The 136950-nt window shown below is 33.4% G+C and overlaps 11 protein-coding genes, 1 long non-coding RNA gene and 1 pseudogene across 17 annotated transcripts; 4 read left to right on the forward strand and 9 right to left on the reverse strand.

Annotated features, from left to right (window-relative positions):
* Window positions 1-12469: 12469 nt before the first annotated feature.
* LOC7456276 (uncharacterized) lies at window positions 12470-13267 on the reverse strand. The gene has a single exon (XM_002310006.1). The coding sequence runs from the start codon at window positions 13265-13267 to the stop codon at window positions 12470-12472; it is 798 nt and encodes a 265-aa protein (XP_002310042.1).
* Window positions 13268-15113: 1846 nt separating this feature from the next.
* Window positions 15114-18481, reverse strand: LOC18100990 (lipoyl synthase, mitochondrial-like). Its single transcript, XM_006380417.3, has 4 exons — window positions 17895-18481; window positions 17597-17808; window positions 17127-17506; window positions 15114-15504 (listed from the first exon to the last, which is right to left on the reverse strand). Exons 1-4 carry the CDS (start codon window positions 18338-18340, stop codon window positions 15385-15387), a joined length of 1158 nt encoding a protein of 385 aa, XP_006380479.1. The 5' UTR covers window positions 18341-18481; the 3' UTR covers window positions 15114-15384.
* Window positions 18482-22244: 3763 nt separating this feature from the next.
* LOC7456275 (zinc finger A20 and AN1 domain-containing stress-associated protein 9) lies at window positions 22245-23250 on the forward strand. Its single transcript, XM_002310582.4, has one exon. The coding sequence runs from the start codon at window positions 22580-22582 to the stop codon at window positions 23048-23050; it is 471 nt and encodes a 156-aa protein (XP_002310618.2). The 5' UTR covers window positions 22245-22579; the 3' UTR covers window positions 23051-23250.
* An 8831-nt stretch (window positions 23251-32081) lies between these two features.
* On the forward strand, window positions 32082-65439 carry LOC7457143 (uncharacterized). Of its 5 annotated transcripts, XM_052454784.1 has the most exons (27): window positions 32082-32270; window positions 32525-32699; window positions 32809-35007; window positions 38000-38075; window positions 39579-39701; window positions 40695-40950; window positions 41033-41506; window positions 41584-41769; window positions 41871-42167; window positions 43044-43679; window positions 46115-46514; window positions 46642-46769; window positions 47002-47172; window positions 48359-48559; window positions 50178-50744; window positions 50905-50964; window positions 51066-51394; window positions 51601-52009; window positions 52816-53283; window positions 54450-54566; window positions 54659-54780; window positions 54859-55591; window positions 55805-56059; window positions 56399-56581; window positions 56819-57160; window positions 63919-63968; window positions 64335-64481. In XM_052454784.1, exons 2-26 carry the CDS (start codon window positions 32525-32527, stop codon window positions 63943-63945), a joined length of 8934 nt encoding a protein of 2977 aa, XP_052310744.1. In that variant the 5' UTR covers window positions 32082-32270; the 3' UTR covers window positions 63946-63968; window positions 64335-64481. The 5 variants fall into 5 exon arrangements, with proteins under 5 accessions (XP_052310744.1, XP_024461221.1, XP_024461220.1 ...); XM_024605453.2 differs by lacking the exon at window positions 63919-63968 and having other exon boundaries at window positions 32084-32276; window positions 64335-65439; XM_024605452.2 differs by lacking the exon at window positions 63919-63968 and having other exon boundaries at window positions 32084-32270; window positions 64335-65439.
* Window positions 61021-62408, reverse strand: LOC127905597 (uncharacterized). The gene is made up of 2 exons (XM_052454785.1): window positions 61590-62408; window positions 61021-61308 (listed from the first exon to the last, which is right to left on the reverse strand). The coding sequence occupies exon 1, from the start codon at window positions 62362-62364 to the stop codon at window positions 61630-61632; it is 735 nt and encodes a 244-aa protein (XP_052310745.1). The 5' UTR covers window positions 62365-62408; the 3' UTR covers window positions 61021-61308; window positions 61590-61629.
* Window positions 65440-67384: 1945 nt separating the features above from the next.
* LOC7456274 (glucan endo-1,3-beta-glucosidase 8) lies at window positions 67385-69202 on the forward strand. The gene is made up of 2 exons (XM_002310576.3): window positions 67385-67910; window positions 68024-69202. The coding sequence occupies exons 1-2, from the start codon at window positions 67552-67554 to the stop codon at window positions 69120-69122; spliced, it is 1458 nt and encodes a 485-aa protein (XP_002310612.1). The 5' UTR covers window positions 67385-67551; the 3' UTR covers window positions 69123-69202.
* A 141-nt stretch (window positions 69203-69343) lies between these two features.
* LOC18100989 (uncharacterized) lies at window positions 69344-70731 on the reverse strand (annotated as a pseudogene).
* Window positions 70732-74736: 4005 nt separating this feature from the next.
* On the reverse strand, window positions 74737-79129 carry LOC7457140 (protein SLOW GREEN 1, chloroplastic). Of its 2 annotated transcripts, XM_024604962.2 has the most exons (4): window positions 78350-79127; window positions 76632-76778; window positions 76317-76397; window positions 74797-75223 (listed from the first exon to the last, which is right to left on the reverse strand). In XM_024604962.2, exons 1-4 carry the CDS (start codon window positions 79004-79006, stop codon window positions 75038-75040), a joined length of 1071 nt encoding a protein of 356 aa, XP_024460730.1. In that variant the 5' UTR covers window positions 79007-79127; the 3' UTR covers window positions 74797-75037. The 2 variants fall into 2 exon arrangements, with proteins under 2 accessions (XP_024460731.1, XP_024460730.1); XM_024604963.2 differs by lacking the exon at window positions 76632-76778 and having other exon boundaries at window positions 74737-75223; window positions 78350-79129.
* Window positions 79130-79778: 649 nt separating this feature from the next.
* LOC7456272 (RNA cytidine acetyltransferase 1) lies at window positions 79779-90355 on the forward strand. The gene is made up of 26 exons (XM_024605420.2): window positions 79779-80087; window positions 80170-80261; window positions 80360-80531; window positions 80625-80747; window positions 81041-81214; window positions 81471-81581; window positions 81684-81817; window positions 81925-82018; window positions 82686-82784; window positions 82920-83056; window positions 83254-83351; window positions 83843-83966; window positions 84061-84148; window positions 84230-84329; window positions 84422-84474; window positions 85166-85342; window positions 85435-85472; window positions 86645-86738; window positions 87094-87273; window positions 87389-87497; window positions 87587-87659; window positions 87729-87882; window positions 88779-88907; window positions 89170-89295; window positions 89667-89732; window positions 89822-90355. The coding sequence occupies exons 1-26, from the start codon at window positions 79983-79985 to the stop codon at window positions 90074-90076; spliced, it is 3105 nt and encodes a 1034-aa protein (XP_024461188.1). The 5' UTR covers window positions 79779-79982; the 3' UTR covers window positions 90077-90355.
* Window positions 90356-90580: 225 nt separating this feature from the next.
* Window positions 90581-93337, reverse strand: LOC7456271 (putative pentatricopeptide repeat-containing protein At1g02420). The gene has a single exon (XM_002310003.4). The coding sequence runs from the start codon at window positions 93320-93322 to the stop codon at window positions 91646-91648; it is 1677 nt and encodes a 558-aa protein (XP_002310039.3). The 5' UTR covers window positions 93323-93337; the 3' UTR covers window positions 90581-91645.
* A 4900-nt stretch (window positions 93338-98237) lies between these two features.
* LOC7456270 (probable ATP synthase 24 kDa subunit, mitochondrial) lies at window positions 98238-102975 on the reverse strand. Its single transcript, XM_002310002.3, has 7 exons — window positions 102799-102975; window positions 102256-102349; window positions 101419-101563; window positions 101091-101201; window positions 100637-100783; window positions 99924-100046; window positions 98238-98727 (listed from the first exon to the last, which is right to left on the reverse strand). The coding sequence occupies exons 1-7, from the start codon at window positions 102835-102837 to the stop codon at window positions 98664-98666; spliced, it is 723 nt and encodes a 240-aa protein (XP_002310038.1). The 5' UTR covers window positions 102838-102975; the 3' UTR covers window positions 98238-98663.
* Window positions 102976-109234: 6259 nt separating this feature from the next.
* LOC18100985 (iron-sulfur assembly protein IscA, chloroplastic) lies at window positions 109235-113257 on the reverse strand. The gene is made up of 3 exons (XM_024604946.2): window positions 112974-113257; window positions 112667-112885; window positions 109235-109561 (listed from the first exon to the last, which is right to left on the reverse strand). The coding sequence occupies exons 1-3, from the start codon at window positions 113155-113157 to the stop codon at window positions 109425-109427; spliced, it is 540 nt and encodes a 179-aa protein (XP_024460714.1). The 5' UTR covers window positions 113158-113257; the 3' UTR covers window positions 109235-109424.
* A 7078-nt stretch (window positions 113258-120335) lies between these two features.
* On the reverse strand, window positions 120336-122883 carry LOC7457139 (uncharacterized). The gene is made up of 4 exons (XR_002982788.2): window positions 122621-122883; window positions 122040-122474; window positions 121792-121938; window positions 120336-121102 (listed from the first exon to the last, which is right to left on the reverse strand). It is a non-coding gene; the product is annotated as an uncharacterized LOC7457139 (long non-coding RNA).
* Between the last annotated feature and the right edge of the window lie 14067 nt (window positions 122884-136950).

Below are 136950 nucleotides of genomic sequence, written 5' to 3' on the forward strand. Positions count from 1 at the left end.
ATTTTAGACTTGGAAATACTACATTGCACTTTAATAAAATAAATAAATGCCTGATGCTTAGGGGTGTAATGGGATTTTTAAAGTTTTTTGCAATGTAATTACTCAATTAACCTTGGACTTAAATATTTTAAACCTTTTCTTTAGGAGCTTTTTTGTATTTGCAAACATTTTTTTTTGTTATTATCATATTTTCATGGTGCTATTTTGGCTTTTCACATGTTTTTTTTTTTTTGTTAATATGGGGCTTGGGAGGGGTTATTTTAGTATTTCAATCGATTAGAAAAAAAAAGAAAGTTGCATGCGTTTGCGCGTGAGGCGCTCCATCCCCTTCTAGCAACGTGCGATATAGACGCGGGCGGCACCTCATGGATTCCTAAAGATGGGTTTCAAGGTGTTTTTTGATTCCTCACGGCGGATCCAACCACGCTGGGTGGTACATGTGAGTCTATTCACGCCAGTTTAGTCCCGATTTGGTTGTTTCTTTCTCTTTCTTTTCCTTCTTTTTCTTCCTTAGATTACATGTTGGTTATGCAAAAAATTATACATGCCCTTCAATTTCTTTTTTTCTTTTATTCAATCCCTCTGCTCTTAATTGCAATTGTTTTATTTACATTTATGATTTCTAATTGTATTTTATTTTTGGTTTGATCCCTAGTAATTTGATTTTTTTCTTATTTTTTTTATTAAATTTGATCATCATTCTTTGAATTGCTCTTTATTTTGTTTTGAAGCATTTTGTTGATTGATTGTTTTTCAATTCAATCCCTAAGAATTTGTTTTCATTTAATTTTTATGTCAAATTTGGTTCTAATTCTTTTAATTGCTATTTTTTTAATCATTTTTTTAATTAATTTGTTTTTTTTTCAATTCCATCCCTAAACATTTAATTTCTTTTAAGTTTTCCTTAAACATTTAATTTTTATGTCTAATTTAGTCCTTATTCTTTTAATTGCTATTTGTTTTGTTTTAAATCATTTTCTTGATTGATTTTCTTTTTTCAATTCATCCCTAAATATTTAATTTTTATGTCGAATTTAGTCCTAATTCTTTTAATTGTTATTCTTTGTTTAGCATTTTTTTTATTGATTTTTTTTTCACAAGTTCATCCCTCAATATTTGTTTCATTAAGCTTCTTTATTTTTTTAGGGTTTCCTTTAATTGGGTCACCTCGATCTCAGAACCTGGTTTATAGATCTGAAAAATTAGTCTGAGTCATCCCAATTTCAAGTTCTAGGTCATGTGTTTGATTTGTTGTCCTGTGTTGGTTATTGGGTTCACTCGAGGCTTTTTTTTTGTTTTCTTTTTATATATATATTTTTTTATCATATCAGTAGATGTTCATTCCTTACATTCTAAGTTCAGTTCAAGTTATTTGAAATTGTTCAACCTAATCGACTCAATGACATAAGTCTCAAATTTTCTTTGAGTCTTTTAAAAACTCTAGCGTCATATGAATTTTTTGTAACTTAAGTTTTGAAGATTCGCTTGGTTTTTTTATCCTTTATTTTTTTAGGGATTATGATCTATTATTTTTTTACTAATTTTAAAAATAACCAAGGCTATCTCAAATTTTAAATTAATCATTTTTTCTTAAATATATCATATAATATGTCATCATCTTCATATTTGTTCTAAACATTTTTTTAAAGTTTAGAAACAAATAAGCTCACGTGCACCGCACTTCAAATCATTTTTTTGTAACTTAAAGAAAAATATTGAGATGTTAGGAAGTCTAAAATTTGATGCAAACTAGACAAAAACACTTTTTAAATACTAAAATTAAAACATATTGGATTACATATTAAGAAGGAGGCACATTTAATTGACCCGGACAAGCTATGGTTAATCTATAAAACCCGAGATGTTAATTAAATTAATTGATATGAAGTGGGCATAGGATTTTAAATTCGTTGTATTTTGAACATGGTTGCGAGGCATAATTTCATCTTTCATGATTATTATTTTTATGTTTTATATAAATTATCTTTATTTTTATGGATAAAAAAATTATTTTGCGGTAAAAGATAAGCTTTGTGACTAAGAAAAATACATTTGCACTAGACAAAAAATTTGGCTTTGTGAAGAAATTATTTATTAAAATTCATATGGAGGATTGACCGTCATTTAGACTTCCAATAACTTTCATTGGACAGAGAAATAATTCAAGAGAAACCGGAAGTTTTTGTGAGCAGATATCTGTGTTTGAATATTTCTTTCTGTCTTCAGAAGGAGGTTTTTGTGAATTAATGCGTTTTGAGTATTTATTTATTTGTGAAGTGAATGGACTAAGGAAATAGTTTAAGTGAAATGGACTGGGTCTGAGTTCTTATGTTGGGTTCCAGTGGCTCATGATTTATTCTTTTCTTTTCTTTAGCCTTTGGAGCAGTTTTCTATTGGATCAAAATATATGAATTAATTCATTAATTCCACACGAAAAGATCTAATGATATGTGGATTCGTTCAACTTTTAGGATATTTATTACTTGTGTTTATTCATGTGCAATTCATTAAAAATTATACATGTTACGAAGCATTATAAAAAAAAAAATAGTATCAGAATTTTATTGTATGCACAGATTCAATACCATTGGGCTAGCTAATTTTATTGTAGATTGGAAAAATAAAATGATGATCTTACCTTTTTGAAACAAAACCATTGGGCTAGCTAATTGAGGGTAATATTGTCTTTTTATATTAGATTTATTAAGAACAACTCAATATTTTTATATTTTTAAAACATAGAAAATGACTAAATTACTTTTAAAAATAAAATTTATATAATTGGGTCTATAGGTTTCTTTGAATTTTCACTTTTTAAATCACAGTGAAATGATAAATTAATCTTAAAAGTAAAATCTTTTTAAAATGATAAAATTGAAATCTATAGGTTTCTTTGTATTTTCATCCTAGTACTTTAGTTATAATCAAGTTAACTGGGAAGAAATTTGATATTTTAATAAATATAAAATATTATTTAAAAATCAAATTGGGTAGCAGCGCGTGCATTGCATACGACAATACACCTGTTGCTCTGCTATATTCAGGCAATGCATACAGCTGATTACGACGGCCAAAGACAACCTTCCTTGACATCGTTGTAATCATCTCAGTGGCCTTTCCCTCCCTAGATAACGAGTGTAACTTACTAACTTTTGGTTTGACATCGATGATCTTTTCTTTTTTTTCCACCTTTTCTCTCTCCTCCTCGCGACTGACCCTCTAAATTTTCAAAACAACCTTTCAATTTATTTTTCCTTTAAATTTGATCTATGTTCTTTTGATTACTATTTATTTATTTGAAATAATTTATAAAATTTAATTTTTTTTATCTATCGATTTTAGCCTCATTCTTTTGATTGTTATTTGTTTTATTTGAAATAATTTTTAAGATTAAACTCTCTTTTTTACGATTTCATCCTTTTTTGGTTTTTTTTTTCCTATTAGATTTTTTTTTTCGATTGTATCCTTTAACATTATATTGGTTGGCAATTGAGCTTTTTGATTGAGCCTCGGTAAAGAAATTCACAGGTTACGAGTTTGGGAGGTTAGCTCAGGCTTAAGATATTTTTCTAGGTTTGCTTGGTTTTTTCTCCTTTTTTTAAACTCATATTTTTTAAGTTTCATCCTTTATCATTTATTTAGTTGGAGATTAGGCCCTGTTATTTTTTTGTCTTTCTATAGGATTTTTCACTAACTTTAAAAATGACTAGGGTTATCTCGAGTTTTTTTTTTTATTTCTTGTTCTTTGTTACATTTAGATTTTTTTAATATAAGTTTTTTTAATTAAACTATAATAATTTATTGAGTGGTTGAGGATCTCATCATGATATTCACCTTTCTCATTTAGACTACACCACATAGGGAATATCAGTTGTATGGGATTTGATGGAGTTAAGGTAATACACCTGGTGTTTAGAAGATATTGGTGAACATTTTCTAATGGTAAAAGTATATCAGTTTTTTGACAAATGTGTGAAAGCAGTTGGTGATGTAAAAATAGACAAATATCCGAGATGGATGAATGGGATGTTAAGGTATGAAATGATTTTGATATGTATTTTCCAAATGGAATCCTCCTTTTGGTTCATCCTCTATCATAACATTGAAACTTATTACCAGACTCCTGATCCTTTCCACTTTCAAACCTTACTCAACTCTTTTAAAATGTAATGAAAGTGATAATGAGTACTTTTTATTTTCCACAAATAAGTGAATTTGCTATTTTGCACGGCCTTGGAGCATATTCCCTAACCAACTCATCCATATTCTTTAAAGGTTAGATCTGGTTGGAGCCTCTTTCAACCATGCTCAAATTGTTTTAAGAAGCTGGCGATCATATTTCAAAGTCAATCAATCTTTCATACCAATGACAAATCAAAAAGCTCGAATTATTCTTGTCATTTTCTTCTTGGATGATATTCATGCTAAAACAAAAATGGGGATGTTTGATGTATCTGGTTTGCGGCAAATTACAGTGAATTTTGAGGCAAGACATCATGAATCTTTTGATGAGCATGGGGCATTGAATACAATAATTTGCAAACTTTGATAAACTAGATAAGTATCGAAAACAATCTTTTGATGAAGGTGTGAAAATAAAATAAAAAAGGCATATTCATAATGATCTTTTTAGTATTGGTTTCCATATGTGGGGGCTTCCTTTTAGAGTGAATGGTTTGTCTTATCATATTAGTTAATTGAGTCATCTCTTTTCTCAAGAAATTATCTAGCTTTTGTTTAGGCTGGACTCTCATATTTGCTTCTTATAAATCTTGCTAAGGGTTGGCATCTAGGGGTGGGCCTATATTTCTTCTGCAAATGAAAGACATGCAATGTTGCCAAGCTAATAAATATGATATTCATGCGAAGAAAAAAAAAGGTAAATTAAAAACGAGTTCGCCCTTCAAGGGTGGCAATGGTCATTACCTAGTGTTTTATTACACCAACAAGGGAATTCATATTCATCTCAATCAATTTGTAACAATCATACTCTTGTATAATCTAAGTGACGACTATTTGCCACCTAAAAAGTCCTGGAATTCAGGATGGTACAAGTTATTCCTTTACGCAATTTACTTTTAACACATACAACATAGGGATAAGTTCTAATTTTTAAGTGAACATGGGTAGGTTTTCTACCTGGTTTCAAAACGAGTCTCAAAACTGCCTAGTGATGGTCTTTGTAAGAACAGTATGGGGGTGTTGCGAGGAATGACTAAAGCATGTATATCCACCATTACCAAGTAGGCACTCAGATATGAATTGGGTGTTTCATGCATTTGAACCCTAACCAATATTCATAGGGCAAACTGTTAATCCCCCACCTAACCTAGAAGTTTATGTGTGCTTTTAAAAATTAAAGCAGGTGATGTATGAAGGATTAATTGTACAATAAACAAATGCATGTGCAAGATAAAAATAAAGCATAAAAGAATGCAATCTGAAAATAAAAATGACAGGCAAAAGCAGTAAAAATTTAAAGCATAAAAGGATGCATGTGAATAAAAAAAAAAGTACAGACTAACAAATACAAAACGCAACAATCAGAGAGACAAACAAACAAAACTTAGTCCACTCTTCCCTAATGGAGTCGCCATTATATCGAACGTGTGCGGCGTCGCGATGATCATCCTTCCAGGTTGGGATCTCTTTGGTGATGGGGGAAAGAACAAGAAATTCTTATTTCTTATTAGTAAAGCCTACTCATTCTAGAGTCAACATATTTTTTTTATTTTTTTTTTAATATCGGAAATACGTCTTGCGTAGAATTTCATAATCCTTGATATTGGGAGAAACAAAATAATTTTTTTGATATTTTTAAAATGGAGGCCAGGTTCTTGTGGCTTCAATAAACTGGTTACTAAATTCAAAAATGCATGTAAAAATAAAAGGACTATTTTTATGATAAATTTTTGGTTTTAATATGCTAAAATATCCAAATATCATTTACTTTTGAGAGTTGGCCATAAGCAATTTAAAATAAAGTTGTATTTTTTAAAGAAAGATTTTTTTGTTGTTGTTTTTGTGGAAGGGAAGCAATTTGTTTAATATTGAAAAGGCACATCACGTGTAGGTCATAATTCCAAAAATTAAATATATGAGGGCAAAAAAGGTAGGGAATTCAAATTAATTACAAAAATGACATTTCAAAAATAAAAATTTATTAAAAAATAGACAAAGACCATGTTAGACAAGATGCAAATAAAATGTTTTCATCAATGCTATTTTAACCACGATATCAATTAAAGGCAAATTATCACTCATCAACTCAAACTCAAACAATGCTAAACATCCACACAAATCTTATTAATTTCATGAACTTATAAATATTTAATTTACGATCACAATCCTAAAAATAAACTCATAATTCAATGCAAATTATCAAACCAAAAACACATATGAATTCAAATCAAATAATGTCCAAACAGTCCAAAAATATACACAATAATAAACAATATGTCTCAAATCTCACAATATCATAGCAATTTTTCCAAAATAGTTTAAGTTTATAGATTGACCTTTTGAGGTATTTGAAATGTCCATGATATACTGATATCGTCATTGGAAGACTGCTAAAATAGTGGCAGTGTGCGTACCACGCACCACCAACACTTCTAAAACATAGGTTCACGTGTCGCCGCTGCTGGAAGGGAACAGGCTGGTGGATCTGATGCTCTTTCATCTCTTCTTTGCTCTTATATCGGTGGTGCTCCTTCATGCTCTTTGAGGAAAGAGATCTATCCTTCCAAAGTTTTGGTCCTCTTTTCCTTTCTTTTTTCTCTCGCGATTGTTTCTCCTCCCTGGTTCTCCCTCACCATGATTGTTTCTAACAATGTCTCTTACTGTTGCTAGGTCATCGATGAAGGGTGGTTGTCGTCAAGAGACATGAAAAAGTAAGGGTCGAAGTAGGTTTTGTTATTGTTAATAGTAGTTACGAGGACACAATAGAGATGGAAAGAAAGGGAGACTGTGAGGGGGCTTTTTTCAGTGTTGGATGACTTTATGGTTAAGAGGGAGACCGAGATGGTGGTTAGCGATGGTGTTGTCGGGTTAAAGAAAAACATTTGAGATTATTGGTGATGGAGTTTGATTGTAGTGGCTTAGAAGAGGACAGGGAAGGAGTCTTGATGGCTCATCCTTAAAAGGTTTGGTGATGGTGGAAAGTGTAAAGTGGAGATAGAGAGATAGAGGGTGGCATTAAAGGTAATGGGCAATGCTACTAGCAAGAGAGAGAGGTGGTTATCAATGATGGTTTGTTTGGTTATAGAGGCTGGTGGTGAGGATAAAGGTATGGACTATTTTTATGAAGGAAGGCTGGTAGATGAAGGAAGGCTGGTAGATGAAGGCAGTCAATCATGCTACAGGTGAGGATGATAAGGGTGGTAAGGAGGATGATTGAGGTTATTATAGATGATGTTAGTTGTGGTCGCTGGCGAGGACCTGGTCTGATGGGTTTGGTGAGAAGGGGAAGAGGGTCATGCTTGTAATGCTAGTGGAAAGGCAACAGGTGGTTTGGATTGGTTTAAAAGGGAAGGAGAATTAGTTATTCGGGTGTTTTATTTTATTTTTTAAAATTTCTCTTCACAAAGGATCATAGCTTCTTTGTTTTCTTTTCATAAAGAAGGATAAATCTTTAGTGTGTTGTTGAATGTATGCGAGGGGAATAAGTACAATTGTTTGTTTTATGGTTGAGTGACGGTTGGATTGTTCTTTTTGTGGGAAAAGGGAGGCTAGGTTTTTTTTTTTTTTTGTGAGTGTTGGAAGTGTGTGACTTGGTAGGTGGGACGGTGTTTTAGTGTAGGTAATTTTTGTTCTAACTAATTATTTCCTAAAAGTCTTCCCTTGTTTCTTGTGTGGTACAACTACCTATTTATAGAAAAAAAAAACATACTTGTCCTTTTCCTTCTAATTACTTGGACCCCAAGCAACTAAGATAACTTTGATCCCTCATTTTTCTTTTTTTTGCACTTTCGGTCCCCTTGTCCAAATATTTTATTTTATTTTTTCTTATATTTTTTTGTATTTTGATATTATTGAAAAAACAACGTCAACTTAATAAAATTGATCAATGATTTTGAAATTAGCGCGTTCAAAAACCAAATGCGTCGAAAGTAATTTTTTGAATTTTTAATTCTTTTGAAAGACATTGAAAATGCCAAAAATGACACAATTACATCAAAACATATTTTGGAATTTTTTATTATTGTTTGCTATTTTTTGGATTTTTCCAAAAAGCAAGGAAAAGGCGTTCAGAAATCAGGTTATGATACGCTTTTTCAAAACTGTTGTATATATATGGTGGCCGAAACTAAAAAAAGACAATGACAAAAAACATACTAATTTTTTTTATGATTTCAAGATAACCCAATCAATTAAATCTAAAATATCCTAAATCAATATTTATCTCCAAAAATCCCTAAGAATGAAGATATATTTTAGATTTAAAGCAAGTGGGTGAACTCAATATTTCTTTGAATCAATATTTGCAACAAACCTTAAAAATTTCTTTTCTTGTGATTTTTTGTTCTTTTTTATATGAATTTATTTAATCATGATCACAAATAATTTATTTTAAAAAACATTGATGTCGCAACTAGTGTTCAGAGAAGATAAAAAAAAACCTCGACAATAATGGAATATAAGTTAAGTTAGAGCCTTACTCTAATACTAGCTGATGTGAAACCCGTGAATATAAAGATCAAAAAACCAATAGACAAATCTACTCTTCCCAAGAAAGCTAAGATCATATTTGTAATTGAGTTTGACACAACGATAATTTTTACTAAACCACCAAGACTATATGTATGAGCAAAACCTCACACACAATAATAATTGTTGAAATCAAAGTCTATCCCCCCAAAAAGCTTAAATGCAACTTAAATAATTATATTTATAATAGGTAAAACTTTCTAAATATTGATGGAAAAATAATAAAAGAGTTCTAAATAAAATAAAATAATCCTCAATCAACTAGGAAATTAATACAATTCTCGCACACTAGCTTTTGGACCTTATTTCAAAGCCTTTATGATGTTTGGTTGCCATGATATTTTAAATTAATATATAATAAGACCTCTAGAAATGTCTGGTAAAATTTCATCCTGATCCAGTAGTCGAATAAAAAACTATGCTTATTAGAGTAAAATTTTGCATTAAAAAAAAGCCTCTAATTGCCAAAAATAATTAGCTCATGAAGTAGTAGATGTATCAGGCCTCTCTTATGCATGAATTAAATTGAATAAGTTATGTCTTATTACATCATTGTCAACCCACCACTGCTCAGGATTTTGTATCAGGTTGATTTAAAATGCAACATCGGACATGTTCATTTATGAAACTTCATTAGCAAGGTTATCAACCTTGTTAATATTGGCTTCAGTGATCATTCTCTTTCTTGGATTACTTTGTGGAGCCATAAATTTGCAACCATTGGCTTGGTGCCTTCTCTTGTTGCATCATTTACTATTAAACATGTTTAGTGATATTTTTCTCTTTCACAACAAATTTTACCTTAGACCCTAGACTAGAAGAGTTAGCTCCTCTTTTGAATAACTTATTTTTCTTTAGTAATCTTAGTCTCAAGATGAGGTCTTCAACCCCCATTTCTTTGCTTTTATACATATGGTACTTCTTGAATTCTTTCAAAGATAGTGGCAATTCTTCAATAGTTGCAGCCACTTGGAATGTTCACTTTTAACCATATATTTACCATAACTATCATGCTAGGTGAGTTGAAACTCTGAAACTTGACTCAAAACGATCTTTAAGTCAACCATCTTGAATCTAAAAATTTTCCATTTATAAACTTTTTCATAACAGCAATTCCAACATTAAATGTTTTGTCCAAAACTTTCCAAAGTGCCTTTACACTTTTGATTGAATTATACGCATCATATTATGTACTAGCTATGTAACACGCGCTTCACCATGGGTTATAATTTTTTTAAAAAAAATATCGAGTATACAGGCTACTTCAATGTGTTTTCTTACAATAAAAAAAATTAAAGTGTAAATTGAAAAGTTTATGCAAGCATCTAATTAAATAAATTGATAGCCATTTTTTAAATAAACAAAAAAAAAGTCATTAACAATAAAAAAAAAATTAAAAAAATTAAGAGATAAATGTAGATCAAGATATTCAATCATATAAAATGAAACACTCACAAGATTGTGTTTGCTAAACTTGTTTATTTAAATCAATGAAAAATAAATCTACACACTAAGAAACCAACGACTTAAGATAAATATAAATGAAACTGACTGAATAAACCCACGCCAAAAAAATATTACGCAGGGTCGAATACATCAGCAATATTATTTTAAAATGAATATTTTTTATTTTCAAAAATAAATTTAATTTGTATAAAACTAAAAAATATATATAAATGAAAAAAGGCATGGAAAATGCGTGACTTGAGTCACAAGATTGAGATAAACCCATAGAAAAAAAAATTGAAGATAATCACAAAACCAATACTAAAAAAAAAACTAATGTAGAACAATAAGATCATACAAAGTTGAATCCCCAACAATCAAATGTCGAAAGATGAAACCAGGAAAAAACAATCAATTACACAAAAGGATTTAAAACCATTAGGGTGAAAAAAAAAACATTAATTAGAGGAATAAAATTTTCAATTGAAGGGTTAAATTGAATTGAAAAATAGCTATAATAAAAGGATAAACAAATCAAAAAAATGATGGTCAAACTAAAAAAAAAACAAAAAAATTGATTGAATGATGAAATTGAAAGATAAAAAAATTTCAACAACAACGCCAAAAAAAAAAAATAAGTATCGAAATGAAAAACAAAACATATGAGAATTAGGGATAGTAATTTAATCTGAACCCAAAGGATAATGGATAGAGTATGAATATTATCAAACCCAACCTGAAACTCGCCCCAGCCTAACCCGAAACCCACCCGAACCTAACCTGAAATATATATTTATATTATATAAATATACTTATAGAACATTCAGATTTGTTTTTAATACAATATAATATATACATACCTTAATATTGATATAAATACACATATGAACAATATTTAGAATTTTATCATTTAATATAAATAAAATAGTTAATATATATATATATATATATATATATATTAACTATTTTATTTTTTATTACATAATAAATGATAGTAGATAATAGATACTCATTGGATACCCGAAACTCGATGGATAGTTTATGGATATCTAAATTTCTTACCCGATGGATAATGGATAGGGTATAGATATCAAGAATCCAACCCGCGGATACCTATTGCTATCTAAATTGAAGAAAAAAAACTTATGTAAAAGGAATTAGAACTAAATAAGAAATTAAAAGAGTGAAGACTAAAATTAAAAAAAAAAAACATATGGGAAATTGTGATTAAAGGATTAAAATGAAAAGAAAAAAACTTCTACAAATAGACTAAAAAGGAAATAAGAAATAAAAAGAATAAGGACTAAAATCAAAAAGTAGAAAACAAAAAGGACAACTATATACATTACCTATCAGGAGAGAGAAAATAAAGGGGGGAAATCAAACGACTACTAGCAACAATCCGACCACCTTTAGACACCATGTGCCACTCCAAATTGAAGAGGACATGGTGGCGCGTCCAGAGAGACAGTGGAAGGCTATTTTTGGCCACTAGGTGGCGTTACACGTGTTGTCTTAATGGCGTGGGTGTCACCACTCTCTAGCGCATTTTAAGCAAGCGTCAATAGCTTTTCTCTTTAAATAATAGGACTCAATTATCCATTTATAAGGATTGAACCTAAGCTCCAGATAATAAGAAAATTTAGAATTTAAATCATGTGATTTTTGAGCTAGAAATCTATCAAGGTATTGTTTAAAGAATATTATTTTCCAATAAACTTTAACTCAAGCTCGATCCTCAAGAACTGACACACGCGTGTATGTGGATTTAAGTTTAAAACCTACTTTACTTAGAATTTATTCCCTCTTAAAGCTTTGTTGTCTTTTAAACTCAAATTTAACTTATCAGCTTTCTATTTTATAAAAACCAAAAAAAAAAAAATCTATGTGGAATAAAGTTCTTTTAAGGAGTTTTAGGTTTCACTAAAAACATGTAAATCAAGAATTCTTTAAGATTAATTTTTTATTCACTCATAATTTATTTAAAACATATTGATGTTCCATATTAAAAATTAAATTCTAACAAAATTTGTATAATAAAAATAAATGAACCTCATTTTTAATTTAATCTCAAATATACTCTTTAAGCATGCCCTTATACAAAATTTCCAACATTTCTAAATTCAATTGAAAGTAAGAAAGACAACATCAATGTAATGTTGAAATTGTTTTACATATATAATAAATAAATAAAAACAAAGAAAGAAATGGAGCTGATCAGAATGAATAACCAGTTGTTTGCATAAGAGAAATGTTAAATATGCATCCATCTCGCATACAAAATACAAAAAGAGTAAATAGATAAACAATATATCTAAAGAAAGATAAAGCCTTCTAAGGAAACAAGAGGGTTCTCAAGAGACTCATTCCCCTCCTGCTGCTGCTGCATCAGAACAGTGCCGTTTACCGTCTCCTCCTTCTTCCTCTCCACTGACCTCCCACCGGCTTCTCCAGTCACCTTTCCAGGACTCGAGCCGACACGACCCCTCCCAACTCCACCTGCCGTCCTAGTCCCCGGTGACCTTCCAAAATCCCTCCTGACACCACTGGACCCCACATTACGCTGCCCAGCTGCAGTCCTGATCATCACCTGACCGGTCGTCTTCGCCGGAGGTTTCGGCACCCTTTCTCTGTCTCCGGTGTGCGGACGCTTTTTTGGTACTTTGGCAGGAGATTTGTTGACCTTTTTCTTGCTTGTAACCTCATCTTCTCTTATGTCTGTTATTGTAGTGGTGGTGGCGGCAGTGGTCGTGGTTGCTGTTGAGAGAGTGTCAGTGATATTGCTGCATATTTCTGATGCTTGAGAGATTTCCTGGTCCTCTTGATGTTTCTTATTGTTTTTTTGTGTTAGGATTTTTGGTTCTTGGGTTTGTGTTGTTGTTGTTGCTGCTGCTGTTGTTGATACTGGAGTAGTTTTCTGTGGTTTGACGATAATGGGGGTTTCTGAGAGGACTTCTTTGACTGTTTCTTCTTCAAGTGGTGGTGGGGTTCTTGTGGCGGTGACATTGGGTTTGTGGGGTTGTGGCGGTGAATGGTGATGGTGGCGGCTTGGTGGTTTTGGGTGACTTGGTCCTCTTTTGGTGGTGTTGGTGTGGCTAAAACAGCAACCCATTAGGCGGAGAGAGAGAGAATGAGATAATGTCGGAATTTGCAGTTTGTGTAGTTTTGAAAATCTTAAGTCTTAACGGCTATTAAATGTACACTTTCTAATTACTGGTGGTTAAGCTAGAAATGACAATTGAGAAGGCCTGGCAAACAATTAAAATGGGGTATGATAATAGATACGTACTAGATGGATAAAAGGGACTTTTTCTTCACTATAATAAATTAAAAAATTTGATAGAATATCATTTGAAATAAAATTAGTAAAATAATATAGTTTTATCTTATAGTATTTTTAAAACGCGATATTTACTATATATTATTATTTTTAAACACAACAAGATAGTTATCGCACTTCAGAATAACAATATTTAAATATGTTGTGTTTTTAAAGTGTAACAATTGTCAATCAATCAGCTAATTGGATAACTGGTCGATTATTTTACATAAAATAATTATATTTGTATGAATTTTTCTTTCAAATATGTTTTATAAGTTTAGACTTAAGAGAAGATCTGGTCGCGTCAAACCAAAATATTAGCTCAAAAGGACCCTAACTTTTTATTTAACTATTTGATTGCGCTCAAATTTGTATAAGATTTTTTGAAGGCTATTTTTCTTACAATAGCATGAAATTACTACTCCGACCATCGGATTTTTAGCTCCAGGGTTGGTTTTGGTAGTATTTTTATTTTCCTTACAAATTAGTCAATTGATTAGTCCTAAATTTAAATAAATATCTCTTATGAACTGTGATATAAATTAAAAAAAAATTATGAAATTAAAAAATATGATATTTTACTAAATAGTTTTTCTTATGTGTTATTTCACTATATATTTACATTTTAAATGCTAAATGTACAATTTATGGAGATAAAAGGAAGGCAAAAGAGGAAGACAGACAAAAGTGAGCTAATGAAGTTGCTGTGGATTTTAATTGAAGCTCCAGGGAGTGTGGGGGTTGGGAGCCTGGTGGGTATTATGAGAGATTGATGGGACAGATCGGATGTAATTATGTGAAGACTATTAAAGAGATTTTATTAGACTGTTGGCACATTACATCTCAAAGAAAACGGAAGCTTTGATGCTTTCACCGAGTGAAGTTGACATTTGCAATTAAAAAATATTTACTGTTGTTATTTAAAATAATAATTATAAAAAAAATATAAATCATAGTTTTTTTTAACTATAATCTATTTGGAATTAGAACCTAAAGAAGAGATTATCGAAATTTAATTTTTTTAAATTAATTTAATATACTAATATCAAAAATAATTTTTTAAAAAATAAAATAAATATTATTTTAATATATTTTAAACAAAAAAATCTTTAAAAACAACAATTATTACTACTCTCAAACACTCTCAAAGCCTAAGACCTAAAACTGGGTATAAGAAAAGGATGATAAAAGTTAAGACTTGAAAGTCCTATTACTGCCCCAAACTACAGAATTGTCTGTTATCTTGATGCTCTCTCCTTTTGAGGATTCATGGATCCACACATCAAACTTTGCTTCCACTTTGAAGGGCTAAGATCTTGGATTAGACAATTGAGAGTAAAGAGGGGACATTTGTGTACCATAAAATTTTCATTAGACTTGTAGTTTGAGACCTTTTGCATTGCATGCAAGGTAAATTACCTAAACAAAGAAACTGTATCCAAAAATCAAAGTTTTCTTCTTGTCGGCCTTGAAAACTGCAATTACAAACCAATTTCCAAAACTAAAAACAAACCCACTTTCCAACGATGAGGAAACAAGGTGCACAAAACTAATGGACCACCAGAGGATGGAATAGACCAGCTGTTACTTGGAGGTGCCAAACGCTCATGGCATGTATACTCCGAGCCAGTGCCAATGGATGAAAAAAGAGAGATTTTATTAGGAAAAATAATGAGAACAAAGGATAAGTGGTTAAGCACAACAGACTGAATTTACAACAGCAGCAGAATAGAAAGACCTCGAGCTCATGCAACCTTGAGGATGATCTACGAGGTTGGCCTCTTACAATTTGGTAACAAATTGCTTTAGACATCTGCCAAAGCTCATCGAGTTTCGGGTCCCTATAAATGATAACCAAATGCACAAGCCAATCCATTTGCAGTGAAAGATAATAAAAAGAGCATCCATCAGGAGATAGGAAGCTGCGAGGAGGCAGACCGATCGGATTCTATCATGGATTTGATGTAGAATTCACCTGCCTTGTATGATGACCTAACCATGGGACCAGATGCCACATATCGAAATCCCTGATTCATCCAAAGATAATAAGAATCACACAAGAAGTTCTAGTGCCAGCTACTGGCAAATTCAACAAAGGATGCTGCATCTGCCAAGTAATAATCAATGAATATCCAGTATTGTGGCTGGCATCACTAATCAAATATTAATACAAGTACATGGAACATCCACAGATCAGATCAATATCATTAGATGTATACTTCCAGCAGTATACTGAGAAACTGGGAAGGCTAAATATCATTTCTATTTGTAAGGGTTATTTAGACAGGCAACAGTTGTGTCATACATGATGCTGGCAGCTGATTTATCATAAAAGAAAACAGGTACACCACCGACAAGCCAAAGAACTTTGAACATATTTCTTTGACCAGGGAAATGACAGCATCCACTGTGTTCAATGCATTAAACCAGCAATGATTGTACATACATATAGATAAAGGTGGGCCCTATCATGAGTTCAGCTGTTACCACTACTATACTAGGATTAAAGAACCGCCGCTTGAAATCCAGTTTATCACAGTACAAACAGGCAGACAATGGCAGGGAAGAAATTGCAAACATATTCAGATTTACAACCTAGTCCCATAAAATTAGTTCCCGACAGAACTAAAGACTGGGATCAAGGAAACTAATCAGTAATATATGTACTTATATATATATATATAAAAGGCATCCAACTTTAACAAATGAATTAGTATCTAATAATCACAAATTAATTTATGTGGATGCGTCTTCCAGGCAACCAAATTAGGTCACCCACAAACCTCAAGCTCTCAATCAAAGAATTGAAACCAGACAATGAAACAAGAGAGAAGCAACAGAAAAAAGAATATATAAAAGTCGGCTGTGTTCAAAATGGTGCTTTCATCTGAAATACTTGAATAGTCCTTCCGACATACAATACTTCTCCAAATTACAAATAGATTGGTGCAAGTGGGCAGAGTAAGGACATATTTTAAAGGAATATCAAAGATACAGCAATGTACATGCATGCAATCTAACTTTAATGAATCCAGATAAATCTCAAAGCATAATTGACAATAATATCAAGAACATTAACAATAACAGCCAAAAACTTAGCTTCAATAAACATCAAAAGATGCACAAAGTCTTAAATTTATAAAAATTAAGGGATATAGGAACAAAATAAAACCCTAAGAAGCCATTGCACTGTTACTCGTATAAAAAACCCAAATCTATGTAGCGAAATTAATTACATAATGGAAGACAGCCGCCCACCTCCTCAACTCACTGCCACTGATTCATCCTCTAGCATACATAGAATCAGTTATTTAAAAAGTCAAATAGATTGATACACTGTATGCTTTCCTTCATGGAACAAAATCAGATTCGCCACCAAATACAGAACTAAAATGGAGAGAATCTAGAGTTAACAATAGCTGCTATTAAAATATTTTTGAGTGAACGAACAGCAATTCATAACTTTAAAAAAGAGCGTAACTAACTCACAAATAGACAAAACAGTCCATTTCTTAATCCATTATTTTTGTTAATGGCATAAAAACAATATAGATCACACAATACAAGGGGATTTCTAGTTTGCAATTTAACCAAAACTGAAACCATATGCATAAATCACAATTTAAAAAAATACAAGGCAGAAACATACCATTTCCATGCCAAGTGTTCTATACTTCTCGAAAGCATCAGGGGTAATGTATTCAGATACTGGCATATGACGTTTAGATGGTCTCATATACTGGCCAAACGTCATCACATCAATACCTGCAGCTCTCACCTTTTCCATTGTTTTCACAACTTGTTCAGGCGTTTCCCCACAACCCAACATTACTGAAGTCTTGGTAAGTGTCCCAGCTGGAGCATATTCTTTAGCCATCACTAAAACATCTAAAGATTGCTTAAAATTAGCACGACGATCCCGTACAGAACTTTGAAGTTCTTCAACTGTTTCAATGTTGTGAGCAAAGACATCCAGTCCTGATGTTGCAACTTTCTCTACACAACCACGGTCTCCTCGAAAATCAGGAACTACACCAAAACATTGCAAACAACATTAGAAAAGCACAATAACATGTTTGAACCTGACAAAATCCAAAATGCCAAGCTAATTATACATGCCTAAGGCTTCGATAAGCATGTTTGGCTTGAGTGTCTTCAACTTCCGCACAGTTTCCGCAAAATGACCACTCCCTTGATCAGTCAAATCATCACGATCCACACTCGTGATCACAACATAATCCAAACCCCACGACGCAATTGCCTCTGCCACATTAGTAGGCTCATTCGGGTCAGGCGGAGGAGGCGTCCGCGATGTCTTCACATTACAAAACCTACAACAAAATAAATCCAAACATCCTACATTCATTCCAACTATCATTCAACAAATACTTATAAACTTTACAATTATTCATATTACCGGCAGCCACGAGTACAAGTATCGCCGAGAATCATAATCGTAGCAGTGGCAGTGCCGGTTTCGCCACCGGACCAGCACTCCCCCAAATTAGGACATTTAGCTTCTTCGCAAACAGTATGGAGTTTCAATTCTCTCAATTTCTTCTTAATCTGAACGTACTTTTCGCCGCCCGGAATGGCTTCTCTCATCCATTTAGGTTTTGGGAGTGATTTCTTTTTTGTTCCAACTTCGACGGAGTAGGTGTTGTTGGATTGGAGGTCGATGAAATCGCCAAGCGCAGGGGATTCGGCGGATAATCGAGCTCGCAGACCGGCTAGGGTTTCGGGGAATTGTGGGTGTTGTTTGGTGGAGGATTCGGTTGTGGAGGAGGAGAAATTGCAATTTTTGGCTTTGGTGGTTGTGGATTTGAGGGTGCGAGTTGCCAAGGATGTGAAGCGTGATTGCATTGTTTGATTCGAATTGAAGAGGGGGGCGGTGCCGGTGCCGGTGCTGGTGCTGGTGCTGGTGAGGGGGGAGGAGAGGGAGGGAGGGAGGGAGGGATTTTGGGTGGGTTAGATTTGGTTGGTTGGTTAATTGTGGCCTGTGGGTGGGGATTTGCAGTTTGTGGACTCCCTAGATGGCTGGTAGCAATTTTTTTTGTTTTCTTTGAAAAAATCTTAACTGCAGTGGAATTTATTAAAAAAAAAAAATAGAATCTCGTGTATTTCAAATCCTCTTAATTAAACTTTAATGAAATCACAAATTTAAAATAAGTGTAAAACTTTAAATTTTAAAATGGATTTAATCTATAAAAATTGTATAAAAGTAAATATAAGGCAACAGCTATAATTTAATAAATTAAAGAGTGAAAATTAATGTAAAAACTAGCTTTTTAAAGGGTTTATCTACCTTTTAAAAAAAAAAGATCTTTAAAGAAATAAGATGAAGATAATAAAGATAATATAAAAAATAAATTAAATTAAATATTATGTTTTTAAATATGTGAATTTAACTTATTTATTAATTAAATTTAAATTCATCACTATAATTAAATTGAATTATAGTATATGTTTCAAATGGCCCGTTAATTGATTTATATTTTGGAAATCTCAGGACGTAAATGGAAAGTTTAGTTTTTCTATTTGTTGTTGAATAATGTTGGGTGTACAAGTGTTTATTTTGGACTGCGGCCAACAATACGGTTAATTGAATTATAGTATATGTTTCAAACTAGCCTTAACTAAGCTACTCATTCATAATCATGAATCTCAAAATTAAACTATGTTTTTCAAACTTAGTGAGTATTTGGAGCTATCTCTTTTTATTTGAACAAGTGTTCAAACTTATAATATCTTTTTATTAAAATTGTTTAATATATTTAAAATTTTATTTTTCTTTTTCATATAAAGTGGAATTCATATGTTATTATCATAATAGAATCTTACTAACCGTGGATTTGTGCTTCGTCATGGGTTTGTATTTTTTTTTTCCCTGTATAACACAATGTTTAGACGTCTTAATCACATTTTAATGAAAAAATCAACAATTCGGGCTAAAAGCTCAATGATGTTTAATAAATTGGTTTTATTTTAATTAAAAAAATGACAATGATAGGATTAAAAAAAAAATCATGACAACTTGGGAAAAAAAACCTGGAATGACGAAATTGAATAAAAAAAACTGGGAAAATCGATCTAAGTCAATCTGAGGTAGTATGATAAATATGTAACCTAAGTAATGAGGTGCGAGTCAACCCGGGTTAACCCGCCAAACCCACATCTCAAATCATGAGATTGGGATAACTCAATAGAGAAAAAATTGAAGGAAACCACAAAGCCAATTATTTTAAAAAGAAAAAAACAATGTCAAACGATAAAATCAAAAGAGAAAATAAACAAAATATATATATATATATATATATATATATATATATATATATCAACACGCATTAACTTTTCAAACTCGTAACCTGAATTATTAGACTGAAACCATCATACATGAAAAAACAGTGAATGCAATAGCTAACAAATCAAACACGGAAGGATAAAATTGGGGGAAGGGGATCAATAACACTAAATAATGAAAAATAAGGATAAAAATTGAAATAAAAGATAAATTAAAGGGTATCTATAAATTTTCGATTGAAGGGTGAAAATAGAAAGAAAACAAACTTGAATAAAAGGACAAAGAAATCAAAAGAATAATGATCAAATTGAAAAAATTAATATACTATAATTTTGGATTAAGAGATGAAATTGAAAATCAATAAAAAATGCACAAAAGGGTTAAGAAAAAAAAATGAGGAACAAAGTGAAAAAACAACATATGATAAATTGGGATTGAATGATGAAATTATATGTAAAAAATCAAAACTCTACAAAAAGGCCTGGGACACAAAATTAGGAATTAAAATAACAAAAACCAAATTTGAAGAAAAACAATTGAGTGACTGCTCTAAAACTCTAGGGGGTTAGGTGTGGAAACCTAGAAAGAAAGAGAAATGAAAGAAAAGAAAAGACGGGTTGTCATTGCCAAATTGGATGTTCATCGATAACACATTTTGGCCAGAGATAAAAGGGATACTGAGACGAATCAAATGCCCTCTAGAAGTCGTTGTTTGGCCGTCAAGCAACGCCCACATGATGCTTGAAGTCGGCAACCAACAATCACGTGCAATGCACGTGTCAATAATTTTTTAAAGATATTTATTCTAATATAAAAGACGAACCTCCCATTTATCCTAGTTAATATTAACAAAAAAAAAATAAGGTGAAAATACAAAAATAACCTTGGACTAAATGCAAAGGTTTTTTTTTTACTTTAAGGGCATTCAGTAATTTAACTATGCTTAAAAAATAAAAACCCAAAAATGTCCCTAAACGACTGATCTAAGTTTTTTTCCCCAATTGTATTTTAATCCTTTTACTGTTTATTAAAAAGGAAAAAGATTCTCCTACCCTAATCAGCCAGCCCAATTGTTTTTTGTTTAAGGAAAAAAAATATAAATCTACTGTCATAATCCATAATGAAATTGAGTATATAGCTATAATAAAGACAACATTCCTACCTCTTTTCTCTTTTAGTTTATTTTGTTATATTTAGATAAATGCAAGAAATTTAAAGATAATTTATAAAATTATATTTCTTGAAGAAAAAGGGTATTTTAAATATATATTAGATTAAAACAAATATTATTAAAAAAAACTGGTTCATTAAAATTAGAAAGTCAAGAACCTAAAAAAATATTAAAATGATAGTTTAGGTGAATTGGTTATGAATATTTAATAGATGTTGATTTTATTGAATTTATTAAATTAAATTTTTTTTATGATACCGATATTATCGTTATCAAAATTTTGATGTGTATCTGAATTTTTTCTCTCTCCTCTTTTCTCAATTTAATTTTTTGGCATATCATTTTATAAATTTAGAGACTGGAATATGATACATGAATCCTGTGAGTTGTAAAAATCATCTGCAATTCTTTTAATTATACTTTTAGTGACTGACAGCAAATCATCACAAAATATATCTAATGCACTCGTGTACATACAACTTTATACATACACATACTTCACTTGAAAGTTCCATATTACCCTCCCGACTAATCTATTTTTGTCCCTATAATTTATCAATGTTTAACTTCCACCCTCGTAGTATAAGATTACTTAATGTTACCTCTATAATTTTTTTAAGAAAATTCAAATCTTTAATTTATTAAAAAATAAGTAAATAACTAAGAAAATGCTAATTTTTTCCATATTTTGTATTTTAGTCGCGCCTTTTCCTGTAAAACCACATAAAATATTGTAACAGAAACAATTAAAAACCTGAAGTACATAGTTCAAATACTAATATTGAAAAGTTAGGTTAGTTAACAATTTGGTACAAGGGTAGAACTTCTTGGAAATTAAGAGGGTAACATTGAGAAATTCAGAATTATAAATAATATAGAAGTAAAACTAGGGATGCGCAAAAAAATTAAAAAACCGATTAAATCAAGAAAACAGAAAAAAAACTGAAAAAACCGAACCGTGAAAAAAAACCGATTAAAATTTTGAAAAAACCGGCCGGTTTAGTTTCAGTTTTATAAACTTGAAAAAATCGAGTCAAACCAAAAAATCCGAACCAAACTGATTTAAACCGATTTTTGTTTTAAAAAACCAAATCAAAACCGGTCAATTTAAACTGATTTTAATTATTTTTTTTTAAATTTTTTAATAAAAATTAACTCGAACTAAAAATAATTATTCTAAAAAAAATATTGATGAAGCTACAGAGGAAATATAAAGACCGCATCTTTCCCTTTCTTACGTCATCTCTTCGGTAAAAAACCAAAAACCATATCTTTCTTTCCTTGTCCTTTTTCTGATGAACCAAACCCACCCCACAAAGTCACTACGAACAACACCACACGAAGACACAATCTCTCTCTCCCCTTTTTTTTTTTTATATATATACATGTTTTCTTCACTTCTCTACCCGTATCATCCCAGATCTCATATTGATTTCTTGTTCTACCTTTTCATATCTTTTCCTTTGTGTTTTATCTCCAATCTCGAAAGGGCTGTTTTTTTTTTTTTTCCTATAATATAATTCTGGATTTCTAGTTTTTCTTGTATTATCATATTCTTACCAGATCAGTTCTGTTTCTTGAAATAAGTTGTTTTCCCCCTAAAATTTGAGTTTTTTTTTATATTATTATTATGGAGCAAGAATCCCAAAAGAGAAAGCTAGAAGACAGCAGCAGTAACGAGGCACAAAACACGCCAATTCTTTGTGTGAATAACTGTGGTTTTTTTGGAAGCCCCAACACTAATAATCTCTGCTCTAAATGTTACAAAGAATTCCTTCTAACCCAACAAGACACAACTACAACAACAATTGATGTTCCAGTTCATGTTGCCGAAAACAGTGCAGCAGCAGCAGCAGAAGTTGAAGGGCAACAAGAAGGAGGTGAAGAGGAGAAGCGGCCGGTGGTGGTGGCAAACAGGTGCAACTTCTGCAGGAAAAAAGTGGGCTTGACAGGGTTCAAGTGCCGTTGTGGATACACTTTCTGTTCGCAGCACAGATATTCGGACAAGCATAACTGTGTGTTCGATTACAAGAGTGCTGGACAGGATGCTATTGCTAAAGCCAATCCTGTTGTCAAGGCAGATAAGATTGATAAGATATGATCCATAATTGACATGTTAGTATGTACTTTCTATTTTCTTTCAAGATGATTTTATGCGTCAGTCGAGGAGAATAATGTTCTCTCATTGGATATTTATTTGTTTGTTCGTGTCTATATGTACAGTTTGGTTGCTTTGCTTATTCTGTGTTTAACAATTTGGGGTTTAATTATTCTATTGTGAATTAGTGATTTTCTATAGCAGTTTGGTTGCCATTATTTTGTCATGTTGCTTAATCATTTTTCTCACTTGTAGTTTAGTCGCATAAATGACACAATTTTAGATTAAATTTAGCCAGTAGTTATCACTAATCTGTTTTTGAGACTGGTGTCTCGAAGGAATTTTTATCTGGGCCATTAGTTATCTTTGCTGTAGTTACATATCTATCTCTAGTGTGGAGGGGAAGAAACCATGATGAAGCACATTGGAGTTTGCTTTGCTATAGTGTGTAGACCTGCTGGTGGGATGGATTAAAAATGCAGGTTCATTGGATGCAGGCTGTTGAATACCAGAGTTTTTCTATCAGTTCTAGGAAAGCAGCAGCACGAGAGTATAGAAATTAGGAATTTATAGCTGCAAGCCATAAGTCGTTTGTTGGTCTTGGTTTTGGCCTTTGTTTCTAGTTGTTTCCTAATATAGCTGCTGTAAGAATTGGTTCTCTACTTGTTGTTTTCTGTACAGATTATCATGACTTTGTACAGTTTTGCAGCAGGGAAGGCTCTGGTAAAGTAAGACTAGGATGAACTGAGCCCATACCTCCCATATGCTTGCTGAAACTTTATGCTGTGTTCTGTAATAGAGAATAGATTATACATTGCTATGTCTACGGTACCCGAAATTATTGCCTATTTTTCCATATTTTTCATGCTCTAAATTGCTTTGGTGCTACTACTTCGCTGTGCTGTCATATTCTTCCTATTATGGAATGCTAAATGGAAAAACTTGATTCTTGGAGAAGCAATTAAGCTATGAATTGGAATTGGCAGATCAGCCCATTTTGGTATTGGATGCTGTTATTCTGTCGTTGTCCAATGCTGTTGTGATTATGGGGAGTGGGAGTTTACTTGTGTTGGCTACCGATGGAGATGGGTACTTAAGATGATATGAGCTGTTTTTGTGTTTGTATGCAAGTTGGACTTTTGACTAGTAGGATTATCTAAGCAGAGGACACCTTCAATGGTGGCTACCTTGTTTCAATATGATAGTACTAGCACGGTTTACTCTGCAAGTCCTTTTCTTTTTAACTTTTGGATCTCTTCTAGTTAATTTCATGACTTTGTTTCCTAGGTTGATTCTCCACTTGTTTATGATTGGTAGTATTTGTTTCATAGTCTATGCTGTTGATATTTTGAACTATGCCAAGGATGATTACAAATGTAGATTCATCTCGACAATGTGTTTTTGGGGTAGTGAATCTTGGATTACCATGCAAAAATGTATGGAAATGCTTTGCAGCAGACCTTAAATTTATCAGAATTTCCTCAAGTATTTCATGTCGTCCTTTTTGCTTCTCATTTGACTTGGAATTGTGGCTCTATGCCGCCATCAATCCCATAGTGGTTTACTGCCTCAGATTGTATTCTGGAACGAAATTTGACAGAAACTTCGAAAAAAGAAATGAACTTCAAGAAATGGATAGAAAGAATAAATGTAATCAGATTTGGAATATGGAATATGGAATCTGGAATGTTGGGGTCAGTCATGCTATTTGGAAACCATGTCCTTTCAAGAACACTTGTATCCACGTTACACTTTAGATACCCAACTGGAGGTTTCTCCTATTTATGCAAAGGAGCCTGACGAGATCCTGAAGACAAGGGAGTGGTCTGTGCAGTTTTCCATCTCTGTAGAAAATCCAGACCAGCCTTAACCACCCAATGCTCTGCCGAAGCCCCGTTATTCCATATTCTATCGTTCCTTTGGTTCCAGATGGACCACACGGTCACACCCACCTTCGGCAGCAAATCCTCATCAAGCAAATGAAATTGAGTGAAGAACCACCACCGTTGGAAATTCACGGTGGTAGTCAAATTTAAAGCCAGACCCAACTCCTGCCAACAGAAACATGCTCATCAAATCACAAGCATATGGACAAGTCACCAAAACATCCTCTCTAATCTTACCTGCAGAACCACAAAAAACACAAACATCATTGATCTCAATTCCCCTCTGAAGGAGTCGAAATTGTGTAGGGATGCAATCCTGGCAAGCTCTCCATAAAAAAAAAAAAGTTTGATCTTCGGTGGTACCTTGAGATTCTATAATCTTCTCCATTCAGCCTCACCAAAATCTGGAATACCTCTATAGCCGCAGTGTTCAGATTTTGAGATATATTTTGAGTTACAGAAGCCATTTTTACTATAGTGCCAAATCAACTCATCCTCTATTTATGCGAATCTCTTAATTATGTGATGAAGCGACCTCTAATGAATTGGATAAAAATCTGAAAAGTAAAAAATTAGATTTGATAGAACCTTAACTCAGAGGTAACCTTGTATCTAAGAACCAAATGTATTGGAAAAAGACTTGCATTCAGAAATAATCTTCTATCTAAGAACCCTAAGTATACGAATGACACCATAAAGTTAGTTAATCTTCGATAAGTCAGTGTACGATCTTTGTTCCCGTAAAAAGAGGTTGCTTTGCCACAAATAAACAAAATGAAAACTCATGTTTATTCTCCAACTTGTTGCTGAAATTTGCAGCTAAAAAAACATAATATAGTCTCATCTACCTATCATTAATGGACTCCTTTTGGGTTGCAAGCTAACGAGCTTAAACTAGTAATCAACTAACATAAGTTTAATAATGAAATAAACTCATTAACAATATGTAATGGGCTAGAACAAACCCAAATAAAAAATAATTATTCAAAAATAATTAAATAAATAAAATAGGATAATAAAAACAAAGTCATCATGCTAAAATTCCTGTATGTAGCCCGAATCTCCAATTTTCGCTCATTCTTGGCAGATTTTCAGTTCTGACTTCAAACACGTCGTTCTCTCTTGTCTGGATGAATTATTGAGCCTACCATATATGGTTGAAAATTTTGTGATGTCTAGTTGCCAGCTCAGCTTGAATCGCAACAATATTCCACTTGTAGCTGCATATATGTCCCAAACAGTACACAAATATCTACTTTAGCAGATTTGATAAGATTTATCTAGTAACTTTGACCTTCTGAAACAATATGTTTCAAACTCCATTTGACTTGAAAATTTACCCAAATATACTTCCATGTATCTAATATCTCATTGTAAAAGTCCAGCCCAATTTGATGTACGTTTTGAGAGATATGCCCGATCTCACAAAGCTAGTTAATAGATATTTTAAGGTCAAATTCAGATATAACTTGGTTTATATCATCCTCCTCTTCTTTAAAAATATTTGATCTCAAATCTGTATCATGAAAAATATCTTCCAAGGTCAAAAAATAAGTATCAAGCCAAAGAATAACATTATCATCAAAACTAAGAAGAACCTTATTAGTAAAGAAGGTCCTCTTGATACACAAACTCTTATTTTTCAACCATCTTCTTCTTTTTTAATTTCACTTGCTCCTCATATATTTGCTTAGGTGTCAAAGATACAAGTGTTATAGGTCTTCCATTCATCTAAAAGGAATACATATTTTTCACTCCATCATGCATAACTCTCCTATCATACTATCATAGTCTACCAAGCAATAATTGACTAGCTTACATTGGCATAACATAACATCGCATAACACCTCATCACAATATTTACCAATAGAAAAAATAACCAAAACCTGCTTATTCACGTACACTTCACCATCATTATTTAACCACTATAATTTATAAACTATAGGATGTTTGGTAGTGTGCAAGTTTAACTTTCTCACCAATTCAGTACTAGCTATACTAGTGCAACTACCACCATCTATAATTAAACTACATACCTTATTATAAACATGACATCTCGTGTAGAATATGTTCTCTCTCTGACCTTCTAAATCATCTACCTTGGCATGCATATTCAATGCTCTCCTCACCATAAGTGCCTCTCCCTTAATCAGATACTCAACGCAAATATCATCAGCATCATCCGATGGTAGCATCTTCTCCTCTTTATTCTTCCATAGGTCTCAACCTCATTATTAGCTTTGATAATCATGAATTTTTTGTTTGGACACTGTAAAGTAACATGATCAAAACTCAGACAACAAAAGCATTTAATGTTATAATTACGAGAAGTAAGAGTAACATTGTTACTTTTAAAAATGGTCGATGAGTCTTTCTTCTCTCTAAGGTATTCAGTCTTTCCCTCCTCATTCTACTGTGATGGACCACCCCTATTACTAACCTTCTAATTGAGTTTCTAAGGTTTCAAAGGGCCTAATAGTTGGCTTTGTCGAATGGTACCCTTTCGTTTAAGTTGTTTCTCCACCTTCGCAGCCATATGCACCATCATCTCCAATTCCACATAATGATGCAACTTCACAATATGAGTTATAGCATGATCAAGGTCATTCATGAATCTAGCCATAGTAGCCTTCATATCCTCCTCAACATTAGCTTGAATCATAACAAGTTTCATTTCCTTGAAGTACTTATCAACACTCTCTGTACTTTAACTCAAACTCTGCAACTTTTAATACAATTCTCTATAATAGTAACTAGGCACAAATCCCCTTATCATAAGGGATTTCATCTTATTCCAAGTATCAACTTGCCTCTTATAATTTTTCTTGTGGTTTGTCATTAATTGATCCTACCACACAATGGCATAGTAAAAAAAATCAATCACAACAAGCTTGATTTTCTTGGACTTCGGATGATTATAACACTAAAAAATCCACTCTACCTTCTTCTTATATTTTAAATAAATTTCTGGATTATTTTTCTCTAAAAAACTGATGCTTTCAGCTTAATTGTATCCAAATCTCCACCTAACTCAACATTATGGTCCCGATACATATAATTACCCTTATAGCCAAAATTATCACCATATTTTTCCCCTACAAACTGAAAATTTTGTTTTTGTCCAAAATGTTCCCCATGTCTCATTAACACATCTTCAAAATCAATATCACTCATGTCTGTATTATCAGCCATAAATTCATTTGCATTAGTGTTAACTTGTATAACAATCCTCATAACATTAAATTCTCTTCGCTCAGGCCTAATTTGAACCCCACCATGATCATTAACATGTTGACTCTCCAACCTATCCAACTTATCTCCAAATTCATTGGTCATCCGATCCATTTGCTAATTCATAATGTGTAATTGAGTTACAATTTTATTGTCTCCTTTCTATGGTACTATGTTGTTGCTTGCCTCCGACATCTTTGAATATGAAGGTTGGTTAGTTGAATATATATTCCTCCCCACTTTTTCATGTTTTTACACTCCTACCGTGTTTCACTCAAATATATTCGCCACGTCTTTTTCCTCTCGTCTCTCCTTTTTTTTACTCTTGCAAAACTGAAATCAACAACAAATATAACAGCTTTATCAGCGTATCCAAATATGTGTATATAACTCAAGAAGCAAGAAAAATATAAAAACAAGCGAAGACAAAACTACGATTATAATTTCATAAGTAACAAGCAAATTCGTATGAAAAATGGACGTTTTTTAAGACACAAAAGAAAAAAGGTGCAAAATGTATGTAAACAAAAATTTAAATGACACCTAAGTATATCAATTATGATGTAATTATACTATCATAATTGAGAAATATCAGCAGTAAAACAAGTTTGACTTATTGACGCGAATTAGACTTGTTACGATAATTTCCAATCCTGAATTTTGTTACTATAGCAAACAAACTTCAAATGACCTCAAATTATATATGGGGTTCGAAAAGAATCTTAAAACCCAATATATAACATTTCATAATTTTATGAATTTATTTGATTTAAAATTCCTTTTTGATACGATTCTGACCTATTACGACAACTTTTAATCCCAACCTTAGATACTATAGCAATGATCTCCAAATGAACTCAAATTTTATAAGGGGTGTGATTAGGACTCCTAGAACAAGTATATATAAGTTAAGAATTTTCGTAATTGTTTTGGTCCAAATTCTCCTTTGTTTGTGTACTGTGGCAGATTCGACAAAAATGATTTTTAAACGTTCTTTGCTTCTTCTTTTTTAACTCTTTGTGCTACTAATATATTATTAGACATCAACAAACTAAAATAACATCTTTTTTTTTTTTTAAATTTAGACACAAACTACTAAGCTCTAGATACGAAATAATCAAAAACAAAATCAAAGACAACTAAAGCTAAGAAAGCTGAAACTAATAAGAAGAAAATAAAATATATAACCTGATTTTTAAAGCTAAGCTATAATACCACTTAATGTGAATCTCTTGATCATGTGGTTAAGCAACCCCCAACAAAGTAAATAACAATTTGAAAAGCTGAAAATCAGGTTTGATAAAACCTTGATTCTAAGGTAACCCTGTATCTAAAAACCAAAGGTATTGGAAAAGGACTTGGACCCAGAGATAACCTTGTATCTAAGAACCCTAAGTATATGAATGATGTCATGAAGCCAGTTAATCTTCGATAAGTCAGTTTACGATCTTTGTCCCTGTAAAGAAATGTTGTTTTGCCATAAAAAAAACTCACATTTATTCTCCAACCTGCTACTGAGATTTACAACTAAAAAAACATAATATCGTCTTGTCTAACTAACTCTAATAGATTCTTTTTGGGTTGCAAGCTAATGAGCCTAAACTAGTAATCAACTAACATAAGTCAATAATGAAACAAACCCCTAAACAATGTCTAATGAGCCATAACAAACCCAAGTTAAAAATACTTATTCAACATTAAATAAATAAATAAATAAATAAAATAGGATAATAAAAACAAATTCTTCATGCTAAAATTCCTCCATATAACCCGAATATCTAATTTTCAAATATTCTTTGCAGATTTTTTAGTCCTAACTTAAAACACGTCGTTCTCTCTCGTCTGAATGAATTGTTGGGCTTACCATATATGGTTGGAAAGCTTGAAATGTCTAGTTGCCATCTCAATTTAAATCGTAGAACAATTACACATATAGCGCCAGATATGTTCCAAATAGTACACAAAGGTCTAGTCTGACAGATTTGACAACATTTGTCTAGTAACTTCAAACATCTTAAATAATATGTTACAAACTCCATTTAACCTGATAATTTACCAAAATATATCTTCATGTATCTAGTATCTCCCTATAAAATTTCAGCTCATTTTGATATAAAGGTATGACTGATATCGCAAAACTGGTTAATAGATATTTTAAGGCTAAATTCGGATCTAACTTGGTTCGTATCATCCACTTTCCATGAAGATAAAGGGATACTCATAATTGAAAGTGCATGTATTAGTTGGAAAAGAGAGTTTAGCAAGTTCCAATCCCATTTAGTTCTACTGTCAATAATCAGGTCACTAACTAGCATAGATTCAAGTCCCTTCATCATACGAGTTTCTATATATCTGTTAGAGTTGTTATTCAACCACGCAGTAGACCATACAATAACTTTACTACTTGTGCCAATTCACCATCTAATGCCCTTTATATCTAGTTCCTTGGAGCTAAGAATATTTTGCCAAACATAACTAGGCTCATGCCTTATATTGGCATTCAAAAAGTCCCTTATAGAAAAAACTCTTGCTTTGAGAATCCTAATCACCAAAGAGAGTGGTTCGGCAAATAGTTTCCACCCCAGCTAACCAAGAAGCATCAAATTAAAGTAATATAAATTGCAAAAACCTAGGCCACCAGTGTCTTTTCTCCTTCACAATCTACCTCACCTTTGTCAATTTATTTCATGACCATTTTGGTGATTATTGCTCCACCAATAATAATTCATCATCCTTTGTAGCTCTTAGCATAAAGTAATAGGTAATAGGAAAACTCCTATACTATAGGTAAGAAAAGGCTGAGCAATATAATTAAGCATAATTGTTTTACTTGCTTTAGATAACATACAACTGATCTAGTCATGAATCCTCTTCCATATACGATCTTGAATGTATACAAACACAACTCACTTGTTACAGTTAATAAGAGAAGGCAATCTCATAGTTCAAAGGGGAATAACACCTTTATACCACATATGGATTACACAATGAAAATTATCTTAGGTAAGGTGCAATAGGAGTGGTAATATATTTCTTAACCACAATCAACCTCTCATCCTGAAATTTCAAATAAGACCAGTCCACTAGGTTTTTTATTGACTCTAAACCAAATAGCTAGATAACAATTCCTTGACCTCGACATCCCGCCACGCCGCGCGCACACATGTGACATTTATCAACACCCATTCAATGATAAAGTCTATTTTCTTCTAAAAATATCAATTAAATTAAAATGAAAACTAACTCTAATATTCTAAACCAATCAATTTCCTTATTATCTTAAAATAAATTTAATTTGAAAACAGGTTGGCCATTTTATTTTTTAAAATACAAAAAACTAGAAACAATTTTTTCATGATTTAAAGCTAGTTTGAGAATGCGTTTGAAACCATATTTCCTAAAAAACTGAATTGTTTTGCTTAAAATTAATTTCTTTTTTGTTATTGGACCATTTTGATTTGTGGATGTTAAAAATAATTTTTTTAAAATAAAATAATATTATTTTGATATATTTTCAAGCAAAAAATACTCTAAAAAACAATAACTGAGCTTGTTTGACATTGTGGTAGTGATTGTTTTTTAAAGTATTTTTTACTTGAAAATATATTGAAATAATATTTTTTTAATTTTTTAAAATTTATTTTTGATATTAAAATATAAGACGATTGGAAATATTTTAAAAAAATAATTTAAAATATAAAATATAATTTTTTTTTAAAACGGTTTTAAAATCCAAAAACAAATTGAATATGATGGACTGTACCGCCAAGAAAACATAATGAGCACAGCAAATTGAAGCCGCAGAGTATCCCGCCTCCAAGAAAGTCAGAACCAGCTTCGCTGGACTGTCGTAAACAACTAACAAATTAGCCAAACTGCCCCCTCACCTCCTCATGAGCACAAATAGCGCACGCATCTTCAAATCCTGCAAAAAAAAAAAAAAAAAAAAAGAAGAGAAAAGAAAACAGAGCAGATAAATAAAATAAAATAACAATCTGCTGTAGGAGAATCTAAAAATTTAGAGAGAGAGAGAGAGAGAGAGAGAGAGAGAGAGAGAGACATTTGCAGAGATGGCGTTACTCCAGTAAAACCGATTCGCTCAACAGGTCCAGGTTTTTATTTTATTTTTATGTATTTCTTTCCGATTAGAAGAAATGTAAACTTTTTTTCCTTAATTATTTCTCATTTTATTATCATTTTCCCTTTCTTTTCTGCTGATTATGATTATAAATTTAAATAATAGGAATCAAATTAATCTAGTGGAATAGTTGAAGTTTTTCGGCGAGCTTCGGTTGCGATTAGTGAATTAATTTATATTATTGCATAAAATGGTTGAATATTCTCTCTTTTACCGTTTTAGATGGATTACTGTCTTGGCGGTGAGAGCCCGGCAGTTCTGCAGCTCCATAAATGGGGCCCCTCTCAGTTCAATATTGACTTGTCGGAATTTCGGGAGGGTTTTATATCGCCGACGAGGGAGCTTTTGCTGTTACTGTCTTATCAATGTGAAGCCTTGCTCCTTCCTTTAGTTGCCGGTAAATATACCTCGAAAAATCCTTATGTTTCTGTATTTTGTTACGGAATGCTGTGGTTGTGGTTTTCGTTACATATTGGTTTGTTGTTATTCTGTAATCATTTTGGCAGGGGAATCGGTAAGTAATCGTGTTTCAGAACCTTTGAATGATGAAAGGCTTCAATGTCGATCTTCAGCAGCTTTCAGCTCTGAATCATGGACAGAACCTAGTAGGTCAGATTTGAAGGATGATATTCCATACACTTCTGCATCAGTAAAGGATTTTGATAATGGTTTTTCTCTTGAACACGAATTTTCAAGATCTAATAATTCTCGTTTTGTTTGTGATGTGAATTCACTGGCTTGGGGTGTGTGTGGGGATACTTATAATCAGCACAAGGAGGCTTCATTTAGAGAGTTTCTATTTGTGTCTAGTAGCAATGGTGTTACAGTGCATGCTTTCCGTAAGCCTGATATTGATGGCGGAACAACTAAAACTGCACTTGAGGACGAGTTTGGTCAAGGGAGGTGGGTTGATTGGGGCCCTTCCTCTACACCAGCTCAAAATTTGAAGGATCGGGGCTCTTCAGGCTTGTGTTCTGAAGGCACATCTACCGTCGTGGCTGATGACAGGGCCAATGGAAATAGAGGAAGTCTGCAAGACATAGATAAGGAGAGTGGGGCTGATGAGCTGTTGAGAGGTGTTGCTTCAAAGAGGTGGTTGCGCTCATTCTCCATCAAAGTCAAGACTATCAAATCTGAGGGTAACATCTGGACCAGGTTTCCAGAGAAGGCATCTTTTCCTGGCTCTGCAGAGGTTGTTTCCTTTAGCGTTTTTGACAGGAATTCACCACTACTGAACCTACTTTATCATGACAATTCCATCACAACAAATGGGGAGGAGAGCAAGTGCGAATCCATGTTCAATCCAGAGAACGAGAGAGTTATAACCAAGTCTGATGATTTTTGTATTGGTTCATACAAATGCTCCCGAGTTTTCCCCAGCAATTCACATCACCTAATTGGATTTGTTTTAACACTGGTTGATTCTGCTTTTGTGAGTACTGGGAATGAAAGTGAAAGAAGCAAGACAAAAAGTATACTTCTTGTTGGAAAGCTAGACAGTTGGGGAATCCAATGGGTTTCCTTAGTGAAGCTTACGCAAAGTGTACATGTAGACTATGTGTCTGAGTGGGCAGACTTTTGCTTTTCTGATAACCTTCTTGTTTGCCTAAATGCTTCTGGCTTAATCTACTTTTATGCTGCAATGTCCGGTGAGCTTGTTGCTTATGTAGATATTTTACAAGCTTCTGGGTTAAACCCTCATTCAGTCCTATGGCAGCAAGAAAAAATGACTATGGCTGCTGATTTTCAGATCAAACAAGTTGAAGAAGTTCATGATAAGTCAACTTCCCAATGTGTTGATCTCCTTGGTAAAGGAATGTTTAGAAAATTGCTTACTGGATCCCATACGTCCTTTTTAGCTGTAGTTGATGAATATGGAGTAGTGTATGTCATGCGTACTGGTGACTATTTCTCAAACAACTCCTATGCTTGTGATAAATTGCTTCCACATTTTCAACATTTAGGGCTTGGGATATTGGCTGGCTGGAAGGTTGGTGGTTCTGACATTGGGCACCAATGGGTATATTCTAATGATCCATCCACTAGGAATGAAAAGGTCTTCTTTTTGGATTATGCTGGAAAAAATGCACTTCATAAAATCCAAATCTCGAACTGCCATGGGTGTGAGGACTTGATGAATGGTTTTTCTGAGATAGCCACTCACACATTTCATGATTCTGAAGTATGTTCGCACCTGATGCGGAAAGTCTTTCTTCCCACAAATAGATCTAGTGAAGATGATTACATCTGTTTTTCTCCTATGGGAGTCACTCGACTCATTAAGAAGCACGATGCTAAAAGTCAAAGCACTACTCAACTTGTTCATTTTAATATGCACACAAGCTCAGCAGTTCTTGATGACAGATGCTTGAATACTAGGGTTAACATGAGTTATAGCCAGGGAAAGGGAGAAGCTTCTTTTGGAGAAGCAGTTGGTTGCACCTTCCAAGGATTCTTTTATTTGGTGACTGAAGTTGGTCTTTCAGTTGTTCTTCCCTCTTTTTCTGCTACATCAGATTTCCTTCCTGTTGAAACCATTGGATATCAGCAGCACCTTATCAACACAGATATTGGATGGCGAGCAAGAAGAATGCTGGAAATAAGAGAGTCAATTGAACCCTTCTCACCTTGGAAAGTAGAAGTTTTGGATAGAGTGCTTCTCTATGATGGCCCCGCAGAGGCAGATCACTTATGTTTGACAAATGGTGAGATGAATGTTCAAGTTTTGCAATTTCTAGCCTGCCATTATATAGCATATTCATATCTGTAATGATATGCTGTCCACCAATATATTCTACTTCATTGTTTCAATGACCGTGTTATCTTGTAAAATTCTACTCGAGCATTTATATTTGGTTACTAAGTAGTTTTCCTTTTACAGTTTACTGTATAAAATGCATTATGCGTGTGCACATTTCATTATGCTCTATTATTTTTTGATAAGTTCTAGATTCATACTACATCTCTTTTAGCTGTCATAGCTTTGCTTTAAATTAAGATCCCGGCTCACTAATATAAGCTATGATTGTGATACATGCCTATGTCTAGTTATTTTTACTCAAGATAATCATATTCAAAACGCTGAATCCCATGCACTAGCAATTGTTTTTTGCCATGAGAATTTTACGAGTCTTAGCTGATACTACTATGTTGAGTTCACTTAGGGTAGTCAATTGCTTGCCTTATTGTAGTGGTGAGGCAGTCTTAAGGCTCCCAGGCAAGGCATTTCCCACACATATAAACAGAGCATTCTGCTGAATTTATCAGATCCTAGACATGCAAACTTACATAAATTGTCCTAAATCTTTGACTTTATGTTTGGGAATCTCAATATATAACAACTAGTCGTGAGTTTGTTCTTCCCGTCCTAGTTGTTTAATATACATTTGGTCCTCTTTTTACTATGCCGTATTCATTTAAAGAGGATTACTTGTGGCTTCCAATGTGAGACATTAATGAAATGGCCTCTTATTCTAGCATGCCAAAATCATTTGAATATTTTTTTTGACTTCCTTTCCAAAACAAAGAATAGCTAAAAATATCATTCGTATGCTATTATTTCAAATTCCTGAATGGTCCAAGGATTTAAAGGATTGGAACAGAGAAATGCATGTTAAATGCACCTATAATGGAGTTCAATTATCAGAAACAAAATTTCTGAAAAACTGGTTAACAAACGGTATTCAAATAAAGATCCTATTTCCTTTTCGACTACAACCTTGGCACAGATCTAAGTTTAAATTCCTTTCTAAAGATCCAATAAAAAAGAGAAGACAAAAAAATGATTTTTGTTTTTTAACAGTTTGGGGAATGGAAGCTGAACTTCCTTTTGGTCCTCCCCGAAAAGAGCTTTCACTTTTTGAATCCATTTTTAAAAAACTAAAAAAAAAAATTAGAAAGTTGAAAAAAATGGTTTTCTAACTCTAACAATTTACCTACCAGGGGAAATGTTTTCTTGAGACATTTCTGTTGTTGAGGAATCTTAATATATGGGAGTTTGAATTTCTTCAAGAAGCGTTCTGTTTTTGAATGCTGTCTCTTATGCCAGCAAATTTTTCCTAGTTCACATGCCTCTTGTTTGTTTATAATTTGAAGGCTAAGGTAGCCTCTAAGGTTAAGATGTTTGTTTGCATTTTAGTTCTTGAGAAGGTTAAAATTCATGACATGTTGCATGTGCTAGGCCTCACAAGGCATTGTTTCTGGACGTTTGTGTTTATGTTTTAGCAAATCAATTCATCTACTTTTTCACTGCCCAGTTGCTCGGAGGCTGTGGAACAGGCTCTCTCAGATTTTTCTGGGAGCATAGGTGTATTGAATTAACCTGGAGGAGTTTCTTTTTATATGGGTTTTGGATTTTGGGAGGATAAAGAGAGGCTAATCTTATGGGAAATGTGGTATGTTTGCAAATAATATGGCATAAATGTATCTAGATGAAACGCTATTTCAAGAATCTTTTATCAAATGCATTTGTTTATTTGACATATTTGGGATAATAGTTTTATTAGCTTCCTTTTGGTGTTTCCAATAGGAGATTTTGGAAGTTTTGCTTAGTGAATTTCTGGAGATGGGGAGTCTTATATTTTAGTCAGTATTCTTTGTTTTCTTTTTTTTGAGAGGATGTTTTGTCCTCCAATGATGTACTGCAATTTTCTTTTCTTCCTCAAAAAAGTTCTTTCATCAAAAAAAGAAAAATATATTCTGCTAAAAAGATTTGTTAGTGTTTTTAGCATGCAATTAATTAAGAGAGAGACAATATGAAATAATGATAGTGGATATGTTCGTATTGTGTTCACTTCTCAAATAGAAGTTTTGATATGCATACATTTATTAAGGCGCCTTTCTTTACATGAGCAAGTTGCTTTTTGGCACTCTCCTGAGGTAATGCGGGGAGCTTGCAGTTGGGTGCCTTGTGCTTTATATGGATATGTTTTATTTGTGTTGAGTTTAACATATATGAAGAAGAGGCAAAGGCATCATACCGTAATGAGGATAGCAATTAATTAATGTTGTTGTAAAGCATTAGTGTTAAGGTCACAAATTAAGTTTCTGAATTCTAGCTGGCTACTAATAATACAATTGAAAGTTCTGTCTCATTGTTTTCTTTGATCAAAATGCATATTATGTGTACCTAGGTATTTAGATTTCTTGTAAAATTAGAATAGTGAAGAAGTATGGATTCAAATGCTAGTAATTGCCCTTTGCATTGAGAATCTGTACAGGGAGCACAAATAGTATTTGTTCATGACATCGAGCCTGAATTGCTGTATGTGAATCTAATCATTATTTACTTATTACTTGCTAACTGTTTTTTCCCAAACTTGGAAAGGATGACTGTTCATATTACGAGGGCGTGGTTTACAGTAAGATATGCTAGGTCAATGATAATTGAACTTGCTGTAGCCGATGAGTGCTTCATTGTTGAGCTAATGGTCTCTTTAGTATCCCAAAAACTGGTTTAATGTCAGGGAACAAACATGTGGACATTGTTATAGTATTTGCTACGTTTGAAGACCTTTCTTATCTGTATGAATTGTCCTCCAGTTTCTAAGATTTGTTTATAGGTGCAGTTTCAGTTGTTGTCTTGTAATCAGTTTTTGGGTTCTGATTTACCGTATAAAAGTGATTGCAAATTGTCATAAATATGCTTCTTTTTAAAGTTTGAATGGACATACAACATTTTAATCACTGTCATGTCAGGGTGGGAGTTGAAAATCTCTAGGTTGTGGTGGCTACAAATGGCATTGGAATACCTGAAATATGATGAAATAGAGCGGTAAGATTCTATATATTCTATCACTTTCATTTCTTGTCTTCTTTAGAAATGAAAACTTTTACTGTCTTTATCATGTGTAACTACTGTTTATAAGGTTATGATCGTATGGTTTATATCTTTGTTCATGGTAGAAGCTTGTGTATGTGTGTCTTCATGAACTTGCATGTATGAACACACACACTCTCATTCATAGGGACGGTTAGCTTTTATGTTTTAGGGGTTCCATTGCATGTAAATATTATTTCTTGGGACCAAAAGGGTTTGAAGGAGTATTATGTTCTTGGCCACCCCTGTGCTTGGATCTGTCACCACAGTACATACATCAATGATAGATTTATTTATGTGTCACCCTCAAAGGCACATTCATGCACCAACTCATAGTATTATTTGGCATTCCTGTGGTGTCATGTAAGAGGCTTAGCCTACAAGCTTTTTCTGTAAAGCATCCAACAGATGTGAAAAAAGCTCAAATAGATGCTTTGCAGAAAAAGCTTGTATTGTAGCATTGAAGCAGTGGTGGCTAATAAGCCATCACAATAGCAAACAGGGCCATAAGTAAATTCTCAAGAAGTTTATTATTATATCTGTGCACATATGCACACTTTGTCTACTGGGTGTGGGAGGTGCTTAAAGTTTCTAAATCAAGGGCTGTTTTTATTTCACTAGAAATGCTAACATGATCATAAATCACCGAAGTGAATCACTGTTGCATGAATGTTGGTGGATATTGGTTTTCTGTGATCATTTTCATTCTGGAATGACCAAAAGATACATTCTCAAAGTCATTTCACTTGAACTGGCGTGCTGTAGGAGTTGCTAAAATTTTAATCTAATGGAGAGGGTGCAAGTAATTTATCTCAATTTTAAACTTTTTTCATTCTCAGATAAAATTTCTCTTCTTACTAAAAATAATTACCCTCACACCAGTTTATGTATACAAATGATGTAACACCAGTTAGTCTAAATGCTAAGGCTGTTAAGAAATGGCATAGTTAATTTCTGTGAGCAGATATTATAAGATTCAATATGTTGTGTATTCTTCCTCTTTTAGGAGGACCCGACCCTCTTGATTATGAATTACCCTGCATTTCGTTGATTTTACATTTTTTTTGATTCCATGGTCTGTAATTTTTATTGGAAAATGTATCCTTTGTATTTACTCTCATAGAAGCTTTTGATATTGAAAGAGTAATTACAAAAACCATTCCCTTATAGAGGATTGAGGGACTTGGGTTGGATTTTTGAGTTAATTGCCTTGCACATCCAAGTAGGATATAGGGTTTCTAAAGAGCACACTACTCTAATGTTCTGTCTACAATTAATGAAATTATTTTTGTACACAAATCAACTAATTCAATCCCAAATTATGGGTATCAATTATTTAATCTAAAGAAAGGATCAAAATATGGGTGTTCTGTTGGCAGTAGCAATGTCGTAGGTTGGATGAGAGTTATTCGAATTCGATCTTTTTTATTTATTTTTGTTTTTTTAATGGTTGAACAGATCTCTGGAAATGCTTGTCAGCATTAACCTAGCAGAAGAAGGCATTTTGAGATTGCTCTTTGCTGCAGCTTATCTGATGTCTCACAGAAATAGCAATGATAATGAGGTCTCTGCTGCATCAAGGTAAAAGTTTTTGTACCAATTGTTGTTCATATTCGTAAATGTGCCAGTGTGACAGTTTTTTTTGTGATTAATGAAGCAGATGGCTAGCCTAATGTGTTTCAAATTTTATGTTTGTGCAAAATATTTTACTTTTTTAGAATTCATCAACTTTTCTGAATTCAAATTTTATGTTTGAGAATGTTAAGAGATTGTTGATTTGTATGGAATAGACAATCACACCATGATCGATTACAATTCTAGTTAAACAACTAAGTTTTTCACAATACCACTATTATATTTGCATGAATGATGGAATCAAAATATTATCAACTTGTATAACCTGCTCTTTCTTGACATCTTCAATGATGGGATCTTGAGTCTCTGGCTTGTCTAGTTTGATTAAGAGTATTCTTTAACTTGATTCTTGAAAATGGGTTATTAACTGGACCATAATGGCATCTAGGAGCCTTTAGTGGTGTCTCTTGGTTTGTGTGCAGGTGTACATTACCGTACTCTCTACTTTTCCTATCCACTCGCTGAGTTTCCTGAAGCTTTTTTTCCACATTCAATTATTGATTCCTTGTCTCTGACTAATATGAGAAAATGGATGTTGCTTCTTCACCTTAACATAATGAATAACAAAAACAAAGAGATGTGCAATAGTTTACTTCATCAGTAACTGTTTATATTGACCATGAACAAATAATTTTGTAATCTTCTAGATCAGCCAGGCTCTTCTTAACCTGGACTGGCTGGCCTTCCTGATTCTGCAACTCTTATGTTTATTAATGAATGAAATTAACAGATTATCAATAATCTGCATTGTACACCTAGTGCTTGTGGGTTTTTTTTCTTCCTCTCTTGAACTTCTCGTGGATTTCTTGGGTTTCTGTTATTCTTTTCCTGGATCCCTCTTTGTTCTACATCATATTGACTACTGGTTAACTATTGCATAGCTTGTTGTGTCATTCTATCTCTTTATTTATTTTTTAATTCTTCAAATCTGTATCACAGGCTCCTTGCATTAGCCAGCCACTTCACAACTAAAATGATCCGGAAATGTGGGTTACTCCAGCATAAGAAAGATGCATATGTATTACCTGGTTTTGGGATGATCCCTTTGCTCTCTCTTCCACCAGTTTTACCGCATAAATTACAGAATGAAATGGGGGACTCCAGAAGTCTTCATGATATGGCTCACCTTTTGGAGATTATTCGGAATCTTCAATCTGGACTGAGCTCAAAATTGAAGAATACGGGTGTGGGATTGGTATGCTTCTGTGTGCTTACACACTTTTGAATTGTTTGTCTCTTATCTGCTGCTAACCACTTTGTCTTTTTGAATGCTACAGGTGGATGGCAGGGAGGAATTGAGCTTGGTGGAGGCAAATTTATCGCAGGACGAATCTCAGCTTTCAATTCTTTCAGCAGATGCTACATCATCAGACACACCAAACCAGCAAGAACTTCTGGTTTCTGCATCTTCTGTTGTTTCTAATAATGAGAAGCTTGCTTTGATGCATCGTGATTCCTTGGATATAGAAGATTCAAATGGAGTATCTGTTCTTGTGCCACAGGGTGGTGATTGGGGAAAAAACGTTTTTCCATCTGAAAACCCTAAGGAGATGATTGCACGATGGAAAATGGATAATTTAGACGTAAAAACTGTCGTTAAAGATGCACTACTATCTGGTCGTCTTCCTTTGGCAGTTTTGCAATTGCATCTTCATCGTTCTAGAGATTCAGAGACTAATAAAGAGCCACCCGATACTTTTAGTGAAGTTCGTGACATTGGAAGAGCCATTGCTTATGACTTATTTTTAAAGGTAGCTTAATTTTGTTTAGTAGGCAAAGCCAAAGGTGCATTGATTTATATTCCGTGTTAATCATTCATGATAAACAGGGGGAAACTGAACTTGCTGTTGCAACGTTGCAAAGGCTTGGGGAGGATGTTGAAACCTGCCTCAAGCAGCTATTGTTTGGCACGGTCAGGAGATCTCTTCAACTTCAAGTGGCAGAAGACATGAGAAGATATGGTTATCTGGGACCATATGAATGGGAAACATTGGAGAAGATATTAATCATCGAGGTACATGAAATTTGTCATCTTCCATTTCATTTTAATGTTAGTGGTTTAATATTGAATTTTATATCTGAGAAGAATTTTTTTCCTTCTTTTTTACTGGAAAGAGGCTGTACCCTAGCAGTAGTTTCTGGAGAACTTTTGTTGGTCGGCAGAAGGCATTAAAGAGAGCTACATCGACTTTGAATTCACCAGGCCAAATTAAGCTGCAGCTATTGCCTTCATATCTGTTTAGCAATCTTATCATTGAGTGTGGTGAAATTGATGGAGTAGTTTTAGGTTCATGGACAAGCATCAATGGAAACTCTCCTGATCCTGTAGTTGATGAAGATACTGCTCATGCTGGATACTGGGCTGCTGCTGCAGCTTGGTCTAGTGCCTGGGACCAGAGAACCATTGATCGTGTAAGTACTTTAGTTCCTTTGCCTTTCTTTGTGCTATGAATCTTTGAAATGCTGCATGTCACACAGAAACCTGAGTGAAGGAAAATGAAATCCTGCAATAAGATGGGACCTGGTCTATGCTAAAAGTTGCGAGTCATGTCCCTTGTGATGTGGAAGTTTTTGTTCCTTTTACTGAATTTCTACAGCATGTACCGATTATAGTTTCAAGTTTATTAACTTTTATTTGGATGGTCAAGTAAAACATACAAGGATGTGGGCACTAATTTGTTTCACTCGAATCTGCTGCAAAGAAGCCAAATTTAGCACTTGTCTAGTTCAAACAAGTGAAGATTGAACTTTTGGAAATAGAAGGATGCCATTTAGAAGCTAAATATTTTATTTATTACTGGTATTCTCGCACAAGACATGCAATGTGCAAGTGCAGAAGTTCTTTTCTCAATACTTTCTTATGATGTTTGCCTTTCCCAGTCACAAAATGCTACAGTCAACAAAAATTGAGTGTTGAGGCATTAGCACTCGAACAATAAAAAGGAATACAATAAAAAGGAATTCAACGGCATCTTTTCAGCAGCTTTGGCAAAGTCAGCTGATGGTCTTGTCATACTATGTTGGCTCTTCAATGATCTTTCCCCATTTTCACTTTATGCTTTCCATGCCTCTATGCTGCATGTTCTACTTGTCACTTAGTCCAAAAATACAGCTATTAGAGGGTTCATGCAAAACATCTAAACTTGCAAACTACGAACCATAATTTATATACAGTGAACTTTAAGGCTCTCTTTTCTGTCATTTGTGCTCGCATTTTTTTTAGTTTCTGTGAGGCTTTAATTTGGCCATGGACTACAATTCCTTCATATTTTTTTTGATCTTATACAGATAGTTTTGGATCAACCTTTCCTTATGGGCGTTCATGTATTGTGGGAATCTCAACTAGAGTACTATCTATGCCACAATGACTGTGAGGAAGTTTCCAAACTTTTGTACCTCATACCTACATCTGTTTTATCAGATGGAAGCCTCCAGATCACTTTGGACAACTTACAGCATGCTCCAGAGGTTGGATGCAATCGTGAAATTCCTGAGTACAACAGTTATATATGCTCTATTGAAGAATTGGATTCAGCGTGCATTGATATTCCAGGGGTCAAGATTTTCAGGTTTCCTGCCAATGCATTTTGCTCTATGTGGTTAAGAATGCTCATGGAGCAGGAGCTTGCAAAGAAATTTATATTTTTGAAGGAATACTGGGAAGACACTGCTGAGATTGTAGCTCTGCTTGCTCGTTCAGGCATCATAACTAGCAGGTCTGATAAAATGACATTGGAGGACTATTCTGTTGAGGCTTCATCTGATCTCAATATAACAGATGATGCTGTCCCCATGGAAGCTTTGCATAAATTACTCTTACATTACTGCGTGCAATATAACTTGCCAAATCTTTTGGACCTTTATCTTGACCATTGCAAGTTGGTTCTAGATAATGATTCACTTGGTTCATTACAAGAAACTGCAGTAAGTTTCCTCATGTCTATTGAGTCTAGCTGTTCTTTACATCGTATTATCTCTGATTCTTTGCTTATGTACAGTTCATTCGTATGGGTTTTTTTGCAATTTCTACTCTCCCTTGCCATATAGGTTCGTTAACGATGCCCTGGAAGCCATTACCTTCTTAAATTGTTGTTACACTAGTTGGACAAGTATGCCATTTTGAATATTTATGTATGTCCTGTGTGTTAATCTTCTATTTAATTAGGCGTTGACACTTTTTTTCCTGGGAAATTTAATCATCTGTCAAGCTGTAGGTCCAAATATATAGCTGTTCAGTTGTTGTAGCAAACTACTTAGTTTCTTACGGATAGCGCATTACAAAGAGTCATCTTTGGGCCTGTTTAAGGAGCATGGAAACATTATGGACAACAAAAGATAGAACTTGGAGGAACCATGGTCTTTTTCATGAGGGACTTCTTATTAAACCTTGAAACGTATAAAATTCTGAACCTGTTTGCTCATCTCTGGCTGTTTCAGTATCAGTGTTGTCTGAAAAAAATATCTTATTGGATTTAGTTTCTGGTTGCTGTTAGTTTTGTTCTCTCTCTCTCTCTCTACCTTACAGGCTTTGTGCTCATGAAGCTCAGAGGTTGTGTTCCTCTTTGCTAGTGACCGGATTAGGGCCTTTGATGTTTCAGTGATTAGTGATTCCTTGTCTTTCTGCCTATTATGTCAAAAAACTCATGATCCCAGCCTTATCTCTCTCTGTATTATCCTCACATTACTGTGTTTTGTGTTTGTTGTGGAATCCAATCTTTCTAAGTACTTTACTTAGCTAAATGAAAAGGGAGAATGGAAAAATAAGAAGGAAAAATCTTTTTTGACACGAGAGAGTGGGTGGGGATGGGTAAGTCAGGATGGAAGAAGAGTGATTAAGAGAAAACATGTGTATCTTCCTTGTGCTTCTTTATGACAAATGGTGACTAGCATATCTGCTCTGGACTGCATGTTGTCACATGGTGACCCGAAAAGCCATTACTCAGTTATAGTCCAACCAAACTCATGGAATTGAAGGGAGAGTTTGGAGACAGTCCTATCCTTCCATATTTTTTGAAGTGGCTACTTTCAAGTTCTGAAATTTCTTGTTCTATTTTAATTCTAGCTCTTCCTCCATTGCATCAGGCCCCTTGTCATATGATGTTATATAGTCAGCATTTTTAAACGACTTGACAACTTTCATTTTTCAAATTATAAGTCAGACACTTCTATCGGGCCTGTTTCCATATGGTATCATGCTAACACTCTCTCTCACACACACTGCCAAAGCTTTATGTTTCTGTCCACTCAGATAGATAGCAAAAAACTTAAAGCTAGTCTTCAAGCATGCTTTTGTCCTTTGCCAGGGATTCCCATGTATCCAATTTTCAAATCTCTGTCTGTGTGTTAAAATTTGGATTTCACCCTTGAATATATCTGCATCTGATGCTCATTTCAAAGCTCACGTTTATGTTTCAACATCATACAGCATGTTGGTTTACTCCTTTTGAACACCTAAGTTTGAATGCACACTGTAGGCCTGTATATGTACAATATTTACCATAGATCATTCCAGATTGGGATTCTTAAGTAGGAAGGACTTACAATACAGAGGGCATGGTGTGGATATGGGGGAAATCGGAAACAGGATGATGAGTGAGCAAGCTAGACTAGGGCATGTTGAGAGAGCCAAAGAGCAGAGGCATCATTGCTTTGCTTGTGATATTCTGCAACCCATGTTTATGAGGAAACTTGTAAATAGTTTCTTCTTTTAGTGGATCTCAGATGTGGTTTCAGGATAAATCCTCTAGGGACTAATGAGTAAAGTATTACCCAATCAAAACGCACAGTTTACATTGGCAAAGATATCTAACGAAGGATAGATCATTGTCCTCAAGTTGATTTGTGTGTTGACTAAGTTGTGAAATCAATGCTTAATATTTATGGTTTACAATTGTCCAGCAGAATCTTTTTCTGCTTCATCCATGGTCTTTATGTAATAAACAGAGTCTGGATTTGTGCTCGTGTGCTTTTGCCTCTTCATGCAGAGTTTAACAGCACCACAGACTGCATTTACGCCTGTGAGACTGTCACTCTTTCCTCTTCCATGATCTTTTCATTTTCTTCAAAACTCTTTCCACTAAATTGAGCCTTTGCTATCCCAATTTCCAAATTCAATTTACTCCAAAATGGGTTATTTTGGTGAAGCTATTGTTTAGTTTGAATACTATACTTCAATAGTGGACTGCAAGAGTTAATTCTTCTTAGTATAACTTAATTGTGACAAATATTTATATTATCTCTCTTTATTGTGTTGGTTATCATGCTGGATCTCTCTGACATTGTTACTTTATCATTATTCTTTAACAATATACACATGCACTGACCTGTTTCATATGCTTTATTTGATGCTTCTTGTTCAGGGTGATTGTCAATGGGCAAAATGGTTGCTTTTATCTAGGATTAAGGGGCATGAATACAATGCATCATTCTCTAATGCTCGAACAATAATGTCACCTAATATAGTTTCTGATAGCAACCTCAATGTTCTGGAGATCGATGAAATAATTCATACTGTTGATGATATAGCGGAAGGTGGGGGTGAAATGGCAGCTTTAGCAACTCTAATGTATGCCCCTGACCCAATACAAAATTGCTTGAGCAGCGGTAGTGTGAAGAGGCATGGTAGCTCATCAGCTCAGTGCACTTTAGAAAACCTCAGGCCCACTTTGCAGCGATTTCCTACTCTGTGGCGCACACTTGTTGCAGCAAGTTTTGGTCATGATACAACTTCTAATTTCTTGGGTCCTAAGGGAAATAATGGTTGGTTAACCTCTTATATTTCTTTGATTTGTTAATCCATTTGGAGACATGAATCGGCCGAATGATGCTTTTGGTTTCTGTAGTTGATTCTCCTAACTGTATGCTGTCTATATACCTGGCAATTCAGCTTTAGCAGACTATCTAAATTGGCGTGACAATATCTTCTTCTCTACTACACATGATACTTCACTTCTACAAATGCTGCCATACTGGTTTCCTAAGACCGTGCGGAGGTTGATTCAACTTTATATTCAGGTTGCTTTCGAGCTTCATCGTGTCTCTGAAATCTGAATCTTGTTTGATACTGTTTTTGTGATTGATCTCCAGCTTTCTTGTCACACATGAATATATAAATTGGTATCATACTAAACTCTATGCCATGCTGATTACCTAAGAGATATCATGGTACTTCTGCGGACCTACAATATTGTTCCTTTGCTTTGTTGGGAATGCTTGCATATATCTTTATCTTTGCATGATATTGCAGGGTCCTCTTGGTTGGCAATCAGTGTCAGGTCTGCCTACTGCAGACACTTTGTTGTACAGAGACTTTGATTTTTTCATGCATTCTGATGAAAATACAGAGCTAAATGCTGTCTACTGGGAGGCAACTATCCAAAAGCATGTTCAAGAGGAACTCTATGATTCTTCACTTGAGGTATATCTATATATCTATTTATATCCACACACACACACATGTATATTGATTTCACATCCATAAAATAAAACTTCATGATCTCTCTCTCTCTCACACACACACATATTGTTTTCAAGTCCATCAAATAAAACTTCTTGTAGTTTTGTTAGAAAATTCAACTTTATCATAGGCATTGTATTTTGAAATTTCAGTTGCAATTTGTGATGGAACTTTAAAATGGAATTTCTCTTGTGCAATGCTAAATTTATATGTAGGAGAATTTGTGAAAAAGAGGGGTAGCCATTTTCTATTTAGAAATGCTATTTTCTATAGAATAAATATTAGTTGTTATATTCTTCTTTTCTTTTTCTATAGAAAAAGAGAGAATATTTGTTTTCTTCTTCTATGTTTTCATGGTATTATAGCCTTGATGACCAAGCGGTCACGAGTTCGAATCTCACCATCTCCATTTATTTGATAAAAATTAAGCATAAGATAATGTGGGCCTGTGCAAGTTTCAAGCCCGAAGGGCTTTCACTTGAGAGGGTGTGTTAGAGAATAATATAAATCATATCTTGGGAACTCACCTAACAGCTTAAGCTATTGGGTTGAGATTGTTTTTTGACACCCTACAAGAGGCTGTGTAGTGGAAAGAAATTCACTGTAGTTTTCTTTCAAAAATGCTTTCCTTGGTGCAACTACTATACTAATGGTAAGAAAGTGAACTGATATTTTATTTGTAGTGTGTTAGAATTGTATCAAGCATTTGGCTTATGGTCTACAACTTTTGTCCTTGCATGCACACGGACTAACTTGACAATGCAAGTTATGCTACAATGATTCCCACCTTTTTTGCTTGTCTCATTTTTGCCACTGACACGTTGTAGTGCCTAATTGAAGTATTCCTGAATTCTAAATATGAGCCAATAAAAATCGATACAGGAACATCAGTTGATTGAGAGTTTTGTTTAAGCAGTCTTGTTTGCTGGTGCTGACTAGTCTGTTGCAAAGAGCTGTTGTAATGTGTGGACTTTGTGTTTGTTTGCTTACACTGCATTCAACTTTTTGTTCCTCCTGTTTTTGTTTTATTTTTTGTTCCTGGAACAAAAAAACAGAATCTTCCTTTTAGGCAACACCTCCATTCCCATGTCTTAATCATCATGTTTCTCACAGTGATGAATATCTGATGGTGTTGCACTTATTTCAGGAAACTAAACTTGGGCTTGAGCACCATTTACATTGTGGGCGTACACTGGCAGCTTTTAATCATATCCTCAGTGTTAGAGTTCAAAAGTTGAAATTAGAAGGCCAATCTGTTGCTTTGTCACATGGTCAACAAAATTTTCAATCCGATGTTCAGGCACTTCTTGCACCTTTGACACAAAGCGAAGAGGCTGTTCTTTCTTCGGTAAGGATTAACTATGAGTAGAATTGTATTTTTTTCAAATATAACTAGTTATGTGGCTATTGTTTAGTGCAATAATAGAAATCTTGGGCTCGCTGCTGTAAATGTAGGTGTCCATTTGATTTAAATCATGGTCATACTAATGATTAAGTTGTGGTGATGCTTTGAGCTTAGGATGGTTTTTCAATGGTAATATTTGTGGCTTTTGAGAGCATTTTTCTCTTGATAAACTGATATCCTTTAGCTGACAGCGAGGGCTTCTTTTTTTTCATCTGAGACTGATTTTTCACTACAATGGAGTTGATCCAAACAAACTTGCACCTTTCAATACCTGATTAACTCATTTTGTGCCTCGATTTTCTTCATCCATTTGTGAGTGCCCCTCAATCTGTGTCTCTCATGTATTAAGACTTTGTTTCTTCCTTGTCATCATTCCTACTTTTACCACCAGGGACTCAATGTTAGATTTGCTTTCAGATCCTGTGTGGCTTCTAGCTGGATTGAGTACCATCTAGCAAGGCTCCCACTACCTTAACTACCATCTTCTAATGTAGCTGGACTTGTTTTTGGGACTCCCTTATCCATAATCTCCATACCCTATTTGGTTTGGGTGTTCTATATCATCATCATCATCAGCAACAGTTTGATAATCACAAGCAATATGGCCTGGGTACCGCCAATAACGACAAAGATTGGGCAATCATTTGTAGTTAAACAAAATCCAGCATGATTTTCCATTTGACAGCTGGCCATAGATCCCTGAAAAGATGGAGTTTTTCAGGGATAGTTTGAAAACTAACATGTTTGTGGAAGCCCATATAATTAACCCCTCCATCCTCATAAAGAGGCCATCCTTCTTTGCTGGAAGTTTAATCTTATGACTGGTAAAACTGTTCAAGGCACATCATATGCCCTGACCCTGAGAAGGTTCTTGAATAGAACAATCTGCCAAAGCTTCTTTAAGACTAGAACTTGCTTATCAAAATTCCAGGGCCCTTGTTCAAATACCTTTTGTTCATATTCCAGTGAAAGAATAGTATGCGGAATAATCTTTTCTATCTGATCGATATCTAAACACCTCAAAGGCTTCCACACTTGTCTTATTGTTGTCTTAAAGTTTGGATAATTGGGCATTCTCTCTATCCATAATTCCCAATGAGGCACAAAGATGCCTCATTTTTTGTTAGACAAATGAGATCCCATAGTCTATGCCTGTTCTACCATCCTTCGCAATCCTCTTTCATGCCTCAGAAGGGAAAAACTACAGAAAATACAATTACAAAAACTGATCTATGTGTAATAAACTAGGGCAAAGTTGGGGATGGTGCTCATGTGAGTCACAGAAACTTCAGTTTGAATGAGAGAACTAAAAGTTGTACATAAATATCAGGGGAGTCACATGAATTGTGGCTTCATTTTCTGATTTTAATTTTAGTGTAAATGATTTACAAAGTACAATAATTTATGACTTGCAATAATGGAGCCAATTCAATTGATTTTCATTTACTGTTGCATACTTATGCATGCTGAAAACTTTATGTTAATACTACTTTTGTTTATCTGACCTAAATGATGCCTTGTAAACTAAGTTAATACTACTTTTGGGACTTGAATTTTTCAGGTCATTCCACTTGGTGTCGCTCATTTTGAGGATTCTGTCTTGGTTGCATCATGTGCTTTTCTCCTTGAACTTTGTGGTTTATCTGCCAGCATTCTTCATGTGGATGTTTCTGCCTTGAGACGGGTATCTTCATTTTACAAATTGAGTGAGAACAATGAGAGATATAGCCAAATTTCACCTAAAGGTAAAGGTTCTGCACTTCACGTGGTATCGCGTGAAGGTAATGTAGTAGAGTCTCTGGCTCGATCACTTGCAGATGAGTATCTGCACAATGATTGTGTAACCAACACTAAGTTAAAGGGGACTTCAAATTCATTCATTGGCAAACAATCTTCAAGAGTTCCAATGCTAGTCCTGCAGCATTTGGAGAAAGCTAGTCTTCCAATAATGATGGATGGAAAGACTTGTGGATCTTGGCTACTGACTGGTAGTGGTGATGGAACTGAATTAAGAGATCAACAAAAAGTAGCAAGCCAACACTGGAATTTAGTTACAGCTTTCTGTCAGATGCATCAACTTCCCTTAAGCACAAAGTACCTTGCTGTCTTAGCAAGAGACAATGATTGGGTAGCTCTCTCTCCCCTTCTTCATAGGGAAAAATAAATAGAAATATAATATTTGGATTTGCCTGTATTATGTTTCCTTCATTTGATTTGTTTATGGCATGTTTCCTTCATTTTGATTTTTAAGAAACTCCATATCTTATGTTGCCTCTGTCTTCTACAAGGTTGGATTTCTGTCTGAAGCTCAGATTGGAGGATACCCTTTTGATACAGTCGTCGAAGTAGTAAGTGTCATCTACCCCTAATTAATCTTTGAATCCAAGTTATGCTACAAAACATTCTGATGGAATTTTCCTATTGATGGTGTTATGATTTTATATTGCAGGCAACCAAGGAGTTCAGTGACCCACGTCTCAAAATTCATATATTAACAGTCTTAAAAGGCATGCAGTCAAGGAAGAAATCTGGTTCTCCAGCATATTCAGATACTGGGGAAAGTGGAAGTGAAACTTACTGTTTCCAGGAGGACATACTTATTCCTGCTGAGCTCTTTAGAATCTTAGCAGATTGTGAGAAGCAGAAAAATCCTGGAGAGTCTCTCTTGAAGAAAGCAAAGGAGATGTCCTGGTCAATTTTGGCATTGATTGCATCATGCTTTCCTGATGTGTCTCCCTTGTCCTGTCTAACAGTTTGGCTGGAAATTACTGCAGCGAGGTTATCCCGTAGTCCAAATGAAATAGTGCTTTGCAGATCCATATTCTTACACCTTTTCAAGCTTTTAGATGCTCAAGAATTGTTTTGGATTCACTTTATGTATTTGGTTTCATATTTGATATGAAGATCTTCACGACTTTGTTCTTCCTCATGAATTCATTATATTTCCATGCTTTGAAAATTTCACAGCTGAATTATATTTACAGGGAAACTTCATCCATCAAGGTGAATGACATTGCATCCCAGATTGCAAATAATGTTGGAGCAGCTGTGGAAGCTATAAATTCCCTGCCAGCTGGTAGCAGGGTCCTGACAGTTCATTACAATCGGCATAATGCAAAACGCAGGCGTCTTATGGAGCCAATTTATGTGGATGTTTTGACTACTTATGGTGGACCAACAAGGTCTGTTGCCCAAGGCACAGTTGCTGAAGATGAAAGAAGAGTAGATGTTCGTGAAAGTGTAAATGTTTCAAGTGATTCTGGTCAAGGACCTGTGTCTCTCTCTAAGATGGTGGCAGTGCTTTGTGAACAACTGTTGTTTCTACCTCTGTTAAGGGCTTTTGAGATGTTTCTTCCTTCGTGTTCTTTGTTACCTTTCATCCGCTCTCTTCAGGTCTGTGAACAAATTTATAACCCAATTTCCTGTCCATCTTTATGATTTGTTGGGATAAAGAGAACTGCATTCTCTTAGTCACCGGTTTTGAATGCTTTGAATTTAGAAGTTGACCTCTCTTTCTCTCCTTTTTTCCACTTGTCTAACAATCATTACACACGACCCTGATTCCACAAAGGCAGGCCAAAGGTTCATTTCCTGATTTCTTACCACCACTATTTCACCACTATTTCACATGAGGTCCAGTGCATGGCCAGATTTAGATACTTAGAGAATACTAGGTGAAGACTATTTTACACATGCAAAAAAAAATCTTACAAGCTGAAATCTAAACTTATCAGATTGGTACCTGTAGGGCTGCTCAAAACGAACTCCATGTGTATTAAAGCATGAGCAAAACTCTGCCTGTTGTACTTGTACTCTTTCTTAATATCTGTTCTCATCTTGCCCCAAACACATGCGAAGCCAATGGAAGTTCTCATCATATTATGTGTGCCATGTATTTGTGCATGTCTTGTTTGCATGTTCATGGAAGAAATTTGGGACCATTGTAAAGCACCTTGACCTAAACAGGATGAGATGGATGAAACTTATTTAAAAACAAAATTTAAAACAATGGGATTTGTTTTTGTCATGGAATGCCTTTGTTGGCCAACCATATCATGTATAATTATTTTCTTTTTTCTTTTTTTTGGTAATATTTGTATTTTGAGTCAAATTTTTCTTTTGCTTGGCTTGAGTCATGAAAAAAAATGAAATTGTTGGGATTGCCTTGTTCTGATAGAAACTCTTTTTTTTCCTTTCAGGCATTTTCCCAAATGCGTCTATCTGAAGCTTCAGCCCATCTGAGTTCCTTTTCTGTCAGGATAAAGGATGAACAATCCAGTATGCAGGCAAACATAGGAATTGAAGGGCAGGTCAGAACTTCGTGGATAAGCTCCACGGCTGTAAAAGCTGCCAATGCCATGCTTGTAACTTGTCCATCTCCTTATGAAAAAAGATGTTTGTTACAACTTCTTGCCGCAACGGACTTCGGTGATGGTGGATCTGCTGCAACATATTATCGAAGACTTTACTGGAAAATCAATTTAGCTGAGCCTTCACTGCGGAAGGATGACACTGTACATCTAGGAAATCAGGCTCTAGATGATGATTCACTTTTAGAAGCATTGGAAAAGAACGGGCATTGGGAGCAAGCACGTAATTGGGCCAGGCAGTTGGATGCCAGTGGTGGACCTTGGAAGTCTTCTGTTCACCATGTTACTGAAATTCAGGTATACTTTGTTTACAAAAATAGTGGGTGTTTCCAAAAAAATAATTATTTTAATGTTTTTTTTTTCTCATAAACAAGTGTAATTACAGAAGTAATATGTAATACATCCATCCACAAAAGCAACTTGGATCGAAACAGAAATTTCTCGTCATCATCTCACACAAGACTCGTACAAGTTATGGATCACATGTTGTATCTTAATAAAAAAAAATTGCATTTGTATACTAATATTCACAAAATAAAGTTGATTGAAAGCGCAGTTGAGTTGCCACCAGTACTTGCCAAAAATATGAGAGATGCTAATTCCACACTCATGTATTGTTGATTATTTGGTTCTATATTCATTTCTTAGTTTGGATCAAATAGGTTATTAGGAGAGGAGCGAATTAAGATTTTGAAGGAGAAAAATTAGTCTTTTATACATGAGAGAGGTGTAACTTTTTTGAGATGGAGATAAATGGAGACAGATCTTTTACCTAATTGAGAATTCTTTAATATGAAGAGAGAAATGGAAAATTAAATCTATATATAATACAACAAGCAACTATTCTCGATGTAACTTAACTTGCAATTATATATATATATATGAGTGAGTAAAATTGTTAAATGGTCTCCACTCAACAAAAGTTTCATTATGAATAAGTTGAAGTACTAGATACAAAACGTTCAAAGGAATCAAAAGTGTTTTGTCTATGCAAGTACTTTGTAGTGATTTTGATTGCTGAAGGTAATTTTTACCCTTTAAATACTTCATTTAGGATTACTTGGAAAATTTCTAATTTGCTCTGATTTTTTTAATGAATTTTTTGTATGTGAATTGATAAATCAATAGATGGGCACATGCCCTCTTATTTTGTTATTTTTTCCAATAAATGTTACTTAGAATATTATTGCTCTAGAATGAATTTCCATGTCTTTGAATAAAATAAGTTTCTCTTTGGAAGGCTTTAAACCAGTTGAGTAGTTTCCTTGAATCAGCTTATGTTTGATTACTTTGGCTACAATGTTAAAAGTTTGAAATTGATCATGCCTTGATTGGGATAGATGTGATTAACATATACCAGCTACTTTTCATGTTCATAATCAGAAGTCCTAAGTGTTTGTAGTAGTATTATTATTAAACCCTTGATGTCCACACTTTTCTTGGTCCCCACCCTTAAATTTCAGGCTGAATCCATGGTAGCTGAGTGGAAGGAGTTCCTTTGGGATGTTCCAGAAGAGCGAGTTGCTTTATGGGGCCACTGCCAGACACTGTTCGTCAGATATTCCTTCCCTCCTTTACAGGTGTATTTTATTAGCAATTGTCACCATTGAGAATTATGTTTTGCAACTTGCTACTAATACTTTGAGATAATGTGCTTGTACATGATTTACAGGCTGGGTTATTTTTCCTTAAACATGCTGAAGCTGTTGAGAAGGATCTTCCAGCGAGAGAGCTTCATGAATTGCTGCTGCTTTCTCTTCAATGGTTAAGTGGGATGATAACTCTGTCTAATCCGTGAGTCTTCAGTCACAAATTCAATTTCTATTTCTCATATTCGTTGTTTGTTTCTGACCTATGTGGTGATTTTATTAGAGTTTATCCAGTGCCCCTTCTGCGAGAAATTGAGACTAGAGTATGGCTCTTGGCAGTAGAATCAGAAGCTCAGGCAAAGAGTGATAGAGACTTTACTTCAACCACTTTGAGTCGGGATCCTTTAATTGGAAATACTTCCACTATCATTGACAGGACTGCAAGTTTAATAACGAAGATGGACAATCATATCAATACAATGAGGAGCAGAACTATAGAGAAACAAGATGCAAGGGAAAATAACCTGACACAGCACAAAAACCAAGTATTGGATTCCATCACTCAGACAACAGGGAGTAGTACAAAGCCAAAACGGAGGGCCAAAGGCAATGCACTATCACGACGACCATTAATGGACCCCATTGATAAAAATACTGAGCCTGAAGATTTTTCTACAAACCTTTTTTCTAGAGGTGACTTGCTGTTGCCAGATGAAAACTTAAAGATAGAAATGTCTTTTTCGAAGTGGGAGGAAAGGGTTGGACCTGCAGAGCTGGAAAGAGCTGTTCTTTCTTTATTGGAGTTTGCACAAATAACAGCTTCCAAGCAACTTCAATATAAGCTGTCTCCAGCACACACCCCTCATGAATTTATACTTGTTGATGTTACTCTAAAGCTTGCAACTATATCTACTCCTGGTAGCAAAATATCCATATCAATGCTTGATGAGGAAGTGCGTTCTGTGGTCAAGTCACATAATATATTAACTGAGCAGCATCTGGTTGATCCACTGCAGGTTATTGTTCAGATATCAGATGTTTCTTCTTTTCTCAAACTTGACAGTTTATTTTATACAAATATGCTTGTTTATTAATATGAAGATTTAAATTTCTCTGTTTTCCCTTCTAAGTGCCTATTTGTAGCTCATTGCCATTGCTAACTATTCCCAATGTGATGTCTTGTTGCATAATGGATGCATGGATTGGAATTTTTTACTATGCCAATGAAGATCTTGGAGAAATTGGTTACTGTTTTTACTGAAGGTAGTGGACGCGGACTGTGCAAGAGAATCATAGCAGTTGTAAAAGCTGCAAATGTCTTGGGTCTTTCTTTTTTGGAGGCATTTGATAAGCAGCCAATCGATTTGCTCCAGCTGCTTGCTCTTAAAGCACAAGAGTCATTTGAACAAGCATCTCTCATAGTGCAAACTCATTCCATGCCAGCTGCTAGTATTGCTCAGATTCTTGCAGAATCCTTTCTAAAGGTCTGGTTTCTTTTTCCCTTGTGTACCTTATTTTCTTTGGCCTATTTGATTCTTAAATTAATATCATAGGTTTCTGTCTTTTGCAATAGGGCGAGATTCTGCTTGGTCAGTAGACTGAAAATGATATTTCTGGTTTGATCCAAGTTGGTTTTGTAGACTGTTCGATGACCTGGTGCAATAAATAAGTTCAGGGACTTCTTTTTTTTCATGTGTTGAGCTATATACCTTGAGAATGTATATTTTATTCATGCCCAGTTTTGCATGAAGTTAACTGAGTCCTATGCAATCTATGACTCGTTGTCTATGTTATAATTTATTTGCTTTGCTGACATATTACAGGGTCTATTGGCTGCACATCGTGGGGGGTACATGGATTCTCAGAAGGAGGAAGGACCTGCTCCTCTATTGTGGAGATTTTCAGACTTCTTAAAATGGGCAGAGCTTTGTCCTTCTGAACCTGAAATTGGTCACGCGTTGATGCGTTTGGTGATTACTGGAAAAGAAATACCACATGCCTGTGAGGTATTGCCATTATAAGTGAGAGTTGATAGTATTCCTATGTGCCTAAATGGCTATAATTTTCAGCAACTATGACCTTTTTAACCGTAGCTGCGGTCTAGTAGAAGTGACTGGCTGATGATCCTTTTTTGCCAAAGAAGAAAATGGATGATAAAAAGATGAATTTGACTTTTGTGTAACCAGTTATTGATAATCCAAAGCTTTTATTTTACTGGGAAATCTTTTTTTTTTTTTTCTCAGGTTGAACTTCTTATCCTGTCACACCACTTCTACAAATCATCAGCATGCCTGGATGGAGTTGATGTTCTTGTATCCCTTGCTGCCACCAGGGTGGAAGCTTATGTTTCTGAGGGTGATTTTCCATGTTTGGCTCGCCTGATAACTGGAGTAGGAAATTTCCATGTCCTTAATTTCATTCTTGGCATTCTCATAGAAAATGGTCAGCTGGATCTTCTTCTTCAGAAATATTCAGCTGCTGCAGAGACAAATGTGGAAGCTGCAGAGGCTGTCAGAGGATTTCGGATGGCTGTTCTTACGTCACTGAAGCATTTTAACCCCAAAGATCATGATGCATTTGCTATGGTGCGTGTGTTCTTCATTTCACTGTTTCTAGAGTGAACATTATATATAGGCTGAAAAAATATTAAATCAGTTAGTAAGATAGTTAAAAGCAAAAAATTTAATTCAAGGGGAATGGATGGAAAGGGTATAAGCTCAGCCTAAAATGGCTTAGGTTGTAGTGAAAAAGAATTTTGTTTCTAAGCATCTTATAGAGAATATGGTTTTAAATAGGATAATTGTGGGAAGAGAATCTCCATGGGTGACTCCAAATTTCATTTGTGATTAAGCCATTTAGTTGAGTATCTATGGTTATGGGATGCATATGTCGTATTATTAGATTCTTTGGGAATAACTTTCATATTATGTTGCAGTTCATATTTGTACTTGACGGGGAGCATGTTACAACTATATTTATAAACTAAATAGATAAGACCAAGCCTGAAAAAAATCCGTGAAAAAACCCGGAAGCATCTGATATGAAGCTTGAAATTGTTGTTTCAATTATTTTCCTAGTTAATTTTGGATTTTAATTATTTGTTTTAAATTAATATTTAAGAATTCTATTGTTAGATGGATTCTATTAATTAGGTAAGTTTTAATTAGAAATTAATTTCTATAAAGAATTTTATAAATAATTTTAGGATTGATATAAATAGAGATGCTTAGTTTATTTTGAGATTGAAGACTATTATTCAGACTTTTAATAAAACATTAGAGAGTTTTCTTTAAATTTCTCTACAACTTAAGTCTATAACCTTAAGGCTTGAGAACCCTAGCTTTTTTCCACACAAAACGCCGCGTCAATTGGTATCAGAGTAGGTTGGCCTCTTTGATGGATGGAGAGGGTAGCAACCCACTCTGCAATGCAGGGGTGGAGGCCCTTCAAGGTGTTGTGCGGGCTCAGGATTAGAAACTAGATCATTTAGAGCAAACTAGCTCGTCTAATGGGTAACACAAACAAGGATCACGAAAAGGAGAGGAACTTGCTTGGAAGTAGGCCAAATCCCAAACCTATTCCTGAAGATCCATCCATACAATCATTTGTCCATGTGGAGGGTGTTGGTGGAGACAAATTTGATGGGGGTCATAGGGCCTTAACATTCCAAGACAAACCACTGCAACAAACACATGATTTTTGCATTAAGATAGAAATCTCGACATTCAATGGAGATCAGGACATAAAAGAATTTCTTGATTGGATTGCCAAATGTGATAGGGTTAAGGAGTACTCAAGTTTCTTGGAAGAGAAGGTGAAACTGGTCGTATATAACCTAAAGGGTGAAGCTTCTTCCCAGTGGAATCGTCAAGTAGATACACTGTTAACAAAAGGGAGACAACCTATTACATCATGGATGTACATGAGACAATTGTTGCATGAGAGATTCCTTCCTCCTGACTATGAGCAATATTTGTTTTAGCAATACTAGGATTATTCACAAGGCAATCAATCTATCAATGAGTCAGAATAGAGTTGCTAATGCTTTGAGTAGAAGAGCAACCTTGATGGTTACTTTAAGGGGAGAGATCACTGGATTTGGCTATTTGAAAGAGTTGTATGAGCATGATAAGGATTTTGGTAAGGTTTAGAAGAAGTGTCAAAATCTACCCTTTAATGATTTTTACATTTATGATGGATTTTTTATGAAAGGTAATTAATTTTGCATTCCTCAATCTTCATTGCGGGAGAAGGTGATTCGAGATTTGCATGAAGGAGGTTTGACTGGTCACTTAGGGCGACAAAAGACTATTGATGCTGTCATTGACATGTATTATTGGCTTTACTTGAAACAGGATATTGGTAAGTTTTTGCAAAAATGTTATGTTTGTCAAACTGTTAAGGGACAAGCACATAATACAAGTTTATATATGCCTCTGCCTATTCCTGAAAACACATGTGAGAACTTTTCTATGAATTTTGTATTTGGATTACCCCGTACACAACAGGGAATGGATTCTGTATTTGTAGTTAACAGGTTTTTAAAGATGACCTATTTTTTATTCCTTGCAAAAAGATGAATGATGTGTGTTATTGCTCGACTTTTCTTTCGAGAGATGTTTACATGGGGTGTCGAATACCATCACTTTTGACCTCGACAATAAGTTTCTGAGTCGCTTTTGGCATATGTTGTGGAAATTGTATGACTCTTCATTACAGTTTAGTAGTACAACACATCTTTAGACAAATGGGCAAACAGATTCATTGAATCAGACACTTGGAAACTTGATAAGAAGCATTTGTGGTAACAAGCCAAAACAGTGGGATCATGCCCTTGCACAAGCAGAATTCGCATACAACAGTGCTAGACACAGTGCCAGACACAGTGCCATGGGTAAATCACCATTCATGATTGTGTTTCTACAATGTCCTAAACATTGTCAATAGAAAGACTTAAGTCAAAGCATACAGCTATTACAGCTGTATGCTTGAATAGGAAATAGGAAAGTCACAGCTGTTACAGCTGTATGCTGGAATAAGAATATAAATGATTGAATAGGAAAGGAAATTGACCTTATTTAAATCCCTAGATTCCCTCTTTGTAATGGCCATGTACAGCACAACTTTTCCTATATAATGAAAGCCTAGTCGAAAGGTGAAGGCAATTCAAACCATTCTGTTATGGTATCAGAGATTGGTGTTTTCTCACAGAATTCTTAAGATTTTTTGTTTTCTTTCTTAGTCATAGCTTTATGGAGAAGTTAGATAATGTTTGTGTCAGATTTACTGGCAAAAATTATGCTGCCTGGACATTCCAGTTAGAGATCTTTCTCAAGGGAAAGGAGTTATGGGGCCCATATAGATGGCAGTGACAAAGACTTGGTTGCTGAAGGATCTGTGGTTGCTAAGGCAGCATGGGCTGCCAAAGATGCACAAATCATGTCCTGGATTCTCAGTTCTATGGAGCCACATCTGATCCTTTCTTTGTGTCCTTATAGATCTGCAAAGGCTATGTGGGATCATCTCACTCAAGTTTATAACCAAGACAACAATGCTAGGCGTTTTCAGCTTGAGTTGGCTATTGCCAACTATACCCAAGGAGATCTTTCTATTCAAGATTACTATTCTGGTTTTCTGGCCTTATGGAGTGATTATTCTGATCTTGTTACAGCCAAGGTTTCTGCAGAAGGTGTGCTGGCAGTGCAGCAAGTCCATAAAATCAGCCAACGAGACCAATTTCTGATGAAATTGCGACCAGAATATGAACCCGTTCGTGCCTCTCTCGTCAATCGCGATCCTGTTCCATCCTTGGATGCTTGCTTTGGCGAACTATTGCGTGAAGAGCAGCGTCTCCATACTCAAACCATTATGGAGCAAGCAAGAGTTGCCTCTACCAGTGTCTCAGTTGCTTATGCTGCTTCTGCTTACAGCAAGGGGAAGAGTCGCGATATGAGCAAGACACAATGCTATAGTTGTAAGAAGTACGGACATATTGCTTCCCATTGTCCTCATAAAATTTGTAACTACTGCAAGCAGCTAGGCCACATCATTCAATGAGCAAGGTACGAACCATATCCAAAAGATGGCGATTCTTGCGTTCTGCTACTCCATTTTGTTGAGGAGTATAGGAACATGATCGTTGAGAAACGATACCATTAGATTGCAAGAATGATTGGAAAGCATGTGACATATATTCCCCTCCCGAATCTGATCTAAGTGTCTTAACAGTGGCAGAAAATTGAGTGTTAACCAATGCCAAGAATAGTTTGAACATAGAGAAAACTTCTGATTTGTGCCGCAAGAAATAAACCCATGTATAGCGGCTGTAGTAATCAATAAAAGTGACAAAGTATCTGTAATTTGCATGAGAAATGACAGGACTAATCCCCCAGACATCACTATGAATTATCTCAAAAGAGTTTGTGGCTCTACTGCCTGTAGAAGGAAAGGGTAAAATTTTACTTTTGCCAAGTTTACATGTAGCACAATCAAGGAACACAGTTGAAGCTGAATGTTCTTTATTACTTATTAACCCAGATTTCAACAAATGAGAGAGGATTCTAGGATTTGGATGACCTAGACGTTTATGCCAAACTTCATTGGACACTTTAGGTGCAGTACAAAAGAAAGCTAAAACAGAGGAAGGAAGCAAAGTGCGTGGAATAGGAAGTTGGAGAGAAAATAAACGTCCGTGCTTAGGCCCCTTCGCTATCAGCTGTCCTGACATCTGATCCTGCACAATACAGCCACGATTAGAGAAGTTTACATCACAATTATTGTCCACAAGTTGACCTACAGAAGCTAAGTTTATAGCAAGCTTGGGTGAGACAAAAACATCCTTTAAAAAGGGAGGTACATCACCAACAGCTATGATGGGAAGAGTACTACCATTGGCTGTTTGAATATGTGAGGATCCACAATATTTGCGGATATTACTTAACCCATGCAAAGAGTTTTTCATATGATTGGAAGCACCTGAGTCTAAGATCCAAGTAAGGGCTGAAGAACCAGTACCTTGAAGTCCAAGTGTGGAGAAAACACTCACAATCATTTCTTACACCATCTCTCGGGTGAGTAAATTTGCTGGAGGTTGAGTCTGTGAAAAAGGGGAACCAGCAGCAGTAACAGCAGCGTGATAAGCTTTGTTGGGGCGTGGAGGACGGATAGGACACTCCTTAATGATGTGGCCTAGCTGCTTGCAGTAGTTACAAATTTTATGAGGACAATGGGAAGCAATATGTCCGTACTTCTTACAACTATAGCATTGTGTCTTGCTCATATCGCGACTCTTCCCCTTGCTGTAAGCAGAAGCAGCATAAGCAACTGAGACACTGGTAGAGGCAACTCTTGCTTGCTCCATAATGGTTTGAGTATGGAGACGCTGCTCTTCACGCAATAGTTCGCCAAAGCAAGCATCCAAGGATGGAACAGGATCGCGATTGACGAGAGAGGCACGAACGGGTTCATATTCTGGTCGCAATTTCATCAGAAATTGGTCTCGTTGGCTGATTTTATGGACTTGCTGCACTGCCAGCACACCTTCTGCAGAAACCTTGGCTGTAACAAGATCAGAATAATCACTCCATAAGGCCAGAAAACCAGAATAGTAATCTTGAATAGAAAGATCTCCTTGGGTATAGTTGGCAATAGCCAACTCAAGCTGAAAACGCCTAGCATTGTTGTCTTGGTTATAAACTTGAGTGAGATGATCCCACATAGCCTTTGCAGATCTATAAGGACACAAAGAAAGGATCAGATGTGGCTCCATAGAACTGAGAATCCAGGACATGATTTGTGCATCTTTGGCAGCCCATGCTGCCTTAGCAACCACAGATCCTTCAGCAACCAAGTCTTTGTCACTGCCATCTATATGGGCCCCATAACTCCTTTCCCTTGAGAAAGATCTCTAACTGGAATGTCCAGGCAGCATAATTTTTGCCAGTAAATCTGACACAAACATTATCTAACTTCTCCATAAAGCTATGACTAAGAAAGAAAACAAAAAATCTTAAGAATTCTGTGAGAAAACACCAATCTCTGATACCATAACAGAATGGTTTGAATTGCCTTCACCTTTCGACTAGGCTTTCATTATATAGGAAAAGTTGTGCTGTACATGGCCATTACAAAGAGGGAATCTAGGGATTTAAATAAGGTCAATTTCCTTTCCTATTCAATCATTTATATTCTTATTCCAGCATACAGCTGTAACAGCTGTGACTTTCCTATTTCCTATTCAAGCATACAGCTGTTACATGCTTGAATAAGAAATAGGAAAGTCACAGCTGTTACAGCTGTATGCTGGAATAAGAATATAAATGATTGAATAGGAAAGGAAATTGACCTTATTTAAATCCCTAGATTCCCTCTTTGTAATGACCATGTACAGCACAACTTTTCCTATATAATGAAAGCCTAGTCGAAAGGTGAAGGCAATTTAAACCATTCTGTTAAACATGTGCTAGATCTTATGCCAGTTCAAAATGGTGTTGCGTTTAGTGTGGCTGCTGAGAAGATGGCTATGGATGCGTAAACTACTGTGAAGGATGTGAAGTAGAAGTTGATGAAGACCACTACCAAATATTAGGAAGTTGTTGATAGGCACTGTCATGCCAAAGTGTTCAAGGAAAAAGATAATATAATGGTGTTCCTTCACAGAGAGGTATTTATGGTGGGGTCATATAGCAAGTTACAATAAAAGAAATATGATCCTTACACTATCCCGAAGAAGATTAGTGACAATGTTATCGATTTACTCGATAATATGAGTATTTCCAAAACTTTTAGTGTCAGACATTTGTCTTTTCTATGATGATCAACCTTTGTATCCAAAGCTTGGAGATGACTTGGGGTCGAGTCTTTCTCAAGTAGAGGGGATTGACGTGGAGCATGTCACAACTATATTTATGAATCATATAGACGAGACAAAGCCTGAAGAAAAGTTCGCAGCATCTAATATGAAGCTTGAAATTGTTGTTCTAATTATTTTCCTAGTTAATTTTGGATTTTATTTATTTCTTTTTAATTAATATTTATAAATCTTAATGCTAGATGGATTCTATTATAGGCAAGTTCTATTTAGAAATTTTTTCCTATAAATTTTTTTAGTTTTAATTAGGAATTTTTTTTTCTATAAAGTATATTTGGACGAATATAAATAGAGATACTTAGTTTATTTAGAGATTGAAGACTATTATTCAGACTTTTAATAAAACACTAGATAATTTTATCTAAATTTCTCTATAGCTTAGATCTGTAACCTTAGAGCTTGAGAGTCCTAGTTTTTATCCATATTATATGCCGCGACAGTACTTGATCACCTGTTTCTTTTAAAAATCTATAGTGCAGGACTCTTACATTTAGGATATGAAATCTCTTGAATACAGTACGAAGGTATATCACAACTATATTGAATAAAAGTGCATCGCTTACAATGTCACCCTATTTGCAATTCTATTGGTCTCAGCTTGTCTTGGTTTATTTTGTTCATGCACTGCACCATATTTATTTTCTAAAGGGCCATTCTCTGGGTATAATTGAATGCGTCTCAGATTGCCACTGGCAAGCTTGCAGGTTTGAGTTGCAACCTGCTTTGGCAGAACAGACACTAGGTTTGATTTTATTTTACTATCTGTTGCATGTTAAGTGACATGGCTTGCTGCTTTGAATGAGATTTCCATAAGATGCATTTTAAATTGTAAGACCTGGTTATTTATCCATTTCTTCATTTTGAATAAAGCATGTTGTTCTCCTTCTCAGGTCTATAACCACTTTGACATGAAGCATGAAACTGCTGCTCTTTTCGAGTCACGGGCATGGCAGTCTTCTGAGCAGTGGTTTCACCGTTATGATAAAGACCAAAATGAAGACCTCCTTGAATCAATGCGATATTTCATTGAAGCAGCTGGAGTTCACTCTTCCATTGATGCTGGAAATAAAACTCGCAGAGCTTGTGCTCATGCATCCCTTGTTTCCCTGCAAATTCGAATGCCAGATTGCAAGTGGCTGAACCTGTCTGAAACCAATGCTAGGCGATTATTAGTTGAGCAATCCCGTTTCCAGGAGGCCTTAATTGTTGCTGAAGCCTATGGTCTTAACCAGCCAAGTGAGTGGGCACTGGTGCTTTGGAATCAGATGTTAAAACCAGAACTAACAGAAGAGTTTGTCGCTGAATTTGTGGCTGTTCTTCCACTTCAGCCATCAATGCTTGTTGAATTGGCAAGGTTCTACAGGGCTGAGGTAGCAGCCAGAGGTGACCAATCCCAATTCTCAGTTTGGCTGACTGGAGGAGGTTTACCTGCAGAATGGGCTAAATATCTGGAGAGATCGTTTAGATGCTTGTTAAAGAGGACTCGGGATTTGAGGTTAAGGGTGCAGCTGGCCACCACGGCAACTGGTTTTAGTGACATCCTTGATGTTTGCATGAAAGCATTGGACAAGGTCCCTGACAATGCTGCGCCACTAGTCCTCAGGAAAGGTCATGGCGGTGCCTACCTTCCGCTGATGTGAAAAATGGCAATGTAAAGGTGATGGTTATAGCAACTCCTGACTTGATTACGATGGAAGGTGATTGAAAATATTGGTGATAATAGCAAGATGCTATATCCTCGTAATGTCTTGTGATGGACCGGAAATTGGCCCAGTTGTAAATTAGCAAAAGAGTTTGAAGAACTAGGAATATACAAAGATCAGCTCAATTAGTTTACACAACTGAAACGGTGTAAATTGGATTGGTTCTTTTTAGCGTTTTGGTGGTGTTCAATTTGGGGCTAGTTTTATTTCCCATTGATGCCATGAGCGAGGCCAAGTTCATTTTTGTAACAAATATGTACAATATGTCTATATGAAGTTGCAAATTCTTTTTGACGACACATTGTGTGGTGATCTCTCGTATGCCTACAGATAAACGTGCCGTCCACTGATGTTGGTTCATGAGGAGGAGCGGCCTAAGGTGACATGGGGTCCTAGAAGAAAATCTTTTTACGAAAAAAATTGTATTGATAGATTAGAAAGAACTACAAAATTATGTTGAAGAGAAGGTCCTTTCTAACTTTTTGCAAATTATTCTGAATTTATTTATTGATATAAAAAGTTTTAAATGCATTAAAATCCGGATGTCCTTGTAATCAATGATTCTCAAAGAATCCATTATATTAATATTAATAAATATATTCACAAAATACTATTTATTGGATTAATATTTTGATTTTTTTTAATTTAACTCTTTAACAATCCAATCTTCTTTTACTCTATTTCGTTTTTTTTTTAATTTTATTTTTTAATATTATGTTATCAGTTTTATGAATTTATTTTTTGTTTCTATCGATTTCAACCTATATTAAAAATGCAAGGCATTCATGAAGAGCTTAAGAAAACTATAGTTGAAAACCAGAAGCAAACCAATCTACAGATGGAAGCATTGATGGTTACATTGAAATCTTCAAACAACTCAGAAGAAAGGAGTAAATAACTCCAATTCTGATGGATTGATTCCCACTTCTAAAGGTTGCAATCGTGGAGAATGGAGATGTTAGGGAAAATCAAGAAACAGTCGAGAAGGAAGGAGTAAACAACTCCAATCCTGATGGTGTGATTACCATTTCTAGAGGTTGCAATCGTGAAGATGTTGGGAGAAATCAAGAAGTTCAGAGAAGGAGATACAATGTATCCTTACCAAGAATTGACTTACCAACTCTATTCTCTCTAGTTCTTCTCAATCTCTATCTGTTCTTCTTCTATTTCTCTCCTTTCTCTCTAGTTTCTTTGTTTTGTTAAGAAGGACCTCAAAAAAGGTGTCAAGCAAAAGAAAAGAAAAAACTACTACTGAACTCCAGCCAGGGATTATTTTATTTGTTTTTCTATTTTAAAACTAATTAATCAATTCTCCTAAACTATATATAGATTGAGGTCTGTATATAGGCTAAAATCAATACTATATTTAATCATATTCACATGGTATTTATAGTCGTCTTCTTCATACGTACATATACAGAGAGAGAGTAAAAGATATCTTAGGTTACAAAAACTAAAATGACTGTTTTTCTCATTTAAAAAGTATAATGAAAATATTTAATAACTTTGATTTTTATGGTAATTATTATTTTTTACCAAAAAAATCCACCAATATACCTAGAGAATAGCTTCCTTTTTTATTATTTTATGTCTGTGTATGGTTAAAGAAGCATGGTTTTGTATATGGTGTCGTCATTCTTTAATGCTAAAATCATACAGGTAGATGGATATATGGAATCCTTGTAGACTTTCTCAGAAATCAACGACACTGCCAGTCATCTGGGTTATTTTCATATACAGGTGCATTCTCTTGAGTAAATTAGCCTAAAAACAATCTAAAACATGGAGCCTTCCATCAAGGAAAAGTGTAGCCAAAATTCTCAAAATGGGAACCGGCTGCTGCGAATGGTGGTGCATGTGAGTCAGGCAGGGGAGAGCATATTGTATTTGTAAGTATCATGACTTGCTAAGCTGCAATGGCTAGCTAGCAGAAAAGGACTTGTCTGGAGAGTATTTTGAGGAGAAGATTTAAGTAGCAATTAATCAGAATAATGATTGTCTCCTTTGATTGCTTTCTGATTGCTCCATAATCTTCTCCTCGAAATATTCTCTAAAAATACCTAATGACATGATCAGTCAAATACCAGTAGAAAAAAAGGGGGGGAGAGATGGATCTTGGCAAACGTTACACCCCCTTTCACCTCATGACAATCACACACTAAATTTAACTTCTTTCCCTCCCATTTCTGGTGGCCGCATAAAACTCTGTCAAAAACAGCAAATCTGTCAGAGTTAGTATCTAATTTTTGGATGCATCATTTGTCATTTGAGTTTAAAGGCCCTGCAAAAACCGAGCCCCTCTAAACTCTCGTTTAACCATCCCTTCTCATTTAAGTCTCTCAACTCCCATTGCTTCTAACATTACCTTGATAATATTTTCTTGCAGTTTGATCTGGCTCAGACCATGGCCAGAACCGGGCTGCTAGTATGGTTATATTGTTTGATTCTGGCATCAGTCAATGTTGTTCACGTCCTTTCTTCAACAGTCTTACCAGGTATAGGCGTGAACTGGGGCACGATGGCGTCGAATCCATTGCCGCGTAATATAGTGGTTAACATGTTGAAAGACAATGGCATCACTAAGGTTAAGCTTTTCGATTCTGATTCTCCGACCTTAAAGGCCTTGGCTGGCACAGGCATTGAGGTCATGGTTGGCATCCCTAATAACCAGATGTCCATAGTAGCCGGTGATATAGAGGATGCCGAAGATTGGGTGAAAGAAAATATCACCGCGTATCTTCATAATGGGGGTGTTGACATCAAGTTAGTTGAAATCTTATTTTCCATCTCTGTTTGTTCATGCTTTTCACCTCTGTTCTATATGAATTCTGCTTACTATTGCATCGAATTGATCCTTGCTCAATCTGCCTTCGTAGATATGTGGCTGTTGGGAATGAGCCTTTCTTGTCGAGCTATAATAACACATATGACAATATTACATTCCCAGCATTGCAAAACGTTCAAAAGGCTTTGGACAAAGCTGGAGTCGGAGACAAAATCAAAGCTACAGTTGCTCTTAATGCTGATGTTTATGAATCCCTTTCGGACAAACCGTCCGGTGGTGATTTCCGTAAGGACATAAAGGATATCATGATTCAGATTATCAAGTTTCTCCATCAAAATAAGGCTCCCTTCGTTGTTAACATTTATCCATTCCTTAGTCTGTATCAAAACGCTGGCTTCCCCTTCGATTATGCCTTCTTTGATGGTGGCAAAACAATCTCGGATAAAAATGTTTCATACAGCAATGTGTTTGATGCAAATTACGATACACTAGTTTGGACGCTGAAGAAGAATGGTGTTGGTGATTTGAAGATCATAATTGGGGAAGTTGGTTGGCCTACAGATGGTAACTTTAATGCTAACAACAAACTAGCTAAGAAGTTCTATGACGGTCTCCTAAAAAAGTTGGTCGCAGAGAAGGGAACCCCTCTCCGACCAGGCCAATTGGATTTGTATCTCTTTGGCCTAATTGACGAGAATCAGAAGAGCATTGCACCAGGACATTTTGAGAGACATTGGGGACTCTTTTACTATGATGGAAAGCCAAAGTTTCCAATAGATTTATCCGGAAAAGGCAACGACAAGATGCTAATAGCAGCAAAGGGAGTTCAGTACATGTCACCTCGATGGTGTGTGCTTAATGAGGAGAACAAGAACTTGAGCATGATAGCAGATGAAATCAGCTATGCTTGCTCTTCGGCTGATTGCACAAGCTTGGGTTATGGATCATCATGCAGCAAAATGGACATTGATGGCAATGTTTCTTATGCTTTTAATATGTACTTCCAAATGCAAGATCAAGGTGATTATGCATGCAATTTCAATGGATTAGCAATGATAGTTAAAACAAATGCCTCTCGGGGAAACTGTCTTTTCCCATTACAGCTTGTAGGAGCTGGAGAGAGGCTCGAATTGGCATATGGAGTAAGAATCATTGCAGGATTAATGTTGGCATTTTTCTCCCTGATGTAATGACATCAGGCTCATAATACCAATTTACAGCATTGGTATTGTAAGTTTTTATCATTTGTTTAGTATCATTTTCTTCTTCAGTCGCCTGGCTATTGACATAATGAGATAATTTTTCTAATTTTTTAGTAGTACTCCACCTCAGAGTATGGGTGGAATTCGATCTCTAATCTCTAGCTAAAACGGCACAAAGAGGTTTCTATAGTAAAGATCAAGTTGTACCACTACCAGGGCTAATTATTCCCATTTCTTTCAGTGATGTGCTGTTAGCTTTAGCATTGGAACAATCAATCTACATTTTGTATGTTAAATGATCACGCAAGAGTTTGGTGCTATGCCTATTAAAATCTGATTATGTGATCTTTCAATAGCAAATTACATCTTGACAACTATCCTATACTCTCCAATCTGCAAGAATTTAGAAACCAATCTCTTGCTCTCCTTTTCTGCAGGGGAGGCCCCATCTGGACTAAATAGGACTGTCCTGCTTGTAATGAAACAAACCCCAACTAAAACCATCGGATACGTTCACGATTGTCCAAAATTCATTCGAGATAACACCATTGTCCAAGACGCTAAAGTAAAATGTCCCCAGAATTTTGCTTCTTTCGATGCGATACTTTCGTCTCCTCCAAACTACCTTCCCTTCTAGAGTTTTGACCTGGAAAACTGGCTCGTACCAAAATGAACCTTTTGCCTTTCCCCTGTAGAATAACTGGTACTGGCAGGGAAATTGATCATAAGCTGGGTTCTGTCCCGAAATCACTCGTCAACTCCAATCCAGACTCCCCAACCAACCCACAAAAAGAACCTCTGCAGTTTTAGCCATGGGAGACACATAAGGTTTTTCAGGTACCTTAGCAGCCAATTCAAGACAATTGTTCTTCTGCAACACACGCAGAGAAAATGCTTCCAGGTTTGGACTTTCGTAAGAAGTAATACATCTATATTTACACACTTGATCGACTGGGCTTCATTTGTTCAAGCATTGAAGAACTTTCCAGCAGTTAGGATCCAATGGAAAAGTTTAATATCCGAGGCCCACAGTTCCTAACCATGCAGTTCAAAGTAGAAAACCCCTTTGATCTCAGGTTCTTTAGGAATGGTACAGGTCTTATATACGCATTGATTATTACTAAAAGTAGAACCTAATGTCATCCAAATTATGCTAGTCCCATGCTTTGGATACAGTCTGCACTGCATCCGTAGAATCACTTGTTTTCTGACTGAGAAATTCCAAATGTTTTTCCAAATAAGTATCCACTGATCTCATTCTGAACGTAAGATCCTCCTAATTTGTTCACTAGATTCGGAGACGAGGCAAAGCATACAATGTTTGGAAGACTTTTGTATTCGGTTTGGATCCACTTGACTGATTCTTGATCCGTAATGGCCACAATCAACAATATATCTGCACAGCTCAAAGCCTTTAGCAGAGTTTCGGTTTGATCCTTGGATTGATATTGGTCATCAGTAAACACCAGCATTTCATATTCCACTTCAATCTTCTTGCCTGGTAATGGAAAGATTGAATTACCAAAACAGAATACAATCTTGCAAAAATTACAAGGCGTAATGTTTTAGCTATAAAACCAACAAGCATTGATGACATTTTCTTGACTGATCTTGGGAGGTGAGCTTAGTAGCAAGCGAGCTAATCCAATATAGGACTTGACCGTTAAACTAAAGCATTTGTAACCACACAATTCCAGCAATCCCCAAATCAGAGAAAGCATGATAACCCATCCTGAATAATCCTCTTGCATTATCATACAATTGATGCAGAAGGACCATTAGATTATCAGAGAAATCTTGAACAATTGATGCAAAAGGTCATGTAATTATCAGGGTACAGATATGCTACCTAGCATTTAACTATAAGTATTCTTAGTACTATGGGCCACGACCTCATACCAGGGAGTGCATTTTACAGGACTGATGCTTCCTGAGCCAACAATGGTGACTATTCTCTCTGGCGGGTCAGATTTCTTCTCAGTCCCCGCAGTTTCAGATACCAAAACCGCGGGGATTTTAGTTGCTTTGGGCTTAATGGAATTTTTGGCGCGAAAAGACTGAGAGACCTGGAAAGGAAATAGAGCCCGATGGTGGTGAATCGAAGATAGACCAGGTACGGAGGCAGTGAATGTTGAAGAAACTGTTTATAAATGGAAACAAATAAAGAGCTGGTTTAGCCACGTGAAAATACTGTTTTAAATATTTATTTATCGCGCACAAGGTAATATCTTCAAGATACAACTAAACTTTCTAAATCCGGAAGAACAAGAAGAGAAGACAAAGAAAAGAGAATCACGTTTTTTTTTTGTATATTTGTTCTTTGTGTAGTTACGAGCTCAGGAAGTCTCAGGGTTCCAATCCTTTTATTGCTGACAGTGCCCATGTTTCTACTAATGGAATTGGTCTGGGAACTACAACACAGACCATGCCAATGAAATTTAGTTCACCTGCATCAACTCCTTTTGCTTTGACTGGGAGTCCAGTTTTTTCTCCTGGCAATTCCATATTTGGTTCTTCTTCTACGTCAAACACAAGTTCTTCCTTGTTTGGCATAACTACTTCATCATCAGCATCCGCTCTTTCGCCTCTGTTTGGAACAGATCGTATGGAAGATGATGAAGCTATTGATGAGGGTTCGCAAGTGGGAAATTCTTTCATTGATATATTTGTGAAGGGGAGTGGTGATCTGGAATCTGCTTATAAGGTGCTTGATAGGACGCCAGTTCATAATGTTATCTCTTGGACTGCAATTATCACGGAGGACGTGTGATAGAGAAGCAATTGAACTCTTCTTGGAAATGGTTCGGGAACAATTTAAACCGAACCATTTCACTTTTTCTAGCGTTCTCAAGGCTTATGCAAATATCTCAGATATTTGGCTCGGTGAACAGGTTTATGCACTTGTGGTTAAAATGATGCTTGCGTCGATTAATTGTGTTGGAAATTCTTTCACACTCCGTTTGTTTATTAGAAATTAGTTTTTTTTGGAAAATAAATTTTGAAAAAATAAATTCCGGGAAAGTATTTTTTGATATTTGGTAGTGTAATGAAAAATAAATTGAAAAATATTTTCCAGTATTTAGTTATGTCATGGAAAATGAGTTGAAAAATAACTTATTAATGTTTTATTTTTCTCAGGTTTATTAAAATAATAAGAAACAGATCTTACAAATTAAAAAGTTGAATGAGAATGAAATTAAAAAAAAATATAATTTCATAAATTATCTCAAATAAAATAAATAATAATCAAAATAATAAAGATCAAATCTAAAATATTAAAAAAAAATAAAAGATGAAGAAATTAAAATAATAATAATAATTAACATTTCATAAATTATTTCAAATAAAATAAGTAACAATCAAAAGAATGAGAACCAAATTTGATAGATAAAAAATTTCAATAAAAAAATTGATAAGGAAAAAGCAAATAACAATTATAAAAATAAGAACTAAAGTTAATATAAAAATTAAATTTTAAGAGATGAAATTGAAAAATAAATATTCAAAACAAATTATATATAGCAATCAAAAGTTTGAGGACCAAATTTGATATAATCAGCAAATAATGACATTTCTAAATTTTTCATAACTTCCGGAAAGTATTTTCCACCCAAATTTTGCAGGAAAACACTTTCCTGAAAATCAAGCCAAATTTTTATTTGACTGGAAAGTGTTTTCCGTTGACCAACTTTTCTAATGACAAACAAACACATGAAAGTTTGGAAAGTGATTTCTTGAAAACTATTTTTCGAAAAACAAACACAGCCAAAAGGGAAAACACTTTACTGGAAACCAAACCAAATTTTTCTTTGACTGGAAAGTGTTTTCTGTTGACCGGAAAGTATTTTTTGTTGACCAACTTTTCTAATAGCAAACAAACACAGGAAAGTTTGGAAAGTGATTTCCCGAAAACTACTTTTCGAAAAACAAACATGGCCTTAATAACATGTATTATCGATGTGGTAACATGGAAATTGCTAGGAAAGCCTTTGATGTTCTGTTTGTGAAGAATTTGGTTTCAGGAACATGTAATGATTCATCCTTCTTTGACAACTCTTTGTCTACTAGTAGTCCTGCGCCTCTACCCAGTGTCCCTGCTTCAGCTGTTCCACTCACAACAACCTCCAGTACGACTACTCAGTCTAAGCAAGATGAGTAATGGTGGTGATGATGAACGTGAGGAGTATGGAGATCAAGTGGACATTGTAGATCCTGGTGGGGTTGACTTTGAAGATCCAAATGAGCATGCTGAGGAAGGCACTGATATTTTAAGGTAAATTCTGAGTTCGGGAAGGCACTGATATTTTAAGGTAAATTCTGAGGAGTTCGGGAAGGCAAATTCTGCAATAAAGCAGATTCTTCAAATGAACAATAATGGAAATTTGGCTTCTGCAATTTTCACAAGTTGTCCAAGAGGTCAAGGACATTTTCAAGGAAGAATAATGTTGAAGAAGGAATGACATTTTAAGGCAAAAATTAATATCACGGAGATATTAAGTTTCAAGTATTAAGTATTTAAGTAACCATTTAGGTGGTGGTCCTGTGGTAAGAGCTTGAAACCAAGAGATTTGCTCCCTCTGTAGTCTTAGGTTCGAGCTCTGTGGTTGCTCATGTAATGGCCACTAGAGGCTTACATGGTCGTTAACTTCAGGGCCCGTGGGATTAGTCGAGGTGCACGCAAGCTGGCCCTGATACCTACATTAAACTAAAAAAAAAAATATTAAGTATTTAAGTGCTTTATTTTGATATTATAAATATTTATATAATAACATTAAAAAGTTAAATACGAGAACTCATTCACCAACTTTCATTTAATTTATTATAAAAACTCATAGTTATAAATATTAAAAAAGAAATATTTCTTTTCATAAATGTCTTTTTCTTTTTTATTCATTTACAAACTAATTCAATAATAAACCGCAGCCTAACCGGAAACCAGTTTTAAGAGACGGGTTGTTTTTAGAGACACTCTTGTGGTGGAGCGTGGACAAACTGTCTGAAGCCTTTATGTCCTAGAATAGGGAAAAGGTTCTGTTCCTCAGACGAAATTTTATCCGACAATATAAAAATGTTTTTAACTTTCAATTGGTTTGGAAAATGTTTAAAATTAAGCTGCCTTCCCTTTCTTCAAGTTAAAACGGTAACAAGAGGATTTATTCAGACATCCTTAAATTCGAGTTTTATTATTAGTTTTTTTTTTCCTCATGATGTAATATGTATGCTTTTTTCCTTTTTCTTTTCTTTTATTTTTAATAATGATGCACTGCACACACACTCACACACACATATATAGTTCAATGCATAAATATTTTGTAAAATCATGAGATCTATCCCTTGTTGCCCAGAACAGAACTTGATAGTATGTTTTGCATGAAAATACAAAAAAGAAACTGAGGCATATCCTCTTCAGCATTGATGCCTAGACTCAAATACGTGGAAGTCAAATGGCACATAACTAGTGCAAGTAAAGATGAGAACGTCTGAAACAAGGGGAAATAGGAGACTCATTTTTCTCTCCACTCTCTGAGAAAATTACTATAGTCTCACTATGACATCCAGGTTATGAAAATCATCAGCAATATAAATTGTTCGGTTCACCATGAGAGCAACAATGGGAACTAGGAAGTTTCCTTTTTGCAGTACAACTGCAACAAAACAGGAATTTGAACAACTTCAAATTGTACTGAAATATTATTTATCCAAATGATGAACTAGTTATTTGACTCTTCGACAAATGCGGTCACCGCATAATCCAATGCCATCTCAAATTGCAGCCATAGCACATTTAAGTTCACCATCTGAGTGTAACTACTCTGTATATTGCTGTCAAAATTTACTTTCTAGCTAAAAATTTCTGAGCATCTTATCCAAGTACAATACACTCGCAAAGATAAGTTGGAGCTTTACTTCCTGTACGAGAATTCAGCTTGAAACTCCTTTTGAAACCGCTCCCTGGACTTGGTTTTTGCTTCCAATACAACATCATCAAGAAATATCCTTTGTGGAAATTCTTCAGGCACAAGACTCCGATATGTCTCAAACTGTTCTGCAGCTTCTTCTTTTCTATCCAACAGACTGTATATTATTCCCTGCCACAAATTCCCGTAATTGGTTATTGATAAAAGTAAAACTATAATATTTAATTCTTTATGCTATTCAACTCCATTCTGTTAATTGCAATCCTTAGACAATATGTCATCAATATTTGCTACAGGAGATTGAGGCTTTAGACACAGCTTGTTCTTTTGCAAATCTTGTGAACTTGTAATAACTCAATATCATATCTGCAACCCTGCGTGCTGCTACTAGTTATATCTATGGGTTGTTTCAAACTTGGAATGACACTTGCAAGAAGTAGCATTTAAGGGTATAGTTCTTCTTTCTGAACTCTCAATAGAATACAGACAACCATACAGCCATAAGGTACATATTATGGACACCTGCAATAATACTATATTTCATCAATATAAAATCTGCAAACGTGCTTGCTGTTACTAGTTATATCTATGGGTTGTTTCAAACTTGGAATGACACTTGCAAGAAGTAGCATTTAAGGGTATAGTTTTTCTTTCTGAACTCTCAATAGAATATAAATGGTGGGGACACCAAACCCATACCTTAGATTGCACGAGTATTTGAATAGAGATGACAAAGGATGACTTGGCCTCTCACTCTTTGGTTGGGAGACTATGCCTATCTAAACCTATTTAATTATTTATTTTTATTTAGTTTTTTATTATTTGGTTTATTTATGTAAGACAATTTTAATTGATGGAGTGAGACCAATAGTTGGTTGTTTTATGGTCATGTTATTTATATGTTTCTTTTTCATTTTATGAGACAGTTTTTGATGATTTAATAAAAATAACATACTATTCTCTTTTCTTCCTAGCTTTTTTTTCATTGCTTTTAATTCTTGGCTTCTTCTTTCTTTCTCTACTTTTATTCTTTTTTTAGTTTATTATCCCACATCAATGGCAAACTTCATAAGTTACATGTTATGGACACCTGCAACTTGACATAAAGTGAAGGAAAATTGCTTCAAGATAAATGTATGAACGTTATATGCATATTTGAAATCTTCAAAAAGATGGTGCAGGCCCTCAAGCTTTTACCTTACGAACTGAAAGAATTAATTGTTATCCATTTGCAAGCATTGACATACAATTAAAACAAGCTTACCTGGCAAAGATAAGGTCGAAAATCTCGTGGGTTGTCGCTAACCAGGCCTTGAAATTTCTTCAAAGCCTCCTCAAAATCCCCCTGCAAAGTATGCAAGTTTTCACGTATTAAAATTGAAAATCAATTGGCTGACTTGATCCATTATCCTAGGTCCCACCAATCAATAGTTCTACTTTTTCGAGTTCTACATCATTTGTCAATGCTCTATTATTTTAAGCATGCATTTGCATGAAGTATTGGGTGGAACAATTTTTACGAGGCCCAACACTCATCCTACTTGACCCTGGAAAGAAAGGACTAACTGGTAGGATTCACCTTGACAACATGCATTTGCGCAATTAGAATTCTAATGTTTCTCTCCTCAGTTACTCTTTTTTCACGATGGGCAACTTCTAGAGCTTTATTCAGCATCTCAAAGACAGCAGGACCTTCAAGATTTTTGTGCATAACCAGTGCTAAACCCTGCACCAAACAGAGAGTCAAATAGTATTTCTATTTTCCAGTGAAGAGAAAAAACACCAAAAAGTCACAGATGTTGGTATTAACATAGAAATGTGATGGTATATGGATGTGCTACAAAGTTATATAGACAAAGTTTCTCAAAGAAGTCCTATACCACCATGCAATTCATGATTCAATCTCCGTGGCTGGTATGGAGCTAATCGATAGGGATATTTTTAAACACTAAGGTCTTGCCAAGTTGTTCATAGCTTTCCATCAACTAGCAATCTGCACTAGCAAAATCTGATAAAGATGAAACTCATAATTTATGGAAACACAAGGGACTGTGGAACCCTTAATAAAAAATGATCGAGAAGGATCATGTTATTGTTGTTTAAGGAATATTTTTTCATTCTAATTGCCAGTGAGAAAGCTAATGGTTAGTTGAATACCATGATAGCAGGAGCGGTAGGAATATAATTTGATTACTTCTGGAATGACTGAAAAACCATTCCTAAGCCAAATCCTCATTATGCTTCAAATTAGTGACACACTTGAGATTTTGAAATTCTAATTAGACATTGTAGGTCCTTTGCGCTTTGCCTATTGCAGTATAACCAAATAGAAAGGAAACAGTTATAAGAATACCAACATTTAAGTAATTAATCAGGTGAGCTAGTACCAAGCACGGAATCGTTTGCCACAGAGGCAAAGTTCGTGTGTTGGTTTAACTTATATATGGGTTTCAACAACCTATGGGACCAAATTCAAACCCAAGGGACTACAACTGCCAACAAGAAAAATGAAAATTGATCGCTTGTCATTATAATATGTTACTACAAAAATCTAATGGTCAACAAGAATCATTTCAGTGGTCTCTAAACCTCCAGCATTTTTGAATTGTTTCCGAACACATCTGTCCTCCCTAAGGATTTCTCCCCTAGCCACCTTTCTAGTAGCGGAAGATCTTCAAAGAAAGGAGCTAAGAAATTTGAATAACAAAATTTGGAACTCGAGAAAAAAAATATAGGTGACAGCCAATGGTATTGAGAACAAGAGTTTGCCCATTGAGGAGATGCCTTCTTAACAAATACATGAGAAGAAGCTGTGTATAAAATAATCCCATCACAGAGTACACCAATTGGAATGGCTCAATGCTTTCAAGCTCAAGCCTTCGCTTCCATCAATGCCATGGAGTCTCTGCTCCCATACTGAACAAGGAGCAGTCTTTTGGTAAAATTAAGAAAAGCTTTATGAGGTCAGTTACGGATATGGTTGTACATATTCTTGTGCCTGTTTAAACTAATCACATATCCCTCTAGGAAGCAATTATATTGACCAAATTATTTGCCTTCCCATATTCCAACTCAGTTAGCAGTCAGCCTCCAAACTTTCAAAACAGATAGCTTGCAGAAATGCTTATGTGCTACCTTGCAATCATCTCAGTATTCATATATAGGCATGCATATCATGAGAAAACAAAAGCAAACGCACCCAAGTAATAATTATTTTTGCAGAACACGGATACAGCTACTCACTTGTAGGAAAAGAAAGATAAACGGAAAACAGGAATACCAGATCAAGAATCATACGTGCAAAGCTCTAAGCAAAAGTGGTCTCTCTTCCAAGATTTCGTTGAACAACCTTTTAGCCTTGTTCAATTGCCCCATCATCTCATAACAAAGTGCCTCCAAAAGCCTCCATTCAACTTCCTCGGGCTCGATCTCAATCAACCTCCCAACATACTTCACAGCCTCTTTAGTCTGTCCTCTCCTCATCTTCCCATGCAGAACCACCTTCAATGCCTCCACATTCCTTGGCTCCTTCTCCAAAACCTTCTCATACATCTCCTCGTCCTCACTTTTCTCCATCTGGGCATCTCTCTTTCCCTCTAAATTCACACTACCACCACTTGTTTGAGCCGGAAGTGCCAAACTTTGCCTAGTATTTAAACCAAAAGAACCAATAAAAATGAAGGCCCCAACAAGGGAAACCAGCACCTTCTCAGACAAAAAACTGGTGAAATTGTTGTTTTTTTTGGAGATACTTGAAGTGGGTATCTGAGGAAATGGTGACTTAGAACAGATATTTGATGAGATGTGCAGTTTGTGCCTGCTGTGGATGTTGAGTGGATTCATGGAACATAGTAGTGGCTTCAAAGAAGTTGAGGAGTTACAGTTTTTTGACGATTTCAAATTCTGAAAATGTGAGGGTGGGGAGCATGGAGAGAATGTTTTTATTGAACCCATTTTGGATGAAGAAGCAATCAATCAATCAAGAAGATTGCCCATTCAAAACCCTGGCACTGGCTACGGCTAAAGGAGTTTAAGAACGGTGTTTCAATCTTCACGACACAAATGATGATGCCAAGATGATAAAAGGGATGCCTATTATTTATAGATAGCTACAAATCAGCCCTCTAACTATTCATCTTACTGTTCAACAATCCATGAGTTGCTAATCTCTTATTTCTCTTCCATATTTGACTTTTTAACCTCTAATTTTTACCTTTTGAATCACTAATTTATTATTATTATTATTATTATTTGAGTTTCATTATTAATTCAGTTTAATGAGAATGTAGATTTGTAATTTCATTAGTGTGGTGTGTTAATCAGATTAAATTATTATTTTTTTTTTTTTTAGTTTAATAACAATCTTTTAGTTTCATGAATTTAAAATTATTTTAGTAAATATTGAATTGAAAGCAAATATTACGCTTATTTGGGAGTGTAGTAATTTATATTTTTTAGTGTTTTTTAAAAGTATTTTTCATTTAAAAATACATTAAAATAATTTTTTTTATTTTTAACATTAAAATATCAAAATTATAAAAAAAACACTAAAAAATCAATTTAATATTTTTTCAAACTAAATGTATACAAATAGATAAAATTAAAAGTAAGGGATTCAAATAGAAAAGTAATAAGAAGTTAGAGTACCAAATAAATGTAGTTTTCTTCTCTCTAAAGATGTTTCGACTCTGTTAGTCTATTTTACTTTATGGTGTTGAACCCGGTTCAATTCCATCCAGGGTTTTAAACAGCCTCCTCTTTTAGTAAAACCTGACCTAAACCCTCAAAAAACAACACACTGACACAGAGAGACTCTAAGAATCATCACAGAGAAGCAGCAGAACCGGCGGCGGCGGAAACTGTCCGTCGAAACGCAGAAAGGAAAAAAAGCAAGCTAAACACGGCCGATAAATAGGCAGAAGCTATAATAATGAGGAAGAAGGTGGACGAGAGAATCAGAACACTCATAGAAAATGGCGTCAAATTACGCCACCGTTCTCTCTTCCTTATCATCGGCGACAAGTCACGTGACCAGGCACGCTTGCACCCTTTTCTGTTCTCTTTCAGTTTTTTTTTTTTTTAATAATAACAAGCAGTAATTTTCCACTGCGATGCAGATTGTGAACCTTCATTATATGCTAAGCAAGGCAGTGGTGAAATCTAGACCGTCCGTTTTATGGTGCTACAAGGATAAACTTGAACTTAGCAGGTTCATTTTATTTTATTGAGCTGGATATTGGATTTAATCTGTGAAAAATAAAACAGAAGATTGATTAGTTTTTTTTTTTGTGTGAATTTGTGACGCAGTCACAAGAAAAAAAGAGCAAAGCAGGTGAAAAAGTTAATGCAGAGAGGACTGTTGGATCCTGAGAAAGTTGATCCTTTTTCGCTCTTTCTTGAGACCGGAGGTTTGACATACTGTTTGTATAAGGATACTGAAAGAATTCTCGGTAATACTTTTGGAATGTGCATATTACAGGTAAGAAACTTAGCTTGTGTGTTTTAATTAATTAATTTATATTTTGTCTCTCTGTTAGTTATTCTGAAGAAGAATTATTGTGTTGTGTTTTAGGATTTTGAGGCTCTGACTCCAAATTTGTTGGCTAGAACGATAGAAACAGTTGAAGGTGGTGGATTGATTGTGTTGCTGCTACGCTCTTTATCTTCGTTGACCAGTTTGTACACAATGGTTATGGTATGATTCTCATCTCGTTGGTATTTAAGCCTTTTCAGTTTCTACATTTCTTGAGTGGACTGCAGATGCAAAGGATGGGGAAGATGGCTTATGTTGTCTTTGTTTTAACTCTTATAATTTGATGATGTTTCATTTTGTGTCATTCAGTGGAATTGGAATGGTAGGTGATGGTTGAAAACTGCCATTATATTCTTTTTTATATATATAAGATTTATGAGGCAACAACACTCTATTCTTTGAGCTTCTCATCATGCTTAAAAGTAAATGCTTATATAAGGTTTTACTGGTTTTAGGATGTTCATGAGAGGTTTCGTACCGAGTCCCATTCTGAGGCAACTGGGCGCTTTAATGAACGTTTCTTGTTATCACTTGCTTCGTGCAAAGCATGTGTGGTTATGGATGACGAGCTTAACATTTTACCTATTTCTTCTCATATAAGGTCAATCACCCCAAATCCTGTTAAAGAGGTGTGGCTTCTTTACTGACTGCAACAATTTTTCATATTTTGTTTCTTAGAGTGCTATTATATTTTTTTCTGTGGTTGTAATATCATCATAAAAATATTATGAAATGCTAACAGCATAACTATAAGATCTTTTTCAGTGTTTTCTTCATAGCAAGCAATTCTTTCATTATGACATACTAACAGCATAGCTAATGCATCAAGTATTCCAGTTTTATCTAAATGTTTGAGTTATCTTATCTCCTTTTCGGCTATTAAAGGATTCTGAAGGGCTTTCAGAAGCGGAAAGAAACTTGAAGAATTTGAAAGAACAACTCCATGAGGATTTTCCTGTTGGTCCTTTGGTCAAAAAGTGCTGTACACTAGATCAGGTAGAGAACACCTAGGATTTATTTCCCTGAAAGTGGATAACTAATGTGGCCGATACTTCATGGATGTCCTATTGGTTCACATTAAAACTTTTATGTCTGTAGGGAAAAGCTGTGATCACATTTCTTGATTCAATTTTGGATAAGACGCCGCGCAGCACGGTTGCTTTGCTGGCTGCTCGAGGTCGTGGGAAATCTGCTGCCCTTGGTTTAGCAGTCGCTGGAGCTATTGCGGCTGGGTAATGTGGATATAAAATGCTACATGTTTCTTTGATGCCTGTGCATGTTTATCCTAACAGACCTTTTTTATTCAAATAATAATAATAATAATAAATGCTGTTGACAGGTATTCAAATATATTTATTACTGCACCTAGCCCTGAAAACTTAAAGACTTTGTTTGAATTCATCTGCAAGGGATTCGATGCACTTGAATACAAGGTACAGTTTACTCTTGTCCCTTTTCTTGGATGATATACAGTTTACTTTTGTCCCTTTGCTTGGATGATATGCTTGATCATATCAGTATGAACCATTTATACACGCTTAGCACACTCTTGTTGTTTTTACAGTTGCACTTTTCTTTTAGCATGTGATTTTAGCAAACCAATATTTTCTAGTTGATTAACAAAGGTCAATAAAGGAATATGGACTGTTAAACAAAATTGGCAGTCAGCTTCTCTTTATATTCATAACAATTTGTTAGAGCATTTCAACTGGCCATGTATCCATAATTTTGTTTCCTGACAACATTTATTATGGAGGAAATGGAGTTTATTTTGCAATTTTCTTTTACTGCAGCTTGCTCTACCTTTAAGTTCAAAAAGGAAAAAAAGAGCTGTGTCATCTACATGGATTTTCTTGTTGCATTTAGTTTTCTGCTTTTTCTCTCATGCCATGAATATCTGGACATTGTTCAGGTCTGAAGCAATTGGGTGTGATCTCTTCAGTCCAGTTTTAAAACATATATTCCATAGTATATGTCATGCACAACTCTCTTAAGACAGTTTTTCCTGTTTGCTCTATAGGTTCACTTGGGTTTCTGTGCAAGTATTGGCTGTCATTCACCCTTTATCTTAAGCTTGTGACCTGGCTTTTTTATTTGCAGGAACATATTGATTATGATGTGGTGAAAAGTGCAAATCCTGAGTTCAAAAAAGCTACTGTGCGCATTAATATCTTCAAGCAGCACAGACAAACAATTCAGGTTAGAAGATAAAGGATCTTACATGTAAAATGTTGTTCTTAGTTAATTCGTTCGGTTCTATTGTTGATTTGTGAGGATCTTCTACGTCATGTAATTAATTGCCTAATGTATGTGGTTTCTTGCATTTCCTTGCAGTATTTACAGCCACATGAACATGAAAAGCTCTCCCAAGTTGAACTGCTTGTTATTGATGAAGCTGCTGCAATTCCATTGCCTGTTGTGAGGTCCCTACTGGGTCCATATCTGGTTTTCCTTTCATCAACTGTGAATGGGTATGATACTTTTATTGTAACTTAAATTGGAAGTTATCATTTTCTTCAAGAGACCTTTGATTTCCAAAGCTTCCATTTCCTTACTTGACAATAGTGATTTTTTTTTCCATTTTTCTCTTTTTAACCATGCTAAATTAACTCTAATAAAACTATGAAGGCATGCTTACATAAATGTATATTTGTCTTTCTACTTAAAGCTATGAAGGTACTGGCCGATCCTTGTCACTAAAACTTCTGCAGCAATTGGAAGAACAAAGCCAGATATCTTCTAAGAATGTGGAGGGCTCTCTTTCTGGTATACATTTGCACTTGGTTCTGATAGTTTTATGATGAGTCTTCTAAGAATGAATCTAGTGCTGCTAGGAATGTATGTGTTGATTATTATAGTATTAGGCTTAATGTTTCTCATGGTATATCTGTGTTGATGTGGGGAATTTCAAAATATAATGCTAAACTCAGCATAATCATATTTCCAACTCATTTCCAGAATATTATGGATATTCTTTTTGGGCTATATAATCCTGTTGCTCACTCGTTATATGTTAACTGAAATTGATGAAAATAGTGCAATATTTTAGAATGAATGTGGTGACCGCCGTGTCCTATCAGGCAGCTATATGTTTTGGGCCACAATCTCTTGAATGGTTTCTGCTTCAACTCATATGGTTCCAAGGGCAGTACACTCTTGGTGTTGTCTTGGTTCGCAGTTTTTGAAACTTTTAAATTTTGTAAATGTAGGCTATTTATTTGGAAAATTTGCTGTTTTCATTATTTCTTTGTATATAGGTCGTCTTTTCAGAAAGATAGAATTAAGCGAGTCTATCAGATATGCTTCTCGTGATCCCATAGAATCCTGGCTCAATGCCTTACTCTGTCTCGATGTTGCGAATTCAATACCTAGTATCAGCAGGTCAGAATTAAGTCATCATCTTAATTGAGATCTCTGTTATGAAACCATCTCCATTAACTTTATTGATGTACTCTTTTTTTGTTTGCCCAACTAGATTACCCCTACCCAGTGAATGCGATCTCTATTATGTCAATCGGGACACTCTTTTTTCCTATCACAAAGACAGCGAGTTATTTCTGCAGGTAAAATACTCTGTGATTTGATGTTTTTGTATTTAATTATTGGTATTCAAGTATGGTGCTTATGTATCTTAATTTATGTAGCGAATGATGGCATTATATGTTGCGTCTCACTACAAAAACTCTCCTAATGACTTACAACTAATGGCCGATGCTCCAGCACATCATTTGTTCGTGTTGCTTGGTAAAACTTTTTCTTTGAACTGATGTTATTGTTATTTTATTTTATTTTATTTTTTGCATGAGATTAGGTTTGTACTAATATTATATGTACAGGCCCTGTTGATGAGTCAAAAAATCAACTTCCTGATATCTTATGCGTCATCCAGGTAAACTACCTAAGAGAGACACCAGCACTTATTTTCTGCGCACTTTGTCATTTATTTTCTTCGATTAATTTGATTGACCGATTCTTTATCTCTTTTGGTGTCTTCTGTTCTATTTTGGCCAATAAACAGTCCACAAATATTTTACCTTTTGGATTTGTGAGGATTGAGAATGCTGTTTGGGCATCCAATGTTAATTGCCTACAGTAGCCATCTGAGTGGAGAGAAGAGCAATATTTACTTCAGACAAGCTAAAAGTTTTTAGATTCTTGGTTCATAGCTAATGTTACAAATTACCAAGGTCCCCCTCTCCCTAAATACCTGTATTTCCACATCATACATCACATTTATTTTCATCCAAACCCTACCTTTCACTGTATGCATCAGTCTTAGTTTCTGGTTTGGTCCCTATCTGAGCTGTATGTTGCTCCTCCAACTAACTGTTGTTCAACTCAAAAATTTTCTCACTTTTAGCAGTTGTTTGTAATCAGCTTGTGTCCATGTATTCTAGATGTAATCCCAGGCTATATCTCATTTTGCTTAACTTGACAGAGATTTTTGTTCTGTGCTAAGTATTGTTCTTAATATTATTGTTGGGTTATATGCAAATGTTCTTCCTTAATTTTGTAGTCATTGGAAATTTGCATAAACATTATTTATGATTCTCATTGCTTTTGGTTGTCTTTATTTACAGGTCTGTCTTGAAGGCCAGATTTCTCGTAAATCTGCAATCCAAAGCTTAAGTGAAGGTCATCAACCCTCTGGGGACCAAATACCATGGAAATTCTGTGAGCAGTTCCGTGATACAGTTTTCCCTAGCTTTTCAGGTGTTCGTATTGTACGCATTGCCACCCATCCAAGTGCAATGAGGGTAAGTCTCTATCTTAATGATGCCAGATTGAGTCGCTTCAGATTCTTGTAATGCATTGTAATATACCATTTTTTATGTGGTTTTCAACACAGCTTGGATACGGTTCTGCTGCAGTAGAACTCTTAACCAGGTTTGTCTTTCTCTAGCTTCTGACATTATCATTTAACTAGATATTGCACTTGATCTTGCTTACAACTGGTAAGGTTGACCAACAAAAAATTGCAATAAGAATGGCATCTCTTTTTTCCCCCTTGTTGTGTTGAGGTGATTTTTAGATATTTGTTGTATAATCGGTGGTTAAAAAAGATGACCTGACTTACAAATTGTGACCTAGGTTGTGATCTTAGATCGAGTATCCTTTTTCAGCAAGAATTAGTTGAACTGTTACAGAATTAGCCTTCTAGCCGATGTATTTTCTATCAAACATTACGTTCTTATACATGAATTATCATACTTCCAAGCAGTTGTTCCCTACGTAGTGTGGAACCTGGAATTATTGAACTAATTTTTCACTTGAAGAAGAGTTCAGACTTGATGAGACCAATGATATAGTTTCATGGTTTATGAGCTAGCATATGAGCAGGCTTGATAGTTTTTGCTTTTACTCCACATACAGTTTACAGGAAAAGTTCAGAGGTCTCCTCTTTTGAATTGCTGACTACTGTATCTTTTGTTTTATAGATAAGGAAAATTTAGTTTTGTGGACAAATATCCATATAGGTTTTGTCTATGACATTGCATCAATATTTCCGTTGAGCTTTTTAAATGATCTGTTTATTTTGTTGAACCACAGTGTTGCATGACTGTTGATTCAAGTGTTAGAATTAGTGCTACAATCTCCCTCGTGAGATTGTTAATGTATAATAATGGAGCTGGAATAATGATGATACGAAGTAATGGCAAAAGGAGTGGCAAATTTGTTGAAAAGTGGTATAAAGAAATTTTTTTTTTAATTGCTTAAAAGACTCTGGGAAACAATTGTCTATAAGATTGAGAGTCTTGTATTATTGCTGACTTTGTTTCATAGTGAAACCTAGAAAATATGGATACATAATCATCATCATGGTCTTTATCTTGAGAAATAAAAGATTTTGCCAATATGAGAACGTAATCCACATTCATATGTTTTGTGATTTGATATCCCAAGTTTGTGCTGTGTACGCAACAGTGTAATATAACGAGCACTCTAATATATAAGAGAAAGTTACTTGATAAGCATACTCCTTGCTTAATCATGTCATGATGCATTTACAAGTTAAATTTCTTTAAAAGTGGAGGCATTTACAATATTACTCACTGTAGGTACTTTGAAGGAAAAATAACTCCCATTTCTGAAGTAGATGATGAAAATGATGTGGAGATTCCTCGAGTTAGAGTTACCGAAGCTGCAGAGAAGGTCCATCCAGTGAACATATTTTGATTTTATATTATGTTCCAATAGTTATGTTTCTTTAAATTCATTTCATGTTTGGTTCATATTCTAGGATACAGAGTTTTTTACTATCTTGTTGTAATATAGATTCTAAATCTAAGCAATGTGATAAAAACTTTTAACTTCTATCAAGAATTGGTGCAGTTTCGCTTGGCTAATAATTTCTTCTCCCTGAATATTCAATGTAGAATGATAACTATGAATCCATGAATATGAATAGTATCTTGCTACATTAGTTTGCACATGAAAATTTATTTTGGCAAAGGAAAGTACTTCTATGAATGGAGTCATATTATTTTGTACCGTATTGTGCTTGTAGGTTTCTTTGCTAGAAGAAAATATAAAACCTAGGACAGATCTTCCACATTTGCTAGTACATCTTCATGAACGGAAACCAGAAAAGCTCCATTACCTCGGTGTTTCCTTTGGGTTAACTTTGGACCTTCTTCGCTTTTGGAAGAGACGTAAATTTGCCCCCTTCTACATCGGCCAAATTCCAGTTAAGATGCCATTTCAATTTTGTTATATTTGTTCTTTTCTCCCCAATATGTGCTTGTATAGACACAGCTTTCTATATAGATACTTTATTTGTTTATTGTTAACTTTTGAATTAGAATACTGTAACTGGTGAGCATTCATGTATGGTCCTCAAACCATTAAACAGTGATGATAGTGAAGTTAGTGGGTCAGATGAATGGGGCTTTTTTGGTCCATTTTACCAAGGTTGGTCCTATTTTCAGATCAATGTGTACCTTTTTATTTTTATTTTTTTAGTTCTGCACATTTAAAGCTGATTTCTCAACTATCTTCAGATTTCAAGCGAAGGTTTGCTAGGCTACTGGAAGGTGACGGTTTCCGTTCAATGGAATATAAGCTTGCTATGAGGTTAGATTCAAAACTTCAACTTCAAATGAGTTTCTGTTTAATATGCTCATGCTACTCTTGATATTTCAGTGTCTTGGATCCTAAGATTAATTACGCTGACATGGAGCAAGAACCCATGCCATCTGCCCCTGATGGATTTTGGAGGTCACTTACTGATGATCTATCACTATATGATTTGGAAAGGTTGAAAGTTTATACTGAAAACCTAGCTGATTTTCATTTGGTAAGATCTAAATGGAAAATGTCATATATTCTCTGCAAATTGCTCTTAAATCAAATGTTTACTGCATTATAAATAATCTGATATGTGGAACATGCATATAAATTTGAGGTCCATCTCTGCTTGGAAAATACATTGGCTCTTAAGGCCCTGAACCCTTTCCACTTTGCTGAATGACTTTTAGCACTTGGACGCCTGGCATCATTATACTTGAGCAAAAGGGTTGTTTACATGTAAATGATTTATATTTCCCTCCATGCAACAACGTAGTTTTAGTTCTTTCCTGACCAATAATAGTAAATCTGCAAGTTAAAGTTAATGCAAAAACATGTAGTTTGTGTATCATGGATCAATAAGTAACCTCCTCCCCATGTATCGCTCAGCAACTGCAACCCATTGCTGAACTGCTTTTAAATTCAATGAAAACTGGAGTATGGACAGGGGTCTTTCGATCAATAGAAGACTTTGGCTTTTAATTGTTCTTGTGCAAGCTCAAGATTTGGGCATGCCAGCTTACAATGTATTAGAGACTAGTATATGCCAATTTATTAGGTTCTGTAGGAAGCAATGTATTTGAGAGGAAAGATAACTTCACTTATTTTCCTTTGTTGATAAAAGAAGAAAAATGCATATTAGATGTTATCCCATTCTCGGCACCATTAGAAGAATATTAGACCTACTCTAACCAGAAGCCATTTGTTTACCATCTATGCTGAAGCCCAGGATGAAGTGAGATTTAATTGATTTCAAGAGAGCAGAAATGCTTTAGACCAGTACATTATTTGTGCCTCATGGAAATAACTAAAATTGGCACCATTAGCAATTTAAAAATATGCAAAGATTTGTTAGGTGCTCTATTGTCTGTGTGTAATTCTAAATTGTTGTGTTTTTGTTTCCAGATTTTAGACATTGTTCCAATCCTGGCTCGTCTATATTTTCGAGGAAAGCTTCCCATATCATTGTCATATGTTCAGGCTTCTGTTTTACTCTGTGTTGGTTTGCAGCAACGAAATATTACCTTTATTGAGGTTTGATTACCAACTTGTCAGTTAGATAATTTCACATGTGCACTCATGCATGCACTTGTGCACATATCTGTATGTGTGCAAGAAAGTGGACAGTTTTCTGAAAAGTGGTAGAAATTTAGAAAAGTGCTTGTCACATTTGGTATAAAGGTTAGATCCACTCAATTTTTAATGCATACTTATATCATTTCTATCAATGTTCATATTACTTTTTATGCTTGTCTACCATGTCAAAACTGAGGGTGGTACTGATTTTTTATTACAGGAACAAATGAAGTTGGAAAGAACACAAATTTTGTCACTTTTTATGAAGGTTATGAAGAAGTTCTACAAATATCTTCATGGTATTGCATCAAAAGATGTAGAATCAACCCTACCCAGGTTAAAAGAGGTAAGATAGGGAGCCTGAACTTTGTATACACCACAATGAAAAACATTGCCCATATATAGATGTCTATTACATAGTTGCAACGTGAGGTCTGTTCAATCCAATAAATATTCCACAATTCCTAGCCTGGGAAAATTATCCCTTTTCTCCATCATTTACTCAACTAAGCTAGCTAAGTGTTGAGGCTAGCAATGCTTGGTCACATGAATCCTTTTTCTCCATTCAGTTTCATCATCAAGAGGCCAGACAGATTTTTACATTGCAGTTTTCCTTCTTTTCTAGCACAAGATTTATGCAATTCTTTCTATCGCTGCTAGTGTAATAACATTTTAATTCAGAACAATCTAAAGTCCTGATGTGAACAAAATTTTCAGAGGGAGCTGAGACCTCACAGCATATCGGTGGATGATGATCTAAAGGAAGCAGCAAAGCAAGTTGAGGTGTGTGTTCTTTTTCTTTCCTCTCTTTAAAGTTTAATCTTTGTATCTGTTATTTTTTTTTTTTTCTCAAAGTGCAAAACTGACTGTAGGATGGGATGAAATCCAAGATGGAGGGTTTGCTGAGTCCTGAATTCCTTCAACAGTACGCAATTGAGGGGGAAAAAGAAGAGTTCGACGATGCTTTGCAAAAACACGGTGGAAAGATAAACCCAGGTAGTGTTATTAGTGTAAAATCCAATAGAGTTAAACCAGAGAAACATGGAAAGCAAGAGAGTAGTAGGAGTGGGAAAAAGCGAGGTAAGGAAGACCGCGGCTCTAAATCAAATAAAAAGAGTAAATCTTAATCGTAAGAGCACGAGAATACTCCCTAACTTGAGCCCTGTGAAGGTGGCAAAGGATGAATGCCTTGAGCTGGAGCAGAATTTTATGGTTATGATTGTTATGAGTAGTTCAGAATGTTGTTCTGCAACTCTCTTGGTCAGACCTAGACAAGATCATCTACATAATGGATAGTAAGCCGCAATTTTGATTGAGAAAGCTATTAGCCCTTGATTTTAAAGGATCTTTCAGTGTCATTTTTAGCCGCAATTTTGATTGAGAAAGCTAATGCCCTTGATTTTAAAGGATCTCTCGTTGTCATTTTTATCTATGTAAATGTCATTCACATACGCATTGTGAGTGAAATTTTGCTACTTTCCCTTGCATGAAAAGGTATGATTTCCGTGGTGGGTTTTCTTTCAAGCTTATCTGCCATGATTAAGGAGCGTGGGTGGGTGGCGCCACCACCTTATCTCAGTTGAGAGATGTTAAAAGTGATCGATTAGTGGACTTGACAAAACCATATGGGCTTGGAAGAAAGAACGCTGAGTTTCTGTATGTCTTGAAAACATCAAATTACACGATGGAGTGTGATGGATTAGATCTTACCCAATAACCAGTTGATATAAAATGGAAATAGCCAGTTTGGCTGGCGGACGCAGAAGTTTGTGCGGTGGCTGTTCATAAAATACCAACTGACATTGCAAGTTGATCGATTCTAACTTGCTCCTTACACGATGGTGTTAATGTTCCACGCATTAAAATGTAAGCAATTCGTTTCCGGCTTGCATATGACCCTCCACTTGGGTGAGGAAGCTTGCGAAGATGGGAACTTCCTGAATGTCATTTCATAGCAGTAGGGCTGCCATCATAGAAAGCTATCCCCTGGCAATCAAGCTGCATTAACGCATAAAATTGCTATATCCAATCAGTTGATTAGAGCTGTGATCCAAAACAGAAGGGTCATTCTCTTGGTTTCGACGAATGCTTCAAGTAAAATATCAAATCAAACCTATCCATGAACCAGATAGAGTTTCTGAATCCCTGACTTCATATCACCAATTTTCTCATCCTTGGTTTCTGCCCTGAAAAAGGAATCCAATATCAACACCAACAAAGAAGCAGTAAAGCAGCTAGTTGCAGGTTTATGCCAAGTATTGTAAACGCTAATTCCTCTCTCATTCACTCGGGATCTGCTTGGGTTTCTATGCTGATGCCTTGTCTCAGTTGAAGCTCACGACCCACCCAGTGTTGAAGATAGATTTGAAGAGCGGGATTGTTTCTGGGCATAAGAAACTACTAAGAATTGACAGATACAAGATGGAACTTTCTGATTCGAGTTCTGCCAAGTAAGACACATCTGACTTTTCACATGCATTAAACAGAACAAATTTCAAGGATGGCTGGCAGAAGATCCGTTCTGCCCATTGTTTCCTTGAAATGGTTTGAGGAAGAATTGTTCACCGTTTACCAACAGAAGAAAACAGAACCAACCGAAAAAAATATTATCCCCTTCCTCTGTAGGGCATTAGCTTGGTAGCACAGTCATTTAGATGCTCAAGGTCACAATTTGGAACTTCCAAGTCACAAACACGTTATAAACTAGGAACTGGGTCTGAACATTCTTTCTCATCCATGCCTTCAGGAGCTCGAATTGATGACCCAAAAATAGCCATCTTCTCTGACAAATTCCGAATGGCATCGTGCTTGTTTGCCAATTCCATGAGCACCTTAATCCTTCTGAAAGAAACATTGCTTGGCTTATGCCCTTTCTCCACCATTTGCAAAAAACACTTCTCTGCTTCAACCAACTTGCCCATATCACAAAGCATGCCAAGCAACACATCAGATACCAAAATATATGACCCAAAACCTTTCTCTACCATATCATTCCAAAGTTGAAGTGCCATCTCCACCTTTTCATGCCTCTTAAACAACTTGATGAGAAACATACAAGACTGGGTATTCGGCAGGCACCCAGCATCCATCATCCTCCCGTAGAAATCCCAAGAGTTGCGCAAGTCATTTGACCAAGAAAAAACTCGAAAGAACAAATTGTAACTAGTTGCATTTGGACTCATGCCCTTACTCTCCATCTCAGCCATCAAACTGTAAGCAGCATCTAGCCTCTTTGCAATACAATAATTCCTAATCACAGCATTGTATGCTGCAACATCTGGGTAACATCCATGCTCCTTCATCTCCTTCAGCATATCTCTTGCTTTATCAGGCTGGCCAACCAAACCCAACCCACCAATAATACTAGTATATGTTATCACATCCGGCAATATATCCTCCTCCCTCATCCTCGCAACCACCCCATATGCCTTCTCCAGTTCTCTACCCTTACAAAACACATCAATTAACGAGTTGTACGTTACAATATCAGGCTTGACACCCAATTCCTTCATCTCCTCATAAAACAACTCCGCTTCCTCTGACGACTTCCACCCCGACAAAAGTATGTTAAAAGTTTGCAAATTGGGCCTAAAACCCTTCTTCAAATGATGATAAACATTTCTCGCATCGCTCATACTCTTCTCTTGACACAAAGTCCTCAACAGAGCATTAAAACAACTAGTATCAAACACCGGAACCAATCTCTTGAACTTCCAAAAAGACTCCACGGTCATTCTGACAGAACAAACCTTAGCAACTCTACCTAAAACAACTTGTAAAGTCCTCGGAGTTATCAAGTTCCGGTCTTTCCTCTTGATATCAATCAAAACATCCCAAATATGATCAAATTTGCGACTCCTACCCAAAATGTAAAGCATGGTATCTAAAGAATAAGAAGAGTGATAAAACCCTCTTCTATCAGCAGTGAAATTAAAGAAGTCAAGTGCTTGTAAAGGGTTTCCATGGCTAAACCTGACCCTTTTGAGCACTTTATCTATCAAATCATTCGAGAGAAAAACCCCAGTTGATTTTAAGGATTGTTTGAGGTTTTGAGAGGAAGTTGAGTTACTTATGATGTTATAAATGGCATCTACTTGTATGTCTTTGTTGTTGTGGTTTTGAGGGTTGGTGTGGAGAGAAAGGAATGGGATTTTAGAAGAAGAAACATACCTTGATTTTTGTAGTTCAAAAGATAGAGACTTTAGATTCTTCTTAATCATCATCATCATCATCATCCCCGTTGTCTTCTTTTCTGATTTTACCAAAGCGAAAACAGAAGCTTTGGCGGCAGAGGCAGAGGCTGATGACGGTGGTGAAAAATAGAACTTGACTGATGGGAAGTTTTTATTAAACGACAGCATTTTCAGATTCATTGTTTTCCAATTTTTGGGATTTTTAAGGATTATTTTAAAAAACAATTAACACAGAAAATTAAAAATATTACAATTTAAAAAATAATCGGTGAAATAGCATGGTTTTAAATATTCATATTTTTCAATTGCAACATGGTATAAATGTCATGGCTTTTAAGCGCAATTTATTTATTTAACACTGTATTTTTTTAATGGTGACTTCTTTATATATTATGTTTTGGAATTGCAACAAATATAAATTGTGTTATTTTATCAAAAAAAAAATTAGTTGTGTTATTTTACCGAATTTTAAATTTCTTATAGCCTAAAATAGCCATTTTTAAGTTGATTTAAAGTTTAAAAGTTAATTATAACTTGGTTATAGTTTTAAAAAAATAAATTATTTGATGTGGTTTTAGAAACTAACTAGTGAATAGTGCATTTTTTCCAGGCATTTCTATTGCTCAAAAAGTTAAGTGTAGGTCCAAAAATTAATGCATAAATATTATTAAATAAATCAAGAACTATGTGTATTAGTAAATTAAAAAACATCATTAATGTTAACTAAAAATAAAACTAGAAAAATCAAGAAACATTTGTAGATAAAAATATTTAATCTTGTAAGACAAGATACTTACACGGTTGTGTTTGCTAAATCTTATTAATCAAAATAATATTTTTATACAATCAAACTATAATAGAAATAAACACACACATTAAATTATTTAAATAAAAGAAAAGAAAAGAAACATTATGCAATGATGCACATATTAGAAATATTATCTAAAAATATTTTTTTATTTTAGAAAATAAAGTTTATTTATATAAAATATTAAAGAAATTATAGATGAATAAAAAAAAGTCGCTACAAAAATTAAACATACACAAAATAATTTTTAAAAAAATCTATATCTAAAAGGTTAAAGAAGCAAATATAAAAATTCATAGATGAGTGGTATTAATTGAAATATAAATATCAAAATTAATTAAAAAATAAATTAAAAAAGAAAAATTATATATATAAATAATAATTTGGGTGTTATGGCTTAACTTGTCAAACTTATGATCTGAGTCATGGACTTAAACGGATTAAATAATATTTCTCTTAAATTTATACTTAAAAAACAAACGAGGGCAAAAAAATAAATTAGTTCATATTGTTTTAGAAACTAACTAGTGAATAGTGCTCTTTTTCTATATGTTTCATTATATTTACTAGTTATGTGACTCGCGCTCCACCGAGCGTAAGATATTTTTATCTCCTATTAAAAAAAAATGCAGGTTTTTTTTACGCATTTATGTAGCTAAAAAGTCTCTAAAGTGCAAATCAAAAAGTTTATGCATACATGTAATTAAATAAATCTAGAATTATGTGTGCTGATAAATTAAAAACAAAATTATTAATGCTAACTAAAAATAAAACTGAAAAATTCAAGAAACACGTGTAGATCAAAATATTTAATCTCGCAAGATAAGGTATTTACTCGGTTATATTTGCTAAATCTTGTTAATCAATAAAAAAAATTGTCCAATCAAATGATAATAGAAATAAACACACACATTAAATTATTTAAATAAAAAAAATTATACAAGGCTATATTTATTAGAAATATTTTTTGAAAATATGTTTTATTTTAAAAAATAAATTTCATCTATAAAAAATATTTTAAAAAAATATATAGATGAATAAAAAACTCCAAAAATTATACACACAAAATAATTTTTTAAAAATATCTATGTCAAAATTCAGATTTGCATACTATTTCATTTACTTAAATTGTAAGATTATCAAAATAATTCATTTGGAGATGCCCATCTAAAATCATAATAAAATGATCCTCATAATTTTCACCGCTTTTTATCAAAATAACACAATTATACATGTAAAATCATACATTATTTCATTTAAAATTTCCTTTTACTTTTTTAAATATGTTTCACCCCAAATTTGATAAAATTTCTTCATTAAAGATAATTATAAGTTTATATAATTCATTACTAGTAAACATTCACGTATTGATTTTATTACTTTATTTCATCTAAACTTTAAGTTAAATATCACAATAATTTTCCTTTTAATTTATTATTTTTAAATTAAAAATTACCCTATTTACCACCTATTCACTTATTTTTAGGCTAGAGGTTTACATCCATTATTTTTTAATTTTTCAATTTTTCAAGGACCCTCTCTCTTCTTAAATGGATAAAAAATAAAAAATGAGAAAACTTCGAGGACAAAGATTAATGCACCTCACGTGTAGTAAAGGAAAAAAAAACGTTGTATTTTTGTTTCAATGTCAAACTTTATTTCTAAGTTTAATTTGTTTTAAGTAAAAAAAATGAATTTTATCTTGTCAAGTCGAGCATTAATTTAATATTAATTTTTTTTTAATATAACAAGAACCATATAAATAAATTATCAGTTCTAAATTTAGTCAATGCAATATATAATGTCAAAATTAAGAAAAAAAATTTGTTACTAGAGTAAAAAATTCTTCAAGGAAAAAAAACGCGAATTGATAGTGTAATGAATCTATAACTATAATGTTTTTCTTATATTATTATTTTTTATTATTGTAATGTGTTTAAGCCCTATATTCTTTAATTTGTTTATAAATTATTATTTTTGTCAAATTCAAGTGCCTTTTCTTTTCTATAAATATAAAATGAAAAAAAAAAGTAGATAAAATGTGAAAATTTAATAGGGAAAGATGATATTTTTTTGTAAAGAAAAATACAAATTAGTAACGGATTCTCATTTCAAAAAAATCTTTGATGATCAACAATAATTAAAGGAATGTTTAATTTTTTTTATACTGTTTAATGATTAGTTATAACAACTTATAATTAAGTCAAACTTTAAACTAGATATCCCTTTTGCAAGAGAAATTTTATAGATAGTGATTGGTTATTATCATAAAACAAAAAGGATAAAAACAATGAAAATAAAAATGTATTTGATTAAAAAGATAGAGATATAAAAATAAATTTATCTCTGAAATAATTTTAAAGTGAATTTCTGTTCTTTAAAAATAAGAGGTATAGAGAGCATATGTTTTCAAAGACAATATTTTTTATTTTTTATTCCTTAAATATCCTTATAAAAAACTCTCAACTCCAAAATTGTCCAACTAAAATATACAATGATTAAAATAGTTATTATCATAGTTTTAAAACTCAACTCAAGAGTCGAGGGTCACGGGTCAGGTTGACTTGAGTTGACCTGAGTCAACGTAAAAATAAAAGTAGTTATTATTATAGTTTTAAAACTCAATTCAGGGGTTGACTCGAGACAAGACTCAAGTCAACATAAAAAAAAGTGATTATTATCATAGTTTTAAAACTCGACTCGGGGATCAACCCGGGGTAAGGCCCGAGTCACATGTCAGAAGAGTCAACATGAGTTGACCCGGGTCAACATAAGATAAAAATGGTTATTATTATAATTTTAAAATTTAATTTGAGGGTCAATTTGGGGAAAGGCATGAATCACATATCAAGAGGGTCAACCTGGGTTTACCCGAGTCAATATAAGGATAAAAATTATTATTATCATTATTTTAAAACCTGACTCGGAAGTTGATCCGAGACAAGGTTTAGGTCACGGGTTGAGAGGGTCAACCCAACTGATCCATTTTAAAAAATAATAATAATCAAAGCAGCCTTGTTTTGATTAGATTTTTTTTCTTCAAAAAAATCAACGTGTATTTGACCCTGTTTTATCTCAAGCTGACTTGGGTTTTTCACTAGATCAAGTCAATCATTCCTTTATTCTTTTTAAACTCCAACCAATCCAAGTCTTGAATCAATATATCAAGTCAGTTTTGGTTTTATAAGTAAGTTTATTATAATACTATTAATTTCAACACTCAATATAAACTAAAGTATATATATATATATATATATATATATATATATATATATATATATATATATATATATAAAAGTTTGATAACAATATATATTAAAAGTAAACTAGATTTTTTTATATTTTATTTTGTCTTGTCCATTGTAACCAAACAGGATATAGAGATAGTCACTTTATTTTGTATATCATTATCAAACATAATTATATTTCTGTTTTTTTTATCTCATCTTCTCTGTCTTCACCGTCTCCGTCTTTTCTATCTCGTAACAGTAACCAAACGCTATCTATGAGTCCTTTAAAGCTAATACAATCTTTTTATTTTTTTGTACCGTATCAAACATATAGAATTATTTTTGTTGTTGAGGATACTTGACTGCAAAATTAATAAAAAAAACATAAAAAGAATAAGAAGAATAAAAATTAAATTTAAGAAGGGAAGAATAAAAAAAGAAGAAGAAGAAGTTGGATCTCTAAGTAATTTGGGTCATGGTAAGAGAGATTTCATTCTAAAAAGAAGTCCTTCATTGTTCTTGTGATAAATTAGCCTTCATAAAATTAGCATTTCCGCATGATCTAGCATGGGAGGGGGTAAATCAATGTGGTGAACAAGTGGCCGTGGATGTCGTAAAATCAAAGCTTAAACCAGTAAAGGTTTGAGAGTAAAATTTAGGGTTTATTTTGAGCTTTAAAAAACAAAATGAAACGGAATCTTACAAAAATATGCACCGTAAAAATGAGCAATCAAGCTAACGAGTACAGTCTTGTTGATCTTTTCAAATCATGCATTTTGACAAGGAACTAAAGCATCAGCTGCTGCTTTTCTCTCTTCTATGCTTGCTAGCAATGGGAAAGTCTTTTTTTTTCTTTTTTGCCATATTGTAACTTGGGAATAAACACAAGCACAGCCTAACTTGCATCATGGCCAGAGCGAGTGGTCATGTTACACTGGACTCGTTTGAGGAATACCTTCTGAGACCCTAAAAGCACATGGAATATCACCAAAACAATCTACGGACATAATTCTGTCTTGAACCAAAATAATCTCACTTCCATGCACTGAACATTGGATACTCTAATGGAGGTGTTGATGAACTTTCAAAATAGCACATAACCCCACTCCAAATTTCATCAACCTTGACATTTTTGCAAAGCAAGTTGTTGTTTATACAGCCATTTAATCCGGCGCAAACCATTTCTTTTCCAGACTAAACACTGCCATATGTGACCATGAATGTTTAGATACAGTTGGGAAAAGGAAGAAAATTAGTCTGCAAAGACAAGCGACTTTCTAAAACAAATAATTCATTGCAAGACAAGTGACAACATAATACCAGTTACCCCTCCTGGCTATCAACTTGAATTAACACGAAAAGGCACAGCTGTGATGCACACCTTTTTATTATCAAAGCAAAACAGATGGTTATTTCCCACATTCTAGGTGGTGCCTGAAAAAAGCTCGATATCAAGCCAGACCATTAACAAGCCATGGAAGATTTAGAGAAAGTTCCTGATGTCCAAAGACCTCACATCAACCTCTTTCTCATTCTTAAATTCCTCCCTGAAAAAAAAAAGACAGGTGATATCAATTAATTTTATCAATAAAATATATATACCAAGGAAAGGCTAATATTATCCCACTAATGACTCATCAATCTAACTTCAAATGGACATTGAAAAGATTTTCCAGCAGGGAGCATATCATTTCAGCTGACTTAAGACAAATGGACAGGTATGCCGTGCTTTGACATAATGCATGGTTCTTGCCAGGCATTAGTCGAACTCAATTACAGCATGAATCAGATTTTGTTTCACAAAAATTTGCTCGAGGTTCTTTCTTTCTTTCCAGGAACATCGACTTCATGCTAGCACCCAAATTCAGGGATAGGGGTGAAGCCGGATAGAAGATTAATCAAACTCAGGTTGGATAGGTTGTAGTGCTGATCAAGCTTAGGTCAAGGTCGAGTCATTTTACAGGTATTCTGCACAAGCTCGGCTCCAGATACAAATTTTTAATCATGCTCAGTTCATTAGGCTTGGTGGCTCACAACAAGCCTAAAGGTAAAGTCAAGTCACAGTCAAAATTCATCTAGCCAGAATGCCTTCAAAGGTTTCAGAGCATAAAATACAACTCATAATTTTTTTTTGAATTTCTATGCCAAACAATTTGTACAAAAGGAGCAGCCTTTTTGTCAATCACCTTCATTCAAGAAAAAATTGAAAATAATAATAATAATAAATAATAATGAGATAAGAGAATGTCCTCAAGCTTTTTCAATCTTTTCCCTATTTTCACTACACATTACCTCCTAAAGATATAGAACACGGGTTTTTATTGCTCTAGAACAAGCCACTTTGGAACGCTTTCAAAAACACATAAAACGCCCATGTTCATGAACAAACCTAGTTGAGCAACCTAACAGTCACGCTCGGCTAGACTTACTTGTAAACAAGCTTAAAATTTTGTTCAAGCTCGGTTTGAATTATGCTCTAAACTAGTTCGATCGAGCTTAGAATTGAGTCAATTCGAGTTGTTTGGGTTGACTTACATCCCTATTCAGTGGTCATTCATCAGGAATACAATAAAAGACTCCGAAAAAAGTACTCTTTCCCAGAAAAAGAAAGAAATGGGAGCTAAACCCATGTCCATCCTATTTCTTTACTGCCAGCCCGAAGCCAAGTGTAGGAAGCCAGCATGTCTAGAACCAAGAGGTTCAGAATCACGAGACAATAAGCACAAAAACAATAAAAAAATACCTCTTCCTTTGTGTTTCCATCGCCTCGACAGCATCCTTCTTCAGCTCCTCCAATTGTGCCTTGGCAATTTTAAGTTCCAACTCCTCTTCATATTTTGGTAGATCTTCCCTACGAACTCCAAGCCTATAAAGATAAAAAAGAAAAAAAGAAGAGTCAAAACTTCCCTTCTGATATTACAAATTCCAACTAAAGAGCAAAATCATCACAATAGCCACCATAAAGGAACCAGGAAGAAAACCACTATGGATACTATCTCCATGTCAAACTCACTGCACTAGAACTACCAACCGCGCAACGTGCACTTACCAAACACAAATTAGTTGCTGGTAATAGTAAATCAACATGTTAGTTACATTGACTATTCCTTAATGATATAGACTATATAGATTGTCCATATATTTAAAGTAAGTCCTCCAGTCAATATATAGACATGCAAACTTCTTTTGTAAACCAATTCATTAGATGGTTCATTTGTCAATAAAAGCAAACATTCATAAGTCCTCAGAATAGTCCTCAGACAGCCAAGGACTGTATAAGCTTCAGGCTTCAGAAGGCAAGGAATGATCATGCAGCTAAAAATAAACTCCATCAAGAACTTTTCATATATACTAGACCATCACAAGTACAATACTCTTGCAGGTAAAGATAAACCACATCACCATTCAAAAAAGAAAAAACAAAGAAGTATATTTAGTTGTTAAATCAACACTTACTTCTTATTAACCTTATCAAATTCCGCCATAAGAAGAGCCATTCCTTTCTTATCATTCCTCATCAGAGGTTGCTTAATTTCCTTTTCAACTTTTTCCAATGCATCCATCGTCATAGCCTCTACACCAAGCTCATCAGAGAGACCTCTCCTGAAGCGGAAAAACCCATATCCATCATTACATTGCAAATGAGAAATGCAACAAGGGGATGCTAAGATATCGATATAACTTTGGATTTATAACAAATGAATAGCACATCAGTCACTAGGGATGTTAGTTTTAATTTCAGATCCACAGGGACAAATGTTTGTCAAGGCAGGGCAGAGGAAAAAAAAGCTATTTCTTCTACATCCTAGTAAGAGGATAATTCATATATAGCAAATATGACATGAAGCTTCATTTGCTACAGCAATAAAATCTAGAACAGGTTAGACAAGATCTTGGAAAAGAGGATTACTTGGTTCTTATTTCCTGTAATTTCAGAAAAAATGTCCGAGCATCTGGAATATCTTGTGTTTCTTCTTCAATAGTAAACTGGATCCTTTGTGATTCTGAAAACAAGCCAGCCCTGCAGAGACAGAACATAGGCCAGTAAATACATCATAGATCATTAAATGAAAGCATACCAAATTCAGCACAAACAATGAATATAAATCCATTCAATGCAAGATCCACCTGAACCAAACCAAATGCTCACCCAAAAGAAAGAGGGGTGCTAAACATGGAAACACCTCAGAAGAAACTTGAGAAACTATCAGAAAATAGAAGAATAAAGAATATCTTACTTCTCTCTAATTGTCTTCATGACCTTCGCATAATGAGACACGGCAGCTGGATTCTCAGGATCAATGGTGATCTTTTCCTTCCGAAGTACCCCAATGGCTGTCTCAAATTTCTGCTTGATGTCCCGAAAGATGTCCTTCAACATCTCTGTTTAGTTCAAAGGAAGATTTGCATTAAGTAACCAAATCATCACAGTGTTCATTGTGAATAGTTGCATCTACCAGGAGTAAAAGATGTTATAACGGATCATAGAGTCATGAACAAACGACAATGATTACCAAGTATTTTACTTTTAACTGGATTGTAAGAGTATCCTAGTTAGAATATGAGGCAACAATATAAATCATTGTGATCACCATCGTCGTTGTCGTCGTCGTCATCATCATCAACAACAACAACAACAACAACAACAACAACAACAACAACAATGCAACAGCAACAACAAAAACAACAACACCTCAAACAACAACAACAACAACACCTCAAACAACAATGCAACAGCAACAACAAAAACAACACCACCTCAATCCCCAAACTGGTGAGGGTTGGCTGTTAGCCCAAGAGATTAGAGTTGCATAGTATGAAGGTTGTAAATGCTTTATGGGCTGTTCAAAAACAAAATTAAAATGTAATTTTGCTCTGAGCTTTGTAAAATATTTTTTCAAGTTCCTAGCACGATGCATGTGGTCACATGGCCATTAACATTCAACTTTTTGGTCCGGTACTTATCATCTCCAAACAACATGCTTTGAAAGTGGCAAAGCTAAATTTTGAGTGTCCTCAAACAATACATGTGACAAAAAACCCATTTAATAACAGAAGTTTAAGGGTGTACTGACCATCTCCCTTGAGCCCGGCAGGAGCAGCCTCTTTTGCATAATAACGAACTGGAAAAGCATGTTGCTGATTCAAAATGGCTTGACTTCCATACAACTGCATAGACCCAAAATATACCCCCAGAAAAATAAATCATTATTAGTCAAAACAAAATCCCAATAATTGAACGAAAAATCACGGCACCCCTAAAAACTTTTAATTTAATTCCACGATAATTCCCCTAACAGAACCCACAATAGAATTTGAATTTCCCATAAAATATAATATTCCCAATCAACAATTAATTCCATCCTCAACAGAAAAATAATCGTAGCAAAAAAAAAAACCCTCATTGACCCAAAAATCTAAAATATCTAAAAAAGTTCAACATTTCTTCAGTTTTATAAACTAAACATAATATAAAAAAAAAATCAGAGTTAATAGATTCATCATTTCCTCGATTTTGCGGGAAAACAAACAGGAATCGAAATCCTACGGTAGGAAATGAATGGATGAATGGAAACGAGGATAAGAAGATCTGAAATAGAGAGAGGAAAAGTAGTTACCTGTTTGGATCTGGATAAGAGACGAGAACTGAAAGCCATGATTTTTTCTTCTTCTTTTTTTTTTTTCCGGTGGGAGGACTACACTAGGGATGTTTGGCTCTGTCTTTTATGACTACTGGAATCCCCACCTGAGCTGAGAGAGGCAGAGAGAGTGTGCGTTTTCACTTTTCAGGAGGAGGTCGGTCTTATTTTTGCACCGTTGGATCTTTTGGGTTTTATGTTAAGCCAACCGCTACTATTTTTTTCCCTAATTCTTTTATTTCAATATTATCATAGTATATACTTTAATTTAATTTAAATATTAGAAGGATTTAGTAATTTTTTAATCTCTATTTTATAATTACTTTTTTCACGTAATATTATTTAATAAAATATTGCTTTTACTGTGCTATTTTTAAGAAAACAATTTAAAAAAAACATTTTAGATTTACAAAGAGAAGTTGGAGATGATTTTAAATTAGTCGATACAAAAGAAAAATTATTGACATCAAAAATCAAAAGCATTGGCACAAATAATATTTATGAAACCGTTGAACAAAATGTTAGATAATATGATTGTTGAATTTTTTTCAAGAATACTTCAAAACAATTTAGAAGAAATATATGGTTAGCACTTCACTGTAAATCGAGTTGATTTTTTTAATATAAAAAAATTGATGTTCATGCACTAAATCACACTCGAGTTATAGATCCAACTGGGTCTAATAAGATAATTTCATTTAATAATATAATTAAAATAAATAAAATAATTTTTTTAAAAGAAATTGATAATTATAACCAGAAAAGAAAGTAAATTGAAATAAATAGTGATTGTCAACCCCTAATAACCTAAATGTAGAATAATAAAATTAAAAAAAGAAATTAGTCAACTAAACGAAGATTAAAAAAATAAAACACTTGTAAAATCGAGTAAGAATGCCAAATTTCATAAGTCAGATCATGCGAACAAGATAATCTAATAAAAGAATTAACAAGAAAAATGACGAAACTTAAATTAAAAAAATAACCTAATTTTGAAGGATGAAACAAAAAAATATATAAAAAAGTGACCCCAAAAAATACAAAGTTACCCAACCAAACATGCTACCTAGAGCATGACATCGTGATAACTTAATTAAAAGGAAAATAAAATTACAAAGCCTAATTTTCAAAATGAACAATGATGAAGGATGACATAAAAAAATAAGTGAAAAAAATTGATGTCAGGCATTGTTAACTTTTTAAACTCATGACTCGAGTTATTAAACTAAAAGCATCACTTTTGAAAAAATCACGAACCTCATCTCCCAATAAATCAAATATCGAAAGATGAAATAGAAAAAAAAATTAATTATATAAAAGGAACAAACATAAAAAATAGCAATTAAAAGAATGAGAATCTAACTTGAAATATAAGCAAATAAGATGACAATCTATAATTTTAAATTGAAGGAACAAATTGGAAAGAAAAATTAAATTCACAAAAGGATCCAAAACAAAACGTATATAAATTAAAAATAAGGACCAAATTTTTTTAAAAAATAACAAATTATAATTATAGATCCAAGGATGAAATTGAAATTTGACAAATGAGCCAAGAACAAAAATGTAAAAAATAAGGATCAAAATTAATTATCAGTAAATGAGAGGGTGACTTTTAAAAATGAGGACCAAAACAGGAGAAGAAAAAAGAAGACGCCACCTATGAAAAACTGTCACCTAAACCGTTACATGCTCCCTCCATAAGAAAGAGGTGTCAAAACGCTTTCAACACCATCATGAAAGTCAATGTTACGCCACCCAAAGAGTGCAAAGACGCTCCACACGTTAGCGTGCACTTTGCAAGTTTCAATCAGTTTTTTTTAATAATATTTTATATTTATAAAAATACTAAAATGACCCTAAGCCAACTTGATTATATATATAAAAAAAAAAACCAAGATAAGATTATAAAAAAGTCCTTGGAGTAAGTTTAATAACTTTTGTTTTTAAGGGTACTTAAGTCATTTTACCGTGTTACAAAAAAAAAACAAAAAAGCCCCTACATGCAAGTTTAATGTTTTTTTTTACTTTTAAGTATAATTAAGTCATTTAATTGTACTTAAAAATTAGAAGATCATTTTGTCCCTGGTCAATTTGATAATAACGAATGAAACTTTTGTGAAAAGACTATTCTATCTTTAAAATCAAATTTATTCAGTTTTTTTTAATAGGTGTTGAATAGAAATTTTATTGTTCCAATTTACAATAACTTAAGTATGTGTATATAGTAAAACTTTAATTCCTTTTAGTTTTTACTAGACAAATGGCCCTAGCGTTGCTACGAGCCAATTAACAAATAATATAAATGATTATTATAATGACAGTTGGAAGTGCCAGACCCATATTATTGTAGACTTCCATGCTTCTTGGGTCTGGCAACTATGCCACACCTACATTACTTTAGTCTGTCAAATATGTCAAACCCAAGTTACTTGAATCTGACAAACATAACAGACTCACACCAGAGCGCCTAGGTCTGGTGACAACGCCAGACCCATGCGCCTAGGCTTGACAACCAAGCCAAATCCATGTGTCTTGGCAATAATGCTAGACCTAAGGAGTTTGGGTTTGACAATCATGTCAGACCTACGAGCCTGGGTTGCCGGACCCTAGCGCTTGGGCCTGACAACCATGTTAGACTTAGGAGCCTAGGCCTCGCAATCATTCCAGACCTAGGCGCCTGGGCCCGGTGACAACCCCAGACCTAAGGCACCTAGGTCTGGCAATCATGCCACACCCGGGTGCCTAAATTCGGTAACTACGCCTGACCTGCGCCTTGGTCTGTCAACCATAGCAGACTCATGCACCAAGCCTGGCAACCAAGCCAGACCCACACGCCTGGGCTTGGCAACCATTCCAAAACCAGGTGTCTGGGCCTGGCCAAACCCGCACGCCTGGGTTTAGCAACCATATAAAAATGACAAAAACACCCATATATGCAACCTTGTTTTTGTTGAGACCCAATGATAATTTTGTGTTTAAAATGTTTCAATAAAAGAAAAGAACGATGAAGTCCCTCAACATATATTTCTCCCCTTCAGGAGCATGGTTGTATCTTCACTATTTTTTTTTAAAAGACAAATGAAGCTCTCAACCCAAATGTTAAAATTTTGTTCCTTGAAGGATAAATCAGTATCTATATTGTATCCTAAAAAACCCGAACGGACCATTTTATCCCCAATCATTCTTTCAATGCCAAATGTATCCCATGAAAAAGACAATCCTACCCCTAATTGCATGCTTAACAAGTTTTTTTTAGTAACGATAATTTCGTTATTATACTGCTTAAATTCACAGTAATCTATGTCTAGGTAATCAATGATAGAGATATTAAGCTTTTTTAGCACATGTTGTAATTTATTTTAATAATAGTATAAAAGCTTGACGAATAATGTTATATGTAACAAAACCTTTTTTTAAAATAAGGAATGAGAAAATGACATTTCGGAAATTCAATTTAATTTTTTTTATCATTTGTTTTACTCGTTATCAATTTGTGAGTTTGTGCTTTGTTTTACTTTTATGAACCATTAATGAAGCTTTATATATATATATATATATATATATATATATATATATATATATATATAATTTTCTCAAGACAAGCATACAATCTGATTTTATAAATAAATTTTGCATAAAAGTTTAATAGGAATATGCACCGATTGAGATTGCGGCCTAAATAAAGATTGGTTAAAATTTAATTTAAATTAATTTTTTATGTTTTTAAATTATTTTAATGTGCTGATATCAAAAATAAATTTTAAAAAATAAAAAAAATACTATTTCAATATATTTTTGAGTAAAAAGTTATTGAATTGTATTTGTTGTCTTTCATATGTGTTCAAGTATAAAATTGGTTGAAAATGAATTATTTATTCCAAAAACTAAAAGGTTAGTTTCTACCATGTTTCCAGCCAGTTAGGTTGGTGGAAACTGGACTGTTGAAAACTAGACAAGCGGATAATATATCATTTGCCTCAACAAATGATATGTCATTCTCTTTAGGTTTTTTTTTTTTTAAAAAATAAGAGGTGAATAACACAATAAAAAAAATAAAAAGCAAGGCCAGGCGTGTGGGCCATGCCTTCAAATTGTACGCATGTGGTTCTTTTATGTCTTTTTTTATTTTATTTTATTTGTTTAGCACTCAAAAACATAAAATTACCATGTTGATTCAATTAAACTTAGATTTTAACATGATTTTTAAATAATATCATAAATGTTTATTTGAACTTTAATAATTTTTTTCATTTATTATTATCTAATATGAAAATAACAATATTAATAATAAATTGGTCATGAAAATTTAATTCAAATGCTTTTTTTGTTTATAAATTTTTTAAATAGATTTTAAACATGATTTTAACACACATATATATATATATAGATATTTTTGTTTTCAATCATACAAAAAACATGCACATAATATTTTAATATTTTTTTAATTTATTTTAACAATCATATTTGTTTTTAACATAAACAATGATTTTAATTTAAAGCCTCAGCTGCTACAAGAAAACATCGTTTTGACAAGAAAACATAGTTTTGGTTTACTATTTTCTTATGATATAATTTACAATTACAATTATAATATAATTATAATCTGTTAAATAGGAAGGTGATTTATATGTTCTCTACATCAAATCATAATTATGCCTCTTTTCTTCCAAACAACATAAGTCCCATTGATTCTCGAAGCCACAGCCGTGCCAGGATATCACATCTTGTCATATTTCTCACCAGTAACATTCCTCCGTATAAATCACCCTATATCTAGTAGTTTTAGTTGGAGAATACAGAGTTAAAAATTGAGAAATTACTATATATATATAAAAAAAAACTAAGAAAAATAAGTAAAATATTGTGGAGCAAGAATGGAACGTGGCTACGGTACAGTGATATTTTTTTTTCTTTATGATGCAAGTCAAGAAAGTGTAAAATTTACTAGTTTTATTTGGTATTATTAAATTGATCGGGGATAGATCAGTCTTTTTATCTTTTTAGACTAGCATTCTAGAGCTCTTTAGTCTTTTTATTTTTTTCAAAACAATAAAAAGATTAAATTACCTTTAAAAAATATAAAAAAAATACTAAACTTGTTGTCAGGGCTTTTTGGTTTTTTTATCATGTTTTTTTTTATTATTATCAAGTGAAATAAGGGGCAATATGGTCTTTTGATAAAAAAAAAAGATCCTTGTGCATGTAGAGCATGTTCTAGCCAATAGGAGTAGCTTGTACCTTTAGAGTAGTGCATGCGGCTCTTCAGTCAACCAAACAATGTCTTCAAAGACGATGTTAGGAACGTTGCATGGAGATCTTTATTATGGTAGAGCACATGTCGGTGGATGACTAGTGATCTGGATCCAATAGACTCTTTTTTTTTCTTCTTCTCTTTCCTTTCTCTCTTCTTCTTGGTAAAATACAAGTGTCTTTTTATTTGTTTTTTATATCAAATTTGATCCTCATTCTTTCAATTGTTATTTATCTCTCTCTCTCTCTTTCTATCATTTTTCTAATTCGATTTTGTTTTCAATTTCATCCCTTAACATTTAATTTTAATTTATTTTTATGTCAAATTTGGTCTCCATTCTTTTTATTACTATTTGTATGTTTTAAATCCCTTTTTTATTGTTTTTTCCCCCAATTTCATCCCTCAACATTTTGTGGTTGAGAATTTTACTTTGTTATTTTATAGGGTTTGTCTTTTATGACATTAGTCCTGGGCTAATGACAAAGGTCTTCAGATATTAAATGCATTGCTTTGGTCTTTTTAGGTTCTTTTTAATTGTTTTTTCAGTCTCGTTAAGTCTCATTCTTTAATGTTTGATTTATTAGGAATTGATTTTCATATTTTTTTTTCTTTCTCATCTAAGGGGTTATTCTAATCCTATGTCTATAGTCACGAGATTAACATGCTAACCTAGATCGACTCAAATTTTTTTTTCCGTTGCTTCTTTTAAATTAATATTTTTTCCAGTTCCACCATTTAACATTGAATTGTTTAATAATTAAGTTTTGTTGTTATATTCAGTTTACTTTTGAAAGAGTTACCTCGATATTATAATCAGGTCGCGGATTTGCCATGCTAACCTAAATAAACTCAAATTAGTTTTTTTTCTTTTTTTTCATTGCCAATATTTTTTTGTCAATTTATTTTTTATTATATTTTATTTATTTATTTATATTATCAAAATTATACAATTATACTAACCCGGTCAAATTAATGATACAATTGCACAACAAGGACGACCTATCGAGTAATACCTATAGCTGTTGAGCGATAAACCGAGATCTCTACCTTCCTACAAAGATTGTTGCAACAAGGAGATAACTGAATTGATCCCAGTTGCAGGACTTGTCAGGGATGAAATCCAATTAGACGGTTCTATTAGTTGCTTTTCACCAGAAACTGTTTGAAGGGTGACATTGAAAATATGAAATATATAGTTAAGGGCAAAATCGATTGCCACATGAACAACAGAGTAAGTGGGGATAATTTTTGTAGTTTACACAAACCTTTATAACTGACATATCTTCAACAGATACACAATTTCAAAGTCGTGTATGTACTGTGTTAAATATTACTACACATCACTTCACCTCTATGCTGCAAAGGATTTACCACAGCCACATGTCTTTGTAGCATTTGGGTTCTTGAAAGAGAAACCTCCACCGATAAGAGCATCACTGTAATCCAATTGCATCCCAAATATGAAGAGGAGGCTCTTCGGATCACAAACTGCAAAGCAAACATAAATAGGTAGGTAAATTTGTCAAAAATAACCTAGAATTTAAAACAAGCACAATCTTGTTTCACATAAGCATAGGATAGTAGTGTGAATTTCGCTAGCTGATTACATTGTCTAAGCATGGCAGACAGACGGTACCCAGTTTTCGTGAAAGTGGTATATGTTGGCTACAGAAATCAGAGCAAAGACACAATTACCAGTATCCATGTTCAAGAAATAGTCTTGGCTACCACTACTAAAATTCAATAAAATCAAAGAAAGGATGATTATGGGCTCAAACCATGTGCGTTCAAACAAGTCAATCTTGGATCACAAAATAAAAGGACAATGGCATATAAGAGAGAAACCTCAACAAGTAAGATCTGAAAAACACCAAAAAGTTGCAACCAAGACTTAATCTGACAACTTGTTGAAAGCTTGCGCATAGTAACATAGTTTGATGATATTTGCAAGAAGATATAATCGGGACTAAAAAGTGTTTTATCAAGAGTTGAAGAATTGAACATGGTCAAGATCTAATTTTGCATTTTCTTATAACCAACAATGAGAATTATTCTGCAATTGGGGTTTCAACTTTTAATACTTAATAATTACTGCAGACATGTTCATTTGAAAGATGATAGAATTCAAGCTGAGATTTCCAATAAAAGCATAACCACATCAGCAGGCTAGGCAGCCTGCTACTGTGTCATTGCAGATTAAGACCTAGTTAGAGTCTGTTAATGGAAGTAATATCAGGTTTGGCTCTGCAATTCTTGTCCTTCCCTATCTTGAACGAGAAAGTGAGAGAGGCCTTCTAGAAAAAGCAATCATAACCATGTTAGGGTTTACTCGGAAGGGAACCTGCTGATAATCCTCCTAAAAACGCTGGTTGGTTTGGTAGAAACTGAACCTGCCTTTATTCCCTGTATGGAACCTTTTAATAAGGTCAAGGTCAAGGTCATTACAACTAATGAAAGAGATAAAAGTCCTAGAACTATGATACTTCCTAAAGAAAAATATCAATTAATGGGTTCTAAACAACAAATATCCTCATGTGTAAATATACTAATACAAGTTATTTTGTTATGCAACACTGTTTCCCATTCTATCTATGTTTAACTCCTTTGTACACCGATGCACATATGATAAGTTGGATTCCAATGGAAGAACTTGTACAAGAGAGGAAATAAAATGCCAATACAGAAACAAGTATTGACTCATAAGGCAGCCTTGTTTATCTGTCAAATTTCTATATTTCCTCCTAAATTCCCAATTTTCATCATGGAATATTATATCTTCGCAACCTAAAGTGGGTGACATGCCATCCAATTTAGAGTTCCTGACTATGGACCATCCAGCTATGAGTCTTTGTCACAAAACTATGAGTTCTGCTAAGCTACTACAATGATAACTGAACATCCCCTAACCCATTCACATATATAAGGACCTACTTATGCAAGAAAAGATTGCGAGGGTTATACAATGATGGAAAGCAATAGTATATGATGAGTAAACCCAAGGGTATGCTGATATGTTAAGAATGATATTTGACTATATAAATTGCCTTCAACCAAACAGCTAACCTCATGAAGAAAACATACTCAATTTATTTGTTTGGTAATAAATTGTTGTGTTATGTTGTTAGTATGATCATTTAAATTAAAATTAATATTAAGAAATAACTTAAATTAATCAACTTCTTTAATAAATTAAACATTTTCCTTAGAAACTAAATGAATTGCTTAAGAAACAAAGTTCTTTCTTTAGAAAACATATAAATATCATTAAAAAAAAAGAGTAAGATATTAACAATAATCCCAACTTATATTTTTTCTAGTAAATAAGAATACTAAATAATTTAATTAAGATCGGCACAAGGTAAAAACTAGTATACTTAAGATAAAATAATTGAGGTTAGATGATTTTAATATCCTGACCAAATGCTTTTTGGACATAGAGTCAGTTTCAAAGTAACCAAAGCACACTAATTAAATTTCCATCACGTTTTGATGCCACTCAAACACTTCCAGTTTGAGTATCTTCATGTCATAGACGTTTCACATGCATTAGCCGCTTCATACTAGCCTAACGAGTTTTACATATCTTCATCATATTTCAATGCCAATCTAAGTTTAAATTTGATTATGCTCATTTTTAATTATAATTTATTAAATTTCAACCATCCACCTTGATAAGCTTTTCTACCTATTCATAAAGAATCACATCATTTGATGGTCAAAGTGACTCAAAAGTATTGAGCTGAATCTTATCCCCATCACATTCAATCCTAAAATGATAATTCTATCCCAGTGGACGAGCAAAAATTGAGATATAGTTATGCAGAACCATAGTTCAATTACTGTAGAGGACAGTCAAGCGATGTTTATTTTTTTCTTGCATTTATAGGATGAAAGACATCGTATTTCACCAAAATAATAGATGAATCAACAAACAAATACCATTTATAGATGAGAGAATCCCATTACTACCCGCACAAACGCCTTACTCCTCAACCCAACTCATCCAATACATTTGTATCCATGACTCTTATTCATATTTTCATTATCCTACAATTAATGCATTTCAGTCTTATGTTGCTTAACTAAACCACCAACCACTCACTACGTCAAACTAATCACCTTATATCAAGACCCTCCTAAATAAACCACTACGTTGAGCACATGCTCTTCAATACTATACAAAATACGACTTACGAAGCTCTTTCTGTCCAATCATGTGTTTCAAATGGCTCTCTAAGCACAATTCCTCATCTATCAACAAATTCCATTGGCAAAATACCACAACAAACAACTGAGATTAAAGGTGTCCCAGTCCTGCTCACATAAAAATAAGACTCGCAGAGTGGGTATCCATGGTGAGTCCCGCTTTTCTATGAGTAGAGGAGCGACATACCGAAAGTACCATTGGCTATATGGGACTAAACACCACCCTTATTTGTACCAGTATTTGGTGCACACCTTGAAATGACAAACATTATTTATGTTCTTGTCCCAACTAGGAAGGTGGGACGATCTCTCCGGTCCAGTCTATACGTTCCAAAAATTACATAAAAAGAAACGACAAGAAAATACGATGCAAACAGAAACACGTACCAATTACAAATCCGTTACATTCAATGATGGAATCATCGGGTCTAGCATTGGCTCGATTCTCAAAATCCATAGTGTAAGACATACCAGAGCATCCACCTTGTTTAACCCCAATTCTTAAGCACAGATCTTCATTTCTCTCATTTTTTATCCTATTCAAATGCTTCAACGCATTCTCCGTCACCGATATAGCCGGCGCCACCCCCTCCAACGGCGGCGAAGCTGTAATTATGAGCCATAACAACAAGGACCACAGAGTCACATACTATAATAATTAACAAGAGAGTTGAGTTGAAATGAAATGAATTACCTAGGGATGAAGTTGATCGAAGAGAAAGAGAAGGGTTTCGACGGCTGAGATTCGATGTGGAGAATCGGAAAGAGAGAGAATTTGGAGGAGAAGAGAAAGAGAGAGTTTTTTTATTAGTGTAATCTGGTAATCGGAGAAGAGGAGGAGAGTACGGTGGTGCTGTTGTTGAAGAGAATAACGCCATGGCTGGACTCACTACGGCGATTGATTGATCGATTAATCAAAGGTTTGATGAGAAGACGCAGCCGTTCCAAATTTGTCTACTGGTCAACATTATTTCATTTTTTTCTTATATCGTGTTTATAATATATACGGTACTACAATTTTTTGAGTTTTTTTCTTTTGTTTTATTTGGACTAAAATTTTATAAGATATTTATTTTTCTTGTGTTCGGCTGTTTGCATGAGAAAATAAAAATATAAGAGAGAATACTTATTTAACATTTAATTTAATTTAAACTAAAATTCAGGAGGTCCACCTAATAAAATACTATTCAATAATAGTGATTTGTTTTTTTTTTTTAATATTTGATTAGGAATTGTAATTCATGTTTTTTTTTTATTTTTTATACAATTATTCCAGTCTCAAGATTTGAGTTGTGAGTTTAAAGAGATAGTCCGATTAAATCAAGTATTTTTAATTGTTATTTTTTTAATTTCATTCTTTAATATTTTATTGAATGAGAATTAAGATTCATGATTTATTTTAGTTTGTTTTCTATGAGATTATCCCAGTTTTATGATTCATTTCAATAACAATTTGTTTTTTAAAAAAAATTATGTTTTTTATATAAAAAAAATTAATTTTATCTTTTAATATTTGGTTTGCTAGGGATTGAGTTTCATGATTTTTTTATTTGCTTTTTATGAGATTATCTAGATCTCAAGACTTAGATTTCGGGTTTGACGGGATAGCTTGGTCGACTTTGATTTTTTCTCTTGTTTTTAAAATTTTATCCTTTAGTATTTTACTAATTGAGAATTAGACTTCATGATTTATTTTGGTTTACTTTCTATAAGGTTATCCTGGTTTTATTATTCAAGTCACATGTTTGGCAGGTTAACCCATGCCATATTTTTTAGTTCTTTTTTATTTTTTTTTAAACTTCATCATTCAACATTGGATTGATTGAGAATTGTGAATCATGATTTATTTTGGTTTTCTTTCTACGAGGTTATCTCAGTCTCATGACCCGGATCACGGGTTCGGTTGGTTAACTGGAATTGACCCAAGTCATTTTTATGTCCTTTTTTTAACTAATTTTTTTTTCGATTTCATCCTTCAACATTGAGTTAATTGAGAGATGAGTTTCATAATTTGTTTAGATTTTTTTTCTATAGGATTATCTTGGTCTCATGACTAAGGTCATGAGTTTAGTAGGTTAACCCAGGTTGCTCGGGGTGTTTTTTTTTAAAAAAATTTTATCATTCAACATAGAATTGATTGTGAATTAGGCTTCACAATTTGTTTCAATTTGCTTTCTGTTAAGGTTATCATGGTCTCAAGATTAGGGTTGTGGATTTGGCAAGTTAACCTGAGTCAATCCAATATGTTGTCGTCTCAGTATTTAAAAAACAACATCTTAAATTTGTTTTCCAATTAAACTATGTTTTTACCAGTCATATAAGTTGTCTTTGAACCTGCAAAATCGACCAGGTTATATTGAGTCAACCCCAACACTATTTTTTTTCTAGAAAAAACACTAGCAGTGCTTGAACATTTTTTTACATTAAAAAAATTGATCTAACCCACATTATAAAGTGGATCAATAATATAGTAAAAACACTATAACATATGAGGGACATGTAGATTCGAACCATGATATTTTTAGCCCCTTAGTTTTTTTTCTTCTTCTTTTAGTCCCTTATTTTTTTTCTTTTTATTTGGTCCTTTATTGTATTTATTTGAGATTGGTCTTGATTAGTTTTTTATGCTATTGTATGAGGATCTTGCTGTGTCAGACAAATATTCCATCACTCGGTTGATACTTGATTTTGCAAAATAAAATTTAATTTAATCAATTTAGAGGAATTAGAGCTTTGAGGATCGAATTTGAGACAAACACATATTCGGTCCTTTTTTTCTGCTAATATTATGGACTGATTTATACAATTAGGGGAAGAATTTAGGTTTTTTTCGGTCACTTGACTCTTTTGTTTTTCAATTTGATCCATTCATATTGATTTTATTTGTGATTTGATTTTATAGTTTTTTTTTTTTGCCTAATTATGGGGTTACTGTAAAGTCTCAGGAAAATTCTAGCACATGGTTGATACTCAATTTAGACAAATAAAATGAAATTATATTGATGTAAAATAATTAAGTTTTAGAAGACCAAAATTAAAACTAAAAAAAAAATATAGTAAACAAGGGTGGATGGGCAGGTCAACTATGGTGGCACATGGACCACATGTGCTAGCATGTGGAGGAGACCCATCACTTTCAAGCAGCGCGTGCAACTTCCTCTTATGGCCAAAAACTGGTCATCTATTATGGCATCTAAAGCGCCACACTAAGGTCTATCCATTGGGGTGGTGTGTATTGGTTGATGGTCGATGGTGGCATTCTTCATTCTCCCTTATTTTTCATTGCTCTCATCGGGATTCGCACTGACCTATCCAAAATTTAAAGGTGTTTTGTCATTTTATTTTTATATCAGTTTTAGTTCTTATTTTTTATTGTTATTTTTTTTCGTTAGGTTATTTTTTAAAATTGATTTTTTTTCCAGCTTTATCCTTCAACATTATGTTTGTTTACAATTGAGCTTCATAGTTTTTTTTCTCGTGGAGTGATCATGGCCTCATAACCCGAATCACAGGTTTGAAAGGTTAACCCGGGTTGATATCGGTCTACTTTTTAGATCCTTTTCTTACACTAATTTTCCTTTTCAATCTCATCATTCGATATTAGGTTTATCCTTCAACATCATTTTTTTCTTTGAGTTATTTTTTAAAATTAATTTTTTTTCCAGCTTTATCCTTCAACATTAGATTTATTTACAATTGAGCTTCATGATTTTTTTTCATGTGAAGTGATCATGGTCTTATAACCCGAATCACAGGTTTGAAAGGTTAACCCGGGTTGACATTGGTCTACTTTTTAGATCATTTTCTTACGCTAATTTTTCTTTTCAATCTCATCTTTCGATATTAGGTTTGTTGGAAATTGAGATTCATGATTTTCTTTACTTTTTTTTTTATGTAGGATTAACCCTGTCTCATAACTTAGGTCACAGGTTTGGTGGATTGGCTTGACTTAAGTCTTTTTTTTTTGTTTTTTTTAAGATTCAATTTTTTTCGGTTATGTCCTTCAACAATTAGTTGGTTTGGGAATTAGAGTTCATAATTCTTTCTATTTTGCCTTCTATTAGGTTAAATCGTTTACATGATTCATCTTATGGGATTTAATGAACTTGCTTATGTTTGCTGGTTTTTTTATTCTTTATATTAATTGATTTTTTTTTCAATTTCATCCTTATACATTTGGATTGTTGAGAATTGAGCATCATATATATATATATTTTTAACTTGCTTTCTATGGAGTTGTCCCAACCTAACAACCCGGGTATTAGGTTTGGCATGCTATCTCAGATCGACACGAGTCATTTTTTTTTCCTTCTAATTTCATCATTAAACATTGAGTTGTCTGAGAATTGAGTTTCGTGATTTTTATCCTTTTGAGAAGGTTTTTTTTTTTTCAAGTCGTTATGATGACTTTTTTTACATAGATTTAACCCATTTACAATCATTATTTTTTTTATTATATAATTAAATAAAATCAGCATATTAGATCTAGCCAGATCTATAATCCAGGTCACATATTTTTTTTATAATTTTTTAAAGCATGTTAACAATACTTGAATATTCTTCTTTTTTGTGAAGAAAATTTTGATCCTTTAATATAGTGCAGGCCACTAATTTAATATTTACTAAATGAGTTGCTTGCTATATCGTATGTTGTTTGCTGTGTTTGCTTTTAGTGGTAGAGCTCACCGTTAAAAGGAAAAAACACAATAACAAAAACATGAATTTGTTATTTTTACTCGTGTTTTTTTTGTTATGGAAAGTTGTACCCCGTAATAAACACAAAAACAAGAATAAAAACAAACACACCTTTAGCGGTTATAGACATGGTTTAAATAACATGGTTCTAGGGACGTTAATTCTTCAACATTTTTTCGACATCCATGATTTTACCTTTACAATTCTAAGGCTTAAAAAATAACCAAGCTAAAAAAAAAAGAAGTTTCTCATATTCAAAGCTTTTTGACCATGTTGATATGCAAGAACACCAAGCACGCAACCAGCCTCAGAGCCAGTCAACAAAAATGCCAGTAAAAGAGGAGCCAAGGCAGCACCTGGCTACAGCATATGGCTTTGACCATGTTTCCTCATCAACTCTCGGGATTGTTAAACCTTCATGCGGGTAGAGTTGCATTCTATTCATGCTTTTTTTTTTTTTAGTTTAATATGGGTGTTCGGTCAGCTTGCGTGTACCTTAACTAATCCCACGAGTCCTGAAGTTAACGACCATGTAAGCCTCCAGTGGCCATCATATGAGCAACCACAGGGCTCGAACCTGAGACTATAGAGAAAGCAAACCTCTTGGTCCCAAACTCTTATCACTAGGCCACCACCTAGATGGTTTCTATTCATGCTTTCTTTAATCATATACATCTAGTAACTAAATCATTTTTTTTTTAATAGAGGTGTACGCTAACTGTGATTATTTTAAATTTTATTAAACAATTAATGTTATTAAGATGGTGTGGTTATATTTAATAATAATGATGTTTATTTAATTATATTATTACAATTTAAATTCAGATTCTTATACTAGTCCAGGTCCATGTATTGATTAGATTTAAAAATTAGGTCTAAAATTAATGCTATTAAATTTTTCTTAGCCCAATCTAATTTCTAGGTTTTAATTAGACAAGCCCGAACCTAATTAATTTGGATTCTAACTTAAGCTAAAAATATAATATTGATTATTCCTTTCTATTTCTTAATGCCTAATGTGTTCAAAACTCTGGTAGTAAATTCCATATAAATTTCCTAACATGTATTGATTCGGTTTAATCAAAGTTCCAGAAAGTTAAAATGAAATCATAAAACAACAAGCATAATTATTATAACCCGTAAATAAATTTAATTTTGAAATTCCTAGAAATTACCATCGGCAACCATAAATATAAAATTTCTCTGGTTAATAAAATTTTTGCAGAAATAATATCACAATCATATATGCAATATTCATAAAAATAGATAAAAAAAATTAACTTATAGCTTGACTTGTAGGACACTACATATTTTCCTTTGGATGAAAATTTTGCCAATAAAATCATCATCTCAAATTATTTTCCTTTAGAAGAAAATTTTACCAATAATAATAATAATAATAATAACAACAACAATAATAAAATAATTTAAATTCATAAAATTAAGATTAACAAAAATATTTAAATGGGAAAACATGAAAGTTTCTACTAAAATTTAACTTAGTTTAATATGTAATTCTAGATATTTAATTATCATGCTTTTCATATTCAATAAAATGGAATCAATTGATTAAGAAAAACATATATGAATTCATGATGGGTAACCTTTCTTGTGTCTAAGCAATAATCTTGTTATTGCCCTCTATGCAAAATCTAGAGTTTTTAGTAAGTTGTGTCTTGATAGCAAATAGATGTATATTTGTATATTTATAGATAGACCATGACCCATATCTTAACAAGAATAATTGTTTACTATTCCATAGTTTTCAAGTAGTAAAAATTTAAAACTCCCCTTTTGTTTTAAATAAAATAATTATTACATATCTGTGTGTGTATATGTATATATTAAAATTTTAAATGTTAGGGAGGATGGAATAAATTTATGTGATTTAATAAAAAAACAAAATTCCTTTTTAAAAAGTTAAATTTAACAAAGATAAAAAAAAACTAAGTTAACCCGTGTTATTTTCAGAAAGACTAAAAAATCCCATAGAAAGTAAATAAAAAAATAACAAAATGCTGGAGGATGAAACAAAAAAAAAAAACCAAACAAGCCCGGGTGAATCTCGTAAACCCAGATTAATCTCTTAAACCCATAATCCATTAAATTCTAGACCTCGGGCTTAAATAAAAAGCTAAATACCCTGCTAATTAAATGTTGAAGGATGAAACAGTAAAAAAATCAATCTAAAATAAAATTCATGGTAAAAAAATAGCAATAATAAAAAAAAAAGGATTAGACTTGATAGGAAAAAATAACTCAAGAAGGATGAAATTATAAAAAAATAAAATCTAAAAAACCACCTCAAAAACAACAAATAGTAATCAAACCTGACAGTGAAAAAATTAATGGGGGATGAAATTGAAAAAAAATCTTTAATTTCATAAATTATTCTAAATAAAAAAATTATAGTAAAGAGAATATAGACCAAATCTTAATGATAATAAATCTCAAGGCTAATTTGATCTTTTGGAAGGCCAACATGAAAATCGATGAAATCGATGAGGAGAGAGGGAAAAAGAAAAAGAAAAGGCCACATGTATTAAAATTGTTAACAATTATTTCACATGCGCCACTTGTACATGGAGATGATGTCAAGACGCTTTGATTGTTATCCTAGAAGCAAGGTTTCAACCATCGAACTGCACCGCACACATCGTCCAAATCTTGCGAGCATTGTTCACGTACCTCCAATTTTTTATTTTTTTAAATTTGTTTATTTATCAAATTACCCTATTGCTCCTAATGACACTTGATAGCTACCAAATAATCTAATGTAAAAGACCCCTAAATCAAAGGGATAGGTTTTTAAATTTCAAGGGTAATAAAATAACTTAACTATTTTAAAATTAAATCAAAGACTAAAAAACCTCTTGACTCAAGTTTAATGTTTTCTGTTTTCAAGTGTAATTTAGTTATTGTGCCGTGTAATTTAATTAATCCAGTTCATTATTGTAATGACCAATGAGTTTTATGAAAAAAACTTTTCTATCTCAGACCAAGTAGGTTGACCAAGTTAAATAAATTTATTTTTCAGGAGTAAAATAGTAATTTCACTAAAATATGATTGTATGGACCATATAACTTGACCAAGTTTGTTTTTGCATTTTAAAAACGCTTTTGAAAAATTTTTAATTTTATTTATTTTTTTCTTTGCTTCAAATTAATATTTTTCAATATTTTTCAGGTGTTTTAGATCATTTTGATGCGCTGATATCAAAAATAATTTTTAAAAAATAAAAAAATATTATTTTGATATATTTTCAAATAAAAAACATTTTAAAAAATAATCACAACTACATTTTCAAACAAGTTTAGAATAGTAATGTGATTGTGTTGATGCATGAAATGCGGAGCCCTCTTTTGTTTTATTTATCTTTTATTTTTTTCACACACAAATAAGATACAAGCATTGAAAACACCTCTCAATCTCTAACGAAGAGCATCTTAACAAAGAAATTATAAGAGAATCGAACAAATCAGAAAGTTGAATTTTCAGAGGTTTAATCCTTTGGCAGCCAACTTCAACATGCACAACCTCCTCTTTGCTCAGCTTCTGAAACAGTTTCTGATATACCCTGGAAGTAACTGCAAAGTTATAATGCAAATTATCATCACTAGCTGAAATTTAGCAATGAAGGAGATGGAAGGTGACAAATCCTGAGGGAAGAAAACTATTGGATTTGCCCCAATTAATCAAATATAAAAAGTTCAAGAACGTGATCTATAGATGCGATTGTGACTCACAAACCGCGAGTTTGATTGAATCTTTTGGAACGCACATTATTGAAGATTTCTCAAATTTATGGAAGTTTGTTTATAGGTGAGGCACTGCAGTAAAGGATTCTGTGATCATTCACATGTCTTGAAAAAGTCTGCACAAAAACTTCTCTGTTAAAGTTGATGTAATTAGTAGTTAACAGAAAGGGTAACAGGAATTGCTGTTAACAGTTAACGAGTCCACGGGTGTACTTCCATGTCATGTTCGTGTTCATGTTCTTCTTCTAGTGCAGTTTTTGCATCACAAAGAAAAGCTTCATCAATGTTGCAATCCTCTTTTGCTGAGGTCTCAAAGCATGGTATACCTCCCATGGAAGCACACCATTCTCTGGCTTTTTTCTCTGAAACCTGCACATAAATGGTTTATTTGATGTATTTTTAGAGAGAAGAGAGGAGGAATAATTGATAACATTGATGTTGAACTTAGCATGCATCTATGCCATTCGGCTGCTTCCACCACCATCTAGGTCGATTTTGTTTCCCAGTAATATAAAAGGAAATGCATGAGGATCATCTGGATACATCAGTGCTTAAATAAACAAAGATGGATTTCTGCTACAGGCTTTCAGCATGTGAAATTATTCTGTTACAGTGCTGATGTAAACACAAAACTGCAGATCTTCACACAGTCCAAGCGGTTTCCCTTGAAATCTCTTTGGGTTTAACTTGTAAGTTCTATAAATCTAATTGAACTTGGGATTACAATGCTGTTTTAGTACAGTAATGACATGCCAATTGCCATCCTTAGGGACACTGCAATTTCCAACATCACCTGTCATTTGACACCTTAAGCTAAAGATTACTTGTTAATCTCGATAAATGACAAGCGATAAATGCTGCTTAATCATCGAAATGTGGAGTTGGACAAACACTAAAATCAGTCTGCCATGGTCATAATTAATAATAAACCTGTTATTTAATTATCTGGTAGTGCTAATGTGCAAACCTAGAATTTTATACTGATGAACAATTCAAGGATCCCCAATACAAAAAAAGGAAAAAATGGAATAGATCAAGGTAATAAACGTTTCCAATACCTGTTTGAGAAATTCTTCATGCCAATTGTTAAGTGTTTCAAATGATTTCTGTACATTTACATCATATTCAAGAACACAGCAATCTGCCCCTCTGTAAAATGCCGGGCCTAAACTCTGAAACCTCTCCTGCCCTGCTGTGTTCCATATCTGGCTTGAACACATATGACATACACTATATCAGCTATTATAGCTTGCAAAATATTTTCCTTTTTATTTCAAATAGAATTGAATGATGATTCTTCACTCACTTGCAAAGTGACCAGCTTGTCATCAATCTGCAGTTCCTTCGTGACAAAATCAGCACCAATTGTAGCTTTAGACTGCTGACTATACTTGTTATATACATATCTGAAAAGCTGTTAACAGCCCAACAAAATGCGTCTGCAGGCAGAAAGAACACAAATGGAAAGCACCACGGTTTGCTTAGCAAAACCAGTAATGTTTCAGTATTTTTGTCCCTGGCACTACATTACAACTCATCCCTTGTGAGCAAAACATGGCATTGCATACCAAGGTGCACTACTATGGTGTTTTTCTTGCCAGACATGTGCTTAAGGTAGATATGACAAGAACGAAAAATAGAAAACTAAATGGAGTTTCTCATAATCATTGAAAAAGAAATTGAAAAATTATAATTACCACCTTGTAATGGATACTGATTCATCAAAGAAGTCTTTCCCACCCTGAAATCATAAGAGAGTAAACAAATAAATAAAAAATAATGACAATTGGATAGAAAATTCCTTCAATGATAAATAACAAATTACCACAGCAAGAAAAAAGAAGAAAAGAAAACAGAATCAAAAGCAAGAGTAAAGCTAAAACATACCCGCTATCGCCAAGAACGATAACCTTGAGTAATGCTCTTCTAGACTGACCAACAATTCTTATAAAAATGTTTCAGCTCTAGAAAAAGTTACGTGAATCTCAATGAGAGAAAGTTCAGGACAGTGTGGAAAAGAAAGACACCACAAACACTAACAGTAGGGATTTGAAGAAAGGCAAGGACATTTTCAAGGTGATTGTTGATTCTTCCTCTCTTAATGGGTATCTTTCTTGCCTTCTATTTTTTCCCTTCCTCTTCTCTGTGTTTTGAATGATACAAGCGAAAACCATGTGAGCGCTAACTTGAAAATAAACCATTTCAATTTAAGTAAAATTTTAAAATATAATTTATATTATTTTTTAATAAAAAACATAAAAAAATTAGCGCTAGCAAAGCTGATTTTTCAACTAAAGGGTTGCTATGATGATCAAGATTAAAAGAGAGGAAAAGTTGTCACGAATCTTTTTATTACAATATAGAGCTAGATTGTAAGCTTCTTCTTCTTCTTCTTCTTCGAAAGCATGTTGAAAAACATCATTTCATATATTTTTCGAAAGTAGAAGCTTAGACAAACAAAGCCTCAGTTTATACTAGTTAATTAGCATGCCGGCATGATGCTACGTGGTCTTATTTAAAACTTGTTTTTATTTAATTTTATAATAATTAAAATAAATATTAGTAAGAATTTTGATAATTTAGATTATAGAGAAAAAATATTTTTTTTAATCAAAACTATATTTTCTTATTTATGTATATCTTTTTTAATTTGATAATAGCATTGTTATTTGCATAAAAAATTAGAACAATTAAAATAAACATTCCTAAGAATTCCATTGATTTAAATCAAGGGAAAAAATGTATTTTTTTTAATCAACACCCCCTTTTTTTATTCATTATTCATGTATTTCTTGTTTTTTTTTTACGGGTACATGTCTTAGTTTGATTTTTTGTTCTTTTGAAGGAACGTGTTCTTCATAGGATTCTAACCTTGGTTAGGTTGAATGTTTTGAATATCTTTTTCAATGGTTTATATTTCTAAAATACATATTGGATACTATTCTTCTTTATCCTCTGTTCATGATTTTTCATTTGATGCACGAGCCTCTTTTCTCGTCATCGTTGTTCGATGTAGGTCTACACAAGGACGGAGACAAGAGGAGGCTGGCAGGGGCCCCGACCCTTGCAAGGAATTTTTTTTCCAATCATTTTTTTAATAATATTTATAGTTTTAGCTTAAATAATAAAATAACTGAAATCTTAACCTTAATTTTATTTTCTAGTTCCATTCCTAGGTCCACATTGATTTATTTGGTCTATCCGTTGTTGTGTTTTTTTTAATAGTCTCACTAAATTGTACTACTTTATTTGATTTTTATTTTCTCGCCATTTTATTTCACTGCTTTTGCAACGTTCAGTGCCAATTTATCGCTACAAATCAAATCACTTACTTTGTTATTTATCTTGTAGCATTGTTGTTTCATAGTCCTCTAGCATGTGGAAAAACTAGTTCAATGTTGTCTTTTTTTTTTTTTTTTTTTTTATCATACTATAGCTTATGCTGGGTTTTGCTTTCTTAAAAAGTCCATGCCTCTATAATGAGCGTGTAAAAGTCATCAGCACAATAAACGTAAAAAATTAACAGGATAGCATTGTTTCAAAAAGTTTGGATGAAATAGAATAGTTTGATCACATCGAAGCATGGCATGGTTGAATTTTAATGTTTTATTTTAATCGGTTGACCGATTGGATCTAATTATATTAAGCGGTCGATTATTTTACACAAAAACTATAGTTTTATAAAGTTTTTCTTCCAAATATATTTTATGAGTCATAATTATCTTTGTCCAACTTGTAAACTTAAAAATAGACTCCAATTTTATAAAGTTTTTCTTTCAAATATGTTATTGTTCATACAGTAGTGGGTAATCCTGAGCAATCAGGCATGAGTCTGCCATAACTAAATGATGATTTGCCCCAAATAGATTATGTGGATGACATTGCAAATGTATTTATGGACATAGTGGGATAGGTCTAGGCTCAAGAGAAAGTCTGGTCGCGCTATAGTAGAATAACAACTTAAATGGACCATAACTTTTAATCTGATCATTAGATCGCGCTCAAATTTTTACCGGTCAATCAGTTGAGCCACAAACAACATATTTTGACCATGTCACGCTTCTGAAGGGTGACATTTATTAAATGTCACTATTATGAAGTGTGACAACTATCTTATTGCTCTTAGAAATATCAACACTTAGAAAATATCACGCTTCTGAAGTGCAACATGGTCAAACTATGTTATTTCACCAAAACTTTTTACTCCTATATAAATTCACTATTTTTTTTTAATTTTGTGTACTAATTGCCCAATTTATCCATTTTTTATGATCAAAAGAGAGGAGGGTGTAAATTACTACATTTTACTTCTAGTATGTTCTTTTCTATTATTTTTTACTAATTACCTTTTAGTTACATGTAATTTTTTAGTGAAAGTTTGGTGACATCTAGGTGTTTGATGAATTCTTTAGCATTTCACTTTGCAGCTTATGTACTTGCATATCCTTCAATAAGGTATTAAATTGTTATTGATCTAGGTTGGGGCTGAACTAACTCATATATATGAGATTAGGCCTCGGGCTTAATAGACCCAGCCTATTTGGTTGAGCCAAGTCTAAACTCAAACATAATTATGCCTCTAATTTTAGGTTAAGAATGTGTTTGACATACATGCCTTAATTTTTTTTTTTTAGTTTTAATTTGTCTATATTTATGTATCTAGCCAAACAGACCCATAAAATTTTCAAAAAGAATCTGAAAAAAATTCAGGGATCATTTTGAAATTATTCATGAGTCCCTTGTGTGTTTTCCCAATATTTTTATTTAATATTGGGTTGTAGATTCACACTATAAGATACATATATGCTATTAAAAATACCTCATTTTTCTCTAAAAATTTTGAAAAAACATTCAAAAATTAAAAAAATTCCCAGTTTCAGAAAACACAAAAACATGTTTTTCTTCAAAAAATTCATTTAATATTGGGTTGTATACTTACACTATAAGGTACAGACCCGATATTAAAAATACTCGGTTTTCTCTGAAATCTCTTAAATATCCAAAAACATTCTAAACAATTCCTCATTTCAAAAAAACAAAAAATATACTAAAATTTGAGCTTTATAACGGTTAAGACTTAACCCGATAATGTAAAAACTTCCTCACAAAGAGAAATTTTTATTATACCTTAGATGAGACCAACAAATATAATGTCTTATATTAACAATCAATCAACGATGCAGTTTACCATAGGTAAGACGTACTGAGGATGTTACGTCTTTCCCTTGCATAACTAGTCTCTTTACCCAGACTCTCGTAACCTATAGGTTTTCTAGTGACCAAGATACTATGTGGGGACTCTTTCTAATCATAACTTTATGATTAACCCAAACATCCCCTTTAATCTAAGATGTAGATCCGCTATTTTGACATCGTGCATGTCACGACAACTGACTTTTCTTTTTTTCATTTCTCTTGGACTAGAACGATCAGACCCTATTAGGCCACTTTTCTCTTTTTTTCTTTTCATTTCAGGAAAGGTTGGGTTGAAGCCATCAGGCTTGGATGAGCCTTTTCTCTCTCTCTCTCTTGTTCCTCTTTCTTCCTTCTCTTTTCTTTTTTTTTTTCCAGGTTTTGTCTTGTTTCGGGCCTAATTGGCCCTTCCTTCTCTTCCTCTCCTCTTTTTTTTCTTTCTTTTCTTATCTTTGGGCCTGGTTGGGCTTTTTTTTCTTTTTCTCTTGTCATTTTCTTTTTTTGTCTTTCCGTTTCTTCCCGTTGAGCCCGGTTAGGCCCTTCCTTGTTCTCTTTTTTCTCCTCCGGCCCAACCGGGCCCTTCTTTCTTCTTTTTTCTCCTTCTCTTTGAGATTGGGCTGATTTTATTTTGACCCAATCATCTCCATTCTCTCCATTCTTTTTGAAGTGTGAATATGATATTGTACATAGAAATCTTAAATCTAGTAATTATTTGGGGGTTCTCTATTAAAACAACTTGAAACCCTTCTTTGACTGTAGGAACAATATTCTATTAGCACGTGTTACAATTATTTGAAATAATTCAGAAAGTAATTGGAAAGTAGCTAAACAGGTAGGGACACAATGTGCCTCCATGCATGAATCTGCAATAAATTTTGTCAAAGGCTACAAGATATTGGTCTCGTCACACGTCTCCTCTGTGACCCTGATCTTGAATATTATCTGTACAAATAGCATATATTGCTGGCAACTTCAGGCTCTGTGTTCACAAAGAAGCATATATTGCCCTTTCTACTGTTGATTTTTGAAGCAAGATTGAAGACTCCAAGTTTCATTTACTGTAACAAGTGAGAAAAGGGCAGGGGGGAAGATGCCTCGACAATTCCTTCAAAGTCAAATGTGGAGAAGTCTAGCCATCAGTAAGAAGATAACGACGAATAATAAAAATCAATTTTCAAAATCCCAAATAATAAATTAAAAAAAAAACCCCCCAAAAACATTAAAATATCTTCATATGATATGATGTTTTAAATATAATGAAACTAGGAGAGCCTTTCCTGTAGACAAATTAATTGAGAGATGTATAATGGAACCTGATAAAATGACACGGCTCTAGCTATAACCACACAAATGTTAGGCTTCCAATAAATTATCCACGACTCTTTGGAATTCATATATATATATATATATATATATATATATATAACATTTTATTTTCTTCGTCACAAATAAATTGTTTTCCATCCACACAAATAAATAATTTTTTTTTTATTTTTTATGACTCGTTTATTTATTTCACGTGAAAGAATCATCTCAATTCAATATCTTAAACTGTTAAGTGAAGTCCTAATATATGATTTATATTATTTTTTAACACACATCCTCAAGTAAAAGCTCTTTAAATTTAAAATTTATATAGGTTTGTACTATATTGTGCTTAATTTTAATCAAATAAATAAGGGATGGTGAGATTCAAACTCATAACCGCTTGGTCATCAAAGCTCTGATACCATGTAAAAGATTCATCTCAACTTAATAATTTTAATTATTAGATAAAATTCTAAAATATAATTTATATTATTCTTTAACTATTTCAAAAATAAATAAATTATACCTACCACATAAATAAAATATTGAGAAACCACGCATTGCCTAGTATTGGCTTTCCAGGAACCTATAAGTGCGAAAGATATTACAGAAATTCTTGGAAAGTGCTTCCATGGGAGGAGGAGTTGAGTCCACCATGTATATATAGGGACCCCAAAAACATCTTCGATAGCAGCCCCATATATATATATATATATATATATATATAAAAGAAAAAAAAAACTTTTTCTCATTTCAATATCGATCTCTAGTAATGACCTTCCTTCTACTTTCCTTCTACTTAAAAGTGTAAAGCAACAAGTCAATACTGAACCTGTTTCTAGAATTGGAGAGCTTTCACTGTCCGGCACACAACTTAATTTCTTTGCAATCATCTTGCTGCATCTCACACATGAAATATTATTATATGTGTGGATTAGTAGACTCATTCATTCATTAAGATTGAAGTCCCTAGTAAAAGGTCAAATTATTGGAAGTATTCTTGGTCGGCCAAACTGGCTAGGGTTGGCCATTATTTTCTGTCATATACAGCAGCTTCTTCTTGTTTTCCAACTTTAATTATATATTCAGACAAAGTAACTATGGCTGAAATTAACGTGATGTTTAAGAGTGTGGTAGTGATTGTTTTTTGAAAGTGTTTTTTATTTAAAAAACATTAAAATAATATGTTTTTAATTTTTAAAAATTATTTTTGACATCAACACTTTAAAATCAATACTTCAAAATGATCTGAAAATATAAAAAAAAATTAATTTGAAATAACAGGTTTTTTTTTTTTTTTGAAAAAGACGTGATGAAGGTTTTGGTCGAAGTAGAGGAAGTCATTCTTAATTATAGAAAACACATTTCCTTGCAGTTTCTCACATCAGCAGCCCACTCCCAAACAAAACGTGGTGGATCTATATTTTAGTAGTGTATATATACCTTTATGGGATTCAATGGTAGCTGCTTCTCTTGTCATGATCATATATATAGTCTAGATAGGAATCTCTCCTTTTCACTTACACCTGACGATAAAAAAGTTTTTTAGGATTGGAATATATATATATAGCGACAATTCTATTTTACAAAGCTTTAGATAGAAAAAAAAAACATCAAAGAATTTGATTTGACATCCACAAACGGAGTAACAATAACTTGGAAGATCAACTATTGTTGATAGTTTTTGTGATAAAATAGGATTATCGAAAATAAAAAAGAAAATATGAAAAAATAGAGTAGTCATCTAGAAATTAAAAGAAATTAAAAATTAGAAATTATATTTTGATTTCAGAGATTCAGATAAGGAATTGATTATGTTTAAGGAAAGATAAATATCATTCTTACGTACCGTATCATTTCAAATAAAATATTATATTTATTATGTGTTTTCTCAAAAACATGTTTTTCCTTTGTAACTTGGAAGATCATCTATTGTTGATAGTTTTTGTGATAAAATAGGATTATCGAAAATTAAAGAGAAAATATGAAAAAATAGAGTAGTCATCTAGAAATTAAAAGAAATTAGAAATTAGAAATTATATTTTGATTTCAGAGATTCAGATAAGGAATTGATTATGTTTAAGAAAAGATAAATATCATTCTTACCGTATCATTTCAAATAAAATATTATATTTATTATGTGTTTTCTCATAAACATGTTTTTCCTTTGTAACTTGGAAGATCATCTATTGTTGATAGTTTTTGTGATAAAAATAGGATTATCGAAAATAAAAGAGAAAATATAAAAAAATAGAGTAGTCATCTAGAAATTAAAAGAAATTAGAAATTAGAAATTATATTTTGATTTCAGAGATTCAGATAAGAAATTGATTATGTTTAAGGAAAGATAAATATCATTCTTATAACCGTATCATTTCAAATAAAATATTATATTTATTATGTGTTTTCTCAAAAAAAATGTTTTTCCTTTGTAACTTGGAAGATCATCTATTAATTGTTGATAGTTTTTGTGATAAAAATAGGATTATCGAAAATAAAAGAGAAAATATAAAAAAATAGAGTAGTCATCTAGAAATTAAAAGAAATTAAAAATTATATTTTGATTTCAGAGATTCATATAAGGAATTGATTATGTTTAGGAAAAGATAAATATCATTCTTACCGTATCATTTCAAATAAAATATTATATTTATTATGTGTTTTTTCAAAAAAATGTTTTTCCTTTGTAACTTGGAAGATCATCTATTAATTGTTGATAGTTTTTGTGATAAAAATAGGATTATCAAAAATAAAAGACAAAATATAAAAAAATAGAGTAGTCATCTAGAAATTAAAAGAAATTAAAAATTAAAAATTATATTTTGATTTCAGAGATTTAGATAAGGAATTGATTATGTTTAAGGAAAGATAAATATCATTCTTACCGTATCATTTCAAATAAAATATTATATTTATTATGTGTTTTCTCAAAAAAAATGTTTTTCCTTTGTAACTTGGAAGATCATCTATTAATTGTTGATAGTTTTTGTGATAAAAATAGGATTATCGAAAATAAAAAAAATATGAAAAAATAGAGTACTCATCTAGAAATTAAAAGAAATTAGAAATTATATTTTGATTTCAGAGATTCATATAAGGAATTGATTATGTTTAGAAAAAGATAAATATCATTCTTACCGTATCATTTCAAATAAAATATTATATTTATTATGTGTTTTTTCAAAAAAATGTTTTTCCTTTGTAACTTGGAAGATCATCTATTAATTGTTGATAGTTTTTGTGATAAAAATAGAATTATCAAAAATAAAAGATAAAATATAAAAAAATAGAGTAGTCATCTAGAAATTAAAAGAAATTAAAAATTAAAAATTATATTTTGATTTCAGAGATTCAGATAAGGAATTGATTATGTTTAAGGAAAGATAAATATCATTCTTACCGTATCTTTTCAAATAAAATATTATATTTATTATGTGTTTTCTCAAAAAAATGTTTTTCCTTTGTAACTTGGAAGATCATCTATTAATTGTTGATAGTTTTTGTGATAAAAATAGGATTATCGAAAATAAAAAAAATATAAAAAAATAGAGTAGTCATCTAGAAATTAAAAGAAATTAGAAATTAGAAATTATATTTTGATTTCAGAGATTCAGATAAGGAATTGATTATGTTTAAGGAAAGATAAATATCATTCTTACCGTATCATTTCAAATAAAATATTATATTTATTATGTGTTTTCTCAAAAACATGTTTTTCCTTTGTAACTTGGAAGATCATCTATTAATTGTTGATAGTTTTTGTGATAAAAATAGGATTATCGAAAATAAAAGAGAAAATATAAAAAAATAGAGTAGTCATCTAGAAATTAAAAGAAATTAGAAATTAAAAATTATATTTTGATTTCAGAGATTCAGATAAGGAATTGATTATGTTTAAGGAAAGATAAATATCATTCTTACCATATCATTTCAAATAAAATATTATATTTATTATGTGTTTTCTCAAAAAAAAAATGTTTTTCCTTTGAAACTTGGAAGATCATCTATTAATTGTTGATAGTTTTTGTGATAAAAATAGGATTATCGAAAATAAAAAAAAATATGAAAAAATAGAGTAATCATCTAGAAATTAAAAGAAATTAGAAATTATATTTTGATTTCAGAGATTCATATAAGGAATTGATTATGTTTAGGAAAAGATAAATATCATTCTTACCGTATCATTTCAAATAAAATATTATACTTATTATGTGTTTTTTCAAAAACATGTTTTTCCTTTGTAACTTGGAAGATCATCTATTAATTGTTGATAGTTTTGGTGATAAAAATAGGATTATCAAAAATAAAAGAGAAAATATAAAAAAACAGAGTAGTCATCTAGAAATTAAAAGAAATTAGAAATTAAAATTATATTTTGATTTCAGAGATTCAGATAAGGAATTGATTATGTTTAAGGAAAGATAAATATCATTCTTACCGTATCTTTTCAAATAAAATATTATATTTATTATGTGTTTTCTCAAAAAAATGTTTTTCCTTTGTAACTTGGAAGATCATCTATTAATTGTTGATAGTTTTTGTGATAAAAATAGGATTATCGAAAATATAAAAATATAAAAAAAATAGAGTAATCATCTAGAAATTAAAAGAAATTAGAAATTACATTATGTTTAGGAAAAGATAAATATCATTCTTACCGTATCATTTCAAATAAAATATTATATTTATTATGTGTTTTCTCAAAAACATGTTTTTCCTTTGTAACTTGGAAGATCATCTATTAATTGTTGATAGTTTTTGTGATAAAAATAGGATTATCGAAAATAAAAGACAAAATATAAAAAAATAGAGTAGTCATCTAGAAATTAAAAGAAATTAGAAATTAAAAATTATATTTTGATTTCAAAGATTCAGATAAGGAATTGATTATGTTTAAGGAAAGATAAATATCATTCTTACTGTATCATTTCAAATAAAATATTATATTTATTATGTGTTTTCTCAAAAAAATGTTTTTCCTTTGTTTTTTTTCTCATATCATTATCCTAATTATTTTCTGAGCTTATTCGTGATTTGTCTTAATTTAATTATTTTGCAAAATATGTAACATTGGTCCCTAAGAATAGGAACCTCATCGATTATGTCATTTGAAAAGTTCAATATTCATCCCTATAATATGAGATTCATCAATTAGATCATTCATAAAAAAAGTAACATTCGTTTGTAAAAATAAAAGACTCGTTGATTGCGATTTAATAAATTTAGATTTCATCGGTAAAATAGAAGACTCGTTGATTAGATCATTCATGAAAAATTAATATTCAACCCTATAAATAAAAGAATCGTCTATTAGATAATTCATGAAGAAATTAACATCATTTTCTAAAAATAAAAGACTCATCAATTAGAACTAGAACGAAAACTCATTCAAGTTCATTAAGCATGGGATTATATGAAGAAAAGAAACAAAAGTAAAACAAGAATCCAAGACTACTTCCTTGTTGTAGGCTTTACGTACGTAGAAGAAAAATCAAAACTCTCATCATCTATATATGATCAATAAAGCATGAGTTGGAACCCTAAAAGGTTGTTCCTCTTCTTTGCAAGCAAGGTCAATACCAAAAATGCATCAAAATCTGGTCATGATACCAAAAGCTATAAATTTTTCATGCTCAAGTGTTGGACTCGCACGGGAAGGAAAACTAGAGCATTATGCACATGCATGGTCGACAATCTTCACATTCACGAGAGAAAAATCTCAAACTTTACAAACTTTAGCTTTTAATATTTAAAGCTAAGATGCACTCAAGTATGTAGCAGATAAAAGAGGCATAAATAAAGGCATTTAACTCAAAAAAGAAAGAGGAAGACCCTCCTAACTCTCTCTCTCTCTCTTTACTTCCTTTTTCCTTCTTCCTTTCCCAGTTTTGTGTCTTTCTTTTCTGTCTCAATTTCTTTCTTTTAAACCTACCATTTCCTTCTTCTTCTTCTTCTTTTCTTTCCCATAAGTTCTAGCTAGAGCCCATGATTTGGCTAGATCGAGATCCTTGAACATGGAAAGTAAGTCTTAACTTGCCCCCGACTATCCTAGTACTAAGATTGGGGCTGGCAAAGTCGTTGTCCTAACTTATGTGATGTATTTTGCAGGGTGGTTTTGGCATGGCTAGGCATTGTTTACAGGGCTAAAAGGTGTAGGTTTTTTGGGTTGGGTTTGCAGGTGGGATGTTAAGGGGTGCATTGGTGCATATATTTTTTTTTTATAACGGGTATGAGATCGTTGGATAACGGACCAAAATTCTCCGTCACAAAGGGTTAAAAACCCTTTTATTCCATCCATGATCGGGAGCAGTAAGAGAACATTTTTGTTTCTTCAAAATAATATCGTATTGATATGTTTTTATTATTTTATTTCATGATTAATAAAACAATATCATTTTAAAATATTGTTTTAATTTAGATTTAAAACAGTTTTTTTAACCTAAAATAATGTTGTTTGAAATGTCAAAGTTTAAGCTAGTTCTTTAATCTCTCTACTTTCTTCAAGTTCATTCTTGGTCTTCTGATTTTTTAATTTCACTTTATTTTGATATTAATTTTTTTTAATTTCATTCCTAATTGAATTAATAGAATCCCTAAATTTTTCCACCTTTTTCTTTTTAGTTCTTGTTCCTTTGATTTTCCAATTACAATCAATTTCAACTTTTTTCTTCAATTTCTTTTCAATTATACTCGTGATTATACCCCAAGTTATTCGTGAACTTTTTCCTATTTTATCTTGACCTTTGGCTTCTCAATTTTTCATTAGTTGTCCAATTTTACCTCTAAATATTATTTGTTTTCTTTCTTTTATATATATACCTAATTTTGTGCTCGACAAGTTTGAGGTTTACAACTTGGCTAGATAGATTAACCAAAATTCAATAATTTTAGAGAACCTGATCAAACATTTTAATCCAACTAAAAATTGAGGTTTTCAGATTTTCGTGCTTCTTTGCTTCTGCTTAAAGATAATAATGATGATGGTGGTGGTGATGGTGATAAAGCAAGCTTGATTTATTTTCATCATACTACTATTTATAGCAAGGTCTAGCTCTAGCGACAGAGGTTATTAAGAGTTTTTATGTTTTATTATTTTTGGCAAAACAAAGGTTATTTAGATTCCAAAAGAAGACAAAGTAATGCATTAATCCATATGGAAATCTTGTTTCCAAAAGGGTAAAGTTACATCCACTAGGTAAACTTGTCTTGACAAAAAGATAATTTTGATGCTGGAAATTTTCTTGGTTATTCCTCCTCAAGCAAAGCATATAGAGTTTACAACAATAGAACACTTTGTCTTGAAGAATTCATGCATGTTGCCTTTGAGAAAACTTAAAATAACAAAATTATTGATATAAATGAACGTATTTAACATTTAAATCTTAATGATACGACCCCTATGGAGGCTAATAATGAAGGAATGGACAAAGACCAACCAAGCTCAAGCAATCAATAAAAGATGGCAAGTAACTCATTTGTACCCCTAAAGGAACTAAGGTATGTAAGCTCTTATCCTCCAGAGTTAATTATTGGTAATTGTTTTAAAAGTACTAAGACTAAAGCACCTCTTAGAAATAGAAGTGCCAATTATGTATTTGTTTCTCATATTAAGCCTAAATCATTTCTAGAAGCTAAAAAGAATGAAAATTGTATCTTAGCTATGCAAGATAAGCAAAACCAATTCAAAAGAAATGATGTTTAGGAACTAGTTCCTAGACCTAGCAACCAATCTAGTATTAAAACTAAATGGGTGTTTAGGAATAAAGTTGATGAACATGAGACAACAATTAGAAACAAAGCTAGATAAGTTGACAAAAGTTATAATCAAGAAGAAGGTAGACATCACACCCCCAGATTTTTTAGTCATCACAATGGTGGCAGAATTCTAGGCTAGCGCCCAGTAGACAAGAGGTTGTCTACCACTGCAGGTGACCTATCGCTAGCTTTAAAAAAACCACAGGAGCGGACGACTTGTTGTCTACTCTTGATTAAGGCTAAAGGCCTGGGTTTGGCTTATCAATGCTTGGCCTGGGTTTTTCTTTATTGTTTTACAATTTTATCCCTCAAAATTAGGTTTTTTTTAAAAAATTATTTATTGATATTTTTTCAATTTCATCCTTCAATATTTGGTTGATTTTAAATTTGAATTCAACTTATTTTGATTTACTTTGTTGTGGCATAATTACGGTCTAAAAAAATATCTTGACATTTAGCTGGTGCTCAATTTTATGAATGTTTTGATTTGATTGTTATAGGATAATTGTGGTCTCAAACAAATATCGTGGCATTTAGTTGGTGCTCAATTATGTGATTGTCTATTTTTGTTATCATATAATTAAGTAAAAAATATATATTACATAACAAGTTATTAAACCCAATAGAGTCCATGATCAAGTTGTGAGTTTAACAGGTTAAACCTTGAAACCCAAGTCTATCTATTATGTCGTTGTCTTCATATTTTTTTTTTATAAATTCAAATTAAATTTTATTGATCTTCAAGATTACTTATAGACATGCAAGTCAAAAGAATCACATTAGGATAACTCCCAGATGGTTTAATTAATTACTCAAATTAAATAAGGAGTTGAGTTAAGAGATTTCAAGGATGTCATACTAAACATGATTTAATAACACTATCAAAAAGTTTATTGTGACCTAATTTTTTTTATACTAAAACAGTTTTCACCCAACTATGTATGATATATACTCTGTTTTAATTATAAAAGCAAAAAAAATAATAATTATTGTGTAAGAGGATAATTCAAAATCTTCATGTTCAAGTGGCTAAATTAATTACAGTCAAATCATGTGTTAATGATTAAAATAACATAATTAAAAGATTTTTACTCACTAAAATTTAGTAACAAAATAAAAAAAAAACCAAAAAAAGATAATGTTTTTCCACGTTTTGGCCCTTTTATTTTTTTTAGTTGCTTAGTTTTTTTTTTCAATTTGATCCTTTCAAATTTAGTTAATTTAAGGTTAGGGTTAATGATGGGTTTCTCACAACATTTAAAAAAGGTTTCCTAAATTAAATCAATAATCAATTTGACAAAACCAAATTCAGTTTTATTAATTAAATATAATTAAAATTATGAGGACAAAAATTAACATTGGAACAGATTCCTACACTTTTTTTCATAGAGATATTGTAGTTGGGGCATGTTATTAGCACTTTTAGTCCCTATACTTTATTTAATTTATTTTTAATTTAAACCTTTTTTTGTTGAGGTTTTTGCATTTTGGTCCAAGACTTTAGTTTATTCATGTTTTGGTCCTTGAGCTTGAGAGAGAAAAGAGAGATGCTGGAAAATGGCAAAAAAAAAAAAAAAGATTGGTTGGTCTGATTCTGTCTAAAACAATTGACAAAAATATTAGTGTCAAAGTGTCCCTCTAAAATGAGAAGAGTGTCATTGAGGTGTTTTTGGGATTTCATAGGACCTAAAAAAAGAGATTAGGGTGGAGAGAGAAAGTTTAACCCGTTTGATTTTGTGTTTTTATGTCATGTTTTGGTTTTCTTATGTTGACAAATTGTTTTTTTAGGTTTCTAGAGGTGTTTTTAGGTGAAATTGAGTTGAAATGAGTTTGTAGGCTAAAAAAACCCCATGATTTTTTAGGCACCTCTATGGTGGTCAAATTCTAAGGAGGCAGGTGACAAGTTTTCTGCCACTACAAGCGACTTGTCGCCTACTTTTTTTATAAAAAGGATGATCCCT

This window comes from Populus trichocarpa, chromosome 7, assembly GCF_000002775.5.
Source record: "Populus trichocarpa isolate Nisqually-1 chromosome 7, P.trichocarpa_v4.1, whole genome shotgun sequence".
Classification (NCBI taxonomy): Eukaryota; Viridiplantae; Streptophyta; class Magnoliopsida; order Malpighiales; family Salicaceae; genus Populus; species Populus trichocarpa.

What these genes read in the sequence shown, in the direction of transcription:
- LOC7456276 (XM_002310006.1), bottom strand. Translation starts at nt 13,267, where the DNA reads ATGGGTTGCTGTTTTAGCCACACCAACACCACCAAAAGAGGACCAAGT.
- LOC18100990 (XM_006380417.3), bottom strand. Translation starts at nt 18,340, where the DNA reads ATGCAATCACGCTTCACATCCTTGGCAACTCGCACCCTCAAATCCACA. An exon ending in ACTTGTACTCGTGGCTGCCG is followed by an intron (nt 17,809 to 17,894) that starts GTAATATGAATA and finishes ATTTTGTTGTAG; the next exon opens with GTTTTGTAATGTGAAGACAT. An exon ending in CATGCTTATCGAAGCCTTAG is followed by an intron (nt 17,507 to 17,596) that starts GCATGTATAATT and finishes GTTTTGGTGTAG; the next exon opens with TTCCTGATTTTCGAGGAGAC.
- LOC7456275 (XM_002310582.4), top strand. Translation starts at nt 22,580, where the DNA reads ATGGAGCAAGAATCCCAAAAGAGAAAGCTAGAAGACAGCAGCAGTAAC.
- LOC7457143 (XM_024605453.2), top strand. Translation starts at nt 32,525, where the DNA reads ATGGATTACTGTCTTGGCGGTGAGAGCCCGGCAGTTCTGCAGCTCCAT. An exon ending in TCACTTATGTTTGACAAATG is followed by an intron (nt 35,008 to 37,999) that starts GTGAGATGAATG and finishes CTGTCATGTCAG; the next exon opens with GGTGGGAGTTGAAAATCTCT. An exon ending in TTGATACAGTCGTCGAAGTA is followed by an intron (nt 50,965 to 51,065) that starts GTAAGTGTCATC and finishes TTTATATTGCAG; the next exon opens with GCAACCAAGGAGTTCAGTGA.
- LOC127905597 (XM_052454785.1), bottom strand. Translation starts at nt 62,364, where the DNA reads ATGTCCTGGATTCTCAGTTCTATGGAGCCACATCTGATCCTTTCTTTG.
- LOC7456274 (XM_002310576.3), top strand. Translation starts at nt 67,552, where the DNA reads ATGGCCAGAACCGGGCTGCTAGTATGGTTATATTGTTTGATTCTGGCA. An exon ending in AATGGGGGTGTTGACATCAA is followed by an intron (nt 67,911 to 68,023) that starts GTTAGTTGAAAT and finishes CTGCCTTCGTAG; the next exon opens with ATATGTGGCTGTTGGGAATG.
- LOC7457140 (XM_024604962.2), bottom strand. Translation starts at nt 79,006, where the DNA reads ATGGGTTCAATAAAAACATTCTCTCCATGCTCCCCACCCTCACATTTT. An exon ending in TTTTGCTTAGAGCTTTGCAC is followed by an intron (nt 76,779 to 78,349) that starts GTATGATTCTTG and finishes TGTTTGGTGCAG; the next exon opens with GGTTTAGCACTGGTTATGCA. An exon ending in TTCGACCTTATCTTTGCCAG is followed by an intron (nt 75,224 to 76,316) that starts GTAAGCTTGTTT and finishes AATTTGTGGCAG; the next exon opens with GGAATAATATACAGTCTGTT.
- LOC7456272 (XM_024605420.2), top strand. Translation starts at nt 79,983, where the DNA reads ATGAGGAAGAAGGTGGACGAGAGAATCAGAACACTCATAGAAAATGGC. An exon ending in TCAATACCTAGTATCAGCAG is followed by an intron (nt 83,967 to 84,060) that starts GTCAGAATTAAG and finishes TTGCCCAACTAG; the next exon opens with ATTACCCCTACCCAGTGAAT. An exon ending in CCCATCCAAGTGCAATGAGG is followed by an intron (nt 85,343 to 85,434) that starts GTAAGTCTCTAT and finishes TTTTCAACACAG; the next exon opens with CTTGGATACGGTTCTGCTGC.
- LOC7456271 (XM_002310003.4), bottom strand. Translation starts at nt 93,322, where the DNA reads ATGAATCTGAAAATGCTGTCGTTTAATAAAAACTTCCCATCAGTCAAG.
- LOC7456270 (XM_002310002.3), bottom strand. Translation starts at nt 102,837, where the DNA reads ATGGCTTTCAGTTCTCGTCTCTTATCCAGATCCAAACAG. An exon ending in TTACAGGAAATAAGAACCAA is followed by an intron (nt 100,784 to 101,090) that starts GTAATCCTCTTT and finishes TTTCCGCTTCAG; the next exon opens with GAGAGGTCTCTCTGATGAGC. An exon ending in ATGGAAACACAAAGGAAGAG is followed by an intron (nt 98,728 to 99,923) that starts GTATTTTTTTAT and finishes TTTTTTTTTCAG; the next exon opens with GGAGGAATTTAAGAATGAGA.
- LOC18100985 (XM_024604946.2), bottom strand. Translation starts at nt 113,157, where the DNA reads ATGGCGTTATTCTCTTCAACAACAGCACCACCGTACTCTCCTCCTCTT. An exon ending in TCGATCAACTTCATCCCTAG is followed by an intron (nt 112,886 to 112,973) that starts GTAATTCATTTC and finishes TCATAATTACAG; the next exon opens with CTTCGCCGCCGTTGGAGGGG. An exon ending in ATGTAACGGATTTGTAATTG is followed by an intron (nt 109,562 to 112,666) that starts GTACGTGTTTCT and finishes TTTGCTTTGCAG; the next exon opens with TTTGTGATCCGAAGAGCCTC.